This window comes from Sparus aurata, chromosome 15 (assembly GCF_900880675.1).
Source record: "Sparus aurata chromosome 15, fSpaAur1.1, whole genome shotgun sequence".
NCBI lineage: Eukaryota > Metazoa > Chordata > Actinopteri > Spariformes > Sparidae > Sparus > Sparus aurata.
In genome coordinates, this window is record NC_044201.1 from 4,111,930 (window position 1) to 4,256,108 (window position 144,179).

At 41.2% G+C, this 144,179-nt stretch overlaps 4 protein-coding genes and 1 long non-coding RNA gene across 7 annotated transcripts in view; 3 read left to right on the top strand and 2 right to left on the bottom strand.

Moving 5' to 3' along the window:
- The first annotated feature begins 21,972 nt into the window (after window positions 1-21,972).
- On the top strand, window positions 21,973-120,726 carry LOC115596489 (heterogeneous nuclear ribonucleoprotein L-like). 3 transcript variants are annotated; one of them, XM_030441649.1, is made up of 14 exons: window positions 21,974-22,437; window positions 77,926-78,044; window positions 81,057-81,166; window positions 81,284-81,411; window positions 90,212-90,297; window positions 90,405-90,501; window positions 91,415-91,487; window positions 110,064-110,135; window positions 110,958-111,175; window positions 111,502-111,623; window positions 114,147-114,348; window positions 116,720-116,777; window positions 117,004-117,102; window positions 117,613-120,726. In XM_030441649.1, the coding sequence occupies exons 1-14, from the start codon at window positions 22,210-22,212 to the stop codon at window positions 117,666-117,668; spliced, it is 1,668 nt and encodes a 555-aa protein (XP_030297509.1). In that variant the 5' UTR covers window positions 21,974-22,209; the 3' UTR covers window positions 117,669-120,726. The 3 variants fall into 3 exon arrangements, with proteins under 3 accessions (XP_030297510.1, XP_030297512.1, XP_030297509.1); XM_030441650.1 differs by lacking the exon at window positions 90,405-90,501 and having other exon boundaries at window positions 21,973-22,437; window positions 90,212-90,292; XM_030441652.1 differs by lacking the exon at window positions 117,613-120,726 and having other exon boundaries at window positions 21,973-22,437; window positions 116,720-116,792; window positions 117,004-117,099.
- LOC115596491 (uncharacterized) lies at window positions 39,135-40,480 on the top strand. Its single transcript, XR_003986912.1, has 3 exons — window positions 39,135-39,515; window positions 39,617-39,771; window positions 39,893-40,480. It is a non-coding gene; the product is annotated as an uncharacterized LOC115596491 (long non-coding RNA).
- Window positions 40,024-44,081, bottom strand: LOC115596490 (uncharacterized). The gene is made up of 10 exons (XM_030441653.1): window positions 43,977-44,081; window positions 43,415-43,546; window positions 42,375-43,291; window positions 42,081-42,258; window positions 41,875-41,951; window positions 41,580-41,784; window positions 41,087-41,335; window positions 40,729-40,900; window positions 40,484-40,632; window positions 40,024-40,215 (listed from the first exon to the last, which is right to left on the bottom strand). Exons 3-10 carry the CDS (start codon window positions 42,588-42,590, stop codon window positions 40,037-40,039), a joined length of 1,425 nt encoding a protein of 474 aa, XP_030297513.1. The 5' UTR covers window positions 42,591-43,291; window positions 43,415-43,546; window positions 43,977-44,081; the 3' UTR covers window positions 40,024-40,036.
- A 3,236-nt stretch (window positions 120,727-123,962) lies between the features above and the next one.
- On the top strand, window positions 123,963-132,176 carry cdk1 (cyclin dependent kinase 1). The gene is made up of 8 exons (XM_030441876.1): window positions 123,963-124,080; window positions 124,809-124,851; window positions 125,061-125,217; window positions 125,934-126,057; window positions 126,557-126,727; window positions 126,992-127,155; window positions 130,402-130,543; window positions 131,905-132,176. Exons 2-8 carry the CDS (start codon window positions 124,815-124,817, stop codon window positions 132,019-132,021), a joined length of 912 nt encoding a protein of 303 aa, XP_030297736.1. The 5' UTR covers window positions 123,963-124,080; window positions 124,809-124,814; the 3' UTR covers window positions 132,022-132,176.
- Window positions 132,177-135,110: 2,934 nt separating this feature from the next.
- The window catches only part of ctu2 (cytosolic thiouridylase subunit 2 homolog (S. pombe)), an 18,567-nt gene continuing 9,498 nt past the window's right edge, over window positions 135,111-144,179 (bottom strand). The window contains exons 7-16 of the mRNA XM_030441877.1: window positions 140,686-140,927; window positions 140,320-140,455; window positions 139,928-140,059; window positions 138,672-138,763; window positions 138,351-138,448; window positions 138,068-138,151; window positions 137,654-137,762; window positions 136,738-136,804; window positions 136,477-136,535; window positions 135,111-135,700 (exon numbers count right to left, since the gene is read on the bottom strand). Coding sequence (XP_030297737.1) covers window positions 135,640-135,700; window positions 136,477-136,535; window positions 136,738-136,804; window positions 137,654-137,762; window positions 138,068-138,151; window positions 138,351-138,448; window positions 138,672-138,763; window positions 139,928-140,059; window positions 140,320-140,455; window positions 140,686-140,927 — 1,080 coding nt within the window. The 3' untranslated portion in view covers window positions 135,111-135,639. The remainder of the gene's footprint in view (window positions 135,701-136,476; window positions 136,536-136,737; window positions 136,805-137,653; window positions 137,763-138,067; window positions 138,152-138,350; window positions 138,449-138,671; window positions 138,764-139,927; window positions 140,060-140,319; window positions 140,456-140,685; window positions 140,928-144,179) is intronic.

Below are 144,179 nucleotides of genomic sequence, written 5' to 3' on the forward strand. Positions count from 1 at the left end.
GCAGAGGAGTTGATTCACGTTCAGTAACCGTACTGCTAAAATTAGCGCTGTGTTGCTAACATCCGTGTAGCATCATGTTAAGTGATTTTACTGTGCACAGAGGACACTTTCACTGTGTAATAATTTTAGTGCATGTATACCACTCAAAGCAGCGCTGTGTCTCCCGCGAATGATTGTGCATTATAGTCCGTGAACGCACTGTCCCTCAGTATGTGAACGTGAACCTCAGGGCTGAATCATGAACTGAATGATGGATCGTTTGGCTGTTTATCAGTTCAGGGAGTTGGAGAGCACTGAACGATTCGGTGAACAAATCATTTTAATGAACGGATTCTAAAGATTCAGTACAGTAAAAAGAACTGCCGCTCCCATCACTAATGGACTTCAGGCTGATGCACATAACAGAACTATGTGGATGTGAGGCATTAGTCCTTAAAAGTGGCAATAATTAACAACATGAACTGGCTGGCTGTGCTGCCAGGGATTTAAAAATACAGCCACTAACAAAAAAATAAAACACTCTCAGTTTACTATGTATTTACAGTTTTTCTCAATTGTTTATACACAAAAACTGGTACTTGAGACAAAATGACCACAACATGTAACTGATGCACCAACCCCCTGAACCAATTCTGCTAAACAACAAGCACAATTCCTGCTTTACACTCAAATTGCAGTTCTAAAACACACTTTTTTCAAAACACTACACACAATTCTCTGCATTTGGCACAATTTTCATGAAGAAAATCTCTTGCTTTCACAAAGAACACTCTGTCATTCAAAATTCTAAAGTGAATTGCCCTACTATGCACACTGACTCATCAAATGGGCAAACACCTAGACACCCTACACAACACACTCATTCCACCAGAGCAGCTCAGGTACGTTGTCATTTGGGACAACGTAAGTTTCCACTGGGCTGCTCTGGTTCGTAACTGGTTCACTGCCCAACCACGCTTTATCTCCCTCCATATTCTCCATTCCTCAATCCTATTGAGAATTTTTTGTAAAGTGTATGACCGAAATCCACAAATCCACAAATGTGTATACCCCTTCTCCAAGCTATGGAAGATGCATGTGGATATATAGCAGTTTGTGCTTTTCATGGCTGGATTCACCATGCTAAGCGATATTCCTCTTGCTGCTTGGCACGGGAAAACATTGCTTGTGAGTTGGATGAGGTGCTGTGGCCAGACCGAAACAGAGGAGATCATGCTGCACAGTTTTTTATTTTTTTATTTTATTTTTTTACTGTAACTGTGTACAGTAAATTCTTCTGTTGTTTTGTGGGTAGACCGTATATTGTTGTATATGAACTTTGTGTTGGTTGATATGTACACTGTATACATTGTTTTTGTGGGAAAAATAAAATATATCTGTTACCGTGTATTTGTGTGTTCTGAGTATAAAAACAATATTCTCAAATATTTTACATCACACTTATGTATGTACTGACTGTAGTAAGTGTAACTGAACAAAAAAGGCCTAAGTCATTATGATGAAAGAAGAAGAAGTGTTTTCCATTCATCATAGTGTTTTACACTGAGCACATCAGTGTTCAACTGGTTCTTATAAATGTCTATTTATTTGATGGTTTGTGTGTGTCATTTGAAAACAAAATACCATTTTGAGAAGAAATAACATTGTTTTGAATGTAAAATTTCATTTTGCAGGAGAATTGAGGGGTTTGGCCCATTGTGTGTGTGATTTTTGATTTGTGTGTAGAGTTCTGAGAGCATGAGGCATGCTTTCAGAAAATGTGTGTAAACAATCGAGAAAAACTGTAAGATGATACAATTACTGGCAACTTCACCCTTTCCACTCCCCACCCATTACTAATGTTTGTGTGTGTGTGAGCTTGTATGTGCATGTGTGAGTAATACGTTTTGTAAGTATTAAGTGAATGGATCATTTGAACAGTCTCATCTTTCAGCTGCATTCTTGTCTAACAGGCCAAGCTGCCTGAAAAGTGATCTGAATCACAGCCTTAGTGTGAAAAAAGGCATTGTGGTAAAGACCAGGCACAGAGGAAGATTAACTGTGTCTGCAGGGTTAGACAAGGAGGAACAGGAAATGGCTCTGCTATATTGCATCATTCCGTTTGTGACTACAATCTCAGGCCACACAAGCCACTAATACACTCTTAAATACACATGAATGTAGAAACACATGCATGCGTAACACAGGACAAAAGCCTTTCTCAGGAGCTGTGACCTTATTACATTCAGACCACTCAGTCTGTTATTTGAACCACTTTCTATCTTGTATACATTTTGAAATATTGCATTATTGAAACATTTTAAGGGTAATGTTTGTTAGTTCCACTCAGCCTTCCTTATATAACAAACAAGCTATTGTTATTACAATGCATGTCAGGAGTTTTAAATGATAAGGCTACAGCATTTAAGATTTTGCTTGTCAAGAAATCTGATGAAAAGACTAAATACTTTTTACTTCCCTACCCTGTCTGTGGTAGGGAAGTTCCCAATGAAGCCATAACAAAGCCATACATCTTTAAAAACAGCTCACAAATATCTAGTTTAGTTTCGTTTAATTTTTCTTCATTTCCTTAAACAGCTGGACACTGTAGCTCCAACACACACTACTCAAACAGGAGGGAACAGTGAGTCATTGATGTTTAATAGTTTTTCAAGCTCAGAGGTGTTATGGAGGTAGTGATGAGTACGTGACTGCAGGTGTACCTCGTCTGCCCCGTCAGCAAAGCCCTGCAAAGGGGGAAGAACAAGGAGGCAGGGACAACAGACAGGGCACACAAACTACAGAACCCTCACAAGTTGATCGGTATGGTTAATCCTCCTTGTGCTCTGTTATCCTTGGATCCAACTGCGAATCTCTTGAAGCCCATTCTGCAATGATAGGCTGCTCACATACTCTGTCTTGTAGGTTAATCCAAGGTGGGTGAGTGGAGGAAGAATATCTTCTCCTCTGTTGCTGTATTGTTTATACTCTCTCAGCTGGCTATCTATAGCTTACGAGGGAGATTTTGCTTACTTCCTTATAGGCCATACAGCCACTTCCAGTAGTACAATGAAGTACTGGTCAACTGTTGTTCCTCTTTTTTTTACACAAACTCATTGTAAAATCTTATCCTTTACCTCACTTCAGGTTGTATATTACTTTTGTCTGATTCACCTCTTCATTTGATTCTGTAACTGTTTCTCATATTTGTAATTTTATTTTAACTTCATTGTGACATCATTGTAATCATGTCAACAATCATTACACATTTGATTATTAATACAATATGCTACTTGCAGAGCTCTTATATATTTCTTAATCACTTGTTAGAACTAGTTATAATGTCCTTTTACTTGCCAGTGGTATAAGGCCTTGACAAAATGTACAGCTGAAACTGATGTCAGCAATCGTACAGACATAAACCAAAGTAGTGGACATATTAATCTCTGCTTTTGATCGCCCTTTGGTCATTAATTTTTTTTTCATCTCCAGTGGGGATACATTTTATCCCCACTTCCCCACTTCAGACTGAAGAAATTAAATGCATTTATTCCCTATAACTTGCTAAAATATCCGATAGTTTAACGTTTTTCGCATTAAATGCAAACTGAAAGATCAGGTCATATTGAATACACCCATGATAATGGAGTGTGCTACGAGACACTCAAACAGCCATCAGTTTATCAGGTCTGTAGTTTGATTAGAGCAATGTAATGTGGCAGACAACAACAGAGGAGCATGTCGGAGGCATTACTATGAAAAGCAGTTCTCACAAGACCAGCCATGTTTCACCTGTAAAACAATAACTCCTGCAGCAGTAAACAACAGGAAAATGAAAAGCTAACTGATAAATGATGGCTATCTCCTAACTGTAATGCAGACTTTAAGGTTAATAATTACCTCTTATAACTAAATATTCTTGCTATGACTTAATGTTTGCTGTAAAAAGGTCAATAGTCAGTTTGATGTTTACAACAAAATGCCTTTTAGATGCACAAGCTTAGCTACAGGATTACCAGACTGTGAAAGTACTGATGACTTGTACATTGCCAGGGGGTTAGGAAGCCACAGATCACAGCCTCGGCTGCTCGCGCTGCGGATTTGAGACCGGATAGCTGCCGTTTACTCTGTTTTGATCTGTTAATTCTCTGACTTCTTAGTCTTTCGCGGTTCCACTGGTACTTTACCAGTGATAAGATGCTGAGTCTAGATCTTCTCTCTCACTCTTTCTCTACAGATTAGGATGTTCCTCTATCTTGTAAAAATGCACATAGTTCGTTTGATCTTCTCCCTCCCTTAACTGGTTTTACTTCAAATATGCTTGTCTCTGTAGTGAGTTTGTGATAATTTGGTAAAGATTTCTCTATAAATCTTTTGTATATATGGCTTAAAATAATCTACCCCTCACTGCATGAGACGCAACCAGTAAGATATATGCAAATTGGTACGTGATTATGTCATCAATATGTAAATGAGCGTATGATGTCATCTGGCAACTTTTAGCGACTTTTGGAGCTAGTGCTAGCTACTTTCATTGGAAAAGAGTTGACAACACTGGTGCGCGCGCCCAAGCACGCACGCAATTTTTAACGCACGTAAAGAACAGGCACTTTTGATAGCCCCGGTGATAGTAAACGTAAATTCCCAAGCTATAAACAACTACACCCGCTACATAATACAAACGTGTCTTACCGTCACGCAGTCATCCATGTCTACCTCTTCATCCTCCTCTTGCTCATATTCCTCACTGTCTTGTCTTACTCCCTGGTGTGCTGGTGCTAGCAGTATTAGCGCTAGTGTTAGCTGAAGCTGCACTTGATTTTAAAAACAAATCAGTCGGTTTGCAGCATTTTTCACCGTCAACCAACAGTGCTCTCTGAGATTTCTCTCTTTTTCTCCGCTCCCACCTTGTGTCGCTTGATACCTCGATTAATTTTTTTGCTAGCTTAAACTCAGTCAACTTCCAACTTCCAACCTCCAACTTCCAACAACCACACTCAGACGGTCCACTCGATTCAGTCTTGAAATTCCCAGAAGGCATTGCTTCATTTTAACTTTTGCAAACAACTATTCAAGTAAAAAAATGCAGGTAGATTTGTTTTATTCAAACCATGCACGTTTTTGAACATCTGAATAAGACATTTCGCTACAAAACAATACAGAATGATATAAACGTTTGTGACTGTAGAAGGTAACCATGACTGTGATATAGAGACTCGTATGTGGCATATAAATAGTGATTAGATCACCCACTAATTAGTATATTGGATTAAAAGAGGTTTGGTTTCCCTTTGGCTTAAAAACATTATTGACGCTTGAAACTGCCAGGAGATAAGAGCTTGGGACCACTCTGTGATTTCTCGGCCGGCCCTAATGGCACGTGAGGGTTGCTGGCCATTTATTCATTCATTTATTCATTTGCGGCCGCCTTTTGATGCAGCAGCCTGCTGTATTTATTTATTTATTTATTTATTTAGCCTATTTATTCATTTGCTGCCGCGGCCGCCTATTGATGCAGCCGCTCTGCTTTATATTCATTCATTCATTCATTCATTCATTTATTTATTTATTTATTTATTTGTGATGCGGCCGCAAGTGAGCGGCCGCATAACCAGACGGCCGCAGTGGCATTTGCCCACATTGCCCAATGGCCAGTCCGTCCCTGACCACATGTCATTCATCTCAATTCTGTTTGGGTGAAGGCTGATATCCCAGAAACCGAAATCTCAAATTAGCCTAATAAAACCAAAGGTATTCATTGCTAGGTCTGTTTATTAACAACAAATTCAAATGTGCTGATAACAAGTTTTACTGGGTTTTTTTTATTACGTCCATTACAGGTTTATGAAAAATATTCTAAAAAGAATAACTTAAAGAAAATAATTAAGTGAAATATGATACACACTACCTACCTAGAGAGTGAAAATCAACTGCGGAGAGAAGCGCCGTGAGTTACAGGTTGTGTTAGAGAGAAAACTTGCAGCAGCGACATGGAGGAAGAAAGTGAACCAACCAGGGAACGACAATGCATCATCTTCGGAGAAGCAAGACATTCCCCATTTATGACCTTATTTAAGAGAACTGTGTGAGGTTGTCGGCTCCAAGAATGATTCATGGCGAATGCGTTGTGTCCTGTGCCAACCTAAAAACCACGAGCTTCTGGCGTTCAAGAACTCTCCGTCAAATCTGAATAAACACATACAGGTAAGGTGTATTTTCAGTTGTTATCATTAGCTCATTTAGCATTTCTTGTAGGCCAGTTTACAACGTTAGCAATGCTATGACAACACATTGTTTTGATACTATAGAGTCAACACTAGCTAGCGCTCGGTTAAAAAAAAACAAGAACCCAATAATCAATTAATATCCGTTTTGCCACTGTTGTGAGACGTTACTCTTCAGGGCTCTCTGCCACAAAGCCCCTCTTGGGTAGGTTTAACGGTTGAATGGTGATTTAGATTAAAATAAATACATGCTCTGTCAGTAAAAGCAGGGTTCGTACGGGTGCTTGAAATCCTTGAAAGTGCTTGAATTTCAACGTTGTGTTTTCAAGGTCTGAAAAGTGCTTGGATTTTAGTTTAAGTGCTTGAAAGTGCTTGAAATTATAACTCTGTGTCTTGGCAACATTGGGATCAGACTGGATTGTTTTCTTATTACAAGGAGAAATAAAATCAGTCTGTGTCACACAGACTGGTAGCAATAGAGAAGGATGGCTGACGAGAAGGTGAATTTGATGCAATTTGGACTGATGACACATTCAATATTAATAAACTTTGATGAATAAGCGAAAAGCTTATAAAAGTTTGTGTCAAAAAAGACAAGTACAAGGTGCTCTCAGGTCTCTCTTTGTCCCGGGGCAAGTGTACCTGAAGAACGCCAAGTGGCTTCCCTTTTTTTGGATAAAACTTTGTGTTCTCCTTTAATTTCTAAAGTTTTTCCTATCATGAAACATCATTTTAGATGTTTACAGCATAATTCAATGTACATAATTGTGATAAAAAGTGAAAAAAAATAATCATGAGTATATATATTCCCGTAGATATGTATTTTACCCCAGCGATAAGGTGCTGGAAAATTTTGTAAATTACCCTTAAAAGTGCTTGAAAAGTGCTTGAATTTGACCTTGAAAAATGTGTACGAACCCTGTAAAAGCTTTTAAGCCGAAATGTCTGAAGGCTAACGTCCCCTGTGTGCCAATAGTTGTTAATCATCTACGTCAACTCCGCACAAAGACAACGTTAAACATTTATACAACAGTTCTGTCAGGTGAACCACTTTTCTCTTATCTTTGTGTACGTCTGTGTCTTATATGTGTGTGTTGTCACTCCTCAGATGAAGGCCCATCCAGGCAGCATAAACTGTGGGAAACCATGCTAGAGTGCTACCTGGCCTGCCTGGATGATACCATGGATGTCCTGAAATCTTTCCCAGCAGTCTGCAACGTGTCACTGAAGCTCAACACACCTCTACCTGCCTCAGCTGCCTGCGAGAGGCTTTTCAGCACTGCAGGACTGATTTTCAGACCCAAAAGTACATGCCTGGATTCAAAGAACTTTGAGAACCAGATCGGCTAAATAAACAATTTTGGGATTTCTGTAGAGATGAGTGAATATCTCACAAAGAAAAACAACTTGATTAAACTAGTTTCCATGTTGATCATAATGTCTTAAGTTATGTTGCTGAAGTAGAAAACTGATTTGAACATTGGCATAAATTAAGCCTGTCAAAACAAAAGTTTTTCTAAATAAAGTGTTAAAAGATACAAATTTTGTTAAAAGTAATATGTTAAGTATAGTATTGAGAGTACCAAAGCTGAATTATCCAGGTGCTCATGAGGACCTCTGCTCAATTCAGTTTTGATTATTCTGTCTGAAATTTAACTTGCAGCAAACAGACCAGTGATTTATTTATTTTTCTCTGTACCAGAACTGTGCAGGTTGTTAATAAAGGAAAAAAAACTATCCTATTTTGTGTGCCAAGAACTTTTCGTTTTGTTAAGTTATCAAAAGAGGCATTGTGTATTATTGACGGAAAAAAATATTTTTTACTTTTTACTTTTGTACTTAAGTACATTTCAGAGCCTGTGCTTTTTTACTTTTACTTTTGTAAAGGAGCTGAATCTGTACTTCTACTTTTACTAGAGTAATTTTTTACACAAGTATCAATAATTCTACTTAAGTACCAAATGTGAGTACTTTTGACACCTCTGCTGTTACCTTGATGAAATTTTACTCAAGTAAAAGTAAAAGTACTTGTGTAAAAATCTACTCAAGTAAAAGTAAAAAGTAGCTCATTTAAAATGTACTCAGAGTAAAAGTTACTTAGCCCCTATGCAATAAAAAAGTACAAAAACACAAAGCTCAAACTCACTATTTTATTAAAGAAAACGTAAAGATCACAGATCCAGATTACAGTTCCTCCTTAATTACTCAGTGAACTTGCTGTTTAGTTTAAACAGGAGCTGGTTTTCATGACTCAGCACAATCAGGTGTGTCAGAAATAATAATTAAAAAATAATATCATTGTTTTCAAGTAGCACCGACGCACCTGTATCATATTCAGGTGTATAGAGATACACATGTATCAAAAACTCCACAAATAAATCCAAATTTTGCAAAGTAATCATGACTTGATTCATACCTGAGCTTTCCTTCACATCTCACAGTATAAGAACAGAGGCCTTCACAAATGAAGGTAATCACAACCTTTTCAACTTTTGCTTGCAGCACACGTTTGGTTCCACCTACTGCCACCAAGTCAGATATTTTTGCTTGTTTGGGTTTTTTTCTGGTTCTAGGGTCCGCTTCCATGCTGCCATGAGGTCAGTGTAGACGCTCATGTTTGATGGATATTTCCTCTCTGAACAAATTACAAACATCATACATACAACATCCCCTCACTGGGGGGGAAAGAGCCTGAGCTGGTGCGGGAGGTTGAGCGGTACCGGCTAGAAATAGTCGGGCTCACCTCCACGCACAGCCTGGGCTCTGGAACCCAACTCCTTGAGAGAGGCTGGACTCTCTTCTACTCTGGAGTTGCCCGCGGCGAGAGGCGGCGAGCTGGTGTGGGCTTGCTTATAGCCCCCCAGCTCAGCCGCCATGTGTTGGAGTTCTCCCCGGTGAACGAGAGGGTCGTTTCCCTGCGCCTTCGGGTCGGGGATAGGACTCTCACCGTTGTCTCGGCTTATGGGCCGAACAGCGGTGCAGAGTACCCGGCCTTCTTGGAGTCCCTGGGAGGGAGACTTCAACGCCCACGTGGGCGATGACAGTGTTACCTGGAGGGGTGTGATTGGGAGGAACGGCCTCCCCGATCTGAACCTGAGTGGTGTTTTGTTACTGGACTTCTGTGCTAGTCACAGTTTGTCCATAACAAACACCATGTTCAAGCATAAGGGTGTCCATATGTGCACGTGGCACCAGGACACCCTAGGCCGGAGATCAATGATCGACTTTGTGGTCGTGTCATCTGACCTCCGGCCGTATGTCTTGGACACTCAGGTGAAAAGAGGGGCTGAGCTGTCAACTGATCACCACCTGGTGGTGAGTTGGATCCGCTGGCGGGGGAGGAAGCTGGACAGACCTGGCAGACCCAAACGTATCATGAGGGTCTGCTGGGAACGTCTGGCAGAACCCTCTGCCAGGGAGATCTTTAACTCCCACCTCCGGGAGAGCTTTGACCAGATCCCGAGGGAGGCTGGGGACATTGAGTCCGAATGGACCATGTTCTCCACCTCCATTGTTGAAGCGGCTGTCCGGAGCTGTGGCCGTAAGGTCTCCGGTGCCTGTCGCGGCGGCAATCCTCGAACCCGGTGGTGGACCCTGGAAGTAAGGGTTGCTGTCAAGCTGAAGAAGGAGTCCTACCGGGCCTGGCTGGCCCGGGGGACTCCTGAGGCAGCACGGGCAGTCTCGGAAGCAAAAACTCGGGTCTGGGAAGAGTTCGGGGAGGCCATGGAGGAGGACTACCGGTCGGCCTCGAAGAAATTCTGGCAAACCATCCGGCGCCTCAGGAGGGGGAAGCAGTCCTCCACTAACACTGTTTACAGTGGAGGTGGAGAGCTGTTGACCTCGACTGGGGACATCGTCGGGCGGTGGAAGGAATACTTCGAGGATCTCCTCAATCCCACTGACACGCCTTCCATAGAGGAAGCAGAGGCTGGGGACTCAGAGGTTGACCCATCCATCACCCAAGCCGAAGTCACTGAGGTAGTCCGTAAGCTCCTCAGTGGCAAAGCACCGGGGGTGGATGAGATCCGCCCTGAGTACCTCAAGTCTCTGGATGTTGTGGGGCTGTCTTGGCTGACACGTCTCTGCAGCATCGCGTGGCAGTCGGGGACAGTGCCTCTGGACTGGCAGACCGGGGTGGTGGTCCCCCTATTTAAAAAGGGGGGCCGGAGGGTGTGTTCCAACTATCGGGGGATCACACTCCTCAGCCTCCCAGGGAAAGTCTATTCCAGGGTACTGGAGAGGAGAATTCGGCCGATAGTCGAACCTCGGATCCAGGAGGAACAATGCGGTTTTCGTCCTGGCCGTGGAACACTGGACCAGCTCTATACCCTCCGCAGGGTGCTCGAGGGTTCATGGGAGTTTGCCCAACCAGTCCACATGTGTTTTGTGGACTTGGAGAAGGCATTCGACCGTGTCCCTCGTGGCATACTGTGGGGGGTGCTCCGGGAGTACGGGGTCGGGGGCCCTCTGTTAAGGGCCGTACGGTCCCTGTACTGCCGGAGCAGGAGCTTGGTTCGCATTGCCGGCAGTAAGTCAGACCTGTTCCCAGTACATGTTGGACTCCGGCAGGGCTGCCCTTTGTCACCGGTTCTGTTCATTACTTTTATGGACAGAATTTCTAGGCGCAGCCACGGGCCGGAGGGGATCTGGTTCGGGAGCCAATGGATCTCATCTCTGCTTTTCACGGATGATGTGGTCTTGTTGGCTCCTTCGAGCCGGGACCTCCAGCATGTCCTGGGGCAGTTTGCAGCCGAGTGCGAAGCGGCTGGGATGAGAATCAGCACCTCCAAATCCAAGGCCATGGTTCTCGACCGGAAAAAGGTGGCCTGCTCCCTCCAGGTGGGAGGAGAGTTCCTGCCTCAAGTGGAGGAGTTTAAGTATCTTGGGGTCTTGTTCACGAGTGAGGGAAGGATGGAGCGTGAGATTGACAGACGGATCGGTGCAGCGGCCGCAGTAATGCGGTCTTTGTATCGGTCCGTCGTGGTGAAGAGAGAGCTGAGCCGAAAGGCGAAGCTCTCGATTTACCAGTCAATCTACGTTCCGACCCTCACCTATGGCCATGAACTTTGGGTCATGACCGAAAGAATAAGATCCCGGATACAAGCGGCCGAAATGAGTTTCCTCCGCAGGGTGGCAGGGCGCTCCCTTAGAGATAGGGTGAAGAGCTCTGTCACCCGGGAGGAGCTCAGAGTAGAGCCGCTGCTCCTCCACATCGAGAGGAGCCAGCTGAGGTGGCTCGGGCATCTGTTTCGGATGCCCCCGGGACGCCTCCCTCGGGAGGTGTCCCTGGCATGTCCCTCCGGGAGGAGACCCCGAGGAAGACCCAGGACACGCTGGTGTGACTATGTCGCCCAGCTGGCCTGGGAACGCCTTGGGGTCCTCCCGGAAGAGCTGGAGGCAGTATCCGGGGAGAGGGAAGTCTGGGTGTCCCTGCTCAGGCAGCTGCCCCCGCGACCCGGCCCCGGATAAGCGGATGAAAATGGATGGATGGATGGATCATATAAATAATCAATATCCTGTTTCCATTAAACATACAGTTAAAATATTTTTATATTAATAGATTAATTCATATTTTTCAAAGTGTCATGTAGAAAGTGTAGACTATATCATGGTTGGGTCACTGGCAGACTTTAAGTGTGGTCCCAGACAGTGTTGGGTATAGTTACTTTGGAAAGTAGTTAAATAGGTTACAACGTTACCATCAATTAAAAGCAATCAGTTACGTTACAGCGTTACCTATGAATAAAATTAACGCGTTAGAGTACTCATGCTTTACCAAAAATTAAAAGCCGTTTGCAGCGCCTCGCACATGCTGCAACTTAGCTGACACACACATAGCCTCCTTTAAATGCACGAGAAGTCGTGACAATGATGAATAACGTCAGTCATCTAGCCTTTTTTGTTTTTTCAAATTTGAAGTGGAATTTTTTGCGGTCGACAGAAGCTTTTCACCAACGCAGTTACGTAACGAAAGGAGAGCTGGTCATAGGAGATATCCGAGAGGGGGGCGTCCATCCCCAAGGTAAAGTTTGGTGTGTCCAACGGTAAGCTAGCGGTGTTTCGAAATGTCGTCGCTCAGAGCTAGACACGCAAATTGCTCTGTTGTTGGTTGTATAAATCAGTGGTTCCCAACCTGGGGTCCGGGCCCCCCCTAGGGGGGCGCCAGAGATCGCAGGCGGGGCGCACAACTTTGTCTGCTCTGAGGTTGTGAGGTTACCAAAATTATATTTGTGCACATTAAATGTATAAAATCCCAATACCACACCCAACTGGATAATCAAAAGTCTTTATAATCCAAATTGAATGTATCTTTGGTCCACATTTAAATTCATTAAGCTATTTATCACCAACACCCCTATGAGGTAGGCAGGTAGGTAGGTAAACTGTGTGTGTGTTTGTGTGTGATACACCTGATGACACAAAAAAGGAAGAAATGTATCTATATACATTGTAAAACAAGGAGAATAAGAGCAAAAACCTACAACTGTTGTTTATTTTTGCAAATAAAAGTTTGTAATTAATCACTTTATTCTTTCAGTGTATGTGGGTTGGGGTCGAGGGGGGCCTGGCTTGTCTTCGACACAGGCAAGGGGGGCTTCAAGGAAAAAAGGTTGGGAACCACTGGTATAAATCACCATCAGTGCCTATATTCTGTCCCAGCTACAGAACAACAGAAGAGACAGTGGTTTCATTTCATCTTAACGACAACGTCTCGGCTATGCTTCCTGTTGGTTTGTATGTGTGTGCTAACCACTTCACATGGGACTGCTTCAGTAACGAGGGTCAGTACAAAGCTGTCTTTGCCTCGACACTGACCCTCGTATAAGGATCAGTCCCAACCATACCGGACCCAGCAACTGCACCCAAGCCACAGGTAAGTGTCACCACGTTTTGAGAGTATTTACAGTTGCCTACGAGTATGGTGAAGTCAGCTTGAAATTGGCTAACTAGTTAGCTCCGCTTCGGTCCGCTATGCAATGGCGTTTAAAGCAAGTTCAATGTTAAATATATTATGAGGGAGCTTGGTTGTCACAGTAAAAAGTCTGGAAACATGTACAGACTGGCGACAGAGACAATATGACAGCGTTACTAACGCCGTTGCTTTTTTTCAGTAACGGGTAATCTAACTAATTACTATCTCCATCGTTACAATGCCTTTACCGTTACTGACAATTAAATGTGGCGCATTATAAACTGAAGCTTCTCATTGAAGCTGTTGTCATCCGACTTGGTTCTCAGCCGCAGGAGCAGCTAGGCTATTTTTTTTTTACTCTTTGGTGAGGGAGGAGGAAGGGGCGAGACAACCACAGGAGTGATGATGATTAGCTAAAGTACAGTAAGAGCTCGTAAGACAATCAGTGGCAGTGTTCAGTTTACACACAAACCACACGCACATAGCAGCCTCACACACGCAAACTAGCGGAGGTAAGCTGCAGCAATTAAGGGTCCAGAGGGAAAATTGGTGTTTTAAAAGTGGAGGTACAGACACTATTTTAATCTACTTTGTCCGTTGTAAGCAACACACACACTTCTACAAAACTAGTGGCCAAAAACACCATTGTTGACACTGTTGATGAAGATAACAGGCCAGGTGTGGCTAACTTGAGCTCCGCTAACAAAGAAGGACATGGAGCTGTTCAAGCAACTACAGCTGGATTTTTCTGCTCCAGCTTCACAAAAACTTGTGACACAAACTAAACTGAATGCAATGATATGCAGGTATGTTGTTGAGAACATGCTCCCGTTAGTTGACTCAGACTCCTTCAAAGCCGTCAATGGCAAAATACCGGGGAGAGTAGGTGCTGGTTCACCATTGTAACGTGGTCAGTGCAGGGGAAGGTTATGGTCCGCTTTCAGTGGCGGTAGCTCCGGTTAGCTCAGACGACACGGCAGGCAACATGTGGGATTTCTGCACATACTTTTATTCCACTGTAACTTACAGACCATACCAAGCCAGGTCACTACGGCGCTAGTTATCACACGCATACATGCCTTGACACACATAGGCCGAGGATCCTACACCTATACATCACAAGATAAAATAAAATAAAAGGGTGGTCTTCACTCCGCTGGCAGCATTGCTACGCATGGTGGAGCGGAAGCACATAAACTCTTCTTCTAGGTACAGGTTACATTATCCACTTAACAAAAGGAGGCGCCACCTAGTGGTGCTACATTCAATAACTCCGACTGTTACATATTTCCCCCTGGTGAACATAAGGCTGTCCTCAGCCGTACACAGCATGACAAGTACCCAAGCTTCACTTAACATTTCGTAATACATTAGTCCGTAAAAAGTGAGTTGTAATACTCCAGACAAGCGGTACACAGCAGAAGACGGAACCAAGCTACACTTAGCATTTTGTGATACATCACTTAATGGAAAGTTAGCTGTAACACACAGGTTAAGAAAACACACTCAGCACACCGATATACATATCAGTTGACAGAGTACAAAAACTAAAAGTTATGCCATCTCTCAAAATACAAGGTGCAAAAGTATGCAGCAAAATCCCACTTTTTCTTTGCTTTACAACAAACCACTTTAGTGAAACTAACCAGTGGTAAACACAGAAGGCAAGATACTCAACACAAACACAACAAATGCAAAAACATTTTAACTCTTTACTGCACTGAGTATCTGTTAGTCATATAAACCAGATGACTTAACAACCCAACTGTCTATATCAGGCCAAGTTTCTCCTCTGCAGCATCCAGCTTCTTCTGACTTTCCCCCAGTGAGACGTCAGTCTTCTTGGGAGGGAACAGGGGGAAGCTGACCTTAGCATGTGGGGCTGAGGTGGCCAGGATGACCTCAAAGGCTTGGCCTGAGGCCCTTTTGTCGATCTCCTTGACCCGGGTATCTTCAGCGGGCGCCATCTTTAGAGTGCACTTCACAAAGCTAGTCTGCAGTGAAAAGACTTCTCTTGTCCAGACTGAACACGGAGGTCGTTCGTTTTCTTCTTAATGTCCAGTTAATAGGAAAGCAACAGAAAGCACACACATCCAGCGCTGCCAACGCGCGGTACTCCAGTAACGTAACTCAAAGGTTCACAGCCACAGTTAGCTTGAGGAGAAGTGAGCTTCCAACACGGCATGGTCACAGCCAGGAAAACTGTCACTCACACGGATTCCCGTTGTGTAGAAGAGTAGAGGGCAGGCCGTGCTTGCAAAGAGAGGTCCAGGGGATAATGTTCGGGCGCCAATTGTAATGTGGTCGGTGCAGAGGAAGGTTATGGTCCGCTTTCAGTGGTGTTAGCTCCAGTTAGCTCAGACGGCACGGCAGGCAACATGTGGGATTTCCGCACATACTTTTATTCCACTGTAACTTACAGGTTACAGGTCGCTACGGCACTAGTTATCACACGCATACATGCCTTGACACACATAGGCTGAGGATCCTACACCTATACATCACAATATAAAATAAAATAAAAGGGTGGTCTTCACTCCGCTGGCGACATTGCTACGCATGGTGGAGCGGAAGCACATCAACTCTTCTTCTAGGTACAGGTTACATTATTCACTTAACAAAAGGAGGCGCCACCTAGTGGCGCTACATTCAATAACTCCGACTGTTACACCATGCAGAAAGACATTTACTAAATACATAGATGCCGTATACACTAAATTGAATGTTGAGGTGAAAAGGAGAGGCACCCATCTGCAGTCAAGATGGCCAACAAGGGCGCCGCCATATATCCAATCCATACCGGAAGTCTCACGCGGAAGTTAGTTAATCACCAAAATAAAAGCCGCCATTTTCCAATCCATACCAGAAGTCTCAAGCGGAAGTTAGTTAATCACCAGAATAAAAACAAAATAAAGCTGCCATTCATCCAATCCATACCGGAAGTCCCAAGCGGAAGTTTCTTCTTCGTGTAATGTATTGCTTATTCGGCGTCCATACGGATCAGTAGATTATGAACAGAGAGCGAGGGAACGGTAAGAGAAATAGTCTTGTAATTATCATCCAACGAGTGTGGTATGTTCTGTTTTTGATGCTCTTTATTATATATATATATATATATATATATATATATATATATATATATATATATATATATATATATGTGTGTGTGTGTGTGTATATATATTCTTTTCTTCCAGATGCACCCTTCTATAATTGAGCATATGGTAACCAGTGTTATACTGGGTTGCACTCCTTCAAGGTCTGTGGATAAGTTTTAGCACAGAAAGCAAGTTACTTTCAAGAGATCCCTACTTGTAGCAGTCAGTGGAGTGTTTCACTTTTTGAAGTATAATAACTGTTTAAAGTAAGGGAAAAATACATTTGTATATACTGTATAGGATGTTAAGTAAATATTTGTCTCTCATGTACTGTATGATTTTTAAGACAAATTACTCTCCCTTTTTAGAAAAGATCATCTGCAGATGCAATCTGCCCTGCAGAGATGGAGGCCATTTTCACTGTCCATTTTGTGGAACTACAATTATCCGGAAAGACACCATTATGCCCTATCTTATACAGTGCAAAAATAAATGTGATATGGCCCAACTCACCTCGGCTCCATCCTCTCAACCGCCCTCACCAGAGACCCACCCTACTGTTTTATCACCAATGAGTGTGGAACATTCGTACACACTCCCACCTTCTGTGTCAGTCGTCAAAATTGACCATTCCTACATACAAACAGCATCCCCGAAGACTCCAGATCTATGGCAGTCAACCGCAGCTCCAACCTCAGAGGATCCATTGCTCCAAAGGAAGAAGTAACTGGGGATGTGCCACCAACTCATGTGAGGTGCCAGCACTGCCCAGTGGTTTTTTACAAGAGGAATTTGTTTTTACATATCCAAAGAAAACAAAGTAAAAGACACAACATCACAATCTCACTTACAAAGTACATCCGTTGACCAAAGTAACGGCCTCTATGCCGCCAGAAAAACTTCCAGAGGATTGAGTGTTCCAGTGCATGTGATGAGATGTGAGATGGATGTTTGTTTTTATACTTTGGAATATTTGGCAATGGAACACAATAAAATATTTGTCACAAAAAAGTCCAAGTCAAGTTATTAATGTTGCCAGCATGATAGTGTAATGTTGTGTTTAACTGTATTCCAGAAATAAAATAGATTTAATAGAAAAATGACAATCTGACAATAGGAAAGTCTAATCATTACAGTCACTTAATAGTTGTACATGAAAATAAACACATCTCCAGACCCAGGAACTCCCTGTTCTGTTGCATCACAAACATTGTATTCACGTTTAATAACCATAATATTAATATTTACAATCAACATTAATTGTAAATTGATTAAACATTCATTAATTAATACAAATTCATATTTACCATATACTTATGTGATAGTAAGTTTGACATTTGTTGTGACCGTTTTATTAATTCTCTAATTTGAGAATTCAGTTTATTTAATCTTAGTTTCCTTCAGTCATATTGTCTGTGTGTGCGTGTGTGTGTGTGTGTGTGTGTGTGTGTGAGTGAGTGAAGCCCCATACCACCACCAACACACAAACATAATATTCACATTTGCATACATAACATTGATATTGAAGCTAAATTCATGAAATGTTAACATTATAAACAGGTAACTGCACAAAATGCATAGAATTATGTTACGTGTAAATCATACAGTCTATGGTGTAAACGTACGTGGTTTTTAAGCTTATATTTTGGTGATTAACTAACTTCCGCTTGAGACTTCAGGTATGGATTGGATAAATTGTGGCTTTTATTTTGGTTTTATTTTGGTGATTAACTAACTTCCGCTTGAGACTTTCGGTATGGATTGGATATATGGCGGCACCCTTGTTGGCCATCTTGACTGCAGATGGGTACTCTTGGGGTTGGAGGGGGGGGGGCTCAAAAGGGGGAAGAAAAAAAAGTAAGGCAATAGTTACTTTACCTGGTAACTAGTTTTTTTTATAGTAGAGTAATTCCGTTACCAACTCAGTGACTATTTGGGAGAAGTAACTTGTAACTATAACTAACTACTTTTTAAAAGTTACGTGCCCAACACTGGATGTTAGCCATTAGCTACATGGTAGTAAATGTAACAAACTAAGTAACATATTCAGACACACTAACCATTCCGAAACATCCTGCTACAGCCTCAGAGTCTGTACTTCCTCAGGAGCCTCTCCTTCTGGGTCCGATTCTGGGTCAAACTGGTATGGTTAAATGACAGCATCACTGTGAGCCATAGCGATACATCCACCATAAACATTAGCACATGCTACCGCAAGCATAAACGGCATCTTCCCCCGGAGAGAGGCATGTAGCAGGCAAGGCAGGCGTTGACAGACGGAGCTCATTAGCATTTAAAGGTGCAGGCACAGAAACAGCCTGCTCTCAGTAGAACTCATTTGAGCGACTTTTAGACAGCTGAAATTCAGAACCATGGATGTGTTTGGGGCAATACATTTCAAATACAGTGTTGTTGGACCTCTGACAGCTGTGTGAAATTGATGAAAAACAGTATAATAGGGACCTTGGAATTGTTTGATTTGGGAGAGAACTTATTCTAATTCTTGCTAACTTACAATATACCTCCCATGCTCTTTCATTCATTTCTAACTGCTGATATCTCTTGTTGTTTGTATGACTTCTCTGTAGTGAATGTTCTGTCAGAGTTACTGTTAATTGGTGTGCTTTAACTGTGGGCTCTCCCTCATTCCTCTGTTGTATGGAGAACTGACTTTTCTCCTGCTCTGCTAGATGGTTACAGTGAGTAACCATCATTTTTGCTTCTCACAGCAATGAGTTTTATGTAGTTTTCCAGTTTCATTCTCTCATGGTGTAAATCAGATACTATACTGTTGCTGTGCCATCTATGCACATAGTACTTGTGCCATTGCGCTATGATGCATTGGCAAAAGTGGACTGGTTATTGATTTCTCATAAAGTGAGTGGGAACCCAGTGAGGTATGGACAATAGGCCATATCTTGCTTCAACCTTATATGCCAGGAGGCAAATGGCAATAACCTGAAAGGGCTAAGCCTATATGAAATTTAAAAAAAAAATACTTATGTACTGAAGTCAATTGTCTGGTCTTAACTTATACACAAAGTAACACTAAGGAGAGGCCTATGTAGAAAGTGGCAGTAAACTACAAGTCGTCTGTCAGCACAAGGAAAGAGCGAATTAAAGTATTCGAGGTACATCAGTTGCGTATAGCGAGTTTATAGCTATTGCTCATTTTGAACTTTTGTCCCTAGCTGTGTTTTTATGTGTAAAGTTGAATCCATTTGAAAGAGCCACATCCAAGGGGGTAACTCCAACACTTGAGTAATCAATGCTGTAACTTCGTCAGGCAGTCAGTCAGTCAGTCAGTCAGTCAGTCAGTCATTGAGGGACAGACTTCCTCACGTTTTTTATGGCGGGCCCCAACTTTACTGCTGTCCAGCCAAGAAAAGAAAAGGCTCCCTTGGTTCTCCTCATGAAAACTAATGAGAATACTTTTCATTTAACATTGGCAGGTTTAAAGCTAGCGTGGTGAGTTATTTCATAATTGTAGAAAATGTCTACAACAGCAATCAATAAACCAAATGTTCTTGGAAAAAAATAATCCTGTGCCTGTTGCAGGCCTCTTATAAGACCATCCAAATATTTAATTCAGATCAGGGAAAATTGTGTTTGTTCTGGCTGCTCGTCTACCTACGCAGCTATCTGTGTGCACTCTGCCAATGCACTGAGTGTGCATGCATATAATCTTCCACAAGACTAAACTTACATGGCATGGTTACATTGCTAAAGCTAGGTGCAAGAATGGAAGACAACGTGCAGTCAAATTTTCCCAATACTAACATACTAACTTTACAACGGAGTACTTACAATAGCCATGTTTGTTGTTAACATTGATTAGTAGAATTTCAGTTGTTTTCCTGAATTTGTGTGAGACATGAGATATTTGGATACAGTTAGGGATGACAACAATGCGTTTAGTTCACAGTACACTATTGAGACTGTTGTACAGCAGCTAAACCAGCAGCAGCACATAGACAGTCCCTGAGCCAAAGAACGGAGCTGCTGTGGAAGCAACAGCGTTGTTTATTATTTTTTTTATTACACTCAAAAGGCTAAAAAATCTTGTAGCAAACACATCTCCCAACTGGTCAGTGAGAGCTATGGGGCAGTTGCTGTGGTCAGGCTGTGTGCGACTGGCAATACTTAACTTTGCTTTCTGTGTCGTAACTTGTTTTTGGCCTGGCATCGGATATTCTAACCTTCAAATTCTTGTAATTTTGATGCATATGTAACAGAGTAGATTTGTGCTTGGTAAATTATGGCAAAAAAAGGTGCAACACTGCTATCTATTGGCGCTGTGGCTTGCGTGGGAGTTGCACAGAGAAAAGAGGACTGCACTGTGGCAAGATGTCCTCTTGCATGGTCCGGGATAATTAACGATTTTGTTAAAGGTTTCAGATGTTCATACTTTATATTTTGCTGTGTAATGTACTTGTTGAGATTTGTGCTAACTGTTTTGAGCACTGACTGTGATTCGTTAAGCCATAAAGCTATTTTTTGGAGACTTGTAATGATGCTAAACTAGCTTAAATGCTTTCCCTCGTTTCATGTGTTGTTCAGATTACCCTGAGACTGACGCAAATGTTCACACGCCATTGATGTGCTGTATGCTGTGTTGCAGGTAATATGTTGTGCATTTTGTCAAGTTAATTTTCATGATGCTTTATTGTGTATTTTGTCTGTGTGAGCTGCCATTTGTTTAGCTCATGTTCATTCATCTTGCTCTGAATTTAATGTATTTTTATACACATGGTAAATGTTGAAATTGTTCTTAAAATCAATTTTATGTTACATAATGGATTATGTGGAGGTTTTTACTTATGTTTGTGGAATAACAATATACACTATATGACCACACAAGGATGAAATGTTTCTGTTTATATTTTATATGAAAAGATTTGTGTATTTTATTTTATTGTTTATTGAGGCACAGAGAAAAGAGGACTTCACTGTGATTACCCCAAGACTGACGCAAATGTTCACACGCCATTGCTGTGACGCCATATATACACGCCATATGTTGTGTTGCAGGGAACTGTGTGTAATAAACACCCCATAATCCACCTGGTTGTCGTCTGTGGTCTGTAGAAGCGACAGTAATGTGGAGCTGCATTTTGATAATAGCTGTGACCCGTCATACATACATAAATGTATGTGTCTGTAAATTCATACATAAAAAGTAGATCAATATAACACAAACACATACAGTCCTCTGGATTCTACTGTATTTTCTTTGAAATATAAAAAAAAGCAAATTCATGGGAGTTCAATACAAAATGGCTGGAGTACTCTACCTGTTTGATTTTTTCCCACAGCATAAGTATAATACACCCTCATTGACATAAATAACCCTGCCACCTTCCAGATGTTCCTAAAATCAAAAATGGGTGTGTTGTCAATCAATGCAGCTATATTTGTCAACTTAACTTGACCTTTTTGTTGGACATTATGGCCTACTTGGAACACTGTTCATTGACCTTTCAGCAAGGTTAGTGCTACTACTGATTTCTTGACATGATGGCTGACAAAGACAATTGCCTCTTCTTTGGTGATGCAGTAAATAAACGCATATATGGACACTATCTCTCCTATTTTCTGCTATCTTAAATCTACTGGTTCTGGCTAGCCCACCATTCCCCTTTCAGTTCCCTCTATGCGCACTCCTCTGCAGAGTGTGGAAAGCTTTCTGTTGACGCATCGTCAACGGCCAATCAGGCGCCGCATCTCCAAGGTGCAAGACCAATAAGAGAAGTGCACGGGGCGGGATGAGCACTATCCACTCACACCTCCACACATAGAAAATCACTGGTGTTGGGGAGCGATTGAGAGACATACTGGGACTGAGAGTGAAGAAGGGGGCAGGGGCAGATAGGCACAGACACACAGAGGCTGCTTAACGAGGAGACACTACGGAATAACTGCAGACATGGACGTGTCGGTTTGACCAGCTCCAGACACAGTCGCGCTCTACAACAGGTCCACCGCAGCCGCAAGGATGTCGACGGTAGAAGGAGCCGGGCAGCGCGACGAAGGGGAGTACGGAAGGGCGGCAAAGCGGCTGAAAACGGAGGAGAGGGAGACGGAGGCGGAGGAGAGAGAGGAGGGGGAAGAGGAGCTAGAGGAGGGGGAAGATTCGGACTCCGGTTCGCTGCCCGGCAACGGAGAATCAGCGGTGGACAACCGGGCCCGGTGGAGCGCCAGCCAATACGGAGTAGGACGGAGGGTAGGAGAGCAAAAATATTATCTAACGTTACCCTGCAGTACAGCATCACAGACGACCGCGTGCATGTGCGCGCTCGTGCGATTGCTGCCACTGTCATTCTGTCAGTGTGCTAGCATCACCAAACTGTCACACACTACAGGTTACTTCATGTCACCACTATTCCTCACAAACAGGATGTTGGCTAGAAAATCCAAGCTACAATGCAGGCAACAATAAACATCATGTGTCTATTGCAACTATGACATGACCTGATATGAAATAATTTACACACTGATAAATATATAATTGGAAAATTCTTCCTATGGAGCTTGTTATGTTCAATTTTTAATATGATTTCTTATTTTCAACCAGGAATATACTGTTATTTATGCATTAAAGCCATGAATACCATGTACACATACCTGGAAATGTTGGCCTGTAATGTGTCCTACTTTTTATGAGGAATTTTATTTTCCTGAAGCATAAAAAATATTGATACAACAGCATTTTCGTCAAGTGTTTGACCTCAGCCACGGAGATTATGTTTTCACCAGTGTAATTTTGTTTATTTGCTGGTTGGTTGGTTTGTAAACAGGATTACACAAAATCTACCAAACTGATACTAGGGTTGAGGATGGATCTTGGTCCAGAATAGACTCCATTAACTTTTGGTGTGGATCCGTGTAAAGGGAGGGATTCTGGATTTTTTTTTTCTCCCTTTCTTTAACTTTGCTAGATGGTTGTGGTTTTACATATTTTGTCAATTTTTCAGAGAATAATGCATGTATCTTCAGGAAAAATGTCGGCGTAATAAGGTAGCTGGCATCTATGAGTTGTAAAGCAGTTATGTGTGGTTTGAAAGGGCTATCAGGTTTGATACTGGATTAGGCTGAATTACATTTGTAGACTGTGGGGCCTACTGAATTTTTGGGGTAAGTTACTCTTGTTAAGTTTGTTACAGTACATTTAGTGGTGGAACCATTAAACTGTGATGTGTTTATCGAACATATGAAATGGTAACTGTACCAGCATACTGGCAGAAACTCGAAGGGCCCAATCATCCTAAATCTGAGCTACTGGGAGGTACTATTTTCAGCCTGGGGCATCTTAAAATGGTGTACACTGTTTTGCTACGGTTCCTGGGTTGAACACCAACTTTCCTTGAAGCTAGAAACATAGTACAATAGGTAGTCGCTAATAGTAGAGCCCTATCTCCACAGTGCTGTGACAATGCTGGTGAATACCCAGAAAGCAGTGACATGTATGTAAGTGTTGTAACGATAATAGAATTTAAAACTCCTATACAATACCTTGAAAAGTATTGATTTTTGAAACCATGTTGGGAGGTCAGGAGGACACTCAAATAGAATAACTGGTCCTCCTGGGCCTGGGTTGAAGTCAGTAGCCCCATTCACACTGCCCTTTGAGTACGGGAATCATGCGCTGATTCTCTGCATCCTCCTCTGTGTGAAAGTTTCAGATGTGGTGATGGGGTGAAGTTTCACTGTGGCTCTGATGCGCCTCCAGAGGTGCTATCAGAGGTGCAGCAGACGTGAGCCGGCATCTGTGTTAATGGATAAGCCGGAGGTGCCGAGCGGTGGCATGCCGATCTGATGGTCTTCTCAGTCTGATAACTAAACGGGTCCTTCACTCATCAACTAAAAGAGAAATGACCCACAAAGCAACGTTACATGACCAGACAACTGTAATGTGGTAATTGGTATCATCTTTGGCAACTCACACGAGGAAAAAATACAACAGTTATATGTGGAAAAGCATTTCTGCCCAAAATACAGCGTCTGTCCCCTGCAAAAAACTTGAGTGAGAGTCAGAAAGCATCCTGTTTACTGTTTACTTTAGAGCAAAGGAACTTAACTTTGTCACTTTCCAGGATGCATGGTGGGATTGGATCGCAATCACCACATATTAAAACAGCATCCATATGATTATAAACAGTCAGCTGGTACATGTTTAGGTTAACAGGAGGACACCAGGGTAAACACATTGAAAAGACCACACAGATGCCATCATCATGGCTTGTACTGTCACGCCTCTTTTGGATCTGCAGCAACGGCTTACTGTATGAATCGACACACTGGTGCAGGTTTATGCCAGAGCTGCTTGGTTATGTGTGAACAAACATAGTTGGAGAGTTGGCGAGCCTTCACTGCGGAGATAATGAAGAGTCTCTTTGTGAAAACGGCTAATAATTCTGGCTAACCTCCTTCATTTAATCGGCAGGTTGCTGACTTTGGCAAACAACCATAACCTCGACAACACTAGTACTGTTATTTTCCACCAGCACTTTTGGCCACGCCAAATCAAACCAAGTTGTTCAGATTTGCTTGTCCATTCCCAGTTGTACTATGCTGAATTTGAATTGAAACTGTTAAATTTACAAATTTACAGTCAGTCCCAATCAAATCACAATCAATCTACACAGGTGTGTTAATTACCTGCCCCAACACATCTATACACCTCCTAAAGGACATTGTTGCAGGACACCTGAATCATAACTGTGACATTTCTAATTCTACAATTCCATTTTATCCAGTTATCTTCCCTCTCTCCCTACTACAGTTGTCTTTTTATAACTGTATTAAAGTAATGAGTAAATGCGACTTTAAAGATGAAAGTCAGTCATCTCAGTCAGTTTGCGTTCACTAACTCAGTCCACCCAGTACGTGTTTGTCTCAATCTGCCTCACTGCAGCTCTGCATTAATATTTGGGGAATTATTAGGTTGACTTTAAAAAGTTAAATCTACAATTAATAAGCGGTTCAACTTTGTTCAGTTATACCTCTATCTGGTCTGTTTACATTAGTGACAACAGCAAATTTGACAGAGAAAGCTCGACATACACATCATGCAACAGAGCTTAAATTTAGCTTACCTTGCATTTGCTGAACAGCTGAGGGTGATGGTCGTGCAAATGAGTAAATTGGATGTGTTGTCGCCCCTCGCGACAACTTTCTTCTTGCAGCTCCTGCAGACGAGGCTTCCATCCCTGACCAGCTGTCCCTGGGCATTCTTATAATAACCAAAATACGCCCAGACTTGCCTGTGAATTCCAGGTAATATACATAGGTTTGAACCATTCGAATATCTATATTTGCGCATTATGTCAATAACAGGAGGACAAACTAATACAACATAACTACTACTATGATATAACTAGTGATAGACTGATACGTCGGATTTTTGCATTTTTTACGTGTATTGGCATCGGCCGATGCAGGCTGCTGTGTTCGCCGATCTGGCATTATTTACAGACCGGTGTCCACAGGCAGCTCCGTGTTGCTGGAGACTCTGCAAGAAATGGCAGAGCAGAAAACCAATCCAGTGCGGCAGCATTTCACAGAGCACTGTTCTACCTCACCTGTTTTTAATATTTGTTAAATATTGTTTACTTGTTCTTGTTCTACCTCACCCGTTTTTAATATTTGTTAAATATTGTTTACTTGTTCTTGTTCTACCTCACCTTTTTTAAGTTTCAATAAATGTTCCTTTTTTAAAATTGAGACTCGTAACATTTGTTATCATTATTGTGTAATTTTTATGATGTAAACTGAAGGAGCAAAAGTAATATCGGCTCCAAATATCGGCTCAAGAAAATCGGCAGTCCATATCGGTCATCGGCTAAGGCTGATGAAAAAAAATGGTATCGGCATCGGCCCTAAAAAATCCATATCGGTTGAACCCTAGACATAACTACTTGTATAGGTTTTTTCAGGATACGGTACCTCGGTTCCAATTCTTGACAAAACTCTCGGAAGCCCGTGCCATCAACGATACTGATTGGCCTCCTGTCCTTGCATATGAACGCCTCTGTTATGCTGCAGACAAAGAGCTTGTGGCGGGAAGTGAAAAATATACAGTCGAGACGTGGCTGTTAGTTGGAGTTCCAGACATCATGGCATACTCATTTGGGTGCACATTTTCGAGATGTGCCCTCATGTTGCTAGTGGTGGAATGGTAAGCTAACTGTAGCTTACACAGCTTGCATACAACTTTATCATGTGGCTCCGCATTTTTGCTGTCTACCGACCAAAATCCGAAGTATTTCCAAACGGGGCATTTTAGGTTGCCCTGTTTGCTGCTGAGTTGGGCTCTGAAATTTTTTTCTCTCTGCCATCTGCATTTGCCACGGTTTTTGTCGTGTCCCACTTTCAGCAGTGAGTGACGCTTGCAAGGTCGACTCCTGTGACCTGTCCCTGACCCGTCATGCAGTGCACACACTCGCAAAGCAGCCGCTGATGTGTTTTTTTCCACAGTCGAATATTATTTTCAGTTGAATCTCCGTTTTTCTTTTTAAATATTCGAATATATTCAAATTTGAAATATTTGTTGACAGCCCTACTGCTCTGTGAAGCTTGTTGTGTCCTATTTTTAGATACATTTGTGAGAAATACAGGATGTTTTGGTTCATGAAATGTGTAAAAATATACCAGAAGAAATATTCTCATGTTGCACATGTAACTTTCAATTTACAGATTTGTTTGAAACAGGCCTAGGATTGATTTGCAACATACTTGTGGTTGCTAGTGGTAATGATAGGCTAAATGTTTTCATAACACAGATTGCAGATTTTAGTTAGAAATGTCACTTGTATTAAACAGTTTGGGCAACTGACTCTGTTGAGAGTGCCAAGAGCAACTAGTGTACCTGTTTCTATTTCTACTTTGAGAATCTGTGTCAGGCTCTCCCAATGTGTCCTCAAACACCACTAGTAATGAAGAACAGTATTGGGTAGGGATGCATACCAACGCTGTCAGTTAGTATTGGGCCAATACTGCAAAACTTGATAGAAATTCACCGATGCCAGGGTGGTTTGTCATTTCCACATTCCAAATCCGGAGCCATACGCCGTCCTATACGGACCTGGACTTATAGTCAATAAGTTTCTGAAGTAATTTAAATTTTGATGGGGTGCTTCTATTTTGACTGTGCCGCTGACTGGTTTAGCGGATCAGGAAATCCCGTTACCAATTGTATGCAAGTTAAGCCATCCCACGTGATGCTACTCAGCCAATCAAATGTGTGCATTCCAGGCAATATACAGACTCTTAATACAGAAAGATGAAAGAGGTGAGAAGAGATAGAGGAAGAGAAGACACAAAGATGAGTGAACCCGAGATTGAGAAACATAACTACACACGACGTTCTCTAAAGAGCTAATGAATGGTCCCCCAGGTTTGCTTGAATTTTTGGCCATTTACTGATGGAGGGGTTTGTCAAGGAGTGCATGAGTGCAGTAGCTGAAACGTCACTTGAGGGGAAACAGCAACAGAGATGTTATTTTTCAAAATTAAATTCTTTATTTTAAGATGCAAAATTTCTAAAAAGCTATTTTCACTATTTTGTTTTTAAATGCTGCCCCTCTTTTCCTTAAAGAGAGAAGGACATATTTGACATATATATTATATACAATAATACAGAAAAATGTATTATTTGACAGTCAGTTTTTGATGACATGCAGACGTTACAACTACTAGGCTACCTCATATATCACACTGATTAAAATGTGGAGACTGTGCAATAGTGTATTTTGAGATATTAAGTTGGCTGTGTTAACTGTGTTATACGTTTCATTATTTGATTTGTCAAATTTCATTGATATTTTGTCAAATGTGAAGACAGTGCCAATGTGGAGGCTTTTTGTTTAAACAAGAAACTCTATATTTATTTTTATTTAATGCATTATCATTGTTGGTAACAAGCAAAGAAGATAGTCAATAGTCAAGCAACAATAGTGCATAGTGCAGTGCATCTGCAACCTAATAGTTATTTTTGTGGTAGAATTATTGGCATCAGTACTCGAAAATACTCGTACTCGGTTTGAAAAATTTTTTTTTTCCCTCTGGTTATAATGCTCTCACACAGCCATCATGAACTTCTCTGCATGGGCTTGAAATGAAGATTTGTCTGCTGTTGTACAGAAATACTATTTTTATTATTTGTTTCAAGAAAGGAGTTATCTAATTGACCATTTGAATCCTGTTTGATAAAGGGTTTGTGATGGGATATTTGGAGCTACACAGAAAAAAAAACATGTCAATAAATGCTGAATGAGAGACTCTCACCTGCACAGCCCTCAAGAAGCAAGGCTAGAAAAATATCCCTTTACTGGACCATCGCAACTGTCCAAATCTTTTTGTCCACTAATACAGCCCTGAATGAGCAGTCTTGAAGTCATCAAAAGTAATGCAAACAAAAGAAACTGAATGAAACGTTGGTATGCGTTGGAAAGGCGGAAATATTTTTTCACATTACATATTCAGACTATGGCGGGCTGCCACAGTCTTGTCAATGTATGGGAAACACGGACCACCAAGACCAGACATTACAGTTTAGAAGTGTTTGTTTCATGGTTAATTGTTAGTGAATGGAATTCAGACAGTATCAAGCCCTCACAAGCAGAGGCTGCTTTTATTGTGGCCGTGGATTTCAATAAAACCAACCTGAGCAGTGCTAGGCCCCCCGAGATATCACAAGCACATCAGCTGTCCTACATGTGGTAGTATCACTCTCTGCCATGTTTACGATCTTTTCTGGGACAGATACAGGGCCCTCCCTCATAGGAATGGGGACTGACATCCGGCATTAAATTGTCTCTGGGGCTAAATTATGAAATACTTTAGTATTAACAAGCTTTGACTGTAATGGTTCTTTAATCTGTTTGGGTGTGATTTGTTAGGATGTTGCAGCATTTCATCTGCTGTGTTCCTCCACATTAGCACATGGTGGAGACAGTGAAGTCAACCAGGCGTTGAGGATTAGAGTTTACTTAAACCAACATCAAGTGTAATAAAAAATCTTGAGTAAGATGACAGTACTTTATCGTTACACCTGTTTAACAAGCATAAAGGTGTAAACCTATAGAAAGCAACATTTTAATGTGCTCTGTCCACAGTCTCCCATCCACTGCCACTTTTGTATGCAAGCACAGTGAGCTAGCTTGGCTAATGGGGAACTATTACAAACAGCGTAGTGGTATGAGTGTGAACAGCCCTTTACCACTCCAGCCACAAATTCTTTATTGGATTAAGGTCTGGGCTATTCAGAACATTCAACTTGCTGGAAAATAAACCTTACCAGCATTCACAACCAATTTTCACAAAATCATGTGTTTTTTTAAATTACTGTTGTGCTTATTGATTACTATCAATAATAAGATCCAATTTAGATTATGTCACCTCGGGAGCACCACCCTTGAAGAAGGGAAAATATCGCCAATTCAACAAATCAGTCACATAAAAAAGTACTACATTGTCAGTTTGTAGCTCTCATAAACATTTAACTTATAACTACAAATATAATATAATTATAACTACAGAATGACCATAACAGCTGTAACGATTGAGGGATTTGGGGGACAGAGTAGAGGTTGACAACATTTGATCTTGTACAAGATTATATCAATGTAGGTTCAAAAATCTTTTACTTAACACAAAATGAAAACACACAATCTAACTAACACTGTGTGTGTGTGTGTGTGTGTGTGTGTGTGTGTGTGTGTGTGTGTGTGTGAGATGTTGTGATCAGAGAAGTTGGTTAGATGCATGCAAAGACCCCGAGTCTATGTCATACTTCAGCTAACATCAAATTAGCCATGAAGCAAGGCAAACTAGCAATAACCTGACTACACAGAGATCACAATAACACCCAAACAGTGAACAAACACAGAGATTGAACACATGTGTGCATAACATCAACCAGAGTTAAAAAGTCCTTCGCTTAGCAATATAATTCTATGCTGTGTGCTATCTAGGCCCAGTTTAACCTTTACCAGTCTTTGAAGAAAAAGTGCGAGTGGTTCCTTGGCTGACTAGCCAAACAGTAGAGGTTATAATCCCAATGTTGAACAATGCTGTTCTTGCTGTGCAAAGTCTGAATCAGAGAAAGACTACAGGTGAAGGAAACTAGTTGCTCGTTCCCATGAACTGGTAAAAAAACTTGTGCTGTTCGCAGTAATGTGTTTCTGGAAGCAACTGATCTTACACTTTTGCGTCAGTGGGCTTCAAACCAACACCAGCCAATACCAACTGAAACATGGTCTCCTTTTTACATGACAAGAAAACAATTCTGAAGGGAAGCATACAAAGCCACTTTTCTAAACTGTTCCACCAACCACATCTTTTAAAATAACCGCAAAACATTTTCAGTGTGTTCAGTTGCCTCTCATAGTTTGTAACATAATGCCGTTTGATTTCAGCTACTATCTTTCAGGGAGAGGGCATGATAATGTGAGGTGAGCCTCAGCTAAAATCTCTGTTAAATCAACTGTCTCAAAGTTTCTGCTACCAACTTAGTAACCATCCCAAAGGCAACCTTTGATTCCAGTTGGATAAAAGATAACCGAGACAGATTTGCCAATCCGATGCACACTTACAAACACAGTAAAAGAAACACATACACAAGCGTGCACAGTAAGGGTGTCACGATTTCGCTCCCATGTCACATCCGGTCTGCTTGCTGAGCGAAAAAAAAAAACACACCCGTGTTGAAGTGCTGCAAGTCAACCTCCTCTAACTTAGCTACTAGCTAAGCCAATAGCTATTAGCTACAGCAAGCCAGACGATAGCATGGTGTTATACCATTCCTGTTCAGCTCCCAGACCGTGGTCGGGAAGCACAGGGGAGATGATTTCCTCCAGCGAAGTTTGTGTTTATCTTAGGGGTGAACCCCCTTTCACGTGTGAAGCTGGTCGGGAAATAATACCAGGGAGCTTTGCTCTATCTAGAGGAGCCGTCGCCTTTACTCAGAGCCAAACTGCAGCCTATATTGTACACTTATTGCTGTCGCTAATACTGCTACTCCTTTTGCTTCTCTTTCCTCTCTTGTTCATTCACTGTCCCGCATGTACGCACGCTCCCTCACTCTCCTTTGCCCACTCACACACACTTCACGCACCGCCTTATTCCTGAAAGGGGCTACGCCACTCTTACAACAATGGCAACTGCAGATGCAGGAGACCCACAGAATGTCGCCCATGTGGAAGTATTTTGGATTTATAATGAGTTATGTTGATTACATTTGCGTTGTTGACAAAAAAGCCACAGTTTACAAGCTCTGCAGAAACTAGATGTCAGGTTATTTTCTTTAAGTTTCAAATTGACTGAAGATATAAGTTATTGTTACATTATGTTGCTAATAAATTTTTTAAATTTGACAATGTAGTGAGGTACATTGCGAACAAAGGTCAGATATTATATTGGATAAAAGTCTAGTCTAAAAATGGCATAGCAACCTGTGCTTTAAAAATAAATAAATATAAAAATCGAGAATCGAATCGAATCGTGACCTTAGAATCGAAAATGCAATTGAATCGAGGATTTGGAGAATCCTGACACCCCTAGTGCACAGATAACCAAAGACACACACAAACACGCCTGACTGCCCACACACAAAAACCAACATGAACACAAAACACATACACACATCTTTAAGCACACACAAACATTTGTCTCTTCATACTCCTTCAGATCTGCCTTCAAAGAAACAACTGCATTGCCCGGAGGAAGCATGTATTCCTATAGAAAAGTGGGAGGTTAAGTAGCTTTTTCATGGATGGCCAATGAGGTTGTGTTTGAAGGTGGGACGTCAGGGATATAATTGGCTGTTTTTGACTACTTTGATAATAACATTATATTTCACCTCAAAAACTATTTACCTTGCCTTGTTTGGTGTCATTATTTTCAGCACAACCTCACATGTGTGACTGTACAGATATTATGTCATTATGACATATATTAACACTATGGACCTAAAATCACAAAATAACATAAAATCAGAGTAGGAAAAGGTTAGATTTTTTACTGTGAAAACCACAAATATGTTTAATGAACCAATTGCATTAGTTATAATGCAAATATAAATTATTGTTTGCTAAATTTGTGCATAAGTTTTTGAAATTTACAAAGTTATATGTAACTATTTACATTTAAATGCAGGCAATGCCTCAGGCTTCTTAGCTCAATGAAGAGCTGCACTGCCTGCTCCACATTCAGCAGTCTCCTCATTGTTTTGACTCACAACACAAAAAAAGACTACACTACACATTAAACACACTACACTAAACACTATATAACATACTAACTATACACATCACAACTTTCCCTGTTCCTCGGCAACCAGACTTGCTGCTTGCGGACATTATTTACCCTAAGTCCGGTTTTGGGCGTGCCGGTGCATCCGGTCCGTTGACTCGGGAGGTGGGCTGTGTGGGTGAGCTAGCAGCTAGCTACACACGAACATCCACAGATTCCAATTCCACTTTGTTGTCCTTGTGTATCCGAATCTCCTCAGACTGGAACAGACTCGGTCTGGACTCTTTTAGTCTCATTAATCCCCAACTGAATCTGCTTGTTTCTTAAGGTGTGTCGTGGGCGTGAGCTCTGCAGTGATTGGCTCTGGTGCGCACGTGGCTACGGTGTGCAGTGATTGGCTCTGGTGCTTATGGATGCTAGCGGAATTGGTAAAGCATTTATGAAATAATGTATTGTTACAACCAGGTACCCTAAGTAGCATGTGTCTAGGGAATTTATTTACAAAATTATATTAAACAGGGAATTTAAAGGAAATCAAGAATGTGAAAACATAACAAAAGCAGGAAAATGGCAGGCACAACAGTTGGCATGGAGGCACCGCTGGGATGAGAGAGAGCCCGAACACTGCAGGAAGACCTGCTCTTATAGGTAGAGGCTCCACCCCATGATTAGGATTCACACCTGAAACACATTAGGGAGAGGCAGAGAACTAGAGCAGCCAACAAAAAATACAAACAAGGGAGAACTACACCACCCAGAGGTGGAAGACGACGTAACATGTATTAACCGTATCATTGCAGTCCAAACAAATCCAACGTCGCACACCCTTAAACCACGCAGCAGCCATGTTGTAAGTCTCAGGTCAGTTATAGAGAGATTAAAGCCAGCAATACTGTTCAGCTTTTCAACAAATCTAAACATCTTCCACAACATTCATACATGTTGTGATTCAAAATTTCAAAGCCAGCAATACGCATTTGGTGTCAGCTTTTCAACGATCAGCATTCACTACTGCAATTTTTCGGAACTTGCCCTTTCTAAACCCAGCATAAAATGCGTTTAAAGTAATCATAGGTAAGGTGAGTCGAGGTGTAATGAGCCAGTCTTTTAAGCTCACCTGAAAAATCAAATCTGTACAGGCAAAAATAATATCAACTTTGAAGGGGACGACTACATGTGGTCAGCATTTCTATATGTGTATTTGGGTAACAGCGATAAATGTGTATTATAAATGGAGCTGAAATAATAATGGACGCAGAAATAAATAAACAACAGAGTAAACAGAGAAGGTAGTTTTTTAGTTCCAGGATGTAATATATACGTGTGACTGTCACTGTGTTAGTTCACTGCTTCCTTTCTCATGTCTCCTCATTACAAGATGAATGGCCACTAGTCAGTCCGTCAGTCAGTCTCTCTCTCAAATAGATGTAGCATAGAGGACTCAAACATAATGTTTTTTTTAGATCCATGTGTTTTAAATAAATGACAACAAACTGACCTTGTAAAAGACATGAGGACCCCAAAACTGAACTGAAACGAGCCCAAATGTCATTGTAATGCAGATATATCCTCACTCTTGTGGTTTAAAAATGAAATCTGAAAACTATGGAAGTAGAATAATGTTATTAATCAAGAGCATAGATTTTCAGTTTGAGAGCATGATTTCATTCCTTTTCAGTGACACAGCTCCTTCACGTGCTCAGATTTTTTCTCCTCATGCTCACCTCTTGCACGCAAAAATTTCGCTCGCATTCAAATGTGCCCTCTGCGTGCTCAGATCTAATTGTCTGCACGCTCAGATCTAAGTGCACGCACTCAGAACACACACCTGCTCACAGGTCAAGTTCTGCTCTCGGATCTCTCCTCTGCTCACAGATTTTTCTTGTGTATCAACACTGTCAACCAATAGAAGGCCGGCTACTGTTGACCAATCAGATTATCCCCGCTTCTTTGCGGGTGCGTTCGCTGTACTTCAAGGAGCGTCGCATACGGGTGGGCACTCTTCCTACTGGGTTTATCTACTTCCGTCTTCCAGGCTGTTAAATGTGGTGTATTAGCCAGCTACCCAGGCAGCGGGATATATCTTATATAGTATAAATACGGAAGGATGAGCATGATCGTGACGATAGTACAGCGGTTAAAAGCTTCGCTTCATGCTGCTTTTTGTATCAAGGGACACTGGTTCGCATCCCGGCCCGGCGTACAGAGCGGGGTGTAAATGTACCGTATATTACCAAATAATAGCCGGGTTTCAATTAACCGCAAGGTCCCATTTAAACGCTGGGTGAAGGTGTATATTTTGATAAATAACCGCTGGTTCCAAATAAATGCCGGATCTAATTCATAAATTTTTTTTAATCAAGGAAGAAGATGTGACCACTGACACTGCACGTTTTTCTTCTTCGCCTTTTTCACGCGTTGTGCTGCTTTCTGTCAGTCAGTATCACACTGATGATCGCCATGGCTCCGGTGCAGCAACAAAATAAAAAGTACGACTTGAAATTCAAACTTTCTGTCGTAAAATATGCAGAGGAAAACTTGGGAGAAGCAGCCGCTAGACGTTTCTCTGTCGACCCCAAGAGAGTGAGAGACTGGTGAAAAAATCAAACAGAGCTTCAGCGTCTGTCCGAGGAGGACAGCAACAGGGCCAGGCTGCCTGGTGCAGGAAGGAAGAAGGCTAGAGAGGAGCTTGAGATAAACATGCAGGGATGAGTTATCAGCAAACGGGCACGCCACGAGAGAGTGTCCTGCAAAATGATCAGGGTGAGCTTGCAAAAGGTTGAGAACCCCTGCAGTAGTAGAATCCGTGTACCAAGTGGATTCTCTCATTGAAACGCTTAACAAGAGATGATGGGTAAACATACGTGATTAAAAAGGTGTAATGAAAAATACGCTATGATGATAGTGTATTTTTCATTCATTACACGAGCGAGGGTGCCAGCCGGGCCGGGATGCGAACCAGCGTCCCATGATGCAAAAAGCAACATGAAACGAAGGTTTTAATCGCTGTACTATCGTCACGATCATGCTTACTCCTCAGTATTTATACTATATAAGATATATCCCGCTGCCTGGGTAGCTGGCTAATATGCGAAAGTAGAGCAGCTATTGTTCTCCTTTATGTTGATGTAGCGATTGTAATGAAAAGCCCGGGTGCTCGTGTATTGATTAACTGATATTTTATTCCAAAAGTCGTCATAAAATAAAGGGAACCACCACATTTAACAGTCTGGAGGACGGAAGCAGATAAACCCGGTAGAAAGAGTGCCCGCCCGTATGCGACGCTCCTTGAAGATCAGTGAACGCACCCGCAAAGAAGCGGGGATAATCTGATTGGTCAACAGTAGCCAGCCTTCTATTGGTTGACAGTGTTGATACTAGGGCTGGGCGATATGGACTAATAGTCATATCCCGATATATTTAGGCTGAATATCGATATACGATATATATCCCGATATTTTTATGCAAAGTGAGAGCAAATGTTCAGTCAAAATCAAAGCCAAATATGACATGTGGGTGGGAATTTCGTCATTTTAGGGGCAAGTCCATTTGGCCTTCACTTTTTTTTTTGTCAGGGGCACCAAGACCACATGACAGGGCACAAAGGCCACTGAGTAAAATTTGTTGATTTACCTTTCAGACTGATACCATAACATCCTAATTTATAATAAGACATGGATTATGTATTAAAGCATTTTTTAAATACCAATATCAAGTTAATGTTACATTACAAAACAGTAGGGTTAGGTGAGGTGAGTTTTGTGACACTACACTGAATATTAGTGTTACTGAATATTTCTCCCAAATAGAAATTCCCCCAAATTATGGCAAAGCACATTTTTTCCAAACAAAAAAATTGTAGAATAAGCAGCAGGAGACCACTGATGTGTGGAATGATTTTGGTGGCACTACACTCTGAATAATAGTGAAGTTATTGAATATTTTTTGTAGTTTCTCTTTTCAGTGTTGCACTTTGTAGACGGTCCCTGCGCCCTCGTCTCACAGCTGGCTGACCATACAGACCAGAGTTAATGTCCAGACGCTCGTTTTGATTAACATACGGTTGTAGCTCGTTGTCTACCGTACTACGGTAGGAAAGAGCCGTCAGTTGTGTTTTAACAAGGTTTCACTTATGAGTTATTGATGAAGAGTGCCGGAGTGTCTGTTCCAGCCCCTCCCCTCTCTGTGCATGAAGGAGGAGGAGCGGGGGGAGCAGTGCAGAGAGCTCCGGGTCAGCGGTTTGCCCGGAGCAAGGATCACGGTTTTATATCGATATATCGCCCAGCCCTAGTTGATACACAAGAAAAATCTGTGAGCAGAGGAGAGATCCGAGAGCAGAACTTGACCTGTGAGCAGGTGTGTGTTCTGAGTGCGTTCACTTAGATCTGAGCGCGCAGAGGGCACATTTGAATGCGAGCGAAATTTTTGTGTGCAAGAAGGAGAAATGTGAGCACAGGCATGTGATTTTTTAGTTCAAGCAGACATTTTGAAAGAAAGCAGAATACATTTAAATGCAAGCACAAAATGTGAGCATGAGGAGAAAAAATCTGAGCACGCGAAGGAGCTGTGTCACTGAAAAGGAATGAAATCATGCTCTCAAACTGAAAATCTATGCTCTTGATTAATGACATGATTCTACTTCCATAGAAAACACACAGACACAGATAAACACACACATACCATCTTGGGTAAAGGTGATATCGCCTTGCTGTGTAATCAGTATTACTTGTATGTAGTCTAGTTTCAATGCACTCAAGTATGCATGCACTGACACAGTTACACAGGCACTTGCAAGCACGCACACGCACACACACGCACCTACATGACATCTGGGCCCGTATTCACAAAGAATCTTGAGACTCAAAGTAGCTCCTAACAGGTGAATTTAGGAGCAACTCCTACAAATAATGGCCATGTCAGTCGTAACTTTAGGACTCCTAATTTTTGAAAGTAAGAGTTATTCACAAAACAACTTGGGCCTAAAAGTAGCACCTAAGTCTGGGAGACCTTAGAAGTAGTCCAGAGGACTCTTAACTTGCTTAGACCTAGTCACAGCCGAATGTTTTGGAGACGCTAATTGACAGGGAATTATTAAAACGATGTCGGATGGACTGTGAAGGGATCGAAGTTGTGGTTGAGTTGGTGAAAGACGCAATAACGTCCCCAATCAACTGAAACAAACTTATAACGTTAAAATGTTTGGCAACACCGCAGTGTTTGCTATGGGGAAAATGCAGCTCTTCGCACAGGACCTATGCCACCTATGATGACTAATTATTTTTCAGTTTGTGTGTTTGCATGCACTAACCTGGCTACAGTAAGCTTTCTGCAGTAATCTTACCTCTAAAATTTCATGTAGACAAGAAACCTCCCTCCCTTCACCAGGCGAGGAGATTAAAGAAACTTGATTTCCCCAGTCAGACTGACGGAGGAAAGACTTCAGACAGGAAAAATGTGTCACTGTGATAGCGTGGAAAGGACTGTTACATGTAGGGTTGGGCGATATAGCCTAAAACCTGAATCTCTCTTTTTTTTGTTTTTTACAAAAAACTTGATTATGATTTTACATTTTTTTCCCTTATTAAAAACAAACTACAAATGACATTGAAATTATTGAAAGTATTGCTTCTCTTGAATAAAATGCTTTTTTTACATCAATTTTAACATGTCAGATTGCATGCTATGACAAAAACTGATCAGTTTCCCCATTGGGATTGGGATAATGTTTGAACATAACTTTCATAAACACATTTTTGCAGATAAGTAAAAGGTGCCTTTATACAAAAAAGTATTTTGTATCCCTGAGGATATGTAAACAAAATAACATTTCTGCATGCATTGCATAGTAAACATCAGATGTTGGTGGATGTACTGGAAATGAGGTATGTGCTTGCTGTTTCTTTCGAACATTTCTATTTCTTTTATTATTCTAATTTTATTAAACACATTTTTGGCAAGGAAGTCAAGCCTACTACCCCGTTGCAGCTTTGTAACACATACCTGGTGTTGAAAGTTTTCAGTATGTGGATGAACCCTGGCTTTTCCACCGTAAGCTGTCCACTGGGCCCCTTTCTTGTCACACGGGACACAGTAATTAAAGGTCCCATATTATACTGTTTTTCATCAATTTCACACAGCTGTCAGAGGTCTAACAGCTCTGTATTCGCTATGCATTGCCCCAAACCTATCTGTGGTACTGAATTTCAGCTGCCTCAAAGTTGCTCAAATGAGCTCTGCAGAGCTCTCCCTGAGAACAGTCTGTTTCTGTGCCTGCACCTTTAAATGCTAATGAGCTCAGTCTGTCAACGCCTACTTGGAGAGCCTTGCTCGATGGCCTTACCTGCGACACGCCCCTCTCAGGGAGAGGATTCCGCTTACGCTACTGGTAGCATGCGCTAATGTTTACGGTGGATGTATCGCTATGGCTCGGCGAGATGCTGTCGTTCAACCGTACAAGTTTGAACCAGAATCGGACCCAGAAGGAGAGGCTCCTGAAGAAACACAGACTCTGCGGCTGCAGCAGGACGTTTCAGAATGGTCAGTGTGTCTAAATAATGTTTGTTCGTATGTGTTGTTACAGTTACTACCATGTAGCTAATGCTAGGTCCTGCTAACAGTAAAGGTAACTTATAGTTGCTCATATTATATTGAATACCCCGTTATAAAGCACCATAAACACGTCTTCAACAAATTTGAGGCACTGTGCAGTTCTCCGTCACAAATGAGAGTCTCACAATTGGGGGACAATGAGAGATACAGAGCTAACACAGTGCCACCATCGCACTAATCATGAAATAATAGTCACGTTGCACGTCAAATTAAACGGCAGACATGAAAAAAAAAACCCACATATACTGATATTTACACATCTTAAAGTGTTCCCTTTACTATGACACCACAATTATTCAAATAGACCTTGTGGTTGCAGAGATATACCAATTTCATGTTTGTGAAATCTTCACCTTCTGTTTTTTGGATAGGTGCTCCTGTGGAAACTGTGTAACTATGCCCACGGAAGTTGAAAATATCTGCTGTTTGGAGATACCACAGGTAGCAATCGCACAGCTAAACTGAAAAGTTATTTGCCTCAATTTGGCTACTGTTTACACTTATAAATTACAATGACATTTTCTGTTTGTTATTTACTGTAGGTTACCAGACATCTATAGGAGGTCGATGAGGAGGTGTCATGTATGACTGACCATCCTGGGTTGGAGCGTGTGTGCCTCAATGTTTACTTCTTGCAGAATGCCTGTCAAATATACAGAGCTGACTATGGTCCTCTACAGCTGAGAGGAATACACCAGTAAGTCTTTTTTTGTAAAATGTCAAAGAATAAAAAACAAAGATGTTATCATCATCTGAAATTGTAATACACAGTATTAATACATTTCTGCAAGACTAAATATTGTGTCCATTGTTTATAGTTGTTACAGGCTATCTAGCCTATCGCAGTTTTGTGAGCTGGTGCTGGGGCTGCCTGGGACGCAGAATCCGGGTAGTCATTCCAGTTTGTGTGGTCCTACGCATCCGCAGAGAGTTTCCTGATGCCGAAGGCCACTACGTTGGATTTAGACTGGCCCTCGGTTGAACCTGGACACATAACTGGCAATGACCTCCTCCTTGTCAGGATGCTCATACTGGGCAGTCAAATCCTCTGGGACTGGGATGGCCAACATCGCGTTCTTGTATGGTGTAGGGTCCACAAAGACTTTGGCAAATATAAGGTCCATCATGTCAGCAACATACCCTGTTTCATAAAACACAAGCACAAAGTTAATTTTAACTTTTGTTATTATTACTGTTGTTGTTACTTATTTTTTACAAAACAATACAAATGTCCTAAATACATCCTGGTACTTGCACTAATTTATTTAGTTATTTACGTATTCATTTGTAAGGACAGGGTTTTTACTGTGTTTTGTTTTTGAAAATCTTTTAACATGTGAGAGCAATTTCCAGTACAACAAGTTGAAAACATGTTTGGTTAAAAAAAATTAAAAGATTTTAACACTAACGGAATGTTGGCTCTGTCTTGTGGGGTTTGGCTCTGCATTGTCCCTTTATAGCCTTTGGAAAGTAGACCTTGTAGAGAGGTACACCTTCCCGGGTTTTGGCCTGTGGTCTGTCTGCATTTACATTGTAATACATGGCAGCCAGGTACAGTCTGGAAGTACATGGAAGACAAAATCACAGGTGATCATAATAAAGCACAGTTTAGGCTGCATCTCACAAAGTTTGAAGTAACCCTAGTTTGATTTACCTGCACAGCATTCCAATAAAGGGAAACACAACATTCTTTGGGGCAAAGCGAAGGATCACACTATGGAATGCCTCCACAGATGAAGTCTGGTGGTGAGGGCTCAGTTTTGCCACGTCCTTCAGAGTTCTTTTGTTGGTCAACAGCTTTTCTAATTTGTAGAAAGCCGGAGTACCTACAAACAATAACAAATGCATATTTTAAAATACAATAAAGTAAAACATTACTGACATTATTTGTGATGAATTTCTATAATATCACATCACTAGGTGTAGTTGTCTTTTATACAAAATGTGTGATCACTATTTAAAAGTGAGGAAAAATTAGGTAATAACTTTTAGTCTATTTATTAGTACAATACCTGCTCTGAGCCATTTGTTTTTGTCCCGTGTCTGGTGGACCTCATGCAGGCACTTGGGGTAAAGAGGGTCATCTTGTGTGTGGACGTCCTGCTTGTGGTTCAGGATTGAGGTCCATTTTGCCACTCTCTCTGGCCCAGTTGATGAGGTAGCTGCAGTCCAGTAGATGTGATTGTAGTTGCTTCTCATCCACTTCTGTAGTTTCTGACACTCTTTCTCCTTACTGATCTTGTCCATTTTCTTTGAAATCCCTAAAGTTCATATAGATACATTCCTTTCATTAAAAATTGATTGATCAGTCAGCTACAGCATTTCATAATCAATTTCAAGACATGTGATACTAATTGACTCATAGCTTTACAATGTTATTGTAAGGACACAAATTTCCTTTCATGTTACTCACATGTAATGTGCACAGAAAAGTGCTTTGTGCATAATGAACTTTTAGGAGCAGCTATTATGTGGATAGATGCAGATGAAAATAGGGAAATATACCTTTTGCCATGTGCCACACATCATAGTAGTGGGTGATGTTTCTCTCCCTGAGGAACTTTTGAATTTGTGGATGACGGTCGGTAACAATGCAGTCAAGATTAATGCCACGTTCTTCCAGCAATGCCAGACTCCTCCTCAGGCCCTCTTTTTCCATGTGGTAACTACCACCAACCTCATTGCTCTGTTGCCCCGGCACAAAAAAACCCTACAAGATACACAGTATAAGCATAAGCCAAATGGACATTTTCTAATTTCACTGAATAACCTTGTTACAATTTGAATTTTAACCACTCACCTGAACCAACTCGATGTCCAAAACTGTGTTTGAGTTAAGATCCATCATTGTATAACTCGCAAATTTCGCAGAGTGCCCTGAAAAAAGTATTCTTAGTCATCGCATATCTTATTATATGTGGCATTTTCATAATGTCACTCTACTCTGAACTTAACAATATATCACAATCCTGGATAAACTGCACTATTTCTTTGATGTGTAAATACCTGGAGAGTCAGCTCTCATGTCACCACCAACTATAACTTTGCTCTCCTGACTGAGCCGCTGCAGCATCACATCCTGTAATGTTTTCCACTGGTGAATGACTGCAGGTTCAATGAAAGATCTGGCATGCCGGCGAAATGTGTTGTACTGAAAAAGTTGCAGCTCCATTGCCTTGAAGACCTGTTGGTAGAAAAAAAATAATAATTTGTTGACATAATGCATGTAACTTGATCAGAAATACTTCATATTCAGAGCAATAATCAGAACTGTAGGAAATACAGTAGCACATCATTTACCCATGCAACTTTTACGAAGGACGCACCACTCAGGTACACAGCTGCCGAAAGGTGGAGGTTCCCAGCTGGTGTGCTCCCAAGGATAGGCTGGCTATTCCAGTGTCTGTAGAACTCGCAATGGGGGCATCGCTGCTCCACGGACAGGAATGTCCCCAGATTTTGTGTCCTCACATCACATACCTGCGTGCAGACAGGACACGCAGCAAACAACTCCATAATGCAGCTCTCATACACGATGTATTTTTTGATCTTGTGGGTGGGAGTGGATGATTCTTGTCTTTATCAAACAAAAGGAAAACACATTTAGCAATTAATCAGTTTGAGTTCCCTCCGGTAGTGTTCTCTTAACCATTACACTCTTTCCAGTTGGTCTATATGTCTTTTTATGCACATAAACATAGGCACAACTACTGATGTAAACAGTCCTACAATGAAAATTATAGTCATATAGGTTATAGGAAATCTCCAGGACAGTTAAACTGTACTTCAGTTTCCATACAGACTGATCTTTTATGTATATACACCGTACAATTAAAAACCTAAAGTTATTTCAGTATAATTTGAAAAATAAAACATCAGGAGCCAAAAGAACATCGTAAGATCTACATGAATCCGTCTAAAATTTTTCCAACAAAACTGAAGCACCATCACCACGTGCACTCACTAACACACACAAACAAGTGTTGACTCTGACAGCGCTGTGACAGACTCTGCAGGATCATAGTTGGGATCCTGCCCCTTCGAAGCTGTCATTGAAGAGCTGCCCTCTAATGGATTATCCTCCAGCTCCAGCTCCTCTTCAAGGTCCAGACGAGATCTCTTTGAGGGTCTCTTTACAGGTGTCGAAGAAAAACATAAAGGGTCCTCAGTGGATGTCCCAACACCAAAATCCTTGCAGGACACAGTAGCCTGAATACCTGTAAACAACAATATAATTTTACTAAAGAAGTCTACATCAATGACACAACAAGAAAATTACGAGGGGTAAATGATTACAAACTTCATCAAAACATATTACACTGAAGATGTTTTGTACATACCTTCACTTCTAAAGTGGGGCTGAGGGTCCTAATGGATAGCTGCGGGCTTACAGTACGGGTGTCCAGTGGGTCAGTTTGGCATGCGACATCCCTTGATGCCGGTGGCTGAATGGATGCACTTGATGTGCTGGCCTGTATACAAAAAAAAAGGCTGCATAAGCAACACTCAGGAATTTGTGTGTTGTTCATCATTACATGAGACCCCCCACCCCCCGACACCACATCCCGGTTCCCATCCCCCACTGACCAGAGCTAAAAACAGCTAGCTAAAAACAGCTAACGTTAGCTAAAAACAGCTAGCGAAAGCTGTGTTTGTCTCCAACACAGTCTCCAAACTCTTGGACACTGTTCTCATCGTCTCTGTCTCCATTCTGCACATGTTTCCAGACTTTCTACTGTGACAACCAAGCTCCATCGTAATATTATTAACATCAAACTCGCTTCAAACGCCATTGCATAACGTTAGCGGACCGGAGCGGAGCTAACTAGTTAGCCAGTTTCCAGCTGACTTCACCATACTCGTCGGCAGCTGTAAATACTATCAAAACATGGCGACACTTACCTGTAGCTCAGGTGCAGTAGCTGGGTCCCTTATGGTTGGGACTGATCCTTTTACAAGGGTCAGTGTCGAGGCAAAGCCCGCTTTGTACTGACCCTCGTTACTGAAGCAGTCCGATGTGAAGTGGTTAGCACACACATACAAGCTAACACGAACTGCAGCCGGCACGTTGTCGTTAAAAATGAAACGCAAACACTGTCTCTTCTGTTCTTCTGTAGTTGGGACAGAATATAGTCACTTATGTTGATTTGTACAACCAACAACTGAGCAATTTGCGTGTCTAGCTTTGAGCGACGACATTGTGAAACACTGCTATCTCACTGCTGTCTCACCGTAGGACACACCGAACTTCACCTCGGGGATGAACGCCCCCCTCTGATATCTCCTATCACCGCGCAGAGGAGGTTGGCCTATGATAATTACTCCTTTCGTTACATAGCGAAAGGAGCAGATTCTGAACAGCCTGTAGGAGCTCCATTTTACCAGTGGGTGGGCTGCAGAGACCATGCAGAAATCGCTTGTTTTCCTCATTATGGGATTTTGCAGGCTCAGGGAGGACCAGCTTATATATGCAGAGAGCAGGGAAAATGTGTTTTTTTTATGATATGGGACCTTTAAATGATTCCACTAATGTTGGCTACTTTTTAGCAGGTGTTTGGGAGCTGCCATGGTCTTGTGCATCTTGTATTGAACAACGTTTGTCCAGATCTGCTGCATGCTTCTGTTTGAGGCGCTGAAATAGCGGACCGTGGTTTGTTCGAGGTATGACGCCACAAAACCAAACTGTTTTTGTGAATGAACTTTGCTTGCTGCCATGTTGTTGCATTACTTGGGAAGTAAATCCGAGGTAAGAGCGGAGACCATTATGAACTACCGAAACCCATGTGGAGCAGTGGCGGAGAAAGTTAAAGAGAAACCCGATTTATTTAGAAAAAAAATCTTACTAAACCACAAACCCGAATTTATCGATATTACCATTTTATCGCCCAGCCCTAGTTATGTTTCTATTTGTTGTTGTATCGTAAATAATTCCAGCCCAAATTAGACCTGACCTGATAAAGACATGAGGTAGCCCTAAATGAATTTACAGCTAAACATCTGACAATTGAAAATGTAGACATATTCATTCACATGCTCTCACTTTAGAACCCTCTGTCCAAATGCTATTACACACATTGAATGTGTTTGAATTTGAATGTATTTGTCATTATACAACACAGTGTTATATATAAAATTAGTTTCTAACTCATGCTGGATAAACATAGAACATATCAGAAGTCACCAACTGGCAGACTGTAGTCTGGGTCCTGACCCAGACACTGTCCTATCCGGACCCAGACCTATAACTAAAACTATTGAGAAATATTTTATTTTATTGGAGCATTTCTATATTTACCACCCTAAACCTGCCTTTACAGCAGGGCTCCAGACTAACTTTTACTAGGAGCACAGTGGCCCCTAACTGAAAATTTTAGGAGCACAATCACAAAATTTAGGGGCACAGACATTTTATACACACACACATATATATATATATATATATATATATTAGGGCTGGGCGATATGGCCTAAAAATTGAATCTCCGATTTTTTCACACCAAACTCGATTTACGATTTTAATCAATTTTTTTTCCTTCTCAAGAACAAACTTCAAATTACAAAGAAATTATTAAAAGCATTGTGTTTATTGATATTTGCTATGATTTTAAACAAATTTGCCCTGCCATTGTAAACAGTGCAGCTTCAAACTTACTTAATAAAAGTGCATCCTTTTGAAAAGACTGTGTCCCTTTTTGATAAAATGCTTTTGTAAACATATTTAACATGTCAGATTGCTTGCTATTATAAAAACAGATCAGTTTCCATATTGGTATTGATAAAGTGTTAACATAACTTTCATTAAATACTTTATTTTGCAAAAGGTGCCTTTGTTTACAGAAACGTATTTTATATCCCTGAAGATAAGTAAACTAAATGAAACATCTGCATGCATTGCATAGTAAACATCACATGTTGGTAGATGTACAGGACATGAGGTGTGCTTGCTGTCTGTTTTACACATTTTTGACCAGGAAGACGAGCCTGTCTGTTTCCTCTGGTTTGAGTCAGGACCGGTTGCGGCTTTGTAGCACAAACCTGCGGTCGGACATTTTCATCATGTGGATGAACCTCCAGCTTTTCCACTGTATATATGAGCAGCATGTCTTTAGCGATATGCAACGTGACTGCATCCGTAACAGCTGTCCACCGGGCCGCTTTCTTCTTATACGGGACACAATTATTACATGATTCCGCTAATGTTGGCTGCTTTATAGTGGGTGTTTGTGGGCTGCCGTGGTTTTTTCGTAGTGAACAACAAGTGTCCCACTGTGATCCAGGCGTCTATTTGAGATGCTGAAATAAATGGTTCGGTCCGCTGCCTTTAGTTGCAAAAGCCTTTGAAAAAACTTTGCAGCGGACGGTGGTTTGTTCGAGGTCCGACGCTACAGAACCAAACTACTAACGAGACAGTGACTTTTTAGGAACGAACTCTGCTCGCTGCATGTTGTGTTTGTTTCTCTGTGGAAAGTCAATGCAAGGAGGGCGGAGCCCACTATGAACTACAGGAGCCCGTAAGAAGCGGCGGCGGAGCAAGTTAAATAAAACATCGATTTTCATTTTTTAAAATCGTCCTAAAACAAAAACTCAAATTAATCAATTTTGCCGATTTATCACCCAGCCCTAATATATATATATATGCAGTTGGCCTTTATATTTGGTAGAGGGTACTTCTTCCTTGGCAATGAAAAAGACTGTGTTAAAGTTAATGTTGATATATTGATTAAGCGCTTCCTCAACGCACTGATTAACAGCCTCTTGCCTTCTTGCGGCCCCGGCTCGGAACAACAGGCTGTTCTACTGTTGTGCTAACTGGGGCTAATGCTCCGTGCTCGGCGCCCCAGTACTACTACCACACTCCATACGCATATAGACAGAACAGAACTGGGACAGAACCAGATACACAGAGACTTGGGCACATCAGGAGAGAGCTTGAAGAAAAGTCCACGAGGTAGTTGGACTCTGTGTTGCCCAGAGACGGCCAGCACACGGTATTGTGGCTGGACCATCCAGCCCCGCCTTCCCGCAGGCTGCTGCCATTACCTTCTCAAATGATATGCAAACCACGCTCTACTTGCCCCTCCCCTCAGGTCCCTCCCTCTCGACCAGTGGTGTAGTGGTCCCTGGAGAAATGGGTATACTCTCAATTTTTGCCCTTTTTTAACGCAGCCAAGAAAAACGCCCGGTTTTAGAAACAGTGACATGTAAGACTACTCTATTTAGTTTACCCAAAACTCCATAAGTAGTATTTGCTCATTGTCACATAATCTCTGCTGCTTGATCTCAGGGAGGAAGGATTATGAAATTACAAAACCAATACTGGCCCACAGACTAGTGAGAGACAACTAGGCATTTTGTGTGAACTATTCCTTATTCCTTAGCTCTCCTTTGTCCTGACTCCTGGACTTCCCTTCCTCATAAACATCCTACGTAAAGAACTCAATGTTAATAATCATGAACATGGAACTGTTGAAATATTTGATGTAAACTTAGAACAAACCTCTACAGCCTTGGTTTTGATTAGGAAACATTCCTTTCTTTTGTTGTTCTTTTATCTGCTTTCTATTAATTATTTTACATATATTTTGTTGTTATAATCTGTTTTAACTAATCTTTCATCCTAGTCTTTACTGTACTTTATATTATTTCATTCCTCTTATTATTTAAGATTTTAATAGTTTTATTGCATTTCATTGTCTTCATTTATATTCTTTTCTAGTTTCTGAGAGCAGTAACCGGGATGAGTTGATGTAGGAGATTGTCTTCATTGAAAAGAAGGTTTTAAGCTCCAACAAATAGCTTTAAGTTACGTAAATGAACACCTACATGGCACTGATGCAAGAATATGAATGTACTATTATAAACTTGAATTAGTGCATTAGATTGAATGCTAGCTTTCTGTTTCCCTCCTTTCACAGAACTCCACTTACATGACAACTTGACTTGAAAAAGAAGTCAATCTTCTGCTACCTCTTCCTTTTTGGCATTCCTCACAAAAGGAATAATGATCATGTTGAATAATGTCAAAATCAGTGGGTGTCTCTAGAAAACTGTCAGTTACCATTAACTTTACCTGGCTTGCATTCACTTTGTTTGCCACCTGGCTTGCTTAATATTAGCTGACATGCCACAAAGCAAGACATAGTTTATTTATTTACAGACAAGATTCCACATTATTAACTAGTTAAATAGCCGTTTCATATTCTGCATGAAAAGTGGGATTTTCATCAGTAAGCGGCACTGTAGATTGTTGTGGAAGTTCAGGTTTACGCCTGCACACAGCAGTTTGCAGGCAACACTGAAAACTGCCGTGAATTGCAGGAAATTGACGTCGGCCTTGCTTGGCAGTTGTCCCCATAGACATATAAAGAGTAGACGCCTCATCGACCGCTACTGCCTATTGGCGCTGACGAGCCGTGGGGCTGCCATCTTGGACCGGTCACCCGCTCCCCTCCGTGTATCTGTTTGGCAGTTCAATGCGCACTTAATCAATCATAACTCTGTATTCTAAACTGATTTTCACGCGGGGTTTTCTTTGCTGCAAACGTCATACATGTAGCTATGATACAGATAACACGGTTCGGCGAATTTTAATATTCATAGTGGAATTAACAGTAATAGAATATTCAGATATATGATATATGTGATGTATGATAGGTATTTTGCAAACACTATAAATATAAACAATAGAAATCATAGAGTAATCTATATCTATCTCTCTCTCTCTCTCTATATCTATATCTATATCTATATATATCTATATCTATATGTATATATATATATATATATATATATATTCTATATATCTATATCTATATATATATATATATATATATATATATATATATATATATATATAAATCAGAGTACCAGAGTAAAAATATATAAATCAGAGTACCAATATAATTCACATCAGGACAGAGAGAGAGATGCCCCAAATAATTTCTCTGGAAGGACTGTGTTGGCCCAGCTCTTGAGCTATAAACAAAACAAGAGAGACACAAGGTGTAAACTGCAAAAATGAAACAATTTATTAACCAAATAACCAAACAACAGAAATTTTAAATATTATTTAGAAAAGAAAACTAAAAGCCCCCACAATACTAGACAATCAGTGCAGACAGTTACCATGATACAAAAGACAGGAGGGAATATGGCACCATCACGCAAAATAGGACATAAGCAGAAGAGTAATACAAAACAATGACAATTGTTTACAGATTGTGCAGACTTTATTGTTGTATCAGTGGTAAGAGACCAAGTGGTTACGCAGTATGTTATATGTAAGAAAACCATATCATGAAAATAAATTTTAGCAGCTTCAGGTGTGAGATATTTGCGAATAAATACAAAATACAAACTTGTTTAACTTTTTTTTTAAGCTGAGTTGAGTTTATGATGACAGCAAGATATTTAAAACTGGAGACCACTTGTAACTTCTCCCCTGATACAAAAATTGAATTTTAAACTAAACAAACACATGGTGCCCATAAACAGAATAGCTAAAAAAAGATGAAAAAAAAAACAGGGCATCTCAAAGGCAGCCAGGTCTTAAATAATCCGGGGAGGACTGATCAGGTGCTTCCAGGGGTATTGATTATAACTCCGCTTACCAGGAACCTGCATGATGACAGACAAACATAAAGAAAACACACACACGCCAACAGCAAGAGGGCCGTCACAACTGTCTGGAGCTTTGCTCGGCACGACCCTACCGGCAATGATGACGGCTACTGGCGGCGGTGCCATCGCTACCAGCAACGGGACCGCCGGAACGGTACCGGAACCAGTAATGTTCATAGCCGGGTGAACACCGGCAACAAACATAAGTTAGCCTAGCTAACGTTAGCTGGCTACGATTTCGCTGGTGGACATAAATACAGTACAGTAATATTCGATTCACTAAATACAACCAATAGTAATGTTCAATCCTACTGTAAAGTAATCCCTCAAGCCCTGTTTTCGATCGTCCGCCGATTAAAACTGGAATATGCAGCACATTGCTCTAGCCTCTCGTTGCTTCTGCTGCTCAACTGTGAGTAGAATGACCGGTCTAAGATGGCGGCTGCATTTCTTGCGCCCCAGCAGCCCATGCGGCGTCTACTCTTTATGTCTATGGTTGTCCCCCCATGACACCCCTCCCACTAGCCTTTTTTAAACAGCTTCTCCGCATTATCTCCGGAGCGGTGGTTCGGCAATTCTCCGCCGATGGTGATTCAAACAGAGCGAAGCATCTCCGCCTTCACTTGTGTAATTCACACAGAAAGCCGGCGCTGCGGCTCCTAAAGAGGCGTGACGGTACACGTCATGTTGATGATGTCGGTGTTTCCCAGGTGTTCCCCCATTAATCCAAAACCCGCGGACAGTTTATAATCATATAGATGCTGTTATAATGTGTAGTGATTGAGATCCTGACCCACCTGGAAAGTGACGGAGTTAAGTTTTTCGCGCTAAATTACATAATTATACATATCACCATCAGTAAACAGGACGCTGTCTGACTCTGTCACTCGCGGGGATGGAGGCTGTTTTCTGGGGGAAAGTTTGGTTAAGTCTCGGTCCGGAGGGCTGACGGTCGCGGTGATTTATTTTCATCACAAACACTCGTGAGTTAAAGTTTTATGCCGGTGACAGACGCTGTTTTTCTGGCAGAAATGTGACGAAGAGTCGTAGGACAGACAGGAGGACGGACGCTTCTCCACATACAGCTGTGGTATTGTTTTCCTCAAATAAGTTGCTAAAGACAGTTACAGTTACTACGTTACTTTTGTTCGGTCCTGTAACGTTGCTTTGTGGGACATTTCTCTGTATTTAGTTGAGTGAAGGACCTGTGCAGTTATCAGACTGTCAGACCGACACGCCCTCGCTCCACGCCTCCGGATTATTTGTTCACACTGGGACGGCTCACCAATAATCCGGCCCTGATACTACCTCCAGAGGCGGATCAGCGCTGGAGCGAAATTTCCCCCCTCTCCGCATCTAAAACTTTCACACAGAGGCGGGTGCGGAGAATTGGCGAAGGATCCCCGCATGCAAACGGCAGTGTGAAAGAGACTACTGAATCACACACTCTGCCTCCTCACTGCCTGCGGCCAGAGTGGGCACGGTTTCACGGTGACAGACAGTCACAGAGCAGAGTGACACAGACGTGTTGGCTCTCTTGGTCATTACGGATTTAAAGCATTGTTTACAGACGGGCTTTGTGGTGTCTGTGTGCTTGCCCTCACTTTCTGCAACGACTGCAAGGGTTCCGTGCATCTGCTTTTTCAACAAGCCTATAGGACGGTCGGCAGGAGCACTCACGCCACTTTCAGCTGACAGACTTGCGGACTTGTTCAAATAGTTCAAAGAGCTGCAGGTTAGCGATAGATAATGTTAAATACCCCCGGATGTAAGTCATGTGAACTTTTTTCACCATCAGAGTTGCAGGAGGCAGACAGTGGTAAAGCTAAAGGCCCCCACACACCGCCCAGACGTCCAACTGCCTTATCCGACCACTCTCCGACCACTCCGTTGCCTCTTGTCTGACCTGTTCGGCAGAAAAGTTGCATTGAACACACCGCTTCGACGTGCTGCCTACTCCACAGTAGCGTGTATGTTCTGCGCTTGCGCGAGATGCAATAAGCGGGTGGCGCTTGTGTTGTGAGTTGTAAACGAGAACCTTATGCATGCAACTCTCTTTACTTTTTTTACTTTAAAAACAGCTGCATACTAAACATGGAGCGAGGCATTACCAGACGAACAAGAATTAATTCGTCCTGAACGGACAGAACAACTAGTCTGTGCCAGTACTGCAAAACATGAAAACGGGGAATGACGGAACGGAGTGCATAGAAAAACAAAGCGCACACAGTATTCCGTCCCTCCCACACACCGCGCTGATTCGCTAGCACAACGCCAATTAGAACGGCTATTCAGCTGGCAAACAACCAATCAGAGAATCCAATGGCTCAGACGTCCGACGGCCCTCCTCCTCAGACTTCGCATGCTCAGTCGGATCCGACAACGTCCGCGCGGCTCCGAAAGCTTCCGACGCAGCTGAACACACCAAACATATTTGCTCCCGACCTCGTCCGAGCCTCTCCAAACGCTTCAGACGTCCAACGGTTGGGCCGGTGTGTTCCTGCCTCAACTCTTCAACAGTCCGATGTGGTTCCACACATCTCTGTATGCAAACACAAAGTTTACACTGGTAACATGAACTTTACCATAACATGCGCTGGTGTTCACAAGTATGCTGATCAACAACACCACTTATAAATTATCTATTTTAAGTCAGTCAGTACTAGTAATATAATCATAGCATGTACATTTTTGTCAGTAATTTATAATATATATTGTAATTTACCTTATTAGAAAATGGTGTGATTAGAGCACAGACCTCCACCAGGTCTGGGTCATGTGTGTTGCACTTTAGTGCACTAATGTAGTTTGCAGGCTAATAATCCAGGGTTTGAACTTGAAACAGGAAATGCAAATAGGAAATTTCCTCTTTGTTGGACGAATAAAGTATTATCTTATTTTATGAATTGCCAGTCTTGCAGTTAATGTAATTTTTGTTCATTATTTTTAAGATGAATAAAATTGTAGTTAATGTGCTGTGAATTTTTTTCTACTACAAGCACTGAGCTTTTAATGGAAAATCAGGTTATTTAATAATCTCTGAGAGCAAACAAGACAAATGAACTAAACAAGAAGACACTTGTCTTCTTAGATACAGAAGCAATTTTATTTGGTTACGGTGAATGCAGATGCAGCGATCAGTAGCTCCTTCAATCCTGGCTTAATTTTTTTGCCTCTATGCCCCCTTCATCTGAAGCAGGATTGACCTATGATAGAAATGCAGTTATCCGTATCAGAAAAGGTTATGTGGGGTTTGGACTGAGTGCAGCAGACCACAAGATTGATCACTGTGAACAACCCCAGGAGTGGGAAGAGAACTGGCATTGGACATAAAGGCATTTTCACACCTGCCTTGTTTAGTTCGGTTGAATCGAATCCTGGAGCATTTACCCCCTTGGTGCAGTTCATTTGGGAAGGTGGGAACACACCAATCGCACTTGGGTCTGGACCAAAACAACCGGAACGAGACCTCGTTGAAGAGGTGGTCTCGGTCCAGTTCCAAACAAACTCTGGTATGGTTTGTTTGTGGTGAGAACATGATCCAACCTCAATCAGACCCAACGGCAGGAAGCATCAGTGCTTAACCACGAATTTCCACTGGATATGTGTCCGCTGCGTTACGGCTCCGATCTGGTTTTGCTCCGCCGTCCAGCAACCCCCACTGGTTGCGTTTGATTCCACCACAGCGCAGACAGCTGGCGTCGCGAGGCTAAGGAGTTTCCGCGATAATCACATGATCACTCACGGCCGCAGTTGTAGGTTATAGTTATAGTTATAGTTATAAAAACACCAGAAGGAAGTGTTCCCGACCGAAGGATTAGCAGAAGAGCCTGTGTTTGTCTCTTTTTTGAGATTTGTGTGTTGGTGTCAACACTAGTGTTGTGTCGTGTCGCGAACGTGTCGTTCAAACAAACAAATCTTTTGAGTAAACGGAATCACTTCATGAACTGTTTTGTTCCTTTCTCAGTTCAGTTGAGCTCAGCCACGAGCATGCCGGCCGGGAATGGAACTGCCGCGACTCATACAGAGAACTGTGAGGACGTGATTCAAGTTCGCGCTATGATTCGTTCATGATTCGCGAACCTACTGCACACAGAGAACTGTCACTGAGGACGTGATTCTCGTTCACGTACTGTGTTGAAAGTGGTGCTGTGTCAGTCATTCACTCACTCAGGGCAGAGGAGTTGATTCACGTTCAGTAACCGTACTGCTAAAATTAGCGCTGTGTTGCTAACATCCGTGTAGCATCATGTTAAGTGATTTTATTGTGCACAGAGGACACATTCACCGTGTAATCATTTTAGTGCATGTATATCACTCAAAGCAGCGCTGCCTCTCCCGTGAATGATTGTGTACTATAGTCCGTGAACACACCGTCCCTCAGTAAGTGAACGTGAACCCCAGGGCTGATTAATGAACTGAATGACGGATCGTTTGGCTGCTTATCAGTTCAGGGAGTTGGAGAGCACTGAATGATTCGGTGAATGAATCTTTTGAATGAATCATTTTAATGAACGGATTCTAGTGATTCAGTACAGTAAAAAGAACTGCTGTTCCCATCACTTGTCAACACGGAGTGTTTTACTTTGAAAAGTAACCGGATGTCATATTGTTGTTTTGGTTCTTGACTTCCTGTCGGCTGGGTGCTAAATTCAACTAAACTGCTGCGTATCCTCGCGCATCACACATTTTAGTCCGCTTGTAAATGCTGCTGTGTGAACAAAAACCAAACTCGAGGCAACATGCAACATTGTAACAAGTTGGTCCCTGATTTGGACCAGAGCAAACGCACTATAGGTGTGAAAATGCTAAGCTAATCTGACTTGGACCAAGAGCAGTTACTCTACCAAGCCATCTTCTTGTCAATATCCGGTCACAGGAGAATAAATACGATGAGGTGCAACTGAGGCTCACTCAGCAATGGGAAGTCAGAGACTGCTGGACATCTTCACAGAGACTTGGTCCCCGATCAAGGAATTGTACTGGATGGATGGACCTTGTTTAGAACCCGCCAGGACACAGGACTTTGGTAAGAGAAGAGGATGAGGGCTTTGTGTCTTCATAAGTAATGCTTGGCTGTCAACAGGGTTAAAGTGGATTTACATTGTTCACAAGATATCGTATTTCTGATGCTGAGATGTTGACCATCTTACCCAGAGAATTTTACCAGTGTGTTTATTGTTGTTGTGTACAATTCCCCAGATGTAAACTCAAAAAATGTACTGCAGGATTTGTATGATGTCATCACCAGCAACATGACTAAATAACCAGATGGGAAATTCATAACAGCGGGTGATTTTAATCAAAATAGTTTTACCTAAAAGAAATATCCTGGACCATGTGTATACAAATATTCCTGGCAGCTACAAAGCCCTCCCAAGTTCTCACTTTGACCTGTCATTTCCTATTTCTCTGCTTCTTCTGTCTACATACTCGTTGAGTTGATAAAGGGGGTCAAATCATCACATCTCACATTTCTGGCCAAAAACAACGTCTCCCACAGTTGTTTGGCAGTGATTACATGACTTGATTCAGAACAAAACACTCACCATGTGTTTGTCTTCTTCCACAATTGTGTTGTTGTAGTTACTATCTTGAAAAAAACACTGCGATGATTAGCCCTCCAGACTGAGACTTAAGTGAGCTTTCCCTCTAGGAAACAGCATCCTTCTTGCAAGTGAGAAGGTCTGACAGGGACCCACTGATGGCGATTATGCAAGTATGTAATTTAGATTAAAAAGAACTCATCTTTCTCACTCTCCTGGATGCATGGTAGGTCAGGATCTCAATCACAACACATTGTAACTACACCCATATGATTATGAACTGTCGGTCAATACATGTTCGGTGAACGCCAGAGGAAACATTTTGAAAAACACCACACAGATCTCAATGTCATGACATGTGTTTTGCGTATGCAGTGCTGAAGTGACATTGGTGCGACTTTACGCCGGAGCTGCTTGGTTCAGTTTGAACAAAGCGGAGACAGGAGAACTGCGTCATCCTCGTACTTAACCAGATGAACCAGGGTTTCCCCTACATGTAATTGACTGTGGCGCACCGCCACGGCAAAATAAAAGCCGCCACACCTTCAAAATTCAGGCAGAAATAAATCCAGAGTTAGAGAAAGGAAATATTTTACCGTCGTCTTCCACCGCAGTCTTTGATGTTAACTAGCATGTTGGATATTTCGCTTGATAATTAGCTATAGATTAAATGGTCACTTAGAGCGGAGTCCTGCACGGGTCACCGCATCCGACCAGTTTTCCGACACAACTTACATTCCGCACCCGAGCCGACCCAGTATAAATTGATATCGACGCCCGAAGGAAAATTGGACGGACGCAGTTTTTAAAAGTGGAAGTAAGACAGCGTAGAGGGAATGAGTTCTGGGAGGGCGCAAGCATGCATGAATGAGCTCATATGAAATATAAATGCTCATCATTTGTGTTGCTAATAAAGACTGATGATAAGTGACGCCTTGAAAATGGCAATCGTAAAACCCGACCCACCTCTTCAGGCGTCCGCATGTCCTGCATCTGTGTCCGACACAGTACATTATTTTTCACCCGTGCAGGACTCTGACTTAGATAACTCCTCTCTTGAAACAATAAAAATAGCATTTCTTTACAATATTAGACTTCATGATGGCTGTGTGAGAGCATTATAACCAGAGAAAAAAAAAGAAATTCCCTAAGTAGCCTGTGACATAAGTATAAATATTACAGTATGATGACCCAAATTGACCCCCCCCCGCCGCGCCACAGTCTCAGAAAATACTGGGGGAAATGCTTTGGATTTTACTCAAAAGAACTCCTACCATATTTTAGAGACGGTTTAGAAGTAGGCTATAGAGATATTAGGCTATATATATAAAAAAAATTAATTAAATATGCACTACATACACACTGTAATCACTGTTATCTGCTTCTATTTGATCAACTTACTTGCATTGAGATGATATGATCCAAATATAAAAAGCTCTGTTTTGACCATCTTTCCATCCAGCCAGTATTCTGCCCAGTGCAGTTACCACAATGACAGTCACACAAAATTGAGCAGCCAAAAAAACGCAAGAAGAACTGAAGCAATTTGAAGAAATATTACGTCTCAACATTCACACCAGTGACATTGTGCTCCATTGATTCTGAAATGCAGGTCCAATGTATTAAGCATATAAATAACCTCAAAATCGACGCAAAATTAATAAAAATCGGCCCACCAGGAGTTGAAATATGGCCACTTTTGGTTTAAACTGTCATTTTGAATTTTGTAAATGTCAGAAAAGGATTCAGCATCCTTAATAACCCCATATATAGGCGCTCAATGCTAATTAATGCTAATAATGCTTATTATGCAAATTGCCCAACATATGCAAGTTAGCAACCAGCAGTTTCTTAATACTGGGGACCCACACTGTATATTTCTAACATAAAACCTTGGTGTACTCAACATTTCCGGGTTCACAATGGGGCCCTATGGGCTGGCAAATAGACTATAGACTGCTCACCTCTTTGCAGATGCACCTATATTGACTCATAATTATCAATTACAGGGCCAATAAAGATTATACTTTTTCAATACTTGTCATGTATTGAAGCTTTAGTTATGTAAAAGTTCATACACATAAATAAAACTGTAAAATGTTAACTTTGGGATTCATTTGAACACTTTATCTTGTGCAGGAACTTGAAAATCACTGTGTTTTAAGCATATTTCATTGATAATGATATACTGCTAATATTAAGTTTTTTTTCTTAGGGCTCCTAGGCCAAAATTACACTATAGACCCTAAGGAAACACCATGCAAAATTTGGTGCTTTTATCACCTCTGTAACGGTATTTTCACTATACCACCGGACTAAAACAGACTTTCACCCAGAGAATGGAGCAAAACACAGCCTACAGTTTAGTTTCTCTTTAAGGGAACCTCCAGAAACAGCTTGTTGCTTGATACAGATATCATAAATACAATGCAAAACACATCCCTTATGTCAGGATACTGTTGCCACATGTTCTTCAGAAGGTAGCTATTATTATTTGGACATTGCTTACATCTCAGCTGCTGAGTGTTTCATGGTGGACTCTACTAACATTTCTGCTACTGAGTGTTTCATGGTAGACTCTGCTAAAATAGCTGCTGCTGAGGTGTAGTGATTGACTTACCATGGCTAGAAATGTGTCTTTGACTTAAGTACATGTGTCACATTTAAAGAATCCCTGCAACAGTTTGAGAACACTTACAGCAGCTTTGACGACACTGTAGGAACACATCCCTTGTGTTTCATGCCTTTTCTTTAGTGTCTAAATTAAAGGGATAGTTCAGGTTTTTTGAAGCGGGGTCATATAAAGTACATATCTATAGTCGATCTGTTTCCTACCGTAATCACCGATCAGCGCAGCCTCAGTTTGGAGAAGTAGAGAGCCGCTCCAGCCCAGATGCTCAGCTTTGTACTGCAGTGAACGGGGTTCAGCAAAAAAACGAAATTAACCACCTAAAACAAGGCTCACGTAAAATATTTTACACCAGTTCAAGTGTACGTTGTATAGGTAAAATTCACACCGCTTTACATCACTGTCAGACCGCGCTTTCTTTTGGCACTACATTTTCTCAACCACAGAACCTTCGTATCCCTACGCATGAGCGCTGATCGGTGATTACGGTAGGAAACAGATTGACTATAGATATGTACTTTATATGACCCCACTTCAAAAAACCCGAACTATCCCTTTAAGACCTAAGGTAAACATTTTTAGCACAGTTGACCCTTTGACCCTTTGTACCAGGAGCCACCATCTAGTCTTCGATTATCTTTATCTGGACAGAGGAATTTATGGGAACAATACAGACCTCACTTTGGACACTCTACAGCCGCTACTTTCCTTATCAAATACGTCTGGGAAGGTTAATTTCGCTTTTTTGCTGAACCCCGTTCACTGCAGTACAAAGCTGAGCATCTGGGCTGGAGCAGCTCTCTACTTCTCCAAACTGAGGCTGCGCTGATCGGTGATTACGGTAGGAAACAGATTGACTATAGATATGTACTTTATATGACCCCACTTCAAAAAACCCGAACTATCCCTTTAAGACCTAAGGTAAACATTTTTAGCACAGTTGACCCTTTGACCCTTTGTACCAGGAGCCACCATCTAGTCTTCGATTATCTTTTTCTGGACAGAGGAATTTATGGGAACAATACAGACCTCACTTTGGACACTCTACAGCCGCTACTTTCCTTATCAAATACGTCTGGGAAGGTCCTCGTAAGTTGTATAATTGGATTTACAATGCCCCTCCCCTTTCCTGGGACAGTCACACAATTCCTTTAAGGGTCAAGTTAGGTTCTACACAATTGAACAATTGTATCCATGCCTGTGAAACACCAAAGACTGAAGGACTTACATCTCTCTATAAAAGCAAATAACCTCTGTCTGTCTGTGTGTGTGTGTGTGTGTGTGTGTGTGTGTGTGTGTGTGTATTCCTCAAATATCTCTGCGGATCAGGATCAGACTGACCTGAGAGTTTCAACATGGCTGCTGTGTGGTTCAAGGGTGTGCTATTTCGCATTTGTTTGGACTGCAATGATACCGTTAATAAATTATTTCATAAATGCTTTACAAATTCCACGAGCATGTCCACCGGAGCCACTACAGTCACGTGCGCACCAGAGCCAATCACTGCAGAGCCCACCGCGACCCCCCACCTTAAGAAACAAGCAGATTTATACCTGCAGCGGCGCGAGCTGGACCGGGATTTTGCCGGCGGTTTGGTCCCGTTCTGTTCTGTTCTGTGCATCTAAACTGACTGTTGTGGATTAATGAGATTAAATGAGTCCGGACCAAGTCAGACGCGCAGACAACAAAGTGGAATCGGAATCTGTGGATGTTTGTGTGTAGCTAGCCGCTAGCTAGCAGCTAGCTGCTAGCCGCTAGCTACACGGCCCACCCCCTGAAGCGACGGACCGGAAGCATCGGCACGTCCAAAACCGGACCTAGGGTAAATAATGTCCGCCACGCTTTTTCGCGAACATTGCCGTCACGTTTGCTTTGTGTCTGGTGCAGGAAGAAACGGTAAAAACGGGCTTTTGTCACGAAAGTGTCCAAGCAGCAAGTTTGGTTGTTGAGGAACAGGAAGTTGTGGGAGGGAACTAGGAGGATGATTGACATGCAACGACGGTCGGTGTGTGTGAGAGTTGAGAGATTTGTGACATTTAGGCCTAGCGTGTTTGGAGTGTGTAGTTAGTGCGTTATGTAGTGTTTGGTGTAGTGTGTTTAGTGAGTAGTGGAGTCGTTTTTTTGTTTAATGAGTCAGAATAATGAGGAGAAGCTGAATGTGGAGCAGGCAGTCCTTCATTCAGCTGGAAGGAGCACAGGCAGACCTGAGCATTGCCTGCATTTAAATGTAAATAGTTACATATAACTTTGTAAATGTTTTAAATGTATGCACACATTTAGATAAACAACAATTTATATTTGCATTATAAGTAAAAAAAAACAAACAAAAAAAATGGTTTGTTAAATATATTTGTGGTTTTCACAGTAAAAAAATCTAACTTTTTCTACTCGGATTTCATGTTTTTTTTTGTGATTTTAGGTCCATTGTGTTAATACAGTATGTCAAAATAAAAAAAATAACTGTACAGTCACACATGTGAGGTTGTGCTGAAAATAATGACACCAAGTAAATAGCTTTTAAGATGAAATATAATGGCAAAATCAAAAATAGTCAAAAACAGCCAATTATACCCTGGAATATCGGATTTCACAACAAACCTAAATATCCCTGACGTCCCACCTTCAAACACAGCCTCATTTGGCCATCCATGAAAAAGCTCCTTAACCTCCCACTTTTTTATAGGAATACACTTTTCTTACGGGCACTGCACTAGTTTGTGTAATTGAATGTCCTTTGTATTTGTAAATGAGACTGTGATCATTTGATCCTCCCTAAATACCCCTCCTGTTTAGATAACACACACACACCCAGCTAGACCATCTCTTTTATTTTACCATTTTTTTTTTTTACCATTAGACCATTTTTTTTACATTGAGGAACACACAGAGGTGATAAAATAAACTCCCCCCACATTCCCTAGATACAATTTCTTCTCTCTTCCAAACCTTAACAAAGTTATAATAACTATTAAGCCAGAACCTAATATCCTGGAAAATAACATATTATTAATCAGGAAGCAAAGTTCATAAAATTGATCTTGATCTCAGTTCTCTGTAACAATGTATAGCTGAGACAATTTAAATATGTGAAAATGCCCTGGAATCTATGAATCCTCAGAACTCTCCAGTGGTAAGCCCTGGTATGATTTTTAGTCAATGTGAAGTCTTTCTCTAACTCATTTATGCATATTACCAGTCAATGTGTAAAGGATATTCCCTGTTTAATAGTATTAGGCTGGAACTAAAATGACAATTTACTAAAACTACAATCATTTCTACTGCATAATCAAGTGTGTTTAAGTGTTTAACCAAATACTTCTATTTTTTAATGTTAATGATTTAATGATTCATGTGATTTGTGTTTAAGACAGCCCACATTAAGCCATGGTGGCTGTCTGGATTTAATGGGCGGGTCAGAAATCGTAACGCGGCCATGATTTGCATAAACCCGGCCCTGCGGCGGAAGCCATATAAATACATACAAGGCCTGCGACCGTCCTGCCGACAACAGGTGCTCTCATCCCCACAACCGGCCAGACTTTAGATTCTCTGCCCGGGGCCGACCCTTGATCAGGCATTTGTGTGTGTGTGTGTGTGTGTGTGTGTGTGTGTGTGTGTATTTTGTAGTAACTCAAAATAATGACTGTATTTCCAGCTACAAAAGGCACATCTCTCTCCTCCCTCCATGTTGTTTGTGCCGCTGTGTGGTTTTACCCGTGAGTGAGTGTCCTCGTGCAGAAAACGTGACTTCTCGCGCATGTGATGTCACTCCCCGAGGCGCAAGAAGAAAGCAAAAATATATATTTTTACTAAGAAAAATTATAAAAATAATAGTAAAGCACATTGATTTGAATCCGATTAGTGGTAGTGTAAGTGCAACATGGAGCTTGAACGTCCGTTATAACAGCCCACGTATTAAAAAAATGTCGGGTTTTAATCGGTCTCGGGCTCATAATTACAGTTAATGTGTCGGGCCGGGCCGGCTCGGACACAACGTGCACGGGCTCAGCTCGGGTCGGGCTTGATTTTTTTGGGCCAGCTCTAAGTGTAAGTTTGTGCTTATGTATGTTATGAATATTGTACATTTTGGCAATGAGATGCATTTTGCTGAAGGTGCAAATCCTGAAAGTGATTTTACATTGTGCATCCTGTCATGCCCATGTAATGTTAGCAAATGTTATTGCATGTAATCATGACATGATTTGGCCTCATTCCCTGAGCGGAGTCCATCTGACAGCACAATGATAATCTACAGGTAATATTTTATGTGCACCAATATAGCTATGACAAGGAATTATATGTAGACTGGGGTTTTACTTTTGTGTGTAATGTAAAACATGGACTGTGAGGAACGAGGCTGAGCACTATCAGTGTTTGACTCAGTGTCAGTTTCTGGCTCTGATGGCTCAAACAGGTCGGGCTGGGCCCATCCGATGACACTGCTAGCTTCCACTGTTACTGTTGGTTAGGTCCTCGTGCAGTACACGGAGGCAGCTCCCCTCCTGCGCGTGGGCGTGGCTCCAGCGCCTCTGACTGACACGCCCCCAGCGTTTCACAGCAGAGAGAAGTGCTTGTTTTTCCATGATTTTGAGACATAATTTTATATACTTGGCAATTGTTTTAATCTTTCAAATTTGGCTCAGTGGTCAGTGACACATGTTTCTGTGGTAGACAAACTCATAACACCACAGCTACCAAAAGAAGTTAGACTACTTTGCTTCATCACCCCAAACCTAATAGCTCACAAGTTCTGGCAAGCAGAAGGAGAGGGTGACTGGCTACTGCAACAACAACATACCTTGAAGAGATGCTGCCCTATTTCTTTGCCGCTGGTCATCACAACTACTCAAGATGTATCACATGGCATCTGCGCGACATGCAGCATCTTCCTGCTACTGCCAAGGATGACCTCCTCGCCGGAAGCCATGTGTGCGGCCACTCAGATAGTGCAGCTGCAGTGAGTGGAGATATGTTTGCGGAACAGACATGCATCAAGCAAGGGAAGGGAGTGAAAGGCATGAAGGGCATCTCCACCAACTCTGAACAGGTCACAGTGTGGATCCAATCTTTCGGCATCGGCTCCCATCTCTCCAAGTCATTGGATGAGATGTATGATGATGCTGAAGCTTTGGAAAAGACAATGAAGCCCAACAGAAACAGAGAAGAGGATAAGGGATGATGGGAGTTGGACGCAGAGGACTGAGCTAAAATCCTGAGAGTGCTATGGGAAAACTCTCACCCACTCACCACAGAGACTACTACCCTCTATCATATCATGTGAATGTGCAAGATGCATTGAAGATCAGGCAAGACATGAGCACATTGTTCTCTTCATCGCTTACTTGGGGATTTCATGCACCCATCTCAAATAAGGTGCTCTCACTCTCTAACTCTCACTGAAAACCCCCCTACCTAGCTGTGATAAAGTGATGAAGGACAAGGCAAACGAGTGGAGGCTAGGTGAGCTCCTTTGCACACATAGGAGATCACATCGAGATGGTCAGCAGAGCAGACAGTATTGTCACTCATGACGAAGCAGCCAGGCGTGGTGCTAAAACTGTCTACATTCTCAGCGACAGAACTGATGTGTTTGTGCTCATGGTCTGTTGGTGCTGGAGGGTGGGTATCACATGTCACCTGCAGATGGAGAGGGGGCTATGCATGCTCCCTCGGGTATGACACCACCTCCTATCCCGTTGGCAAAGGGCAGGTGTCTGCACTCAAGGCCATGAGAGTAGTACCTGGTGACCTGCTTCACTTCATTGGAGAGGAGGGAGCCACTGATTTGCAAATTACAGAGACAGTGAGGGTTTTTTTTCCTGGCTCTGTACAGCCGCAGGAAGTCTGCATCTCTGAATGTCGCCAGATATGACTTATTCCAAAAGTGCAAAACCCCCCCAGCACTGAAGACACTGCCTCCTACAGAGCGCAACGTGCACCTCCATGGCTGCGTGCCCATCTACAGATGCTGCTTTGGAAAGCAGCAGACCGCCCTGATCCACCAGCTGTGGACATCACCAAGTTTGGATGGAACAAGAAAGAAGGAGGGGAAATCATCATGCCTGTCCTGGATGCAAGCCCCGTTGCTCCTCCTGCCCTGTTGGACATTATCAGCTGTAGCTGGGTTAAAGCCATGTACAACAACAAAGTGTAGCCGTGCAGCTGCAGGCCTTGCCTGTACCAGCTACTGCTTCTGCAAAGGCTATGACAGTACATGTTGCACCCCGCTCACACACTCACAGCAACAAGAGCAAGACGACAAAAATGTAGTCGAAGCAGAAGATGAAGACAGAGCTGATGATGATGTTGATGATGAATATATGGTTATATAGTGCAGAGAAGCAGAAGTACAAGGTGCTATTGCTTGATGAAAGTTGTCTAGTTTTCTGCTGTGATAATTCTGGGTATACTTCTGTTTTAAAATCTGTTCCAGGACTCTTGTGTTCTACCTGTAACTTGTATTATACTCCTTTTTCTATATTATGGACGGGTTCCGGCCTGGGCGACTAGAGGGCTCTGCACTTTGGTGCGGGGCCTCCTGTCTGCCCGGGTTGGGGTGGTCTCTGTGGTGGGGCTCCCTGCGACCTTGGACTGCGATCTCTCCCAGTGTGGTTGGCCCCCCAAAGGTAGCTTCCTAAAGCTTCCTCTGTGCCTCAGGTCTCGCTGCCCAGCCATGTCTCTGTAGTGACAGCTAGCGTTTGTGTAGGTGTGAGTGTGTGTGTCTGTGTGTCTGCGTGGCTGTGTGTGTAGGTGTGAGTGTGTGTATGAGTGTGTATATATTTGTGTGTGTCTCTGTGCATGACTATGGGGGTGGGAGGGTTGGGTTCTTTTAAGCTTCTTCTCCTGATTTTATTTGCTGTTTCTCTTTTTCTGCTGTAAGGCACTTTGTGATACTTTCTGTATGAAAAGCGCCATATAAATAAAGGTTGATTTGATTTGATTTGATTATTTAGCCATAGTCATAGTTTGATATGATACTTGCCTTTGTTACCTCCAATGTCACCTCAGAGTGCAATGTTATGTAAATTAAAATGTACATATTCTGCATCATTTGGATAATTGTGTTCATAAATATCCTGCAGTTTATTTTTATAGATTCAGTGTCCTCTAAAACATCTAAATTGACTCAAAATTAATCAAAACTGGGAGTTGAAATATGGTTTAAACTGCCATTTTGAATTTTGAAAATGTTGGATATTCCTGTCGGCATCAAATGTTGATACTTCATGGAGAGCACTTTGATCTATGCCACCCTCACAGAAGAAGCACTTGTGAATATCCAGTCGTTGCATTTCATCATTTCATCGGCTTTCCCCTCCAGATTCAACAGCAGTGCGTCTAGCTATGTACTGTCACACACTAATAGGATTTGATGTGATGTGATGCAGCCTAACATAAAACTAATGGCCAAACTATGAACTCAGTAGATGGCTATATGAATGACCTAAAGTTGAATTAAAAAATAAAAGAGAAAACCAAGATCTCTTAACATTTAAGCAATCTTTGCTGCCTTTTTTTTTATAATTCCGTCTATATTATACAGGGCTTTTGAGGTTTTTTGGGGTCCTAGATGTCTTGGTACTCTATTTTACACTTATAATTTGGAAGATCTACTGGCCTGAGCACAAATTAACAAAAGGAAGCTTATTCAGTGGTCTTAAACGGCCATTACCATGAAAGTTTTACTCGAGAGAAAAAAAACAAAAAAACATTTTTCTTGGATATTGTTTTGTGAGTGATTTGACACTAAATTTCAATATTTCAGCTGGGCTCCTAGGCTGAAATCATTCAGGAGGTCCTAAAGAAGATTCATGTAAAATTTGGTGCTTTTATCACCTCGGTAACCGTAATATGTAATTTGTGCACTACCCCACTGGACTATTTCTCCTCTGAGTATAGACAGTGTCAGTGGTGAGAAGTGTGGTTGGGTCCGTCAACAGTAATGTATCTTGTTTTGACATACCAATCGTTCACTGCAACAAGGTGACAAGTGAAAAACACTTGATGTCAGCATAAACAAAAATTTCATGGGGTTTGAAGCTTCTCATCCTTACTTGTATGACGTGTATGACATAGTGTTTTCACAGGTTACTGCCGAGTGAAGGAAATAAAATGTTAACTGAATGTACCCAACCTGCTGTATGAAGCAACATGCATGTTACAGTTTCCCTTAACTGTGTAAAGTCTGTAGCAGTCTACCCATGAGGAGGTTTTTATTTATAGTGCCTATAGACAGAAATCCTATTTTGCATGTGTACGACGCGAATTTGTTTTAAACATGTGGTTGGGGTAGATTGTACGGGTGTTGACATTTTGATTATTAATCGAAATTGATTGAAACAAGCTTTCAACTTAAATCACTGAATCAAAAGCAGGATCAACAATTCTTTCTTTTATGAAAAACAGTCCATCTCAAAGACAACACAGCTAGCTTACGGGTACCCTGCTGCTGCAACTCCAGACACTTATCACTTGGCACATCTCTAATACCTGATGGTTGCAATGGTTTATTTGATCATTTTTCCTTGATTTTTTTTGTGGTTCTACTGTGGTTGAGTTGGCTACCTAGTTAAACAATTTTGTTTTCTTTATGTTTTAAGAGTTTTTATTGTAAATATGTTTAAATATGATAAATGTTTTATTTTGAAAACCAACCCGATGCAGTATACCGTTTTGCTTTATGACTTAGCTTCTGTCAAAAATAGGCTTGTATTCTCTCTAGAGCAGAGTGGAGAGCTGCTTCTTGGACGTTGCTGAAACACGCCCTGGCGAGGCCTTTGGAAACATGAGCTTTGGCTAGAATTCCCAAGATTGGTCATGGTAACTGTACCGGTGAAGTGCAATAGACTTGGTGAAATCTAGGTCATCGTGTGTGCATGAAGACAATCAACTGACTGGAACCAGAGGAAACTCAGTGATGGAGATGTTGGGTTTATTTTCTTTTTCAGAAATCCTTTATTGATTTGTTTAGGGAGAGGGTTTACTAAGGAAAGTTTTTCATATTTGTATGGTATCTTTTTGTTGCTGGAATCCTTATTATTTGCTGAATATAATTAAAACTTATCTGACCCTAACCTGCCTAAAGCCACCAGAATAACTCAAGCCGTTGTTGTAAAGACCCCTGTTTTTTTGGAGTAATTAATGTATAAAACCAATGATCTGTAGATCTCTACAAATCCAGATGTGTTAGTCTAGTGCACATTCAGGCTTCACCATAGGAGGATTGGTAATTTAGCATGCCAGTCCTACAGTGATTCTTCACATCAGCAGATGAAAAAAGTGTTGCACAATACCAAATTCAGTGTCTGCACCTGACCCACTACGTTTCACTCTGCTGTGTTTTTGATCATGCTGCTAGTATGATCACCAGCTTACATGATTGGTCACCACAAACTAACATTTGGTTGTATTTCTCAAAAAGTTGATTACGTTAAACTTTATCATTGCGCCCAACTGCGGTTTCCTCATGAAATGATGATCCAAGTGGAATCTTAATGTCGGTATTAAAAAAAAGAGTTTGGAGCCAGTGTGAATGTGATGGCATGTACGTTATACTGATTAATGAAAACAGTGCTCAGATCAGCTGGGTTTGGATATATGAAGAAAAAAGAAGTTATGTAAAAGTATGCAATGACAGTAGAGATGTATTAATAGAACGCATTGAAGGAAGATATAATAATCACCTCTGACTTTACAGTGATGTATTAGATCTACAGAAGTCTGTATCCAAAAAGTATTTATTTTCGTTGTGGCCAACTGCGCTTTTCTCACAAAATGATGATCCAAGTGAAATCATAATGTCGTTATTAAAAGAAACCATTTTTTTTGGAGCCAGTATGAATATGTTAGCATGTACTGTGTACTGATTAAAGAAAATAGTGCTAAGAACCGCTGGGTTTGGATATTTGAAGAAAAAGGAAGTTATATAAAAGTATGCATATACAGTAGAGATGTATTAATAAAAAGCATTTAAGAAAGATAAGATAACCACCTCTAACTTCACAGCTACGATCTACAGAAGTCTGTGTCCAAAAAGTATTATCACTGCAATGTCAAAGTACTCAATTTACAGCTGAGGGTAATGGACAGAACACACTGAATAAGTGAGGAGGATAAACAAGACACAAAATTAGAGACAAGTGTCAGTATTTGACTAGAATTTCCTTCTACAAATTCTCTCTTTCCTGTCTTCATTTCTGTGTCCTGATTCTGAGGCCTCATGAGTACTTTATAGTCATAAATGCCTCCAAAAGAGCCTTATTGTGTTACAACATTGGCCCTTGCCAGCACTGTTGCCCTTTAGAGACCACTGATGTCCTGCGAGTCACCAGTCTATCCCAGCCATAACACTGGGAGAAATAGAACTGCTTCAGACTTCCCACTGATTAATTTATTACAGACGGATGTCAGTTGTTTTGCTAAGTAAATCTGAGCGGCTGGAATTGTAGTTGCTGAGTGGTAAAATATATCCTATCCTTTTAAAACTGGTCTGGGAGGCTTTCCACTTGTTGTCTTTCTACTGTCTGTACTGTAAATTTACACTTGGTTAGTTGCATTATTAGGTACACCTTTGCCCCCAGAACAGTCTTAATTATTGGTAGGATGGATTCAACAAGGTGCTGGAAACATTCCTTCAAGATATTGCTCCATGATGCAAGATAGCATCGTACAGTTGCTGCAGATTTGTCTACTGAACATTAATGCTTCATTCTGAAAAGAGCAACTTGCCAGAGTATCAGTTGGCTCAAATATGTTCTTTCCAGTAACCAAAAAAAAACCATGATAAGTTAATTCTTGAGAGGTGTGAATCTCCACTGGCCTCACAATTCGGGTTGTCCATGAGTCAGCTGTCAATGATTAAAATGCAAAACGATTCCTGATGTATCTTAGTATACGGCATCCTTACTGATTTATATCACGACACATGGGGTTTTTTCTATCAGAAAGTCCTTCAAATGATAAGACTATAGCAATATACAAAATAAAAGCTGCATCTTCTCAAAACATAACATGGCTAACATGATCAGTAATTTTTGCGATGCAGAAGTCTCATCCAGTTGATGATCTCTGCCTCCCTCCCTTCCTACATAAGTATCTTTAGCCTAATGTAAGCCATTAAACTACAATTCAAAGCATATGGGAAACATTCGCAACATAATTTTATTGTCCAGTTGACTAGCCTCAGCCAGACAATCAACAATCAGCATAAGCTGCAGACTTTTGATTATGCCGTCTCTTCATCAATGCTTAATCCTCCACGTATGCATCGCAATTCATTTTATGATCCAGAAATTTCCACACCTGCTCCTGGTAACAGTATTTAATATTACTAGTTACTTGCTTTTGAAAGTAATACGTTTCTTTACAATATTACCTTATGTGTAGAGTAATAAGTTACTGATTACTTTTTAGTTACTTTCGCCAAAATAAACATTTAGGACAAGGCAAAAATTCATTGCGAATAGTCGTCAATTAACTGTAGTTCCTCATAAATATAGTGTGGGGGGGGACATTAAAGTCTAATGAGGTCTATATTGCAGTAGTGGTTACCATGAATAGCTGAATTACAATAATGTAATGACATAGAATAATTAAACAACCAAAACCTTTACACAACATGACACAAACTCTTTATCTATGCCTCATTTAATAGCTCCTGAGTTACAAAGTGTGGCCAAACAAAGTTTTAACAAAAAAGGTAAATTTCCATGCCATTTAACATGTTAGTAGTTTGTACTATTTCAATAATAAATAAAAGTGCACTTCAAGAATGAGGTCTAACAGCCACCATACAGGGCATGTTTTGTAATTGAGTATTTTAGAACCTGAGCATATATCCTGCCCTGAAATAGCAGTAATAAAAAAGAGCACAAGAACAGCATAAATAATGAATCATATTCAACATTTCAAAATATGGCTAATTTCAGTCCCATAGAGACTTTACAAGGAACTTATGCTTAGAGCTTATTAATATTTTGGTTGGGACCAAACAAGAAAGTCTTAATAGACAAAATATACAGCAAAACAAGGGCTAAATATACAGAACAACAGAGGAAAATATACAGCTAAACTAGGGCTAAATATACAGTACCACTGATGAAAATATACAGCCAAACTAGGGCTGATTATACAGTACAACTGATGAAAATATACAGCCAAACTAGGGCTGATTATACAGTACAACTGATGAAAATATACAGCCAAACTAGGGCTAAATATACAGTTCAACTGAGGAAAATATACAGCTAAACAAAAGCCGATAATAATGGACACAACTCAGTGTTTCCCCTAGAATTTTTTTCAGGCCCGGTGGTACCCACCGAAAAAACCCTAAACAGACGAGAGGCGAAATACAGCAATAACAAACATTTACATTAAAAATCATTGTAGGCCTATATTGCTGAATGATAATACTTAAATGAAATCATTAGGCTTAATCTAACCTTTAATCAAAGTTGCATTGGCCTGAAAGGCTGCAGCGTGGTGGTCTGAACCCATTTGAGCATCATGCACATCTTTTCAATGAAAACCCTCTGGATGGTCCTCTTTTAACCCTAACCCTAACCCCTAACCCTCTTGTATTTTCATCATTATTGCTTACCAAAAAAAAAGAGAGAGAGAGAGAAGCTCCTCAATCAGAACAAAAATATAAGCTAAACAACAAATTGTAAGGTTAAACTTACCATGGGGAGTGTGGTACAACCAAGGGCTGTTATTGTTATTAAGCCATTCGGGATCGCAGCCAGATGTTCTGTGTTTAGCTGTATTTTTTTTTTGCTGGGTCAACATTACCAGTCGCTCCGTGCCCACGGTCATCCTTCGGACGGGGGTCGGCAGTCGGTCCGGGCCCGCGGTCACCCGCCGGACAGAGGCCCGCAGTCGGACCGGTGTCAGGGGCAGTAACGGTCCTCGAGCAGCCCCCCTCTCCACTGCAATCTTTTTGGCATATTGATTTTTTTTTTTTGGACTGGCGGCAGGTCTCCTTGGCCTGGCGACCCGCCAGGCCTGTACAATGGTAGGGGAAACACTGCAACTACTGAAGGCATTTAGCCTTGACCTTAGCCTAAGGCTCTACAGAACTACTCCATACCACTAAAGTATTTGTTATAGCGCAACAGGAGAAGCCGCTGAAAGCGTTCATCACCAAGCCGGTTCACTTTGGGGTAAGCACGAGTCTTCCTACACTGAAAAGTCTTTCGACTGGTGCACTGGATGGTCTTGGAGCATTATCCCGGAGTGCCACTTTTTTAACTCTTGTGAAGTGGTGCAGGCTTTCCATCACACGGGCAGATTTAAGATAATCTATTACCTCTGTTTCCACAGACATGGGTGCATTTGAGTCATCTATCTGTGCATCAAAAGAAAAAAAGTCATCCTCACTGGTGGCGGCAGCAGCAGCTGGATGAGGATCAGGCATCTGGGCTGGAGGCTCCTCTGACAAGGAGCTGCACTCTGTAGTGAGCAGGAACTTGGTATAGTCTTTTCTTGGTTTCTCACTTACCCAGCGAAGCTTAAACTTCGGCAGTGAGACAGCAGCCAGCAATGCATCCTTGGAGTCAAGAGTTGCTGCAAACCGGCTTTTGATTGCTTTCACAATGATTTCAGGCAGGTCACCAGTCATCTTTGATAGGCCATTTTTAACTGCGAGGGTTTTGGCCATCAGAATTTCCAAAGTTGGCAGAAGTGTACCATAAAAACAAGTGTCCTCACCCTGCAAAATGTCAAGTGCTACGGTGAAAGGTTTCATGATCGAACAGTATTCTTTGAGAAACTGGTATTCCTTGTCATTCATGCATTTAATGTGAAGCTGTGTGCAAAGCTTATTGATGTTGGCAAGGGGCATTTCAATGATACGTGCGTAGGCATCATAGAATGAGTTCCAACGAGTTACTGTGGGAACGATCAGCTTTTTTTCACTGACCTCTTCCAGGTACTCTGATGCAACAGTGGAGTGGCTGGCCTTTGTCCACAGTAGGGCTGGGCAATATGGACTAATAGTCATATCCCGATATATTTAGGCTGAATATCGATATACGATATATATCCCGAAATTTTTATGCAAAGTGAGAGCAAATGTTCAGCCAAAGTCAAAGCCAAATATGGCATGTGGGTGGGAATTTCGTCATTTTAGGGGCAAGTCCATTTGGCCTTCACTTTTTTTTTTGTGAGGGGCACCAAGGCCACTGAATAAAATTTGTTGATTTACCTTTCAGACTGATACCATAACATCCTAATTTATAATAAGACATGGATTGTGTATTTAAACATTTTTTTGAATACCAATAACAGGTTAATGTTACATTACAAAACAGTTTTTTTTTAAGTAGGGTCAGGGTGAGGTGAGTTTTGTGACACTACACTGAATATTAGTGTTATTGAATATTTCTCCCAAATAGAAATTCCTCAAAATTATGGCAAAGCACATTTTTTCCAAACAAAAAAATTGTAGAATATCCAGCAGGAGACCACTGATGTGTGGAGTGATTTTGGTGACACTACACTCTGAATAATAGTGAAGTTACTGAATATTTTTTGTAGTTTCTCTTTTCAGTGTTGCACTTTGTAGACGGTCCCTGCGCCCTCGTCTCACAGACGGCTGATCACAGACCAGAGTTAATGTCCAGACGCTCGTTTTGATTAATATACGGTTGTAGTTCGTTGTCTTCCTTACTACGGTAGGAAAGAGCCGTCAGTTTTGTTTTAACAAGGTTTCACTTATGAGTTATTGACTGGGAAGTTCGAATCTGTGAATATATTTCCAACTTTACCGGACTAAATCCTACCACATAAGTCAGTTACGTATCATGTCAAAACCGGCTGAGCTCGCTCGCTGTGCTGTAAGTTTCGTACTTCTGTTTTGAGACGCTGCTGCTGTTTGAGAGGCTTTCACGTGAGATCATCGTGATGATGAGACTCCACCTGTGCGAACCGCGGACTCACTTAAGTTACTGTGAGAGACTACTGTGCAGTCAGGTGGCTGTAATTAAAGGCAAGCTCGCTACGCTGACCGGTGGCCGTGCGATGATTTTTTTTCATGGGGTATCAAGGCCAAAGTGCGGGGCAACGGCAGCCACCAAAGTGTTTGTTGAAGAGTGCCGGAGTGTCTGTTCCAGCCCCTCCCCTCTCTGTGCATGAAGGAGGAGGGGCGGGGGGAGCAGTGTAGAGAGCTCCGGGTCAGCGGTTTGCCCGGAGCAAGGATCACAGCGCAAATTTGAACTATATCGATGTATGCGATATGGTCTAATTCCATATCACATTTCAAAAATATATCGATATAAGTTTTATATCGATATTTCGCCCAGCCCTAGTCCACAGTGCTGAACATTTTCCTGTAGCACTACGATACGCAGCCCTTGAATCTGGATTAGATGCCAGCCATTTGTCAACTTCATTGTTTGCAATTAGATTCAGTGTATGGGCTGCACATCTATGGTGGGGAGGCAGTTCACAAATGCTATGACCATCATCATCAGTGGTGGTGGTGAGCACATTGTGCAGGTCTGTAAAGGTTACCTCACTAGCCTCTTCCTCCTGCTCTTCAACAGACTCAGGTTGTGCTTGTTGAAATTCCTTCAGCGCCTTCGCAAAGTTACTCCCATTATCAGTCACACATGCAGTCACTTTGTTGTTTAGTCCATATGGAAAAAATGTCCTCCAGCTCTGTTGCAATTGCACTGTGTCTGCCCCTGAATCTTTTACAAGCTATTGCTGCTTTCCCTCTTATTAAGGTACCTGCATCAATCCAGTGAACAGTCACTCCCATGAAACTTTTGTTATTGACGCTCCATATATCAGCTGTTGCAGACACATAATCTTGGACGTCAATCTTTTTCTTGAATTCCTTTTCCATCGCTTTGTCCAAATCTTTGGCAAATGTTTTTCTGTCTGGTAGTACACGCTGAAAAATAACTGAGTATTAATCACCCACATGGTATGCAGTACATAAGGAGGTAAGACAGTACAAACATTGTCTACTCATGCACTAATCAATTTTGAATTGTGAGCAACTTTGCTGTCAACATAAATCTTTCAGACTAATGGAAAGAAAATATCCAAAAATAATGTTCTGACCATGAATGCAAATCTGTGCATATTTAATTAGACATTTCTTATTTATTTTAAATAAAGCTTTCTAATTTTTTCACTTGTATTCTTTTAATCTACTACAAGCATATGAATTTCAATTTGCATTGCATAGTTTTAAGGTTGTCTTCCGAGAATGATTTTTCCTCAGACACTGAGGCACAAATCTCTAGTGACTCCTAACTTTATATATTTCTATCCATATTTTTTCTTAGTGAGGGCTTTGTTCATTACCACCCACAGTCTCATTTATGAGTATTGTAAAACATGGAAATGTAGTACTTATTGTTTTACTGTTAAAGTATTCTGAGATGATGTGACAATAACAACCATGAAAATCCCTCTGCAAACCCAACTGATTTAACAAATTAAAACAATTTTTAATCATTGAATCACCTTTCACACCACCTGTAATGTCTCATCTTAAATTAACTATCTGTGGAAATGTGTCTATACCTTAACAATAGGACTATATCATTAGAGATTTGTTTTTACCTTGTCACCTGATCGAACAGGGATTTTGCTGACAAGCTTTTGAAACGCCGGCGACTCAACTGTAGAAAGAGGCAGCGCATCCTCCACGACATACTCAGCCACCAGCCTTCTCACTTCTCCTGGGTCAAGCATCTTCACCTCTGGTCTGGAGAAATCCAACTTTCTTTGTTTAGATTTGCTCGAGCCGTCATCTTGTGCCGTCATCACCTGTTTGCTAGCAAGAGGTCGTTTAGCCGCTAGCTTAAGGTTGCTGTGCACTCTCTCCAGGTGTTTCTTGAGGTTACTTGTATTATTTTTAGACGTAGACAGTTCCCTCGGTCTCCCACCAGCGCATAAAGTGCACCTTACTGTGAGGTTCTTATCCTTTTCTGTGACAAATTCAAAATACTGCGAGTACGACCACTTAGAAAACGTTGAATTATCAGGTGTTGTTGCCATATTGCCATCTCCAAACCAAACCGCCTTCTTCTTCGCCTTCTTCTTCTGTTGATTTAAAACCGTCTTCTTCTCTGCTTTATTTTACGGCTGTTGCGCGCCTGGGTTGTTTTTTCGAAACCTTCGCCTGTGCGACAGCTCGGATTGTAACGCGTTACCGGACTAAGTAACTGTAATAACATTACCAAAATATAGTTAGTAACACGTTATATAACTCTGTTACTGCCTAAACGTAATATATTACGGTAACGTGTTACTTTCGTAACGCGTTACGCCATAGGAAGCGCCACCTAGTGAAGGGGAAGGTCATGGTCGGATTTAGTGCTGGTAGCTCCGCTTAGCTCAAAGACACAGCAGGCAACGTGGGGTTTTCCACATGGCACTTTTATTACACTATACAGACCATACCATGTCAGGTCTATAGCACGTGTTCGTCCATGCATGGCCGAGGATCCGACCTACACCAACACCTTACAAAATAATTAAAATAAAATGGGAGTCCTCACCCCACTATCGGTATCTCACGCCATAGGAAGCGCCACCTAGTGGCGCTACATTCAATAACTCCAACTGTTAGACGTTTCAATTACATATTACTTTATTTGAATATTTATCAGATACCAAAACACTCAAAAGCATATTTTAAAACCGTGAGACAGAAATTTCCAACTCCAACTGGAAAGTTATCATTCTGACATAAATTTTATTTTCGGTCTGCAGTGAAAAAGTAGATCGATGTTGTTCTGCACATTGATGTATTTAATGCAGCTCCTTGATGCAAGACATGACATTTCATTGTGTCGAAAGATGTATCAGGTTCAACTTCTGTCAAATTCCAGGGACCTCGGTGTTGGGAATGTTAGTGTGCAAATGCAGCAAGCCATAGTGCTCTATCTTACGCTAGGCGGCGCAAGCGTCATTGGTAGTTTTCAGACCAATGCAGTTGTCATTTTCAAGTCCAGTGCCGACATTGTGTAACAGCAAAAATGCTTGTGCTTGGTGTGTTGGTCTTAAAATGCGGTGTTGTCAGGTGTGGATTTTTTTCTCGCGCCCCCCCGGGAGAGTGTGCGGCGCGGACACTCTCCTGGGGGGGCGCGAGTAGGCTACAGGATGGGAGGAAAAAAAATCTGAAAAAAAATTAAAATAAAAAAAACACGAAAATTCCCCCCATGTCGAAATGCATGTGGTTGGACTATTATAACACACAAACAAATCATCCTTCTGGCGAATTTTTTTGTCAAAAGCGACTACCGACAAATCTAGCGACTTTTACTGGTGTTATTTGAGACTTTTGTGTTGTTTGGAGACGTGACCACTGACACTGCACGTTTTTCTTCTTTGCCTTTTTCATGTGTTGTGCTGATTTCTCTCAGTCAGTATCACATTGATGATTGCCATGGCTCCGGTGCAGCAAAACAATAAAACTGAGCTTTAGCGTCTGTCCGAGGAGGACAGCAATAGGACCAGGCTGCCTGGTGGAGGGAGGAAGAAGGCTAGCGAGGAGCCTGAGATAAACATGCGGGGATGAGTTATCAGCAAACGGGCACGCCACGAGAGAGTGTCCCGCAAAATGATCATGGCGATGGAGAAACAAATGTACGCCACCGTGAGTGACAGCAGAGATGAGGAGTTTGCAGCGAGTGCTGGTTGGCTGAATCGTTTCCTCCGCTGCAACAAATTAACTTGCCGAAGGATGCCAGAGAATTCACCGAGAAGCTGGAGAAGTTTGTGACATTTTCATCGCAGATCTTTGAGAGGAAGGAATTAAATGCCTGTCCCAAATTTGCCGCCTGGTCCCAAATAAATGCCTGGTCTGTGAAGTGATTGAAACAAATAAACGCCCCAGCTATTATTTGGTATTTTGGTATTTTACGGTATGACAACTCTCCCGGCCGGGGAGAGAGACGCATCACAGTGCTCAGCTGCAGACACAGCAGAGAGGTGACGAGACGCGACTCATCATGACTGACAGGCATCAAGGCCACTCAGCGTTACCTTACCGACCCGCCCCCAGATTTTTAATTCACAAAAACAGGGCCTGTGGGAATTCTGGACAGCTGTTTTTTGTTATTTTTTCTTCTTTTTCTTTCATGGGCCCCTGACGGCGTCTGGGGGGGGGGCAACTGCAATGAACCAGCTTTGGGGGGGCCCAGCTTGCAAAAGGTTGAGAACCCCTGCTTTACTGTATGACCCATCCCACCTGATCCGCAGACTGAGATCCATGCACGCATAGAGGGATGTGCAGCAGCTCTACTTCTCCTCCTCAGTTAAATATCAGTGTCTTTTCATATGCAGTCAAACAGAATTGTTAATGGTACAGATGATTGTGAAATGGCGGGACAGAGGGTCCAGCAGGACCACGTCCCTTTCCCTAAGTGAGGACCAGCGACAATGTTTAGTATGTGGTGCACCTGGCGCACCTGGGCACACCTGGCTCTTAAAGGAAATGGGAGACGGCACTCAGATTGGTTTGATTTCTGTTCCGCCCAAACACACCATGACTAATTCAGCCTTAGCGCAACCCCTTTTACATTTACATTTAGGGCATTTAGCAGACGCTTTTGTCCAAAGTGACTTACAATAAGTACATTTGTCACAAGAAAGAAACCAAAACATGTCACCATTGATAAAGGAAAAAAATAGAAACAATTTCCATTAGCACTTTAGTCAAACTGAATGGCTCCGATTTGCCATTTCATCACCAGTTTTACTGTGGTGAAGTGAGCCAAGCCTTTCAAATATCTGCTGTGTTTTACTGTTTTGTCATGTTTAGTTACTACTGATTAAAATGCAACAGTTCCTGTAATGCTGCTTCATACTAAAATGTTTTAAAAAACAAAATAATCTTAATTGTGAAGAAGTTAGAGTAAACGAAATGTGTCTGTAACTGAATTAGTGGAGCCACTTTGTTAGCGGTGATTCTTGGATAGCTCTGGGATTGAGACAAGCATGTCACTGGCTTAAGACACACGCAACAGACCATCTGAGTAGGGCACATAGTGTGTAAAAACTGTGGTTGACTGTATGACTATGTGTGTTGCAGGATAATGGTGAGGACTCCCATCGTATCTCTCCCAGCCCTGTGGTCCATGTCAGGGGTCTATGTGAAGCCGTGGTGGAAGCAGACCTGATAGATGCCCTGGAGAAGTTTGGACCCATATGGTGAGACAGCAACCACTGTGTGTGTATGAGTGAAAGAGTGAAATAAGATTAGAGAAACTGAGTCTCAAGTCTTCTGTTACTGTTCTGGTTTGCAGTCAATCACCAGTCAGTCACATATGCTGATGCGATGACACATCAGTACAGAAAACAGAGCACATTAGCAGCAACAGGTGTTTAGAGAGTCCCGTTCTTTCCTAACCTGCATTAGTCATTACCTAAAATCTATTTTTGTCTGAACAAAAACATAGCCATATCAAATTCAATCCACAGGCAACAACAGATATCAGCTGTTGTCTAATTTTTGTACAACCCCGATTGTATAAAAGTTGTGACACTATTTAAAACTTAAATAAGAATGAAGAATGCAATGCTTTGCCAAAGCTTCTTGATCATTGCCTTTCAAGTTGCCTCGAGTCCAGCATGCTCCAGAAGATAAACAGGTGAAGTTATAATAGGTAGGATCTGAGGAGGTTGTTCTCACACGGCTGGACGGGTAATAAATGTGTGTTTTGTTTTTTTTTGAGATGCTCCAGTTGAAGCTGCAAAAGGCTACGGTCAGTTCTCCTGGCAGTGCCCATTCTTCTGATAACACTTTTGATGTAGTTAGAAATATTTCCCTGGTTCCCCCATTTCATGAGTGCGAGGTTGAGTAAAATTTTAGTCCGTGTGAGCATACTGCAGTTTTACACTGGCCGAGGGATGTGTGGGCCATATTGTTACAGTGTAAACTAACCGGCAAGGCTCAGGAGGCCCGGAGAACAATCTGGTCTATGATAAGGTGAAGTGCGCTATCCTCCATGTGTATGGCCTAGTGCTTGAGGCTTACCAGCAGCGGTTTTGCAACCTTAGGAAAAAATCAGGCTAAACCCACGCTGACATTGCTAGGCAGAAAGGGCTGTAGCTTGACCGCTGATGTTTTGCCTGTAGGGCTGATGATTTTGCTTCTATGCGTGGGTAAATGCTGTTGGAAGAATTTAAGAACTGTTTGCCAGAACGTGTTGTGGTCTATCTAAATGAGCAGAAGGTAGCCACTCTGCAGCAGGCCGCGTATTTGGCTGATGAGTTTGCTTCACACATAAATCAGTGTTCACTAAATGCCATTGATTTACTCCTAGTGTTACACTGCAACCCCCAACTGATGCAGAAATGTAGTGTTAACAATGGTGTGTTAATGCCCAGATGGGTTTCACAGCCAGGTGGTGGCGATTTGTTCCACGACAATGACGTTGGCTCCACTGCGCCCCTTAAACAGCCTGCCGATCGTCCACTCCCAAAAAGGGAGGTGATGACAATAGTGGGCCATGGTCAAATCTGTGACGTGCAGGAGCCAGAGTGACTGAGCTACAGACTGCACAGTTTTCTTTTGGTGTGATCTGTCTTTGTTGACTAGTGTTCTTCTTTTTTCCAAATAAACTAGTTTTTGATTTACTTAGGGCTGCAACTAACGACTATTTTAATAGTCGACTAGTCACCAACTATTGAAACGATTAGTCGACTAATCGGATAATTATTAAATTTTTCTTAAATTTAGCATGAGGTTGCTTTAATTATGTGGCAAATAATAATAAACACAAGAAATATGGGTACTTCAATGAAAAATGCATCTTTTATTCAACTTTGCTGCTGATAGGCCGGTTCATACAAAAAGTAAAAAAAAATGTCCTATCTAAAACCGATTAGGCACAGTGCTCGGTCAGTATAGAAATAAATCCATAAATAAATAAACCTCTGTCCATTTTTTAAGGACAGGCAAATGTACAGTAAACAAAACAAATATTAAGTGCATTTTGTGAAGTACATTCAGTGGTCAACTGCACAGTCTGTTACAAAAGAACTTTACAATTCTCAACAGTCTGAAATCCGGATTCAGTCGGTTTTAACGACTGATGTTTGTAGATACACAGCTGAAAATAAAGAGCGGCCTCATAACATAGATCAGCATCTGCAATACTGACTCAGTGAGGGCAGTCCCCTGTTGCGGGGTGCACGTCTGCTTCTTTTGCAGAAAGGGGTCCATGGTGGCTCTCTTCTTCGGACTGCATGCATTTAATTTAAAATACTTTTGTCAGGCACAGTCAGGCATAACGTTAAAGCTCTATTTTAAAGCGAAAATACGCTTATAAAATGTACAATGTACATCAAAAACAAAACGTATTGACTTGAATGTTACTTGAATCTTACAGAGGCGAGTCAGACTCTGTTTCGTTCAACTGTCCGACGTGCTTTCTCTTTAAATGTTCGAGCATCACTGAGGTGCTGCCGTGATACGCAAGGTCTGCTTGTCTGCAAGTAATCTTTTTATTTGCCGTATCCAGGCTAAAATGCTCCCAAACTTTATAAGTTTGGTACGCATAGCTGCTGTGTAGGACGCCGCCATTTCTGTATACGTTACCGCTCGTCAGAGACGCGGGTGCGACTCTCGGCAGAGATTGTAATGAAGTGAGATGCCTCACTCTGTTGGAAAAACACGTCTGGTGACAATTGTCGACAATGGAATTCACTGTCGACTATTTCTATTATCGATTTTTGTCGACAACGGCGACGAATCGTTGCAGCCCTAACGGACAGACAGACAGACAGCGATTCCTTGCTTTTATAGAGAGATTGCAGACCTGCCTTTTGGTGTTGACCATCCTGACCAGTTTTCTCTCAGCATCAGGCTCATTCACCTGAATGGAGTTGCAGGGAAAAGCCTGCTGTTAAAAACACACACACACACACACGCACACAACATCATTATAAACACAGGTATAATCTTATTGCACTTCTTTGGCAGGTTCTTGAAATGCCTTCATGCTCAGACTGTTTTGTCTGTTTGGAGAGAGTTTGTGGAAGCCCATACTCTTGGCACAAAAATGACACCAGTCTGATGCATATCTGTTGAGAACTGACTACTGAGGATTTAAATGTAATCGTCAGTATTTAGATGCCAGTATTACCATTGGTTGGACATTTTTTGAATGAATAGCTTTTGTATGTCTTATCTCATTGTTTGCATTTGTGTGTTCTCAGTTATGTGATGATGATGCCATTCAAGCGTCAGGCTCTGGTGGAGTTCACTGCAGTGGAGAGTGCTGACCGCTGTGTGTCCTGTGGAGCCAAGGAGCCTGTATACATTGCAGGTTTGATCCCTAAGCTTTTCACTGGAAATAATTAAAGATGTGATTGATTAGCCTAGTATCACAGGCTTGAATGTAACGTACCTTATGTGTTCATATCTTCGTCCATCTATTCATTAGGCCAACAGGCGTACTTTAATTACTCCACATCCAAGAGAATCACCAGGCCAACAAATGCTGACAATCCTAACAGTGGCAACAAGGTCCTTCTGCTATCTATACAGAATCCCCTTTACCCTATAACCACGGTAAACACACACACACACACACACACACACACACACACACACACACACACACACACACACAGGCGTGGGTCATCCAATACCCACTCACCTAGGCCCTACTTTAGGCTAACAACATTCCGGTCAGATAGGAGCAGCTCTCTCACTGGCAGGGGCAGTCCTAGACCATTTGGTGCCCTAGGCGAGCTTTACTGATAGTGCCCCATCCCCATGAGAAAAGACAAAAGACCATGTCCAAAGAATTGCTCATTTATTTTAACAATGATAATCCAAGCAATATAACAATATTTGCAAATGAATAAACATGTTCAATAATGAATACACAAAAAGGAAAAATTAAATCAGATGGTACATAATACGGCCCTCTCCAAACCAACACTTTTCTCATTAGGTCTGTTACATGAAGAGGCCAGTCAGCAGGATCAGCTGAAGGTGAATTGCCAAGATATAGAATTAATATAATGTCAATGTAATGCTATTGCATGACTGCAGCATAAAGCATAACCTGATATCTTTTTAACATCCTTGAGCCAACTGAGATGAATAAAACAGAACAGTTAAGTTATTGCTAAAAGTCCTTACATTCATCAGACACACACCTGAGACACACCACGTGTGGAATCAGTGGTGCAATCAAGATGAGCAGCTTGCACTCACCTGAACATCCAGGCTCAGTGGTTAGAGGCAGGACGAGGTTAGCAGGAAGAGCAGTATGCTCTTGTAGTGTCTCCTCTGGTGGCTCTAGGTCCATAAATACAGAGAGAACTCAAAAGAGCAAATACATTGACTGGATGAGACATGGCACAGCATATTGTCATTTTCACATAAGTCAGTGTTTCCCCTATATGCACCTAGCAGTGGCAGTCCGCCACTGCTGAAATATGACCGCCACTGCTGATTTTGTTTTTGTTTTTTGTTTTTTTCTCAATGAGGAGCGAGTAGAGGTGGAGAGTGGGTTCAGTCTTGTCTCTTTAGATCTAACATTATATTATTTTGCGGTATGGATGCTTCATATCCAGTTTAAACACACACCTGTTTGAAACGAGTTATGAAAATAAATCCTGAACCACAGTGGGCCACCTATAGAGACTATGAAGCCTGTTACGCTATTTCTTACAGCTGTTAGAATGATGAAATTAAATATAACAATTTCGGCTGCCAGTGTCCATGGTTCTATTGTCATATTATCCTTGGCAACTATCATTTTCTCTGTCAAAGAAACTTTGCAAGTGGTCTCCTTTGCTACATTCATCCAGATATACCGTTACCGGTTGATGCAGATGATGTGTCGCACTAAACTCCGCTATTCCGTGCAGTGCTGTGCTGTGCTGCGCTGTCTCTCAGCATACACCACAACTAAGGTAACGTTAGCGGCAGGTTTGGAGAAGGTGCAACGAGAAACTTTGAGTTTAGTTGATAATGTCAGCACAACGATTTTAACAAGCAACGGGTAGATGTCAACCATGAAGCAAGCAACACTGATCACAGATTCAGGATTATCATTCGGGGTAGATGGATTTGTGCCGAGTTCACAAGTAAGGACTCTGACTTTGAGTGGCGTTCCAGCGTACTTTTTTCTAGGAAGGAAGTCAGAAAGTTCCTTCTGTCTCGAACGCAGCATTACTATGCGTGAGGGCCACTGTGACGCACGAAAGCTGTCATTCTCAAGTTACTGACAGATTACTTCACAGAGGCACAGACATTTTGGATTGTTCTAGTATTTTTTTATGTGATTTTACTGTATATGGTTGGTTGTTAATATATTCTTTGTGAAATTATTGTCCATAATTGTTTTAAAGACTAATGCATTGCCCGTAGGAAGCATGTATTCCTATAGAAAAGTGGGAGGTTAAGTAGCTTTTTCATGGATGGCCAAATGAGGCTGTGTTTGAAGGTGGGACGTCAGGGATATAATTGGCTGTTTTTGGCTGCTGTCAATCATCCGCCGATGTCCCTCCCACATCTTCCTGTTCCTCAACAACCAAACTTGCTGCTTGGACACTTTAGTGACAAAAGCACATTTTTACTGTTTCTTCTTGCACCAGACATAAAGCAAACGTAACGGCAATGTTCGCGAAAAAGCGTGTTGGACATTATTTACCCTAGGTCCGGTTTTGGACGTGCCGGTGCATCCGCTCCGTCAACTCGGGAGGTGGGCCGTGTGGGTCGGTTAGCGGCTAGCAGCTAGCTACACACGAACATCCACAGATTCAGATCCCACTTTGTTGACCGCGCGTCTCCGGATCTGCTCAGACCCCAACAGACTTGGTCTGGACTTGTTTAATCTCATTACAATCCACAACAGTCAGTTTAGATGCACAGAACAGAACGGGACCGAACCGCCGGCAAAATCCCGGTCCAGCTCGCGCTGCTGCAGGTATAAATCCGCTTGTGACAAAAGCGCATTTTTACTGTTTCTTCCTGCACCAGACATAAAGCAAACGTAACGGCAATGTTCGCGAAAAAGCGTGTTGGACATTATTTACCCTAAATCCGGTTTTGGACATGCCAGTGCGTCCGCTCCGTCGACTCGGGCGGTGGGTCGTGTACACGAACATCCACAGATTCCGATCCCACTTTGTTGTCCGCGCGTCTCCGGATCTCCTCAGACCCGAAAAGACTTGGACTTGTTTAATCTCATTAATCCACAACAGTCAGTTTAGATGCACAGAACGGAACCGAACCACCGGCAAAATCCCGGTCCAGATCGCGCAGCTGCAGGTATAAATCCACTTGTTTTTTAAAGTATGTCGTGGGCTTGAGCTCTGCAGTGATTGGCTCTGGTGCGCACGTGGCCACGGTGTGTAGTGGTTGGCTCTGGTGCGCACGTGACTGTGGGGGCTCCGGTGGACAATGCTTGCAGAATTTGTAAAGCATTTATGAAATAATTTATTCACATTATCATTGCAGTCCAAGCAAATGCTTAGTTGCACACCACTGAACCACGCAGCAGCCATGTTGAAAGTCTCAGGTCAGTCTGATCCTGATCCGCAGAGATATTTGAGGAACACACACACACACACACACACACACACACACACACACACACACACACACAGACAGACAGACAGAGATTTCTTGCTTTTATAGAGAGATTACACTTTTATTGTGTTCAATAAAAGTGTATTTTCCTAAAGCTTGAGACACCTCATATGTAAGCTAGACAGACATTTCCCCTGCTCATTACTGTGCACAAATGTACTGTTATGTACTTAAGCCTAAAGAGCCCCTCTGGTGGCATGAGACACATAGAAACCTTCTGGCAGGATGCACTTTGTGCTTTGCTTTTGCACGCGGGCGAACACTCACCTCCACTGCTACAACTCCATCCTAGGGGAAACACTGCATAAGTCAATACATTTTTATCATCACAAACATTCACTGACACATTAAACTAACCTGAGGAAACTGGAGCAGCTGAGGTGCATGGCTGTTCCTGGTCTGATGATTCAGCTGCAGGTGGTCCTAAATATTTTAATAGTGAATCTAAAATTATATAACAAACAATTCCATTCATTCACACACAGCCATACTGGTGGTGGTAAACTACGATAGTAGCCACAGCTGCCCTGGGGCAGACTGACGGAAGCATGGCTGCCAATTAGCGCCTACGACCATTACCCCCAACATTCAGCAGTCAGACACATTCACACAAGGCAAAGTGGATGAAGTGTCTTGCCCAAGGACACAACGACCATTACACAAGTGGCAAGGGCGGGGATTAAAACCACCGACCCTCCGAACATTGGCCAACTCGCTCTACCACCTGAGCAGTGGTCGCCCCACCCACCTGAGCCACGGTCGGCCCACAAATGATGTTATTATTAAGTTGCTAAGCATTTTAATTTTGACATTCATTTTATATAAATTTGCATAGTCCCATATGCTCACAGCTTTTTGTGCATGCCTCTCTGTATAAACATAACTCTAACTGTTTGTAGAATTTATTATCATTGTGTTCAACTTTTTTGATGTAATATTCCATCAGTGTGCAACTTATACTTATCTCTGTTCATCAGTTCATAACATATGCTCATCTTTTGCACCTCTCTCTACAACATCCACATATCTTCATTTGCATATGAGGCACTAACTCACTCAACACTTTACTGGTTTGCACTCTGGTGAGATGTAAAACTGTATTTCACGGTACTTGAATTTGACAGTAAAATTAAAACTAATCTAAAACTGAATCTAATCTAATTTTGCTATGTGGACAGTAATAATAGATGTTTTTGATGTCCACTCAATTTTTAATTTCATAGCACACAATGAGATGCAAAGTGCTATATACTGCAGCTAGCGTCAACTTGTAAAGTGTTTTTCTAGAAAAACAGCCAGCCAGTCAAGGCCAACCCAAGCCAGCAGTCTGAACCCGTCTTATGACGGCCGTCTGCATGTTAATAACACCAAACCTGGCTGAACGAAGTGGAAAGTCACACACCCTCTTTGCTACTTAACGCTAGCTTACTAGTAAGATGACATGATGCTACTGCTAGCTAGCATGATTATATCATGAATGCTCAGTGAATTTCTTCTTCTCTGCGCTTTAGAAAGTGCGCCCCTAATGGCTTTTGTTGTTTCATTTTCCTGACTGTAGCTGTGACCCACTGACACACAGCCGACTGGCCAACTGTGCATCAGTGTGCGCGCTAGCATGTTGTGACCGTGACGTGTAACAGCTGCAGGGGCTATACGTCAGAAGTGTCATTTCTTTTACTTACGTTTAATTTATTTTTTATATCAAAGCATTGTTGTAGATAGAGAGATAGCAGAAACTGCCCATCACTAGGTGGTGCCCCAGGCAAGCCCCTATGTCGCCTGTATGAAAGACCGCCACTGCTCACTGGTAAATCCTGGTGGCGGTTGTCAGGCGTGTTCATTTGTTTGAGAGGTGAAAGTAGACAGACTAATAGAGAAGACAGACTACGACGTACTGTTAACTATTTATTAAGAATTGTCTTATTAAGCAAAAGTAAAGAGCTTGATCAAGGACTTTATCTGTTTGAAAAATCGTAGGCAGCAGAGCCCTAAGTAGCAACGCTATTGGCTGCTACCAATCGCCCAGAAAAAGATGCCCAATTTCAGCGTGCAATGCAACATGTATTGCTGTTACAATGTATGTGTTGAATTGGCATTGGTCAACCATATAGATAAGATGAATATTATTATTGGACAATCAAGTAAAAAAGCTGGGGAGAATCCGTGGTTTAGACTTTAGCCCTCCCATCGGTGGTGCTCAAACTGGTCCCAGTTTCTTGGCACACGAATCCTGATTCCTGGACACATCACCCTGTTGAAAAAACAAAATGTCCCTGGCCTCATGTGTCTGTCCTCTATATCTGCCTTTGTTTATGGCTCCTTCACTATTGCACACGCACAAGGGATTTGGGAGGCCTTCGAGGCCTCTTCATGTGGGAAAGGGATGAGTGAAAGGTGAATGTGTTCTCTCTCACACCCTGGCTTTGCTCTCCATGTATTAGCCCCTCATAAAAGGGACTAACACTTCTGACCATCTCATTCGTCAACAGGATATGTGCAAATCTTTTCATAATGTGAGTCAATAGGAAAAGACAATCTATATGTGTTGTGCAATATCATAGCATCACAGTGTGGCAGGCGTAATAATTTATTGAGCAATGAACGATGTGCGTGTAGGTTCATGAGCAGTGTGTTTGTTAAGAGGAGTCATGGGCAGCATTGAGACCCTACTGGTGCATGGCAGTGTTAGTATTTAGTAGGCATGGGTCATAGGGGGACATACCAAGTGATTGGTGGGGCATAAAGGGGCATAATGAAAATGTGTAAATCCTAACACGGTGTTTGCATATACACCAACAACAACTGGTGGGATGGTTTCAAGTCACTGCTCTTCCGATGTAGAATTATTGACTTAAATGCAGGCCTCTTTTACCCCAGGAATCTATTGTCGTCATCTTTACAGCAGTGTACATTCTCCCCAGTGCAAACACCAGAGAAGCCCTGAAATACAATCTACACATCCAGAGGGAGTTTTCATTGTGGCAGGGGACCTTAATCAAGCCAATACAAAAACTGTTTCCTTACTTCCATCAGTATGTGGATTTTGCAACCAAGGGGAGAGAGTACGCTGGACTTGGCTTACAGTAAAATCAAAGAGGCATTCAGGGCTGCACCCCGTCCCCACCTTGTATATGATAATTACACAAACTAGATGCACAATGGCGCTCTTGCTTGCGGTTACTTCGGAGGAAAGATGCCGCCATCCTTCTACTTACGGCTCTCAGCTCCGGGAAAATAATAAAAGTAATAGTAATAGTAATAGTAAAAGTAATGCCACTATCAATATAATTATCTAGGTGTTTTAATCCAACTATGAGAAATCCGATCCCATCCGATTTTAGTCAGACTAAGGTGTATACATGCATCTTGAAAATCTGATCATAGTCAGACTAACCCATTTTTTCGATTTTCTTGAGTTTGGCCGGCAGGAGCTATGTAAGCATTACAGTTTAAAATTAGAACACGCCGCCCTTGCGTTCTCATTTGGACAGCAAATCAACATACCTTGCATATCAATGAAGCCATCGCCCCACCCCTCGACCTCTAGCCTTCGACCTCTTAACCCTGCGACGTCAACAACAACAGCTGTTCGACCTCGTTATCAGTCCACACAAAACATTCCGGTTTCCTTGCGTGTTTGTCTTCTTCTTATAGTGTTCTGTTTCTCCTTCTACTGTCTGTTTGTATACAGTGCACAAGCTTTTTGCGCATGCTCCTCCTCTTCTTCTCCGTTTTTGGTGAATTTCAAGCACCACCTATAGGCCTGGAATATGAACTAAAGCGCATTGAGTTATTTACAATGGATCCATTTGGAGGCAAATATTCTTGAAACGATGCCAAGGAAGACGGGGGAAAAAAAGATAGTTGTGGTACGTGTGGACATGGCCTCCCCCGTACTAGTTTGGTTATTGACATCTACACAACTATGACATATCTGAATGTACATTTGAAGCTTTCCAAATGTTATTGAATTGAATGGCTCCAGTCATGACAGTGAAAAAAATCATTTCACGGATGCTCAAAATATGTGTTCCTCCATAAAAGTAGTCATGTGTCTACATTTTGCTAGTGACCCATTTTGCACTACCCATGGCTCAAAAACATGAAATACATTAGGTTCCACCACAAATGAATTCTGTGCAAAGTTAAATGAGTTTCTGAGCATGTCAAAACCTTCATAGCTATTTATTTCAAGGAAAGAAAGAAATGATTCCTTGCACCATTCTGCGCTAGGGGCCCAAATGATTCCTTAAATTTCAAGGGGGTCCCAGCACCTTTGGTGTGGCACTAGCATTTTGTTAGTGGCACTAGCAATTTGCTACTTCCACATTTGTCTGGTGTTCATGGGGTATTTTGCATTATCTCGGAAATAGTGAAGTGGTGATTCGCTGATAGTCAAACAAACAGCTGAGCCAAAAATAGTCTGAAGAATAAAAAAGAATATGAATCACGAGTCTTTAGGTTATATTCACCAGACACCATGGAGTTGTTTTTTCGCTCTGTAGATACCAACTACACTACCTTTATGGCATTTACACATATCAGGCATAACATTATGACCACAGACAGGTGAAGTGAATAACATTGATGATCTCTTCATCGTGCCACCTGTTAGTGGGTGGGATATTAGGCAGCAAGTGAACATCTTGTCCTCAAAGTTGATGCTTTAGAGGCAGGAAAAATGGGCAAGTGTAAGGATTTGGGCGAGTTTGACAAGGGCCAAATTGTGATGGCTGGACGACTGGGTCAGAGCATCTCCAGAACTGCAGCTCTGCAGACCACCGGGTCTGCAGTGGTTAGTATCTATTAAAAGTGGTCCAAGGAAGGAACAGTGGTGAACTGGCGACAGGGTCATGGACGGCCAAGGCTCATTGTTGCACGCAGGTTGCGAAGGCTGGCCCGTGTGGTCCGATCCAACAGATGAGTTACTGTTCAAATTGCTGAAGAAGTTAATGCTGGTTCTGAGACGAAGGGGTCAGAATACACAGTGTATCGCAGTGTGTTGAGAATGGGGCTGCATAGCTGCAGACCAGTTAGGGTGCCAATGCTGACCCCTGTCCACTGCTGAAAGCACCAACAATGGGCATGTGAGCATCAGAACTGGACCACGGAACAATGGAAGAAGGTAACCTGGTCTGATGAATCACATTTTCTTTTACATCACGTGGATGGCTGGGTGCGTTGCTTACCTGGGGTACACATGTCACCAGGATGCACTATGGAAAGAAGGCAAGCCAGTGGACGCAGTGTGATGCTTTGGGCAATGTTCTGCTCGGAAACCTTGGGTCCTGCCATCCATGTGGATGTTACTTTGACAACTAAGCATTGTTGCAGACCATATACACCCTTTCATGGAAACGGTACCCTGATGGCTGTGGGCTGTGTGCCATTTCAGCAGGATAATCAATCCAATTGAGCACCTGTGGGATGTGCTGGACAAACAAGTCCGATCCATGGAGGCCCCACATCGCAACTTACAGGACTTAAAGGATCTGCTGCTAACATCTTGGTGCCAGATACCACTGCACACCTTCAGGGGTCTAGTGGAGTCCATGCCTGGATGAGTCAGGGTTGTTTTGGCAGCAAAAGGGGGACCAACACAAAATTAGGCAGGTGGTCAAAATGTTATTCCTGATCTGTGTTTGAAATGCACAGTAGCCTGAGGCCTGTGTTTCATGCAGGTTAAGACACTGCAGCATTAGAAGCTTCTATATTATGTTGAAATGTTGAATTATTTTTTTTTTCCCCTCTTTTGGTCCAGGATGTTCTGTACACAGTGTGCAACCCCATTGGCAGTGTCCTGAGGATTGTCATCTTCAAAAGAAATGGAATCCAAGCCATGGTGGAGTATCCTTACTGAAATTTTGAATGTGTGTGTCTTTACATGTTAGATGTTACATGTGCATCTGTATGTTGGAATGTGCAGCATCATCTCCTTGACACAACTCCTTCAGGTTTGAGTCCGTTCAGTGTGCGCAGAAAGCCAAAGCTGCTCTGAACGGAGCTGACATCTATGCTGGTTGCTGTACACTCAAGATTGAATATGCAAGGGTAAGACGCTGGATAAATCTATGTATACTTCCCTTGAAAAAACAAAAGATCTACTTTGTTGGAATCTTAAAATACTGAATATTAACCATTGGCATTTCTAATGTATTTCTGATGGAAATCTTGTCTTGTAGAAAATTAAAAATTTTTAATTATTTAATAAATGGCAGTCATGTAAAGGGCTCTGTCTGTAACAGAATAGACACTGGAAAGTGTCCACATCCAGTCTCTTTTAGCTGTGGATATGATCCATCAGGTATGATGGACTATGTTGTTAATCTATAATAGAATTAGGCCAGCATGATATGAGGAAAATCTGCGATGTGTGATTACGCTGTTCAATATTGTGATGACGATCTAACTTGCGATGAATAAACAAATATTGAAGTTTGCATATTATTAACTATACAGTCAATGATTGGCTAATGTTAGCTTTATTCATGGTGTGTCAGGCAGTCTTTTGCGATGTGTTTATCGCACATGTTCATATCGCGATGGCGATTAAAATTCAATTTATCGGGCAGCCCTAAATAGAATAAGATATTCTTATATAAAAATATAAATTATATAAAATATCCAATATTTTACGGGGTTTGGTATTGGAAATCATTTTAAACTCCTCAAACAAGCTGCAATGGAATGTGTAATCCAATATGACAAAACAGACCATATTTCCTCAGATTAGAAGGTTAAAAAAAAGAAACGGAGGATTTGCTTCTGTGCAGAAATCCAGATTTTGAAAGTGAGTCTTTAAAGGTGGCAACTGGTCATTCTTCTCTGCGCTACACTGTACACTTCAGTTTGCACTGTCCACATTAAGAGAAGAGCCTTGCGATTGGGCCCAAGAAGGCAGATCCTGCATATATATAATACATTTAACTGGATCCTTTTTAATTTTTTCATCTTGTGTCAACAGCCAACACGCCTGAACGTAATTAAGAACGACAATGAGAGCTGGGACTACACTAAACCATACCTGGTCAGACGGGGTAAGACACACACTGTCTATCTTGCTTTTATCTCCTGTCAATATATCATACTTACAATAGAGTCAGACTATGATCCCTGGACAGTTTTGGGTGATCCTTCTTTTTTAAAGTACAGAGGATCCTATCAGGTGGAAGGTAGGAGTTCTTTTAGCCTGAATTCTATGTAGTTTCCCTCCTCTACAGCCATCACTGATTCAAGTTACATGACAAAAGATATGAAGATGGTCTTAGTTTTCAAATCATTTCTGAAACTGTCATTATGGGTCAGTCTTGGACTGTGGATAAAGAGCGTAGTCATAAACAGTTTGGACCACAGACTTCCATCACACCAAGACTCCTCTGCCTCCTGTCTCTCCATCTCCAATCTCAACACTCTTACACTGGCCTCTCACAAGCCTTGCACCTCTGCTTACCATGAGGAGAGAGAAACATTAAGGGAGAGAGAGAACAGAGAATGAGGGATGGACGTCAGGCTGACCATGCACAGCAGCTTTCTTTCATCTTCACCTTCTGCAACCCAGCAAAGAGAGAGAGAGAGAGAGAAAAGTGATGGATCTAACTCCTCCTGACCACCATGCAGCTGCTGCTTCAACATGCCCAGGGGGCACCACCGTGTCTACAGGACTCCAGTAGCACTTCCCATTATCTAGCTCCTCCACCCTGTGTTTTTAATCTCCACATCTGTCTGGGGAAGAAGTTGCATGGCCCGTTGTCTGGTCCACACTGTGCCTTTAGCTCTTTGGGGTCTCTAGATACTATGTATTTAACTCTGCGTGGTTCTTTAATGATCATCCAGGTTTTCCAGTTAACAAATGAAATTTAATGTGAGCCCTAAATTGCCCATTTAATTTGTTTTCACTGTAAAATCTTTTTGAAGACCTTTCTGTATAAACATTGCGGACCAGACATATCCCATTGAGAATCAAAATGATGGCTATTCTAGTCTATAGTATGAAAGTCTGGCCTTTTCTCTACTCTCTGACTTTACTCCTGCTGAATTAGGGCTGTCACGGTATAAACTTTCATCAGGCGATTAATTTGGTACAAAATATTACAATAATGATAGTATATTTCCATGCCATGCTGTACAGTTTCATTAAGAACCTTCTCTAAATTATTATTGAAATTAATATTTTTAACATTTCATTGAGAATTTAATTGCCAAATCCAAAAGGGCAAATTCAAAAGTAGAATAAAACTGCTGGAAAACAGCGAAGGATACAAAAATAGAACTGTAGATGTTTGTGTTAATACACTTGGGAGACAGAGAGTGAGGATACAGTGTGTGTATGTATGTGTGAACTTCCCAATGTTTTTGTGTGCATGTGTCTGCGTGCAGGTGCGACCCAGCGATAACAGCAAAGCAACTGCAGCTTTGCTATCAAGTAAAAATATTACAGTATTGATGTTGGTGTAGGAGGTTGGTGGCGCATTCTTTCAAAAAGCTGCATTTCGCTGAGCTATGCTTCACTGCCCAATGAGTGCCAACTATACTGCAAAAGCTAACTCCATCCTCATCGGTAAAACTCCCATTTTTTCAAAAATGTTCCCCAAACATTTCCCCACAATATTGAATGAAATGTTTTTCCCTTTCACATTCTTATTTGGGTGGCTGACATGTTGCTCGCAGTGACACCAGCTAGTTTTTTGAGTAGTGAATGCTTCTGTGCATGTGTGTGATTGAAGTGTGCACATGAAAGGAACATTTTTTGAGAAAATTAAAAGATGACTTCAAGAAGATAAAAATGTGGGGCGCCGTTTAGCTCAGTTGGTAGAGCGGGCATCCCATGTGCTGAGACTCTGCAGCGGACCTGGGTTCGACTCCCGGCCTGGGTCCCTTTGCTGCGTGTCACTCCCTCTCTCTCTCCCTGTTTCCTGTCATATCGTCAGCTGTACTGTCAATAAAGCCATAAAAGGCCAAAAAAATACTTAAAAAAAAGAAGATTAAAATTTACTGTACTGTTTGACTAAATGACACAATGTTTTTTGTAATTTGTTTTTATTGTGATAATGGTGAAAAACAGTATATCGTGACACCTCTAATCTGAATCCCCTGATTTCAATACAGTAGCTGTACATTCAAAAATGTGCATGGATGGGCCCTTTACATAATGTAGCTCTTAGATTGCTGATTGGTATATTTTTAATATAAGCACCAATTGGAATGAATCAGTGCCTTGTTTTAAACACGGCCAACCAAATCTCCAACTATATGACTAATGACGATCTATGCACAGTCTCCGTGTTTATAGGGACCTACTCTAAATGCTACATTCTCTGTACTGTAAGTGGTGTGTAGCTGAGGATTTTGTTCTGAAAAGTATTTCACTGTGTGATGAGATTCATGTTGGGATCAGTTCATTCTTAAATCAATCAATTCAGAAAATTTGATCAACCTCCAGTCAACATGAAGGAGAAGATATGTTACATCTAAAGTGACTCTAGATTAAAACTGAACACAATGAAAGCCCTTTTTTCACGTCCATCCAACCAACTCTGGTCCACAGCTAAATATCTATAACAACTACTGACCACATTACGGTTCATAGGATACTTTTCATAATGGTTTGGGTAAAAACGTAACATCACCAAGTAGCACCCTCTGGCAAGAGCTTTCCACTGTACACAATAAATATCAGACATTTCTGGTATTATGCACTGTATATCCATTGCATTGTTTACATACATGTTTAATAGCTTGCAGTCTTCTTCCTAACTGTTTTTGTTTGTGCATTGCAAGTGTCCTCATGCACAACCTGCAGTAAAAAAGGCCAAAAAACTCCACTTGAACACATCACATAGACAAAAGCCAACGGCCAACTACCTTGAACATTCTGCACCTGTGTGAGAGGAAATACCTTTCCATACCCAAGGGGCCAGTACAGGAGGACCGAGGACTGTGGATATACAAACTGTTACAGCACCTTTTCCCATTATTTTCACACTATCCTTGCTAATTTAGCCTCTACCAATCAAGAATATGTCTGATAAAAAGTTGCAAATGGTTCTGGCGAAGAGGTGATAAATAAGGAGAAACTGCAGTAAATGGGCTGAAATCATGGATACTTCAGCAACAGGTTCGAGGGGCTTTCCCATTTTGTTTTCATTAGAGTGATTTTTCCAATGATGGGCTACGCCACTGATTCAATAGTTTGCCCAGTTAGCTGTAAAGCCACCAACCAAGGGCAAATAGTGCCAATGGTGCATGACACAAACACAAACTCAGGCCACAGACACTCACAGATGCCTCGACATTGGGTTGTGATGGCTCTAAAGCTCCACGAGAACCCTTAAAAAATGGACTGTTGATGTATGGTTGTAGGGCTATATACTGAAAATTGGAGGCTGCGGGGCTTACTGAAGCCTTAGACTGAATTGTTTAAAAATGATTCCTGAAATGATTGATATCATTATGAGTTGGTCCCATGTAATGTTGATTAAATAAGTATGTATCTCCAGTGTTATTTGTTTTCAGTGGAGGCACATTGCAATGACACAGACAAGTCACGGCTGAATATTGTTTTTGAGTAGCAGTGGAATCAATGGTCAACTCAGTTTATTATGACTTCTTTTTATATTAGTACAATCATAGACAAAGCGCAGGAGAGGGGGGGGTTCTGTTCCATTTCCTCTGAACAAACCTGTAGTGGTTTAGTAAATGAACACAAACTAAATTTGGCTGTTTTAACTTTGCCTGCAGATTCATATCCCATCTTGAACTATCATTTTTAAGATTACTGAAACATTGTCAGATCAGAGCTTGTAGTGTCATTTGCACTGCTTGCATTGTAGCGTGGAGGAAGTAATCATGATCACTTTTCATAAACACATCCAATGTTTACATGAGAGTAATGCTCAAACTATATGATCAAAACTGTCACCCTTAGAACACACGCATAATAGATGAGAGGTTACACTGGATTGTGTGTTGTATCCACAGGCACTTGTTGTATGTGTGAAGTTTCTCCCTTCCGTATAGATACTAGCATGGGTTGTTCAGCTGATGTTGAGTTAAGGCTTACATAGTTGTCAATAAAGGTATTTCTGTGTAAGTACTACATATTGAACTTAGAATTTACATACCTGAAAGTAAATAGGAAGGCTTTCTAGAAATACTTGACCCAGCATTTTTCAAGTGAAAAAACATTTTTAAGATGTTATGGTCATCAGTGAACAGAGGCTTAAATTGGTTCACAAGAGAAAGTTCACTGAATGTTGAAAGACGTTGATAAAAAAAATGTACATTTACTAGCAATCAGCAGAGAGATTTGGATGGTTCCTGTTGAAGAAAATCATTCAAGTCCTGCTGAGCAGTTTGCTGTGGTGATGTGTTTATTCAAAGAATACCGGTAAACTGGTGAACCGACAGGCACAGAGCGGGTCTGAGCCGGTGAGTCGACCAAGAGCAAATGAAACAACAGCATTTTATACAGTAAGAACAAAGGAGTCAAAATGGCAGGTTCAATCAATGGGAATACAAAAGAAAGGAAGGGGGGGGGCACTATGGGGAGTGTGATTAGCTCATCACAGCTGATCACATTAGTTTGATCGCATTTAACGTAGTGATGAAATCGGCCCTGGATGTCTTTTGATTAAGGGATAGGAGACTGACAGGAATCACCATTTAAGGTCTGGAGGTAAAAGGGCCCCGTCACTCCAAATGTGTATTTTCTTCCTCAATCCACCCTTTTTTTTTTTCAATTTGAATTTCAAACAGAGAATTGGGATTTTCTTCCTCTATTGGTGGAGCAGGGTGGGTCACAGTGGAGCACATGATTTTAGTAGTGGTTTGGGTGATAAGGGATTTGCACATAGATTTGAGACAAGTGATCAGGAGAGTGATCAAGGCTCCAAACGCAAACAAAACAAATTCAAAACTTAAATAACCACAAGACCATAGCTTTTCTTTAAACCAGTCCAACAAACAAAGGGTAACAAGGTTATGAAATGTCTTGGCAAAGTTATGCAAGTGGTTCGTTATTTCTTGTAAGGTGGCATTGTGGTCAGGTATGAACGTACGGCATCCAGTTCCAATTACAGCACAAGTTCTGGGCCTCCAGTGCCAGCGTTGCTCCTCTGCTCCTCTGGAAGCCGGCGTACATCTTCTTCTGGGTCTCTGGTGCCAGCATTGTCCTTTGGGGGGGGGAAGATCCTTCCCAGGGCCCAACACTTTATGGCTCCATAGCCCATAAGGAAAATGGTCCACTGGATGTAGAGGGACCCTGCGGATTTCTTATGCATGGGCGGGGTGTCTTCTTACAGTGTGATGCTTCGATCCAAGAGGAACGACCCTCACGCTTGACTGCTATGTTGGTGGTTAGCAGGACGTGTTGTGTTTTCGACCAGTGGGGTGTTTTTCCTCCGGAACTCTCTGATGCAGACCCAATCTCCTGGTTGTAGCACTGCTGGCTGCTAGGAGGTGACTGGACAGTTTTTACTTGTCTGTGGAGTAGCTGAATAGCAGAGGTTAAGGCAGAGCACAGTGTTTGCATAGACTCATCCATGGCTTGGAGGTTCATCTTCTTCATCCTTGTTGCTTGGCAAGCATTTCGCTAAAGAAACAAAATCAGCCTTCTTACAGGCCCAGGCTTCAGCCCGGTTGGACAACGTGTCTATACATACAACAATATTGTCCGAATCAGCCTTCTTGTATGCCCAGGCTTCCGACTGGTTGGAGAACGTCTCTATACATAAAAGAATATTATCATATCCATTACATTTCTAAGTACAAGGAAGCTGGTGCCACAACGCGGCCGTCGTTGTGGACCCACGCATTATTTACATTTTTACAAACATGGGAAAGCCACAATGTATGCTCCTTCACATCACAGGATCACGTCATTATGAGAAGCAAGATTGTTAGCGGGTAGGGAGGGACAGAGCTTTACAAGGACAGGAATGTCAAGTTTTGCGGCTACTTTTGGCTGCATGATCAGCTAGAGCACTGCCTCTTGAACCAGCGTTCTTGGATTTGGTGTAAGCTTCCCAATTAACAACAGCAAATAGATGAAGGAAATCATGTAAACATCCAAAAGCACGTTTGGAGTCTGTGTAAATGGCGACAATTTTACCTTTTGCAAGATGACATGGTCTCTTCAGTGGAACAACTCAGCTACGTGGGCGGAACTTGAGGGTGGCAGGGCGGCGCTATCAATTATTGAAAAATTATCACAAATTGCATACCCTGCGCATGGCACTCCATATTCTCTATAAGGAAAAATTATCAGTGTAGAAAACTAGATCAGAGTTGGAAAAAAGTTTCTGAAAGGTCCGGAAGAGGTTTAAAAGAAAATTTTAAGTGGTGCAGCAAGTGAGGCATAGTCACTTATCCATTGTCTACAATGTCATTCCTAGAGATGTCTTCATCCGTGACATATTTTTGGGTTTTGGCATTTCCACTATAGCTTTTATCCTGGACGGAGGAAGGACTCTTGTAGAACCAGATCATGTGTCTCCAAAGTATTTCTGACACAACTGATTACCTTCTTTAGTGAGGCTTTTGTGGCCCTTTGCTGCTAAAGCTTTGAGAAAGACAACTGTGTCAGCCTCACATGCAGCAGTAGAGGGAGAGGTCAAATGCAAACAGATACTGGCTATCTTTATGTAGAGGAACAGAGAAAAATGCACTGCAAAGGTTGAGATTGTATAATGAGTCGAATTGGCTGATATTGAAGATAATACAGTTGTAGGATTTGGAACTAAAAGAAAACAGGGGAGTACCACTTCATTAATAGCTTGCAGATCTTCTACAAATCTATATTTTTATCTTTTCTTTTTTTCTTTTTTTCTTTTTTTACAGGAAGTATAGGAGTGTTACATGGACTGTTCGATGACACCATTATCCCTTGGTTTAACAGAGATAGAATTATGGGACGAATGCCTTCACTCTTTTCTTGAGAGAGGGGATACTGCGAGATCCTTGACAGGGGGCATTCTGTTTTAGCAAAATGTGTGCTGGCTCAGCGGTTTTAATCAAACCAATGTCATTAGAGGAAGAGGCCCATACTGAGGGGGGCACACTAGACACAACTCTATCATGGACTTTCCCTTCACCTATTGGTTGATTTTGATCTATCAGAGCATCTAACACAGTTGTTTTGTGTTCATTAGTCTCTAAAAAAGATGCCATCAGGATTGCAACAGATGGTGCCATTTAGGTCACGTAACAAATCTCGTCCTAACAGATTCACGGGTGTGGTATCTGATAGAAGAAAGGAGTGGAAAGTAGTGAAACTGGACATGCTTTTAGTGAAAGGATCTATAGATACTGGAGTAGTCTTAGATACAGGTAGGCAAATAGGAATACTTCCAACCCCCACAGCTCTAACTATTTTCTTTAGAAACTTTAAAACATGAAGATTTAGTTGGTTTTACTGGAGAAAAAGAGAATCTCCTGTGTCTATCAAGAATTATGAGCTTGAGTTACAGTTTTTCCTGTTTCACTGTTGTCACTGTCCTGACAGCGCTACTGGTCATACTGTTGCGTTGGTGGGGCTTCTATTTTGGTTACTTGATGGAAATGCCTTGGCAGGGTGCGTGGAGCTACTTTGTTTGGGCAGTTTCTTACCCAATAACCTGGCTCACCACATAAGAAACAATTCTCATGGTTAGAGAAAGGTGGCCTGTGGCTTTGCTCGTGGTGCGAGGGCCAGCATCTTTTGCACCCTTTCTCTTTTTGGAAGCTTCCTTTGCCACTGCGTTCTCCTCTGGTTGTTCCGCCTGTGTAGTGAGACACTTGAGAAACCATTAGCATTTCAAGCATTCTACATATTCTTTGTTCTGTGTTATCCCAATCCCAATCGTGTGGTGCTATTTCTACCAATTCAGTCATTGGTTTTCTTGACCACCCAACTCTCAATTGTACCTTTGTCCTGATTTTTGGTTGAAGACTATTCACAAACAGTTGCATGGACTTGGTGACAGACCACAATTTTCCTTTGCAGTTGTCATCGTGCACACGAATCTCCATTCTTTTAATATTTTTTGATAATTTGTCCTTACATCCTTGGGAAAATTTCTGACTATTGCTTTTAGCTCCCTTCGGCTCCAAGGTTTGTAGACAACATCTTTTCCCATTGTAAGTTGTCGAGCTAATTTTGCTGGGTTTGTTTTCTTTGGTTTTCAACTTTTTCTTGTTGGAACCCACCCTAGTTCCTCTACTTGAGTATTTATCTCAGGTCTTCTGTATTCAAAAACTCAGTCATCACGAGTGTTATTCACACTGGATTCTTTTATTTCTCTTACAGAATAAAGGCTTTTTATTTTGATCGTATTTCTTTGTTTTAGTGTTTCTACAGGACATGTCCATTTGACTGTCTGGCATAATCTTAGTCTGCGTTGTGTTTTTATTTTTTTTCTTCTTCTTCTTCTTCTTCTAATTGAGCTATTAGATTTTTATTTTGATCTGTAAGAGAAACTATTTTAGATTCTGCATAACAGCAGCTTCTTTCATCCGTCTAAATTTTGAGGGAGGAGAAATGCTTATTTTTATCTTATCTGGGAGAGTACTCAATTTCTCTCTCATATTTTCCAATCTTAGAATTTTACTTAACCCAATTTAAACAAATGTTGCAACACATGACAAACAAACAACAAACAAAAGCTAGCGTCACCATAATTATCATGCATGTACTTCACAGGACCAGTAAATCTCTCTCAGACCTTCTACTGAAACAACTTCCCATTTTCCTTTTGAAAGATCTCTCTATAAAACGAAAACAAAAAGGTTCCTTCATACTCTCTTACTTTAACCAACAATTCACAGACAAATCTCTCAATCAACGCTCTACTCAGAAGATACAAATCATCCCTTTTTTGTGTAACGAGAATAAATCAGATCGTTACGTAACGAGAATAAATCAGATCGTTACAGAATGAAAAATATACATCAAGTATTGGGATCTCTTATCCCTGGGATAACAAATTATCCCTACCGCTTCCTACTGGTCCTACATAGGCCTATCTTCTCAGTGGGCAAACCTCTTGTTCCCCAAATCAGAGCTCTATATCACCATGTGGATGTTAAGTAAGATGCTAACCCCTAGATGCTTGGCCTTTATGAGAGCAAATCTTCATAAGACTAGGAAAACACAAGCAATTCCACAACTAATCAAAAGCTATGAAAACAAGCATTCCTATACATCTAAAAACTAACTTCCCAATAACATCGGTTTCAAAACCATACAACACCAAAAGGAATTTCCACAAAACACACAGCAAACTTACTTGAATGTCGGATGGCATCACCCTTCCTTAGGACTCCCTTCTCGACAGACCTCCAACAATGCACAGTAACAGTAATTTGGTTTTCAAAAGGACCTTTTACCTCTGCAATTTGGTTCTCAGGTCACTGGCATGTCGTTGGTCTGGAAAAAAGGAGTCTCTGTAGAAGGTTTGTTGCCATCCAGGTCACGGCACCAAATTGTTGAAGAAAATCATTCAAGTCCTGTTGAGCAGTTTGCTGTGGTGATGTGTTTATTCAAAGAATACCGGTAAACTGGTGAACCGACAGGCACAGAGCGGGTCTGAGCCGGTGAGTCGACCAAGAGGAGACAAAATGGCAAGTTCAATCAATGGGAATACAAAAGAAAGGAAGGGGGGGGGCACTATGGGGAGTGTGATTAGCTCATCACAGCTGATCACATTAGTTTGATCGCATTTAACATAGTGATCTTTTGATTAAGGGATAGGAGACTGACAGGAATCACCATTTAAGGTCTGGTGGTCTGGAGGTCAAAGGGCCCCGTCATTCCAAATGTGTATTTTCTTCCTCATTCCTCAGTTGGGCTCTAAAATATCCACCGGCTTTTATTTGCACATTGTAGTAGATAAAATGTGACTGTATGTCAAAGGTAACTGTGGAGATCAGGGATGGAATCAGCAATGTTCTGGTTGATGAACGGCTGCTCTACTTGTCAAGCCACAATAGCAATATATGTTTTTGCAGCATGAAGCCCATATTTATTTCTTCACCTGCTCCACAAGTCTGGTTTGGAGCAAACAAAACTGTGAGGCTCTGAAGACTTGCCTACTCACAGTGTAAAGGATGAAATAACACTAGGCTACTACTATTTTCATCCTGTTCTCTTTGGTAGCAGCTTTAAGACTATCACTCTTCCCCTCTTCATCTTCATCCTCCTCCTTCAGCTCATCCACCTTTTTATTCACCTGTACCTCTCCGTTGAGCTTTTCATGCTGCTGCTACCACTTTGCTTTCATCCTCTTCATCTTTTGCACACTCATCATCTTGGTGCTGCTAATCCTCCTGTCAAGTCCCTCTCATCTTTCCTCCAACACAAGTCTCCCTCCACTTCTCCCTTGTTTCTCTTTCCACCATCCATATCCCCTCTCCTGTCCTACGCTTATACCTTTATTATCTTTCCTTGTTCACTCATCAAACTACATCCATTGTTCCTCCTTTTGGTGAAAGCAAGTCCTTGACATTTTTCCAGCTGGTCATAAATCAAACCCCAACTATGCTGGAAATAATGTAATTATAGTAGTAAAAAAAAGGATGGTGTAATTTGGGTGGTGAAATGTTTTCAAACGCTACACAATTATAGAACAAACACAGTATGTGTTTCTTTCAAAACTGCCTCACACCCAAGCTTACATACAATTTGATTGTCTTTTTATCTGATGATTTCAAACTGCAAATATTTCATTCATCTAAAATGCATGTCTGATTCTTTCATATAACATTGATAACAACACTTTGATTAATCTTAGGTTGGAGACCTAATTTACCTGTTATGCCACCAAGGAAACAATTGGTTGAGTTTACCCAAAACTAGCAGGTAGTCTGAGATGTTGCTGTTGTTATGATATAAGACACTAGCAAGGTAACTTACAACATGAAATATTGAAACCTCAGATAGGTTGGACCATAGTAATTTATTTAATTTTTTGAACATTACATTTATGGCTAAAAAGACAACAGAAATGAATACTATTGCTGATGTCACATTCTCAGCAATGTAAATCAGCTGCCTTTGCCTTTTTTGTCATCTGCACTAAATGTTAACCATTACAGACTGAAAACACATTTAGAATTGGACAAAACTAAAGATGGCAGTTACCATATGTCACACAAAGCAATAGCTATCAATGATACTAATGATGAGATTGACCTCCTTGCAGAAATAGTCATCAAGTTCAACATAAGGCATCACTTGTTACTTTTCAGAATGACATAGATGCTTTAATAAACAAACAGAGCAGTAGCAAGTAGAACTTGTCTGAATGTGGCAAAAAAACACGTTTGTATTTAGCTTGTATTATGACGAGAGAAAGCTCAGCCAGGAAGACTATTGCATGCCTTTGCCTGTAGTTTATTTCTTATACTATCATGTCATTCACTCCTCTCATGGATGGTCACAATGTCCTAATTTGCCGCCTCATGATATGGGGCTCTTAATAGATTTCAGCTGTTTACATCAGCTAGTCACATCTATCCCATAGTACAGTGACACACCTTAGCCTTTTAGCCTATCATCTTGCTACTGCCTTTTTAAATATAATGTTCTGCCTTCAGTTCATTCATGCTGCTGTTTTTTGTGCCCCCTCCTACTCCATATCAACGCCCCTTCTTTCCAGATTTATCAGTTTCATCATTGCATTCAGTCATTTAGTCTCAGGAGAGTCATCTGCCACCACCACAAGTGTCCTGACTCCATGGGGGGATTTTTCATTGAAGGATCAAAAAAGAATCTCCCTGTAAACAGAGGTCATTAATAGGCGGACCAGACCCAGAGCCAGACACTTTCCTATCCAGACCCAGACCTATAATTGCTAGATTTTTGAGAACCATGACATTTTGATGGAGCACTTCTATTATATGTAACTGGAACAGCTTTTCTGCAGAGCGGGGGCGACTCAAGTGAGTGAAAAAGGACACACAGACACAGACAGCTGTTGGTGGAATAATGATAGTCAGAAAAAAGATATCTCACATGGCGTGCTCTAAAAGAGAAAAATGGACAGCGGGCACAGGGCTTTAAATCAAGAATGACAATGACAGCTGGTGATTATGCAAAATGTTAACGTGAAGACTTTTAAGTAAACATACCCAGCCACCTACCCTGCCCAGATAAATTCCTGGCAGGAGAAAACTAGAGCTCACTTCTCACTGAACAAGAAAAAGTGTGGGATTAGGATGTAAAAGGGAAAGAAAGTTGTTCAGTTGTTAAGATGTGATGAGACTGTTTATTATAAAGCTGGTTGAGACTTTTAAGATGTGAAATGTGATTAAAAATAGAGAAATTGAAAATCAAACTGCTCCATTTATCAGGCATGTGATTTTTCTGGATTTTTCCGGGAATCCAGATTTTTCGACATGAAAATGCGACCCTCGTGAATCATGCAAATCCGCGGGGGGGTGTAGGACCTGCGGACCGCCAGGCCGCCATTAACCACCAACAGGTTTTAACAGACCAGGTGTTTCTTTGGGACAGGCGTTTAATTCCCTCCTCACAAAAATCCAGGATGAAAATGTCACAAACTTCACCAGCTTCTCGGTGAATTCTCTGGCATCCTTCTGGGCAATAGTTGTCTTCTGCCAGTGAAGTTGTTGCGGTGGAAGAAACGATTTATCCAACCAGCACTCGTAGCAAACTCCTCATCTCTGCTGTCACTCACGGTGGCGTACATTTGTTTCTCCGTCGCCATGATCATTTTGCGGGACACTCTCTCGTGGCGTGCCCGTTTGCTGATAACTAATTCCCGCATGTTTATCTCAGGCTCCTCAATAGCCTTCTTCCTCCCTCCAGCAGGCAGCCTGGTCCTGTTGCTGTCCTCCTCGGACAGACGCTGAAGCTCTGTTTTATTTTTTCGCCAATCTCTCACTCTCTTGGGGTCGACAGAGAAACATCTAGCGGCTGCTTTTCCCGAGTTTTCCTCTGCATATTTTAAGATAGAAAGTTTGCTGCACCGGAACCGTGGCGATCATCAGTGTGATGACTGACAGAAAGCAAGCACAATAAGTGAAAAACGTGTCAGTGGTCGCGTATTCTTCCTTGATGTTTAAAAAAAATAATAAAAAATTTGACCCTGCATTAATTTGGAACCGGTGGTTATTTACCAAAATATACACCTTCACCCGGCGTTTAAAGGGGACCTCATGATGTGTTTTATAATGTGTTTATGTGTTTACAGCTGCTAATGTATGTAACGCTGTTACTGTGATGACACATGACAGTTAAATATTGAATCTGTCTATAATAACCACATCCTGACTCCAAATGATCTCAATGTATAAGTGTTGAACAGTGTGGAACTGTTTACCAGTCTAAAGTAGAGAAGGTTAGTTACTGATCTTTGCCATGTCGGAAAATTTAAATAATTAAAATGTGCTCGAAGTGAGACATATTAAATAGATGACGTTTTACTGACACTTTGGAATAACTGTTGCCAATAATAAGTGATCAATTGAAACCAAGTTTAACCAAGTTTTCAAAGTGAAAGAGGAAGAGGAAAGTTGTTTTGTGCTTTTGGAGAAGTCTGAGTGAGTGGCTATGCTTACAAGCCAGAAAAATAGCTTTTTGTGTTTGCGATAGGAGGTGGGCTGGCCAGGCAGAAATGCAAGTGAACCACCATCAACACAGGGATCCCATTTATGTCTTTTTTAGTTATTGTTGTCATTTATTTTATTCTTCCTCCTTTATTATATTAGCACTTGCTTACTATAACATTTGCTCTCAACTTTAAGGAAGTCTTTTCTATCTTTATAGAACATTATGTCTGTATAATGGGTGAGTTGAAACATTTGAGTGTTTTCTCAGTTGACCATGTTCACTGCAGTGAGGATCATTCAAAGTGTCATTTCAGTGTGCCTCCAATATTGAAAAATAGTTTGTAGGTAGTATGTAATGCAGTATATAGTATGTATGTTTACAGTGGATGAAACACAGTAATGACATATGTTTGACAACCACAGTGATGATGTTTTTATCATTATGATGGTAATGTAATGCAGGTTGATGTTCTTTCGTGCTGTGGGAGAAAAAAAGAGAAAGCTTGATGCCTCACAGGTACTGTCTCCTTTATATCTCTGTTCATATGACCTTCTCTGTATCATTATATCCACCTCTCTCTGAATAAAACCACCTTAAAGATGTTTATTTCTTATTCACTCACCTCCTCATTATCAAAAAGTCTACTGAAGATTTGTTTTGCTGAGGTGTAGATTCATTATTCATAAGTGTTGTTTAAAGAAGTGAATGAAATTTGAAATCAGCTCACATACTTTCAACTCACAAAAAAGTTACAAAATGGGTACATATTTGTGGAAGTTTGTAGATAGAGCTGTCATTCTCAACCTTTTATGCCATGACTCCTAATCTCATGCAAATTGGACCACAGGTCTCATTTGATAAAGTTTTATCTCAGGGTCTTCAAGATCACATTTAGATGTTTTATTAGAGAAATTGTGTGAAACCCATGACAAAAGAAAATGTCATTGTGTTACTTATGGATGGAACTGTAGTGAAGAGAAATGATTCCCCTTCCCCTTGACACCCTCCCTCAATGAGCCTTAGGGGTCTCTGCATACTACTGTGATAAGCCCTGTGCCTCAAACTTAGACTGAACTACGGTCTTTTCTTAGAGCAGGGGGCTCAAACAGCAGGCCCCCTCCCCCCTCCCCCAGCCTGGAAAATCTTTTTTTTGTTTGTTTGTTTTTTTAGTTGTTTAATGGCAATTTAATCTATTAACATCATATGCAAATGAAATTAGACCACAAGTTGACTTTTATTATGAAGTAGACTATTCACAAGAAATGCAATGTGTTCAGTTAGCCATGTTGTCATTCATCAACAATGCATTTACATACGTGCATGTTTGACTGTAAAAGATGTGTTTGACTGTTTGTAAAAGATGTGACTTCACATGTGACTTCAAATAGATTAAAGCCAATACAGTTTGGTTTCAGCTTTTCAACAAACCTTGAAATTAACCGGCATTCACAATCATTATTCAAAGTTTTTACAGCCAGCAATGCGCATTTGGCCTCAGCTTTTCAACAACTAGCATTCACAACCAAAAGTTCCTCAGAACTTGCATTCTCTAGTTTGAGTTTTAGACAACTATCATAGAGCTATGATGTTCATTAAATGAGTTTTAAATAAGGCCATCTCTGTCAGAAGAGTATTTCAGAGATTATCTTTATAGGATGTGTGTGTTGTTTTTATGTTTTACCAAACTATTCAAAAGTATGTCAAACAAATTGCATAACTATTATCTATTATCTGTGTACTAACTATGTAGTTTGGCTTGATCTGATATCATTGTGTTGTAGCTGGAATATCGTAATTAATGTTGTTGCAGGACCATCATGATGAGTCATGTTTTTGTAATGTCATAGCTTTGCGACTCAGGAAAAAGAACAATTAGCAATTAGCTAGATCAGAACAACATTTGCATGTCCACTGGGCTTTGCCAGGATTTTCCTTATTCTGCTTCATGGACAGAATCAGTAGGTGCTGTAGGGGTTGAGAATGTCTGGTATGGTGCCCGCAGAATTGCAGCTCTGCTTTTTTCAGATGATGTAGGCTGCTTGGGCTGATGGGAAGAACCTGGGCCCAATGCTCCCAGTTACCATGTGTACTTTGTTAGACCCTGCCAATATTCATACAGCAAAATTTCCCACACATCCACTCACTCACACCACTGAGCTTCCTGAGCAATGTTTGTCAGAGGTTTTGCTCACAAGTGAGGGTAAGATGAAACACAAAATTAACAGGTGGATTGGTGAAGTTTCAGCAGTAGTGTGGGCATTGTACTGGACTGAAACTGCTGAGTCTGAAGGTCACGCTCACATTTTACCAATCTGATCTCAACCTTCACCTATGGCCATGAGCTGTGGGTTCTGAGCAAATAAATGACAGTATGTTTAAAAGTAGAGGAAAACTAATTCCGTTGCTAATGGAGGCTGGGCTTAACCTTAGATACAGGATGAGGAGCTCAGATCCGGTAGTTACTTGTAAAAAAGTGGAACTGCTACACCAAAGGATGCCCAGTGGCTAGGGTGAAGAAAGTCCCTGGATAAGCAGGGAATTCCAGACATCCCTCTCCCTGGCAATGTTTTCCAGCTACTCCTAGGGGATCCAGAGGCATGCCTGGACAGATGATATGTAATCACTCCAGCGAAGTCTGGGTCTTCCTCAGGGTGTTCACCCAGTTGGTCATGCCTGGAAAATGTTCAAAGGGAAGCCAGGAAGCGTCCTAATCAGGAGATGCTGCTCCTCCGCTCGCTGTCAAAGTGAAGGTGCAGCAGCTGTACTCTGAGCTCCCTCCGGATGTTCATGTTCCTCAATCTATCTCTAAAGCTGAGTCCAGCCTCCCCAGCAAGAAAGCTAATTTTGACACTTGGATCAGTGATCTCATTATTTCGGTCACTTACCCAAAGCTCGTAACCATAGGTGACTGTTGGAACGTAGATCAGTGATCCCAGCCAATTCACACTCAGCTGCAGACCTCCCCATTGCCTGATTGAGGTCATGAACTGAAGAAGCCAAAAGAACTACATCAGCAGAAAGCAGAGACACAGTTCTGAGGTTCCCAAACCAGAGACGCTCTGACCACGGCTGTGTCTTTTCATGAATATTAGAAACAGGATCAGAGACATTGCAGCTCTGACTTTGGTTATAAAGGGGCCGGATGGCCCATAGCAATGGCCCCGGTCATCATACTCCTGCATTACTCCAAACAAAACCCCCTGGAGACATGGCAGTAGGCCTTGTCCATACAAAACAAATACAGGCTGGATGGGTGAACTCCTTTGACCCACCCAGCAAGCTGACACAACTGAAGAGCTGGACCACTGCTCCACAACCAGGACAGCATTTGCAAATCTCAAATCTGACAGTCAGTTGGAGCTTTCTTTCCAGCACCCTTGAAAAAACTTTCCCAGGAAGTCTGTGCAGTGAGAAACCTTGACTTTTGCTTGTTGCACAGGGTCAAGTACACTTCTAGGTACACTGCGAATGCTCCTTGTACCTCTGGCCGCAAATACACCCTCGCACACACCTGTGCTGTGTGCTCAGACCCCTAACCAAGTTTACACAACATTATGATGATGGTTAATACAATGGTTGCATGATACGGAATGGTCCAATAGTATTTATGTTTCAAACATGATCTAGTGGCATTATATTCACTGAGCTGTAAACTAGTGGCTATCTATTAGAGGACATACCAATGGATATTTCTTTTGCAATTCGGGTCTTATTATTTTTATTTTTTTGGGGGGGATTACTTTTCATTATTTCTGTCAACAAAATTAATACTGTAATAACCTTGTTAATTGCTGAAATCTGGGAACATCACTAAAGATGGGTACAGTGGGTCAAGGATCACAAGCAGTTAGACCATCAGTCCCCAGGTTAGTCAGGAAACAATGGTGAATAAAAAAATTAAACTGTCCATTGCAATCATCTAGCCCTAAAAGTACATTTTAGTTCTGTATTGGACTAACAAACCTTTAATGAAGCAGTTCTTATATCTTAGACACTGATTTGGCCATGTTGTGGAAAAAGTACTTTTTCCAATTATATATAAAATTAGAATATTGTGTAAAAGTTCATTTATTTCAGTAATTCAACTTAAAAGGTAAAACTAATATATCATACAGACTCATTACATGCAAAGCGAGATATTTTATTTGTTATAATTTTGATGAGTATGGCTGATAGCTTATGAAAACCCCAAATTCCGATTTTTTGGAAATTAGAATATTACATAAAATCAATAAAAAAGGATTTTAAATACAGAAATGTCGGCCCTCTGAAAAGTATAGTCATGCATATGTACTCAGTACTTGGTTTGGGCCCCTTTTGCATGAATGGCCTTTTTATCCCTGCTGTTTTTCTTCCACACTTTTCACTTCCACTTAACTTACTATTATTGTGCTTTTATACAGCACTTTGAGAACATCCAGCTTCTTTTGCAATTACCTCTTGAGGCTTTCCCTCCTTGTGGAGGATGTCAATGATGGTTTTGTGCACAACTGTCAGGTCAGCAGTCTTCCCCATGATTGTGAATTCTACTGAACCAGACTGAGAGACCATTTAAAGGCTCAGGAACCCTTTGCCAGTGTGTTAGATTAATTAGCTGATTAGAGTGTGACACTTGAGCCTACAAGATTAGACCTTTTCACAATATTCTAATTTTCTGAGGTTTTGAATTTGGGGTTTTCATAAGCTGTAAGCCATAATCATCAAAATTATAACAAATAAGGGCTTGAAATATCTCACTTTGCATGTAATGAGTCTATATAATATGTTAGTTTCACATTTTAAGTTGAATTACTGAAATAAACTTTTGCACGATATTCACATTTTTCGAGTTTCAACTGACTATAGAGACTATAGAGTCTTTAAAAGTGGGAGCAATAAAATCTGTCAAAGAAGCCCTTTATTTTAAGTAATTTACTGTGGGTCTTGCACTCACATAATGCTGTGTGTGTGTGTGTGTGTGTGTGTGTGTGTGTGTGTGTGTGTGTGTGTGTGTGTGTGTGCGTGTGCGTGCTTTGTGTGTGTGTGTGTGTGTGTGTGTGTGTGTGCGCGTTTGTGTACGTTTCAGACCGTGGAAAGGGCAGACAGAGACAGGCCATTTTAGGTGAACACCCATCATCCTACAGTGATAACAGCTATGGTGAGACTATAACATGCGCACACACACACACACACTCACGCTTACAATTACACTGGTAACTGAATCTGCTGTCTTACACAAGGCTGCTGCTCCATCTACAGCCTTGATACCTCACAAGCAAAACCTGACACTCATCCACACCCACACACCCAGGCACACACACAATCACCCAGTATAGGTGTAGATTGCCATTTACATGTAATGAATGCAGCAGTAGGTATACCTTCACCTGTGTTTGAAAACGGATCCCTGCCAGTTGCACACTGTCTTTAATTTAAACTGTATCAAGATACACATATACAGTACATACACATTGTGGGGGGTTCAAAGAGTCCAACTCTGCCAAATTTAAATTCAATAACAAATGTTATTGTTTTCCCTGACGTACATGTTTCTTCCATCAGACAACAACTATGCTTGAAAAACAGTGTTTTGTTTACAAAAAATGAAATTACAACTGTAAGGCCTCATTTACATTGTGTGCACAGCTGAATAGTCACTAGAATCATTTATGAACCCTCTGGCAAATAGAGACAAAGTAAAAAAAGAAATAAATCTGAACTCTTAGTCATCACTATCTGCGATACCGGATTTTGGAAACAGTAATTAAAAATGCTATTAATGTAGGTCACCAGGAGGTTTCAGGTTAAAGGATTTCTTGCAAATTGTGTAAACCTTCCTGAAGACAGTACAGCAACGTCTAGCAATAGACACAGGCAATTATGTTCTTATGACATTAATGTTAGTTCTTTATTAACCTATTACCTTAATTGAAGTTAACTTTATTGAACTGATGTAAAATGAGACTGTGTGCCTCTTCAGGTCCACCCTGCCCCCTGCTGCCTTTGCCTGGAAACAGCAGGTACAAGCTCACCTCAGTGGACGTTCCTGACATGGTTTCCTACCCTCTGCCCCAGTCCTCATCCTCATACTCTGGCCACGCACCCAGCTCTGTTGCCATGGTGAGTGGCCTCCATCCATCCAAGATGAACTGCACCCGCATCTTCAACCTCTTCTGCCTCTACGGGAATATTGAGAAGGTAGGGGGGGGGGGGGGTGTGTGTGTGCATGCGTGTATTTTCACGAAGTGGGTCTTTTAATGATTCTGCTCTTTCTTTTGTCTTGCAACTGTTGTAATCATCAGAGACTCTGTAGAACTACATTAAATCAATACATTACCCTTGGCTTCATATCACCTTTGGACTTTATACACAGAATGGGAACTTTGATTTTGTTCATATCACTTAAGGATCTCTTAACAGAAGCATAATTACATACAATAAAACCTGTTCCCAAGTTCATACCATAATGATGTATGTTGCTTTTATCAGCCAGCTGTTAATAGTGAGTGTGTATGTCATTGTAGGTTAAGTTCATGAAGAGCGTTCCTGGAACAGCACTCGTTGAGATGGGAGATGAGTATGCAGTGGACAGAGCCATCACACACCTCAACAGCATCAAGGTGTTTGGCAAAAGACTCAATGTCTGGTGAGAAGTAGATCAATACACACACATGCATATATTGTTAAGTTATTTCTTTAGTTCAATACATGTAATTTGTCTGGCCAATACCTTAAAATGTGTGTTATAATACAAGGTTATTTGTCACGTACTGGTGTTAATCGTAGATCCAAAATATGTCACGTATATCTAAATCAGCGCTACAAATAGAGGGAGGGTTACTGATTTTCTGAAAAATGCCAGCTCACAGAATCCACTTAGAAAGCCGTCTTCCTCTTCTTCCTGAAATCTATCACCATCTCTCTGGTCTTGCTGATGTTCAGCCGCAGGTGATTCTGTCCAGTCCACTCCACAGAGTTGTCTACCAGTGCCCTGTACTCCTCCTCCTGTCCCTCACTTATACACCCAACAACAGCCGAGTCGTCAGAAAACTTCTGCAGGTGACACGACCCGGTGTTGTACTGAAAGTCAGTGGTGTATAAGGTGAACAGGAAAGGAGACAGTACAGTCCCCCTGTGGAGCTCCTGTATCACTAACCACCGCATCAAACAGAACACTGCCCATACGGACAAACTGTGGCCTGCCTGTCAGGTAGTCAGTAATCCAGGAGATCATTGTGTCGTCTACACCCATCACCCGCAGCTTCTCCCCCAGTAGCAGTGGCTGAATGGTGTTAAATGCACTAGAGAAATCAAAGAATGTGATTCTCACAGTGCCTCCTCCACCATCCAGGTGCGAATGGGCTCGTTGCAGCAGGTAGATGACAGCGTCATCAACTCCCAAGTGGGGCTGGTAAGCAAATTGCAGAGGGTCTAGCAGGGCTCTCACCTGCGGCCTCAGGTTGGCCAAAACCAGTCTCTCCAGCACCTTCATGACGTAAGATGTGATGGCCACTGGTCGATAGTCATTGAGGTCTGATGATGTCGACTTCTTTGGAACAGGAACCAGGCAGGAAGTCTTCCAAAGCACCGGTATTCTCTCCTGACCCAGGCTCAGGTTGTAGAGGTGTTGTAGGACAGGAGACAGCTGGCTGGCACATGTCTTCAGGATCCTGGGGCTGATACCGTCATGGCCTGCAGCCTTCTGCTGGTGGAGTCTCTCCAGCTGTCTCCTAACCTGGCCTGCAGTCACAGTCATGCGGGGGAGTGAGGGGGGAGGGGAGGAAGCATTTGGGGCAGTGAGGGTGTGTGGGGGTCTGGAGGTGTCAGGGAGACGACAGAAGGCTGTGAGCTGAACCTATTGAAGAATCTGTTCAGCTCGTTTGCCCTCTCCAGGCTGCCCGATGACTGTCTGCCGCTCACCTTACACCCAGTGATCTGCTTCATACCAGTCCACACATCCCTCACATTGTTCTGCTGGAGTTTGGCCTCCAGCTTCCTCCTGTAGGCGTCTTTACAGGCCCTCAGCATATCCCTGAGTTCATGCTGCACTCTCCTCAGTTCTTCCCTGTCTCCAGACCTGAACGCCCTCTTCTTCTTGTTAAGAAGAGCTTTCAGGTCATTGGTGATCCACGGCTTATTATTAGGGAAGCAGCGTACAGTCTTGGTTGGCATGGTGGTGTGTTCACAGAACCTGATGTATTCTGTGATGCAGTTGGTCATGCTGTCGAGATCCTCTCCATGTGGCTCAACAAGTGCATCCCAGTCTGTCGACTCAAAGCAGTCCTGTAGTGCGTTAAAATGAGTTTGAGCTGAAAACAAAAAATTTGGTAAATCTTTAAAGTGCCTCTTTCGTCATAGTTATGCTTTTACACGAAGGTTTGACTCATATACATTCACAAAAAAAGCCCAGGTTGCATTTTGGCGAGAGTTTCACTTTAAAGGGACAGTGTGTAACGATTTAAGTAATTTATTAACTCAAATCAACGTCTTCGTTCATAAGTAAGTCTTCATTGGTGTACAATTACCTCTGCCAACAATTTGACTTGTCCTCCTGAGCGAAGAATTACCTATCTGAATATACATAGCATTGGCAAGCTCTATGGAGGCCGCCATGTCTCTCCGGTTTTAAAAAACTATGGACTGCCGAGAGGGACACAAAGCACTACGTGGTACTATGTGGTAGGGCTAACCGCGTTTTCGCTCGGAGCTAGCTTGACTGTGGAACTGAGAGGGAGCTTAGCGAAAGCGCTCATCACTAACAATAACAATAACTAACTACATCTTTACCTCATTGCTTGAATCAGTAGAAATACTTGACGCTGTTGGGAAAGAGTCTATATTTTGAAAATGAGTTTCTTGTCCGTCAGGGCCACCGTAGCTTCTGGAAAGTCTCCAACGTCTTCAGAACGGGAGGGGTGAGCAAAGGAGTGTTGCAATGTAGAACCTCACAGCTAGATGGTGCTAAATACTTGATATATTACACACTGTCCCTTTAAAAGCAGGAATCATTTAATAAAAGAAAACTCTTGCCCTCTGGGTGGCGCTCTATATTTCACAGTCTCAACATTGAAAAATAGTTCCATGGATGAGAAATTATTTTTTCTCTTTAATGTAAAACAGATGCGTGGATTTGATCAGATTGATAACACAGGTGTTGTGTTGTGTACAGTGTGTCCAAGCAGCATGCAGTGATCCCCAGTCAGGTATTTGAGTTAGAGGATGGCAGCAGTAGCTATAAGGACTTTGCCATGACCAGGAACAACCGCTTCAGCAGTGCTGGACAGGCCTCCAAAAACATCATTCAGCCCCCATCTGCAGTGCTCCACTACTACAACGTCCCTCCATGCATATCACAGGACCATTTACTGAGGGTATGTACTAATGTCCTGTTTTTAACTTGTAGTTTGAAATATAATGAAAGTGCTTAAGTACAAAAGTCTGATATTGATCTGATTAAATGTAATATTTGTGTAAATGTATCCAACATTAGAAACTTAGCCATTTCTAAAATTGTTGATATATATTTCTAAAACATAAATGCTAACATAAAGAATGGATACATTGTTTCGTACTAAAACACCTATCCAGCAGACTGGCAGACTCAAACCTTGTTGTAATGTAACAATGCAAATATGTGAGCCTTTGTGCAATACAAATATGACAAAAATATGTACTTTTCCTAACTTATGAGTAAAAATTACATTACAGTTTGTTAAACATGTACTGAAAATACATGCATGCCTTCATTAATATTATAATGTGCATATTACATGATATACAGTGAATATAAATGTCTACATACCACTGGCCAGGTTTTTGTGATATGAAAAAAATAGACTAAGTGAAATCATTTCAGAACCTCTAATGTGACCTAAAACCTGCACAAACTGAAATCTTTAAGGGGGAAAAAGAAAAAATTAGAAAATAAATTAATGTGGTTGCATAAGTGTGCACACCCTCTTATAACTGGGGATGTGACTGTTTTCTTTCGTTTTCTTTTCCGCTTTTTCCGTGAGGGTTGCGGGATGTTGCCGCTTTTTATCCCCCTGAGGGGTTGCGGGGCTTACTGGGACCAAATCCAGTTTTACTCATGGGCGTAGGCCAGGGTACACCCTGAATGAGTCACCAGCTCATTGCAGGACCCTTACTGATGGCAGTGCCTGCCACACAGGGTGCCAACTGCACATCAGGAGCAATTCTTGGGTTCAGTATCTTGCTCAAGGGTACTTTGATATGTAGCTCAGTCCCGCCCCAGGGGAGCCGGGGAAATCGAACGAGCGACCTTCTGATCACTGGTCCACCAGCTCTACCCACTGAGCTACAGCTACAGGGATGTGACTGTGTTCAGTTAACCAGTTGCATTCAAACTCATGTTAAAGAGGAGTCAGTACACACCTGTCATCATTTAAAGTGCCTCTGATTAACCCCAAATAAAGTTCAGCTGCTCTAGTAGGCTTTTCCTGAAATGTTCTTAGTTACATCATGCAGCAAAGGCCATGGTCCACAGAGAGCTTCCAAAGCATCAGAGGGATCTCTTTATCAAAAGGTATCAGTCAGGAGAACGGTACAAATGAATTTCCAAGGCATAAGATATACCATGGAACACAGTGAAGGCAGTCATCATCATGGGAGAAAATATGGTGCTATAGTGACATTTCCAAGAACTGGACGCCCCCGCCAAAATTGATGAAAAGACGAGAAGAAAACCGGTCAGGGAGGCTGCCAAGAGGCCTACAGCAACATTAAAAAACTGCAGGAATTTCTGGCAAGTACAGGCTGTGTAGTACATGTGACAGCAATCTCCCATATTCTTCATAAGTCTGGGCTATGGGGTAGGGTGGCAAGGCAGAAGCCTTTTCTTATGAAGATAAACATCCAAGCCTGGCTTAATGTTGTAAAAACACATTTGAAGTCTCCCAAAACATGTGGGAAAATGTGTTATGGTCTGATGAGACCAATGTTAAACTTATATACGTATGTTTGGCACAGATACAACACTGCACATCACCAGAAGAACACAGTGAAGCAAGGTGGTAGCAGCATCATGATTTGACTGACAGATTTGGAGAGTTTTTACAAGCAGGGGGGGGGAATAGTGCCAAGTCAAGATGTGCCATGCTAATAGACTCCTACCCAAAAAGACTGAGTGCTGTAATAAAATCAGAAGGTGCTTCAATGAAGTATTAGTTTAAGGGTGTGCACACTTATGCAACCACACTATTTCATTTTTTTATTTTTCTCCCTAAAAGATTTCAGTTTGTTTTTCAGTTGAGTTATGCAGGTTATAGGTCCCATTAAAGGTGGAAAAAAGTTTTGAAATGATTTCTCTTAGTCTCATTTTTTTACATCACAAAATCCTGGCATTTTAACAGGGGTGTGTAGACTGTTTATATCCACTGTACATAATATAACCTAAGGTTTTTAATATAGTGAAAGGTAGAAATTGGATTTAAACAGCCATGTTTAAGATTTTAACATATTCTAATCAATTATTATTGATAGTTGTTTTAAGTACCACCCTGCATGTTCTTCCAAGCTCATCATCAATTGTTATATTTCTTACCGAATAATTTTTTTGAACTGGTATCAGAAATATGATGATGTAGGGAGGAGCAGTGTCGTAATGTCATGCTGCGACAGACTTGTCTGAGTTGAAAGGCCATGTAATGATTGAAGTTTTGGGTCTGAGCCTTGCCTAATGCAGCTTTACTTACACATGAGTTATTGTGTGTGTTTTGGCAGCTGTGTACAGAGCATGATGTGCCTGGCTTTGTCAAATTCAAGATGTTTGATGCCAAACGTAAGTAAAGTTCAAGTAAGTTCTGGTTAAAGTTGATACAGTAAATGGTGTTGTTCTGAAGTCAGTCTAAGTCATTCATTTACTCCTACTTGTGTACTGATGAAGTTGAAATTGATGTAATTGTATCGATTATTTATAACTCCTTCCTCCCACTCCCACTTCTCTCTCTTGTTTTGAATACCTGACCTGCTGCTCTTTGATCTCACCTTATGTATTTGTCTCTCAGCCTCCTCTAAGACAATCTCTGGCCTTTTAGAGTTTGACAGTAAGACAGAGGCAGTGGAGGTTCTTACTGTTCTCAACCACTACCAGATCAGGATACCTAGTAAGTCCTCCCGTCCTCAAGTCAATGATTATACAGCTCTTTTCACACAGAAACTCAGAATTATCTCCGCAGCAGCTATTCACCAATTCTTCCGTGACGCCTCTTTAGGAGCCAAGCGGCTCCTAAAGAGGCGTGACGGTTAACGTCATGATGATGACGTCTGTGTGTTTTGTTTTGTTTTTCCAAGGTGTTCCCCCGGTGTCCTCTGATAGGCCTACCAAACACATTTATGCCCCAACCATGGGGGGGCTCCAAAAGTACATTTTAACACATCAGAGCCTGGTTGAAATTTTGCTGAAACGCAATGATTGCCATTTGCGACTTTAGTCTCAGCTGAACAGGCATCTTGAGCGCCAACAGCTTAAACCCGCCGAATAGCCACATGCAGCTATTTTTGTCATTTCTTATACCCTTACCTCTCTCTAATATGCGGCAAATGTTTCAGTCAGGCACTAATACTAAGTGTGTGTGTGTGTGTGTGTGTGTGTGTGTGTGTGTGTGTGTTTTCAGATGGGTCAAACCCATACACCCTGAAGTTGTGTTTCTCCACCTCATCTCATCTATAAAACATTCAGAGCACAAGACGAAGCTGCTGAGCCTGGGCCTCTGACCTGAGAGAGGCAGTGGGACAATGATGATGAGAGAGAAAAACAAACAAATGTTAAAAGAAGAAGAAACTGAGAGATAGATGCCTTTTAAAGACGCTAAAGAAGATGGCGAGTCACAATGAGAGAGACATTGTCACTGTCTCCAACCTGAACATCAAACCTGTCCTATCATCCCACCGTTCAATCAGAACCTTAAAAGCTGACAGACTAGTGACTGTGTGAAGTACTTTAATAATGTGTTTTATTGTCATGTGGGACATTCAGAGGACACTGCTCTTGTGTTTGTCACAAACGTCTTCACTGCATGAGGGGGAGACATGGACCCACTCTGTGGAATCTACTGTACAAAGTTTCTTCAGACATCTCTAAAGTTGTCAACTGTGCACATGGTCACTCAGATATTATTTTAGTGTTTAAAAACTGCTAAATACAGTGTGTTGATTTAAATTGTAATTGGGTATATACAGTAATGTGGATATGATTTTAACACAAGCTCTCATTTTGAAGTCATTAGTGCTAAAGGAACTGTGTCCTGGCTGCTGCAAGGCCCTAATGACAGAGGTGTCACTCTACTGTTTGGTCTAGCTCTTTGGCCCAAAATGAGATAACTCAACTACTGACCAGTTGTTAAGTTTGCTGTAGACCTTCAAGGTCCCCAAAGGAAGACTCTCAATACTTTTGGTGACAGTCTGACATTCAGGTTAGAATTTTGAGCCAGTACTGTGGTCTAGGATGTGATATATGGAAAACTAATGGCAGGATTTCTATGAATATTCATGTTTCTAAGAGGGTGTATTCCAGTGTTTTGGAAAGTTACTGTTATCACGTTAGCCCACCCAATTGCAGCTTTCCCACCATTGCCAGTCAAGACACAAGAAATATCTTAACTAAACTAACCATTTACTTGAGCATATTCATTCTTCTAAGAGGATAACCTCTTTATTTTTTTGACCCCTCACAGTCATCCCCTTAGCGCCAACCTTGGGACACAACTTTCTTTTACAGCCCCTTTCTAGTGAGCAAAGTTAGATTGTGTTTATTTGTTCTATATTTTGAATTTTTGGGCAAATGATTTGGTGGACTATAGTAGTATTACAACAGTGTAAAAAATAACCTATTCATGTTAACAATGTTGACTTTCTTCCACACAGCCCTGCTCTTTGTATTGTACATACTATGTTGTTTCACTAAATATAACCACAGTTGGTAGGTCGGTTGCTTCCTGTCTGTCACTTCGTCTGTGGACCATTTGCTGTTTGAAAAGAAATGACTCATTTGCTGATCCCATCCCAAGGCATTCTAACAAGTAGGTTAATGTATTTAATTGTAGAGTTTACCAGTCATTACTGTTTAGGTACTGCTGGTGAAAAAATCCACACCTGAAAGCAGGACAGTCTCCATAGCAAGTCAGGCATCAGAATCCGAGCATGAACTCAGTTTGTTTTCCTTACCCAAACTGTATGTAAATTCTGGGTTTAAAAAGCCTGTATTACTGGCAGTGTTGCGGGATGGCTTGCCTAGAGATATGACTCAATGCATCAATATGGAAGTGTAATTATTAAAAATAGTCCTGCTATTTATAATTACATGTGTGATGTAACTTGAAACGGCTGGGGTTGGGACGTAGTGATCATTTTATCAGTGTAAACAAATGTTATATATTTAATTAGATCAGCAGAAAGGCAGGATTGTATAAACATTTGTGATCACTTTCTTGGTTGGATACCTACTAGTGCTGCATGATAGTACCACTAAAGAAACACCATTTTTCAGTGTCGTTTTTCCAGGAGATTCAAGGGCCCATTTCATTTAATCTGTAATCATTTGGGCCCTAATTCCTGTCATGAAACATAGAAACAATTCACTTTCCAGGTTACTTGCTTTGACTTGAGCTTTACTGTGCTCAGGATTCTCATTCACAGTTCGGTGCATTGTGCAGCCAATCAAAAGACAGGTTTTACCAGTCCAGTTTTACCTTTTAAGAGGGGTGATTGTATCATAATGATCTACAGTACATATGGAGTTCACAATTGCTGTAAGATTTAAGACCAGTAAGCAGAACTACAAGGTAGTTCTCCAGTTTGTTTGTTTTCTGTAACGCTAATCTAAAAATCTACCTTCAAACTCAGTATATATTGATTCCATCTTTGGCATACCCTAAAATCAGCACCATGCCAGAACATTGTTTAAGCTGATTTCAAAGAAAACATATACATTTGCACTGCACATGGAAAACTGGAATTGCATTATATTAACAGACATTTGCTTTGTCATTTAGATTTTTTTGCAGTATTTTATTTTTACGATCTAATGGTCATATACATTTTTTGTGTGGAATTTGTTTAAAATATGTGAACAAACAGGCTACCTAAAATCTGTAAGAAGCATAGGCTCCTTATTGAGGCCCAGTGTGGATCATTTGACATACTGGGCTTCTTAGAAGTCAGCTCTTTGGTTAAGCACAGTAACAAGAAGCAAATTGTCTCTACTCCACCCTGTATCTCATACAGGACATGCAGGTTTTTACTGCTCCAAGCCTATTTTTTAATATGCCTTGATCAATCACACTTGTTAATTAACGCATGCTTTTTGTACATAATATTTAAATAAGTGTGAAAAGTTTCACAGATAAATCTCACTTTCTGTAATTAAATTATTGCTCATTTAGATGTTGTTTGTACGTCTCTAACATTACTTGAATCTTATTTCTAAGGAGGTTTTATTTATTCTTTTTTTACGTTTTTTTTTAGCCTTTAAGGTGAATTGATAAATTAGGGCTGATATTTTGAAGCTGATATAAGTTTGCGATCACAGAACTGACGGTATGAGGAGGTTCCACTAATATCGCTGTAAAGGTTTAATGTTGTTGATAGTCAGTAATCACTGAAAACACTTAGGAAAATACAGAGAACTATATCGTTCCATTCATTTAAGAATCTCCGTGGCTGTAACTTATATGTACATGTTTAAATTGAAATAAATTCAGGTTTGGGGCTATAAGCTCCACACAGCTCCATTTGGCTGTCTCTCAATTGTCTTCATTTCACATAAAAAAAGAGGTTCTTGTTTTTAAACACATCGACAGAACAAAAAATGTTGTGCCAAAACAGAGTGGGTGTAGAGCTCAAACCGGAGAGGGCTGAGCACACAGCCCTAGGCTCCAGTTATAAGGTGGTACAATTTTATACAAAACAGTATGATACAAAATAAGTTATTCATAAAGTATAACCCTGCTTAAGACTACAGTTATACAGTGGCACACTCCAGACTTCATATTTTGCAGCCAACATTCACATAACCCTATTAGTACATGCACACCTGAACCTATTGCAAACTAATCACATAATGTAGGGTATGGTCAGTAGCTATCATTATCTACAAGTGAAACTGAACTGGACTTTTCGTTCACTTACCCATTAAACCAGGGGTTCTCAACCTTTTGCAAGCTGGGCCCCCCCAAAGCTGGTTCATCGCAGTTGCCCCCCCCCCACCCCCCCGCGCGCCCCACACACACACACAGACGCCGTCAGGGGCCCATGAAGGAAGAAGAAGAAAAAAAACAGCTGTCCAGAATTGCCACAGGCCCTGTTTTTGTGAATGAAGTATCTGGGGGCGGGTCGGTAAGGTAATGCTGAGTGGCCTTGATGCCTGTCAGTCCTGATGAGTCGCGTCTCGTCACCTCTCTGCTGTGTCTGCAGCTGAGCACTGTGATCCATGTCTCTCTCCCCGGCCGGGAGAGTTATCATACCGTAAAATACCAAAATACCAAATAATAGCTGGGGCGTTTATTTGTTTCAATCACTTAACAGACCAGGCGGCAATTCGGGACAGGCGTTTAATTCCTTCCTCACAAAAATCCGGGATGAAAACGTCACAAACGTCTCCAGCTTCTCGGTGAATTCTCTGGCATCCTTCTGCAAGTGAAGTTGTTGCGGCGGAGGAAACGATTCAGCCAACCAGCACTCGCTGCAAACTCCTCATCTCTGCTGTCACTCACGGTGGCGTACATTTGTTTCTCCATCGCCCTGATCATTTTGCGGGACACTCTCGTGGCGTGCCCGTTTGCTGATAACTCATTCCCGCATGTTTATGTCAAGCTCCTCGCTAGCCTTCTTCCTCCCAGGCTGCCTGGCCCTGTTGCTGTCCTCCTCGGACAGACGCTGAAGCTCACTTTGATTTTTTTCGAAACATCTAGCGGCTGCTTCTCCAGAGTTTTCCTCATATTTTACGACAGAAAGTTTGAATTTCAAGTTGTACTTTTTTTTTTTTTTTTTTTTTTGCTGCACCTGAGCCATGGCAATCATCAATACTGACTGACAGAAAACAGCACAGCAGGTGAAAACGGCGAAGAAGAAGTCAGTGGTCACGTCTTCTTCCTTGATTAAAAAATAAATACATTAATTAGACTCGGCATTTATTTAGGAGCGGCAGCGCAGTAATTGTAATTCATGTAATTCACACAGAAAGCTGCGCTGCCGCTCCTAAAGAGACGTGACGGTAGACGTCATGATGATGACGTCGGGGTGTTTCCCAGGTGTTTCCCCTGCGGTTATTTATCAAAATATACACCTGCATCCAGCATTTAAAGGGGACCCTGCGATTAATTGAAAACCGACTATTACATTTACACCCCGCTCTGTACGCCGGAGCGGCGGCGGCGGCCATGCGCATCCGCGATTCATTTACAGCCTGGAGGCGGAGTGGTGTGTGTCTCCTCTCTGCTCTGACTGCTGGCTGGACTGCTGCACGAGGTACTGAGAGACTGACCGCCTGTGAGTGCTTTTGAACGGGGGAGGGACTCACGGCAGCACCCGCTGCTCGTTGAGCACAGTAACTGCGGAGTGATACGTGCTTTCAAGTCAGAATCTCCAAACACCACAAAAGTCTCCAATAACACCAGTAAAAGTCGCTAGATTTGTGGTAGTCGCTTTTGACAAAAAAGTGTGTTATAATAGTCCAACCGCTTGCATGGGGGGGATTTTCGTGATTTTTTTTTTTTTTCTCCCATCCTGTAGCCTACTGGCGCCCCCCAGGAGAGTGTCCGCGCCCCACCGGTTGAGAACCACTGCTTTAAACCATATCTTACAGGTAGTGACCTGTCAAATCGTATCCAAAACTTTCCCTTTTGGTTAGGGGTGGTATCGATCCAAAAATTGTGGGCCAGCATTGGCAATACTAATAGGCTACTGATACTTTTTACTTGAAAATTCCTGATCAATGAATGATTTTGTACTTTTGCCTTTAATTAGTTGACCATGATTATGATTACGATAAAAAACAGGACAAACATTTTAGCCAAATTAGATAATTATATTTAACATAATAAATCTTTAACCTATCTGCATGTAGCCTAAAAAGGAATTCTAATGTTCCTTCGACAGATACACAAAAAGGTTATTATTGAGGTAGGCTATGTATCTAAATATAAGTATATATTTTTGAGTTCCAGTTCCAGTGAACCTGAGGGAGGAGTGAGAAGAAGAGGAGCGCTGTGCTTAAGGACTGAGAGAGACGCTGCGCTCACACAAACTCTGTGAAGAAATACAAGTGATTTGCTGAATTTATAGAAGAGAAACTACAACAAAAATATCGATCTCATCACGCGAGTATCAATCCGATACCAATACGCACCTTGGTATCGATACTATCGATTTGGATCAATACGCCCACCCCTACTTTTGGTAGGACCTTTCAGGGAGTAATTATAGTGTCCATCAACTGTACTCTGCTGTTTTGTTAGTCTCTCCTTACCATCACATCTCACCAGCAAGAGTGTAGATTAATTGAACAACAATTATGTAGATTCACAATGCATTTTCATAGTGGTTCATTAGCTTTTCTGAAAACCTGAAACATTTTGCTGTGCTCATCTTTCCTAGTGGTTAGGATTAAAGTATCATTTTAGTAGTCAAAGGTAAGATATCACATACAATAAAATAACAACACATACAAGCTTTTTAGTACAATAAAAATAGAACATTTCTTTGAATGTGAGGAAATATGAATATTATGTTACAGTATCAGCTTTTAAAGATGGTACGTTAAAAGATCAGATTGAGCAATGAAGGCTTATGGAACCAGCAGATCTTCAAACGCTGCTGACAGAATAAGTATGGTGACGATGGTGATTCCTGCCTGAGAGACTAAATTCGGGACATATTTACTAGGTGCAACGTCGGCGCGTACTCTCCCGCTCAGCCCACATGACAGCCTCCCGCTCTCTGATTGGAGGTTTTGAAATATTTTGCTTGAGCTCATTGGTCTGTTTTGAACTGCTGCTGTACGTCTTTCAATTCAAAAGAGTTTGTCAGCATTCCAGCGGCAGTCTGTGCACGGACAGTACATACGCTAAGAAACAGGGCACAGTCAGGTAATTATTGTTTCTTTGTACACAAGCTGAAATATGACAAATGATTTGTCAGATTAGTTGAAAGTTTGGACCATTCGTTTTGGACAGAAAGTGGTCAGCTACCGCTAGAAAATCAACAGAAAATAACATTAGCTTTTGACGAGTTAGCATTAGCTAAGCTAACCATGGTGATCTTAACTTACTTCGTATGAAGAGAACGGTAACTGCATCTGCTCGGTGATGAGTTTGTATCATTGCTATATATTAACGTTACTGACATGGGCGAAACGACAACACTAAACGTTAGTTAACATCTGAGTCTAAATTTAGAGGTGAGCCACCGAAAATCTAGAAGTCCAGTTCACTCTTAGCGTGATTTGGGCTGTTGAAGTTTAACGTCATTTTGCTTTGGGGCTGTTGTTTTTTTTCCCCAGTTTGAAATACCAACTAAGTAGCCTATTAAAGGCCTAGGCCTATTACAAATGGGTGTAGGTTGTAAGTTAACTGTTGGTACGTTATTTGGACAATGCATGCTGGTAATTATGACTATGCAAGTTACCATAGCCACTCGCAGCCCCCACACGGCTATTGTAAGTAACGTTACAACAGGCACTAATACTTGACTATAAAATGTCGCAGTTGTAGCTGGGAAGGGAAGTGTTAGCAGAAACACAGTGATGATAGTTGTTGAACACCCTTTACATAACACTCTTTATATGAAAGCATGTTTTTTTTTTGTTTACTTTCAGGCAATAATGGAAGACTATTTGAAAATAGAGAAAATTGGAGAAGGTCGGTATTCATATTTTCTGTCTAAATTATTAAGTGTACATGAAAGATTCCTACAGGTGTGGGCTTTATGGAAATAAAGTTACATTGTCATTGTTCTCAGCATCCCTGTGTAATAAGTAGTTAATCAACAATGTCATCATTACAATAAAGTTTATTCACTGTCACTGGCTCTTGTTAAATCATTTAGAATCACTACCTTGTTCTTGCAGGTACCTATGGTGTGGTGTATAAGGGAAGGCACAAGGCCACAGGGCAGGTTGTTGCTATGAAAAAGATCCGTCTGGAGAGTGAAGAGGAGGGGGTTCCCAGCACTGCTGTCAGAGAGGTCTCTCTGCTTCAAGAACTGAAGCATCCTAACGTTGTACGGTACGTTCACTTTGTGTGCAGTAATGGGTGTGTTGCAGATAGGGGTGTGAGCAAATTCTGTCAGGGGAAAAGTTTATTAAAGTAAAATAAGATGTTCCCCTTTTGAAATGCTAATCTTTAACACTGAGCAATATATGGATATTATATCATAATTGTGATATAAGACTAAATATTTAGACTTTGGATATTGTTATATGGTCACATGTCATTAGTGTTATCTTTGCCTGGTTTAAAAGCCTCCATTACAGAAAAGTCATGTCATTTTCTGAGCCTACCAAGCATACTACTTGTTAAATTACTTGCATTTACCCAATTAGACATTGTAACCACATTACTGTGGTATTGCCCTATCATTTTTGAGGTACTTGGTCAAGAATATCATAATAATTGATTTTCTTGCCTAGCACACTGTGTTGTTAGTAGGGTTGCCGCAATGACAAAATTATCGCACTGAACTATTAAGCCTGTGACAATACCAGTAATACAAGGTAACTTTATATAAATTTTTTTAACACACAAGGGTTACAAAAAACTCACTAAACTTTGAGTCCTTTTGTGCAGCATCTATTTAACTATATATTTCTATTTAAGTAATGGAGTGTTGATGCACCATATTTTTACAAGAAAAAATGCTCAATATCCCTAGAGTGCTGTTATAATTTACTCTGTGTGTGTGTGTGTGTGTGTGTGTGTGTGTGTGTGTGTGTGTGTGTCAGACTTCTGGATGTCCTCATGCAGGAGTCTCGTCTCTACCTCATCTTTGAGTTCTTGTCAATGGACCTGAAGAAGTACCTGGACTCCATCCCCTCTGGCCAGTACATGGACCCTATGCTGGTGAAGGTAAGTGTGTTTGTGAGGAATAAACTCTCTGCAGTTTGATGGCTATATTGTTGCATTTCAGTTGTATTTTAAATGGATTATGGAATGAAATGATATATCTCAAGGATAATGGTAACTTGAAATGATTAAACATGAACTCAAGTCATCTACTTTGTATTTGTGCACTCATTTATTCACCAAGTCGCAATTAACAATTAAGTCAACTAAGATATTGTTTGTGTGTGTGCGTCTGTGGAGGAAAATGCAGTTAAACGAATACACTGCGCTTTTAAATAGCATTTTTTTTTAAATTAAAAAACGGAGGGTTGACTGTGTGGCACACTGACAAGGTTTCTCACACATTGACTAATTTGTGGCAGTTGAGTCCTTCACTCTATATGAAGGGTTGGTCAGAATTAGAAAATGTTTTAAAGTGATTGAATTTGCCATTTGTCTTGTCCGGCACAGGTAAACATGTGTGTTTATCTGTTCATACTCCCTCCCTTCATCACTTTTTTAGAGCTACCTGTATCAGATCTTGGAGGGCATTTACTTCTGTCACTGTCGTCGAGTCCTCCACCGGGACCTGAAACCCCAGAACCTCCTGATCGACAACAAGGGAGTTATCAAACTGGCAGACTTTGGCCTGGCTCGAGCTTTTGGTGTTCCTGTTAGGGTCTACACCCATGAGGTGAGAATCCCTTCACACAACACTAGAGTTTGGGGCTAAAACAATTGAACTATAAAATAAAGTAAGTTCTAAGTTTAAAAAAAGCAAGTAAATTCCTGCAGTTTGACTGTTGACTATTGAGGAAATAATTGCATCAATTGACTATATTTACCATCATGCAGGTTGGACAACAACATTAAATACTGAGAGTTTTCCCCTATAGAACACTAACCAACAAAAAGCCTTTAAAATGACGGCAAGTTTATTTAACCACTGTGTTTTCAGGTTGTAACTCTTTGGTACCGGGCTCCAGAGGTCCTCCTGGGTTCACCCCGATATTCAACCCCTGTTGACGTTTGGAGCACTGGGACCATCTTTGCTGAACTTGCTACCAAGAAGCCTCTGTTCCATGGAGACTCAGAGATTGATCAGCTCTTCAGGATCTTCAGGTAGACACATGGATCATATCTCCATTCATTTAGAAGAACCCCTCATAAGTTGTTTTATTCCAAATGTGAATAAAAACATGTAAAGTAGTGATAGTTGTTGATATGAGAAATCATTAAACTTAGACGAAAGTAACAAGTATAGGAAATATTTAACTGGCGCCTGGTTTCTGATCAAAATCCTACTGTTAAAAATGTTTTCAACAGCAGCTGTGGGGATGTTTGCAATTCAAAACTAGAAATAATTAGGTGAGTTGGGGACTGGGGGAGCTACATTTGGAACTGAAAGTCATCCTTAGACATTGCTGTCTACGTATCCATGTCTGAAGAAACTTTGACTAACTGATCAGATGCTGGGTTATGAAAATGTATCGTGTGCTGACTGTTGTGACTGATGTTTGAGATGGATGTAATGAATACATGAAAAGAAGACATGCAGAGGTGGAAGATGAGTTAAAGATCCACAGTGATGATTAGATCTGTGTTTTTCAACCTTTTTTGAGCTAAGGCACATTTTTGTCATTGAAAAGATCACGAGGCACACCACCAACAGAAAATGTTAAAAAATGAAACTCTGTAGCCTATATTCACAATATAAAGTCGTTCTCATCAAAGTGTCTTGAATAGGAATCAAATAAACACAAAGAAAAAGTATTTTATAATAAATTAAAATATTTCTACTCACTCAGTGTGAAACCTGGGCCTGTTTGGATGAACACGGAGCTGATATCCTGGCAGATATTGAAGAAAAGCACACACGAAGCTCTTCCTCAACAGCTCTCAGTCTCTCTCTGTTTTTAGTTTTTATAGCAGTCAGGCTTGAAAAGCTCACCTCGCACAGATATGTCGTGGAAAATGGGAGCAATGTCAAAATAGCTTTGTTTGCCAGAATGGGGAACTCCTTGGCAGTAGCCACCCAAAAACTGTCCAAAGGTAGATCAGCAAAGCTTAGCTTTAAACCACGGTCTTGTCTCAGTTCAGTTAGTTCCTCCTGCTCCTGTAAAGTCATGTCCTTTCCACCAACTGATGCTGAGCTATATGGGTCCCTAACCCAGCCAAGGCTTTCAGTGGAGGCTGAAGAAAAATAAAATGCCATCTTCTCCTCAAGAGTTTTTAAATGTTTAACTATTGTCTCACACAATGCTGCAGTGTTAACATCTTGCCATTGCTTGGTGAGTGTGAACATTTCGAGATTGCCACTTTCCACATGTTCCTGCAAGAGTTGCACCTTTGAACGGAATCCATTTATTTTATCGGTACTTGTCAGCAGGTTTTCATTTTGGCCTTGCATTCGTGTGTTCAGTTCATTCAGATAATGAAAAATATCTGCCAGGTATGCCAGCCTTGCACACCACTCATCACTTGCAAGCAGCTTTGCGTAATCGGACCTCTCATTTGTCAGAAACACTTTGACCATGGCTGCAGCTCCATCAGTGCAGACACTTGTGCAGTTAAAAAGTTAAGTCCTCCTTGTTCAAGATATTCTGATGTGACCCGAAAAATTTCCTCTCCACTTGTTTTTTCTGGTAATGCCTTGCAAAAAAGGAAGTTTTCTCTGATTGCGTCTCCATCCACAAAACGCACATTGGCCAAGAGTTGAGCATGCCCGCTAATATCAGTTGACTCATCAAGCTGCAATGCAAATTTCTTACTGATACGGATCTTTTCCAAAACCACACTTTTGATGTCTGCAGACATGTCATCAATACGTCTGGAAATTGTGTTATCAGAGAGAGGGACTTTGGTTTTTCTTTAGCTGTTTCAGGTCCGAGCATCTCATTTACTGTGGCTTTGCAGGCGGGAAATATTAATGTCTCTGCCACAGTGTGCGACTTTTTTGACTTGGCTACAAGTTCAGCGACGTGATAGCTAGCTTTAAGGGCTCTCTCATTTACCTTTGTGGTTTTTCTCATTAAAGTTGCCTGTTTCTCCGTGTTTTTCACGCAGGCGAACAAAATAGTCCACATTTTTGTTTTGAAGCGAAGGGTGTTTCGTTTGGAGATGGCGTTTAAGCTTACTTGGGACCATAGCACTGTTGGATAGCTTTTCACCACACACCAAGCACAACAGAGTCCGTTTCTTTGCATCGCCGGTAAAAGTAAATCCAAATGAAAGATAGTTTTCGCTGTATTGCCTTGCGCTAACCGTCTTTGCTTTCTTTTGACCTCCACTCATACTTGGGCCTTCACCTGGGTCCGGATTTTGTCCAGGGTCCAGTTCGGCATCTTTCCTTTTCAAAAACTTCTCCATCACTGTCACGTCTCGCTAGCCACAATGCCACTGTCACCGCCACCGGTCACATACATGCATCACTAATTCTCTTGTCTCAAATTAATTAGCTGCCTACCTGCCGCCACCTACTGATATGAAAGAGCATTACATGGTTACTCTGCCGATCACTAGACAGCACGGCACATTACTTGCGGATAATAATTAATTTGTTTTCAATTTTTTTAGGTGAAATTGGATCATTTCCAGTGGTTGAAAAACACTGGATTAGATGATGATTATTTACATCTGCTTTAGTGTGTAACTGCTATGAAACTACCAGCAAATTAACTTTCTCTTCCACTCCATGAAACTTAAAAGATAGTCAATTGGCTGCACTTACAGTAGAATGCACTTTTCAACCTTAACAGAAATGTGCTTTTACAGTTGTCTTTTCATTCAACTATTTACATACACATAATTAAAAGGCACTGGCCTGTCTGTCGGGAGATTCTTGGATTTCAGTGTCTTGCTCAAGAACACTGACATGTTGACAGGAGGAGCTGTGGATCATACCACCAGTCCATGGATGAGTGGACAACCCACTCTACTTCCTGAATCACAACCATCCTAACAGAAAGAAGGGTTGCACAATATTGGAAAAAGAGTGACACTGCAGTATTTACTTCTGTTGTATACAATACATATACTGTGATAGTGTTAACGTTTTATTAGTATCCCTTTTGGCAGTGTCCTGGGTTAGTCAACTTCACTATCTTCTTTGAAACAGTGCTTACGCAAGTAATTGCATCAACACATAGTTGTCTGCCTATGACTGTGAAAGATATATTAGATAGAACTGTCATTACTATTTTTTTTTTAAATTTAAGGTGAACATTTAGCTGTTTACTCTGCCTGTTGTATTAAAATGGGATTGCAGAGCAAAGTCCCTGCTTGCTCTGGTTTTTTGGTGCCCTTAGATAGTTCTATACAGTTACATCTTTTATTTATGTATTTAAATTCTCCTTCTGTTTTTTCCAGGACTCTGGGAACCCCTAACAATGATGTATGGCCTGATGTAGAGAGCCTACCTGACTACAAAAACACCTTCCCTAAATGGAAGTCTGGCAACCTGTCATCAATGGTGAAAAACCTGGATAAGAATGGCCTGGACTTAATGGCGGTAAGGATTAGGTGTTCTCTTCCTCAAACTAGTCAGTCAGATAAAGGTCAGTACACATAAACTTAGTTTCTATGTAGACAGCACAGACCTGCAGGCTAAACACACTGGATGCCTGTGTACTGTGTGGCACCTGCATTGCTGAACTGTACTACGCAGCTCTATCTGTGTACATGGAGTTTGCCTTTAACAATTGTCAATAAATACGATAGCGTGATTTTTCTTTACCGCCTTTGAATCGAGGGGAAAGATGGAGGGAGAGAAACTGCTCCTCACCTATTGTGTTTATTCTCTTCACATCTGTGACATATTCTATAGACGCAGACATTAAAACTATAGTAAAATGCTGGCATGATGTGGATATGACTGTGTGTAAGTCGTCTTCACATATATTTTTGCCAGAGTAGAAATAGGCGAGACTTCTAATCTGTAGATCACGTGACGCAGCAGCCATGCTTGACACCTGCATGAGAAGCGGGACAAATACATCAAGTGTGGCCAATCTAAACTGTTACCATGAACACTGAAATGATTGAAATCAAAATCATTGCACAATGCATTGAAAAATATTTGCACAAGACTGAAACTAGCTTTGGACCTTTTTTATTATCCACTCATTTCTAGTGTATTGTCAGAGACACTCGATCTCTCACAGATCTGTTTTACAGTGGTAGAAGGGATTTTTCAGCTGCAGGGTAATGTGTCTGCACTGTCTAGTGTTTTTTTTTATTTTTATTTTATTTTTATTTTATTTATTTTTTTATCAAACTATTGAAACCAACCTCAAGCCTATATCAATCAACAGTATAAGTGGTTTAGTGGCATAGTCCTTTAAATTATACTTGAGAGGCCACCACTCCTAAATCATGGCTCCTATCATATACCAGTGTAAAACCATACACACTGGTATATGATAGGGCTGGACCCCAATGTTTGACTGTTTGGATTGGCTTTATACTGGCCTACTACAATGTCAACACTGGCAGAACTACTCTACTTCTGGAGCTGTGTGCACTCTCTTTCACTCATGTATCCCTACATGGCACTTAGTGTTTACAACGCATAGATTTGTTTGTTGTGTGGATAGGCCTACTTATGCCATTGTTTTCAGAGTTACAGTTCCATAGAAAGGCATTGTAATACATTTTGGTCACCAGGTTAAATTAAGATATTGATACTTGCACAATTGACATAAGTGTACAATTAACACAAATTACAGGTGTCACTTGTCAGAAAATGAACATAAAGTAGAATGGTGATTGCAATAGCTGTCTAAAGCAGGCTATAAACACTTAATTGTTCCACACATAAAAATATCTTGATTGTCATCTTCCTTTCTTCCTTGTGTTTTTTCTCTGCTGTAGAAAATGTTGACGTACAATCCACCCAAGAGGATCTCAGCACGCGAGGCCATGACTCACCCATATTTTGATGACCTGGACAAATCCACCCTGCCTGCTGCTAGCATCACCAAAATCTAAAACATACTGACCTTATATAATAACATATTCATACCCTTTGTGAATTATTATTCTGTAAATACGTGTCTGTCAAAATTGTTGTAGACTGTGTAAAGTTTTGTCTTTCAACAATGTCTTTCCAATAAAACTGCACTTTCTGTGAGTCTCTAAATGTCGATGTATTGTATTTCCCTTTTTATAAGATTTAGGATACAAATGCAACCTGGATCCTTTCAGCCCAGGGACCTCATTTAAAAAAAATGTTCATAGATTTAGACAGATTGTAAGTCTGTTTTTTATAAGGCCCTTGGCCTCTTCAGCTATAGACCCTAACCCTGAAAACAAATATTGCTTCCCTCAACATATACCATTTTCATTCCTTATTTTCTGTCCAAGTCCAGATTTGCATATAAGACTTTTGAGCTGTGGCTGAGTCATGCACTGTTATAATGGCAACTGTGGGTGGGGAGGTGTTTGGCATGTGTCTCCATCTTTGTATTTTGTGTGTTTAGAGTATGTAGGTAGAGAACTTACAAAAAAAGTCATCAGAAGGAAAATGGCTCAAATAACCTAAAGAGCACCACCTTGTCTGTAATAATGTTGATATTATATATTGGATAATTACTCCACTGATTAATATGATTCAGCTGGCAACAAATTGTTAAACCCTAACTAATGCAGTAAGTAGCTTCTCATTTCTTAAACAACTAAGGAGATTGCTGAAACTACTAAAATTGGGCTAAGAATCGTCCCTTCCATTGTTAAAACCTTGAAGGGCAGTGGTAAACCATCATCACCATTAAAGGATACTTTTACCAGTACCAGTTTACATCAATCAATTGGTGCCAAATTGTGGTACCTCAGAGCGCATCTCTACAGTTTTGTTACAGAGAATGAGTCAGTGATCTCACTAGAACTCAGCCACTGACTGCATCCAAAATTTCTCTTTAACATGCGGTCTGTTTTTTAGTATGTCCTAAACTTTTGTTATGACACCAACAGTATATGAACTGCATACTGTGTACACGGAAATATTAAAGCGTGCCTTTTTTCCCATAACAACTTCATATAACAAGCACTTAGCCCGCTAGCTCGATGCTATCACTGACAGCAACATCTCTACCGTGGTAAAAGTATATTTACAAACACCATTTTTCATTCACACACTTACAATGATATATGTTCTGATATTTACAGGCATACAGTGTTCAATATGCATGGGAAACAAACCCAATCATTTTGAAACAAAGCCACCACTAGTGGAGACGTTGCATACCAAGACAGGGCAGCACATATACATATGATGTTTTTTATTATATTTATTTTTATAGCATTAGGTTGAGAGGCATGAACAGTGATAGATTTGTACATTTTACAGATTTATATGCAATACATCAAGATGCTACTGGAATAAAACAGAAAGACTGACTGACATGAGTATTGATGCTAGAAATATGACTCTTGTAGATGCTTAGCAATAATAACACATAAGCTTTGTTTTTGCATGATTCTTTAATTTAAAGAATGCATTGTGTTGTGATAGTGCTGTCAACTGGATGAATGACATGTTCCTGTGATGAGACCTGCTATTGGCTGATTTGGTGTTTGATGGGGCAGTTTTGGCTGACCTCACTGTAAATATTTCACAACACTTTACATCAAGGTCTTCTAAAGAGAACAACGAGACCTCACCCATCATTTATTCATCATACGCTAGGATTCATAGTAACGCATTTAGGCTGTGTTTGTTAGTAAAAATATCTTCATCTGTCTGTCTTCAGCTTGTGAATGTGTTCAAGTTCTTTAGATGGCCGAGTCTCCTCTCTGTCAAGTCAAGAATCTAGAAAGTCCCTTCATGATACAATGTGCTACATCAGAAAAGCTGTAAGAGCGCAGTGACGACACCTCACAGAGGACTCTTCTCACAATTAGGCAGACTTCATGGAAATGTTTATGAAGAAGCAACAACAAACACAATCCTGACTTTACAACTGTCACAGATATTGCCACATCCTTTGAACCTGCCACCTCGGATGAGAACGTGTGTCTGTGTGTTTGTGTGGCTTTTGGTTTTAATGAGGGTTAGGGTCCAAGAGGGTTTCTGTGCATCTGTTCATGATACATGCATTCCGAATGTTGTGCATGTATGTGCATGTAGGAGGCAGGGCTTCAAGCTTGAAATCTTCCAGGGGTGCTGTGGAGCCATCTCGTCACTGAAAGGCCTACACTTGTAGCAGATATTGTTCTTGACTCGTGATGAATGTGCAAACTTTGGCGCGTGCATCTACAAAATGGGAAAAGCCAATAGGGGGCGCTACTGAACTGTTGTGCTGCACCTTAGGGCAGTTGTGGTATCAAATTTAATTACTCAAATTTGAACCTATGTGCCAAATGTGGTGAGTCAACATTCTAAAGTCCTCTAAACAGTGTCTAAAAATTTTAATCGGCTTAAAATTCAGCTTGAATTAGTTAAACGTGTTTCTTGAATTCTTAGCCTCGTTCTGACATTCTATCTGCAACATTTTATTATAAAATAAAATGTCTTTAACTAGAGGGCACTTTACATATTGAAAATCCCCTTTTCATCCAGGGCATGCTGTTACTGTGGAATAACTCATCCATGTTCTCAGCAACATTAGTGGCATAGAAAATAACATGGATGGTTGAAACACATATGGACACAGCACAACATAGTACAATTTAATGACACATGACTGATAAAATGAGCTATAAAAGTTTCCTGAAGTTTTCCAAGCAGCCGGCTGTGAGACCAGCTCCAGGAGCACTGCTGGGTGTGCTGCTAAGTTACCACTCATGGCTACAGGTCACCCTTGGTCCCAAGAGATTATTTCTGATACTCAATGAAACTAACAAGCACCATCAGCTAGAATGAGCTGTTTCCAGGCAATAAATTCATTCAATACATGTTGGATTGGCGCTTGTTAGTGCTTTGTGGTTGTTAGAAGGGGTGCTATGAAAATTACTCTTAAAAGAGAACCATGACTTTTCTGTCTTTTTAAAACATGGTATGGTACACAGCTCTGCAGAAATGAAGCTCCTCTGAATTAATCAGTCAATAGCAGAGAAAAAATAAATGCCTTGAAAGCAGCTTCAATTCAAAAGTTTATTCTAACAGCAATAACTAAAACAAAATCTGTCAAACTGATGATTTACATGCTATATGAGATTTCAAGTTCTGATGATCTAGAGATGCCAGCACAGGAAGGTACTTCAGACAAATCTTGGATCAAATAAATCAAATACATGGATCTTTCACTCAAATTGTACTTCCTGGATATATTTCATGTCTCTTCAGTACACACTCACAATAAAGCTGCTCTCTGCACTGTTTTAGCACTGAGTTTCCACCTTGACCTGTGGAGTTCTGGTCCATGTTGTATTCTGCCTCTCATTCCTTGCATGCCGGGATAGGCTCCAGCCCCCGTGACACAGATAAATGGGATGGAAATAATGGATGGCTGATATTTAAAAAAAAATCGAAATATGGCAATATGTTTGTTTATATTTCAAAGCCCTCCACTTTCTTCAGTATATTACTGATGTGCATTTTTTCAGAGTGGACTGCTGGAGTTGGACATTAAACAATTTTTCCGTTTCATCAAACTTCTTCTCCTCCTTCTAATCAGCTTCATCACCATCATCCAACAGGAACCCACTGATCACCTCTCTCATCTGAGACCTACAGAAAACAAGATAAAAACAATGTCACATCTGAATATTTATGAGGAGTTTCCATTGTTGTGTATATATTTTGTATAGGCAGTTATATGGTTAATAAGAAATGATTCTGTACTGTATTGATATTTTATGTTAAAGGAGAATGCCAGCCATTTTTAACCCATATCCCTGTTGATTGAGGTTACTGAGTGCTGTCATTAGAGAAAAATAATGAGAACATTTGGCACAGTATTTACCGAGTATCAGAACGGCAGCTAAAGCGAACCTATGGGGGCAGACATAACTGAAAGTGAAACTTAAGGATGTCTGCCCCCATAGGTTAACTTTAGCTGCCATCCTGATATCTGGTCAATATTGTGCAAAAAATTCACATTATTTTTTCTACCGACAGCACTCAGTAACCTCGATCAACAGGGATATGGGATAAAAACAGCCAACGTTCTCTTTTAAAGCAGCAGTTTTTAAAATGACTGGTTAATCATTTACTAAATGGGCCGAATTTTCGCACATTGCTGTTCTAATAATCAAAAGTCTGTAATGGTGTTGGTTTCTACTCAGTTCTAGCATACCAGATGCCAGATGACAGCTTGTTCAATTTGGCATCAGGGGACCGTAATCAAAAAAAATCACATCAGTTCTAAAAAAACAGGTCTATTCAAACATTAGAACAGCACTATTTTATGATTTATAATTGATCAGCAGTTATGTAATGTAAATATAATTTTTTGTAAATTTAATATATATAATAATGCTATGAATTTCAAATATACTCGTTACCTCATTAACCTCCTGTGAGCCTCTGACAGAATGTACTGAGGGAGTTGGTCCACAGATGACTAGAAGGAAAACACAAAGTAAACGGACAGGCCTTCATGTATGATCTTTGTTCTTCTTTCTAACATTCTGTATAGACAAAGCTTTCTTTTTCTTTTTTAATACAAAGCTACATTTTAAGGTCATCACTTCCATTTAGACTGTATTTGAAAATCAAAAAACCCTTTTTCTTTTTTGAGTTCCTTTGCAGGGTTTTTCACTCACCATGTCTTTGATGGTCAGCTGACAGCTGTAGCACAACAAGCTCTTCAGATCGGTCGTTTCTGGGGCCCTGTTAAATAACAACATAGAAGATTCCGTGATGAGAAGGTGAAAGCTCCTTTTTGGTCCGACATAAAATGGCCTCCTATTGGTGCAGCTCCCTGTTTAGAGTTACACCAAATAAAACAATTAAATGATGTAGGGATAGTAGAAACAAATAGAACAGAAGCAATATTTTGCTTTTTAGAAAGACCATCATAGAATGTGCTACAGCTATGATATTGGTAAAATTGATTTTACCAGATGCCCCCATCTCCTGCACTGTTCATACTGACAATAATCCTGAGGCAGATCACCTCCATGCCACGCCACACTGATGCAGTAATTTGTGCAAAAGGAGCCCTGACCAAGTGTTAAGTACATAAATGAACATGCTTTTTAGAAGGTCAACATTTCTGTATTATAAATCCTTTTTCTGAATGGTTTACATAACATTCTAATATTTTGAGGATTTTTGATTTTTCAATCATCAAATTTAAAACAAAACAAGCTTGAAATATTTCACTTCATACTTAATAAATCAAGAATATATGAAAGTTAATTTTTTTGAATTACACAAAAAATGAACTTTTCCATGATATTATTTAAATGGCCATGTACATGTAAACTTTTGACCACAACTGTATACGCGTACTGCTTGTTCTGCTAATAATACAGAATAACACCAAGGTGAGTACTGTAACTTCTCAACTAATGGACCAAAAGGAGAAAACTGTGCAAATAAAGACCATCCTGACCAGTTAACCTATTTAGAATAATGTGTTTGGAATTTGACTGACATCGCTTTACATGATAAAAGTCAGTGCGAGTCCCTCATTAGAAGCCTAAATTAAGAGAAAATAAATGAAGGAATAATTACTTGGCAGAAGAACAGGAGCCTCCACCACTTGCTGCTCTCCCACAATCCTCTCCTGTTTCAGAGGAACAGCACTGTCCAGTGGGAGCAGTTGATTCTGTGTTGACTGGAGCTTTAACGGAAACAGATTTTTATTAATGCCAAAGAAGTTAGTGTAGGAACTAAATTGTGGACTTAGAAGTAAAATACAGCAGACAGTACACTGTGTGATTTCAAAGGAAAAGGCTTCTACTATAGTGCCACATACAAACTTGTTTGCTGTGCCACAAAGAACACAGCATTTAAATTCAACACAAGTTGAGTAGTAAGTTTCATTACAAGACATTTCATTACTGACAAGCCAAGCTTCAAATTGGTTACAAGAAATATAGGAAGCATGAGTGCAGGTGAATGGTATTCATTAAGAGTTTACTGTACTTGGGTTTTGTCTTGGGATCTCAGTAGTGGTAGCTCCTGAGAGCTGTTCTGAGATCAGTGTGGCTTTGAAGGCTGACGCATCCTCTGAAAAAAAACAGTAAACATGTTTTCATTGCAAAGGGTGTACCATATCCTCTTTTTTACGAATAGCTTGTTATGTTAAAGAAGAAACATGCGGCACCTACGTGTTGCTGTCAGGGGATAAAATAAACTTATTTCTGTGTTCAAAAGGTGCTCCTGAATTGATGCTAAAAGTTACTGTACCTGTCCATACAGCACTCACCAACAGCAGTATCCAGGGCACACATGCAGAGCAGACATCTGTCAGAGTGGTCAGCTGTGGAGGAGCTTTTACATGCTGTCTGTAGCTTCTCGCTGGTCCTACAGGACATATAGCTGGTTTTTAAATGACCGTGTGGCGTTCAAAGCTTTTTTTGTGGGTTGAGAAAGTTTGATTGTATCTTGCTACTTATTAGAAAAAGCAGGCTGTAGTACACATACTGTTTCCAAAATGTCCAGCCTCCATTATCCAATGATTATGTGTCAAACCCATCACAGTGACTACTTCCTAGGAAATACATGTGTATAGTTATTTCATACTGACCTGTATATGGTGCTGACAGTAGAGGGGAAGTCTGTCTGCAGTTTAGTGACAAAAGTCTCTGTCAGATGCTGGATACTGGCCTTGTCTGTTTTCTATGGGACAGACAAAAACAATACAACAACATCCTGAACACAATAGTCTGAGGATGTATATCCTGTGTATCCTGTATATTAGGGCTGCACAATTAATCGAATTTTAATCATGATCACGATTTTGGCTGACACGATTAAATTAAGATGATCGTCGCGATATTAACATTTAAAAAGCGGGCTCTGTTGCATATCAAATCAAGCACTTTCTCAACCCAATAGTCAGCCAACCACCAGGAGGCAACGAAAGGTAAGGGCTTCATTAAGCTGCCTAAATAGCAAGTGAGCGCACCCTGCAGCAGCGGCAGCCTCAAATTATATTCAACAGTGTGAGAGTGAGAGTGAGACAAATGTCGGAAGCAGACAGTGACAGTACGGCAGCATCTGGAGGTGAGGAGCTAGTGCCTTGTAAGGGATCGACATCTATTGTGTGGAGTTTTTTTGGATTCAGGGCAAGTGATGTTGACCAAAAGGAAGTTGTATGCAAAGAGTGCCACAGAGTTGTGTCTGCGCCACAGGGCAACGCAACTAACTTCTTCAACCACCTAAAAAAACACCACAAACCCAAATATGATGAATGCATGAAGGCCAAAGCTAATGTTGGTCCACTGAATCCCCGCCCTTGTCCAGCGCCAACCCAAACAATCATAACAGCAACCCTGCACCGGGCGACACCGTATCCATCCACCTCTCAAAGACATGCTGAAATAACGGATGCATAACGTTTATCTGGCCAAAGTCATGTGTCCAATAAATACTGTGAGCATGGTCAAAATACTGGACAAGAAGTACGTTTTCTTATCATTTGTTTCTTATCATTTCTTATCATTTGTTTGCACTTTATGATTGCACACTGCAATGGCATATTTATTTTTTGCCCTTTGTCTTGGGTACATTTTATTTTATTATTTATGATTTATTATTATTTTAAGTTTCAAATTGAAGCCTTGTTCACAAACGGTTTGTTTAAAAAAGAAAGTGCAATAAAACACAAACATTAACATAATGAATAATCGTGATTTCAATATTGATCAAAATAATCGTGATTATCATTTTGGCCATAATCGTGCAGCCCTACTGTATATGTGTTTCAAGTTTATGGAATTACAATACAGTTGTTTACTTGTACTGCTATTTTACTGTATTACTGATATTGGTTGATCTTACCTTAGTGTCCAGGTTTGGTATGAAAACAGATGGCACTTTGAACATATGGTTGTAATAGGCTATTTCTTTAGCCGAGTAGTCCCTCATTGGCCTCACAAATATGACATCATCATATCTGAAGTCTGAAAAACCCTGTTAACACAAACACAAACCAATATATACATGTATATTTGAGGACAACATTTTCACTTGCTGCCTAATATATCCCACCCACTAACAGGTGCCATGATGAAGAGATCATCGGTGTTGTCCACTTCACCTGTTAGTTGTCATAATGTTTAGATAGATAGTTAGATAGATAAACAGTTTCTCCTCACACATGTGATATACTATTCTTTACAAGAAATGCAGTGTTCTTCTTCTTCTCTCTGTTTATCTGTACATATACTCACCGTGTCCTGAGCCAGCTGTGCCCCTCTGCCCAGTGATATACTGGTGAGGAGTTTCACAGCCACTCTGGTGCAGTTGTCTCCCAGCATCAGCTTACTGTAGCCTTCAGTTCGAGCTGTGTGCACCAGCAGATGCTGTCTTAATAGAGAACACAAAGTGGGCTAAGTTAGTTTGACAATTAGCCAATCTGAAAATAAAGACTGTACTTAATAATTTGTCGAAATAATCGAGACTAGAGTGGTGCTTTATGCCAGATGAAGATTGTTTCTGTATTTAGATTTAGTTCAACCAGAAGTCAGGTACTGGTACAGGTACAGTCAGGTACTGTAGGAGCAATGAGATTGAGCGCATGCACCCTTCAAACGGACCTTAATGTGTTCAGCAGGTCTTCTTTCGCCGTCAGGGTCTTAGCAGAGCCAATCAGCTGCTGCAGTAACTGTGTGTGCGATTCCTGAACATCAGGCAGTGATGTTTCCTCCTGTTCCTGTGGTGTCAAACAGCTACTGCTGTCATTCTGGATGAAGTTATCCACAGCTGCTTTATAGGCACTGGCTGGTTGCTCTGAAGGTGAGGGGGCTTTCATCACAACTGAACTGGGAAGGTCTAAAACCTGAGAGGAGGATGGGGGACCCATTCAATGATACATGTCACGGTTATAAAATGTTTTGTTATGATTTCTACAGAAAAGTCACTTGGGGATTTAATATTAATAATAATAATAATAATGATTAAACATTTTGTTTAAAAGGCGCCTCTCTGGGCGCTCGAGGAACACCCTACAATACATGTTTAAAAAGAAACAGAGGAAAAAAAAACAGACAGAAAATATTATTATATTACCATATAATACTGATCAACATACTAGAAAAGGTGGTGGGGGTACCTTCTGGTACTGTATTCAATTGGTTCAAATCATAAGGTAAGGATTCATTTGTGTCACCTGGTAATCATTATTCTGAGCAAACAAAAATAAACATGTGTAGTTCCTCAAGGGTCTACTCTCAACATCTATTCAACATCTATATGCTCCCCCTAAATGGGCGTGGCCTATACCACGAGATTCAGCACAATTCACTGACTGCGTGGATATCAGTCCCTCCAGAAAAACGCGATTATGCGATCGCATAATTCAGTGCATAATCAGCCAAAGTCCGCATATTTATGCGGGGGCCACATTTTTTCAAATACGCCGCACTTTCACTGCATAAATGCCGATTTCCGCGCAAAATATGCGGGGGTTGCATGATTTCATAATCCCCGCATTTTCGTTGCAAAAAAAGTCACATATATCTCAGCAGAAAGTTGAAAAATGTTGCGTTTGCTTCACACAAGAGCAGCCATTTTCCCTGTTGCCATGGGAACGTTATGAAGTGACATTATGAAGTGACGTTATGAAGTGACGTTATGAAGTGACGTCATTATGCGACGTGAACATCTCTATAAAAGCACGGAATCTCTGTCTGTGTGTGTGTGTGTGTGTGTGTGTGTGTGTGTGTGTATTCCTCAAATATCTCTGCGGATCAGGATCAGACTGACCTGAGAGTTTCAACATGGCTGCTGCGTGGTTCAAGGGTGTGCGACTTCGCATTTGTTTGGACTGCAATGATACCGTTAATAAATTATTTCATAAATGTTTTACAAATTCCACGGGCATTGTCCACTGGAGCCACCACAGTCACGTGCACACCAGAGCCAATCACTGCACACCTTAGCCATGTGCGCACCAGAGCCAATCACTGCAGAGCCCACCGCAACCCCCCCAACTTAAGAAACAAGCAGATTTATACCTGCTGCGGCGCGAGCTGGACCGGGATTTTGCCGGCGGTTCGGTCCCGTTCTGTTCGTTGCATCTAAACTAGACTGTTGTGTATTAATGAGACTAAAAGAGTCCGGACCAAGTCTGTTCGGGTCTGAGGAGATCCGGAGACGCGCAGACAACAAAGTGGAATCAGAATCTGTGGATGTTCGTGTGTAGCTAGCTGCTAGCCGCTAGCTACACGGCCCACCTCCCGATCGAGGCGACGGACCGGACTCACCAGCACGTCCAAAACCAGTTACATGTAACTTTGTAAATTTTTAAGATGTATGCCCATATTTAGCAAACAACAATTTATATTTGCATTATAAGTAATAAAAAATGGTTTGTTAAACATATTTGTGGTTTTCACAGTAAAAAAACACCAAGTAAATAGTTTTTAAGGGAAAATATAATGACAAAATCAAGAATAGTCAGAAACGGCCAATTATACCCCGGAATATCGGATTTCACAACAAACCTAAATATCCCTGACGTCCCACCTTCAAACACAGCCTCATTTGGCCATCCATGAAAAAGCTGCTTAACCTCCCACTTTTCTATAGGAATACATTTTTCTTACGGGCACGGCACTAGTCATCAAAAAGCTGCAAACCCCGCGATGAAGCCTTGATGAAGCCCGCAAATCATTCTCATTTGCCAACAAAAAAAATCATACTAGTTTCAAAAACCTTACAGTTGTAAGTATATTAGTTGTATGTAAATATATGGTACAGTAAGAGTTTGCACTTTGTGCATTGGAAGCACTTATTTTAACAGAAGATGTCTGTTTTGTATAGCTAGCTCTGTAAAACAGGAAACACACATTTAATTTTTTTATATTTTCTTTACTCATTTTTACAGAAGTTGTAGCATATTCCTTTTGTAAAGCTACAGAACTTGTTTGACTCATCAATGTTTTGTAAGTTTGAGCCATGTATTTATTAAGGTCTGAAATAAAAAAAGAACTTAAATATTCCCAGCACTTTCTGTGATGTAGTATGCTGCTTATCATAGGAAGTAATAAGAAATGACTCTTTACATTATGGTAGTAGCCTAGTGAGAACAGGGTGTTGGGGGAATCACTTTTTTTTCCTCTTTTTATCATCAAACCGCAATTTTTGCAAGTTCCCGCAATTTTATCGCATAAAATTGCATAAATATCCTGCATATTCCATCGCATTTTTTTAAGAAAATGTGCCGCATAATCAAGGATTTTGTGAACAATCACAAAAAAAACTCTGTGTTTTTCTGGAAGGACTGGGATATAAGGTTTTTGAATGTGCGACAAAGTATATGGGAGCTATTAGCCAAAACGCACTTTCTTCACTAACAGCGCCACCTAGTGGTGGAAATTCAGAACGACATAAACGATTATAACGATTATAAAATTTTTCGCCAGGTGTGACTTATAGTCCAAGTTTGGTGAGTTTTGGGGTATGTTAAGGCAGTGAAAAATGTGAAAACCATTAGCAAAGAAAAATAATAATAAAAACAAATTAAAACTGCAAGCAGTGATGAACGGGCTGCGTTGTCGGACTGCGTGCTCACCTGTTACAAGCATGTCATGACGGGGAGAAAACAAGCAGTGAACGTCAATCGGATGATGTTTGTCTGACTTCCTGTGTCCAGTGGGTGGCGCTATGGATATGACACAGTATTGATGCACAGATCTATTCATGGCGACTCCCTCTAGATTCCTGAGAGATTTGGCCGAGATAGGAAATGGTATGAAGAAGTTATTAGGACTCAATGCTTCATGACGAAGGATTTTTATGGCGGGCACCACCACGGCCAGCAGGTATAACGTAGGATAAAGATTTCCATAACTTTTCATCTTCAAGGTCAGAGGATCATACTGAGTGACTGTGAAGTCGGTGGTGTTACATCTGTAGGAGATAATTTAAGTACGAAGATTGGCAATATTTCAAAATGGCGGCCAAAAGCAAAATGGCCGACTTAGTATTGATGCTGAGATTTATTCGGTGAGACAGCCTCTACACTTATGAGCAGGTTGGTGTGGATAGGAAATTGTATGTCAAAGTTATAAAGCCTTGATGTTTGACC

Bases quoted from the DNA above. Each gene is read 5' to 3' on its own strand.
- LOC115596489 (XM_030441649.1), top strand. From the start codon at position 22,210: ATGTCGACGGTAGAAGGAGCCGGGCAGCGCGACGAAGGGGAGTACGGA. The intron at 78,045-81,056 runs GTGAGACAGCAA...GTGTGTTCTCAG, and splicing joins GAGAAGTTTGGACCCATATG to TTATGTGATGATGATGCCAT. The intron at 90,502-91,414 runs GTAAGACGCTGG...TTGTGTCAACAG, and splicing joins TCAAGATTGAATATGCAAGG to CCAACACGCCTGAACGTAAT.
- LOC115596490 (XM_030441653.1), bottom strand. From the start codon at position 42,590: ATGGAGTTGTTTGCTGCGTGTCCTGTCTGCACGCAGGTATGTGATGTG. The intron at 41,785-41,874 runs GTGAGTGGTTAA...TGTATCTTGTAG, and splicing joins TGGACATCGAGTTGGTTCAG to GGTTTTTTTGTGCCGGGGCA. The intron at 40,901-41,086 runs GTATTGTACTAA...TATTGTTTGTAG, and splicing joins AAACAAATGGCTCAGAGCAG to GTACTCCGGCTTTCTACAAA.
- cdk1 (XM_030441876.1), top strand. From the start codon at position 124,815: ATGGAAGACTATTTGAAAATAGAGAAAATTGGAGAAG. The intron at 125,218-125,933 runs GTACGTTCACTT...TGTGTGTGTCAG, and splicing joins AAGCATCCTAACGTTGTACG to ACTTCTGGATGTCCTCATGC. The intron at 126,058-126,556 runs GTAAGTGTGTTT...TCACTTTTTTAG, and splicing joins TGGACCCTATGCTGGTGAAG to AGCTACCTGTATCAGATCTT.